Below are 141779 nucleotides of genomic sequence, written 5' to 3' on the forward strand. Positions count from 1 at the left end.
TTGAACTTTACAACACAAGTTGGTCACAAATAAAATTCTAGAACTTCATAACTAAATTAAATTATATAAGTGGGAAAAGGAATGGCTATTGACCTCTGCATTCATCATGTGTGATGATACCAGACTCTGGAAAAACCTCTCATGTGGAATTCGACTGCTCTGCATTTCATAATCAAAAAGTGCAGAAGTCTGTGGTCACTCAGGTGGTGTTGAGCTGAGTTAAGGAAAAGGTCAGGTGTCAGTAATGAATGCTCTAGTTCTGTTACAGAAGTAACAGTCTGGACAGCTAAAACAATCTCAGTCTGAAAATAAACATTTCATGCTCCCTGCATTTCTTATAAAACCAAGCAGTCTCCAAAGTATACTAGCCTGTATCCGCAAACAGTGTGCAATACTTTTTTTTTTTTTTCCCAAGCATAAGCACTTGCTCGGGGCTCTATTCTGTGTTCAGAAATCCCACAGAAGCCACCAGTGTTGACCTTTTCACCCGACTGCTCCTGGAGTATCTGCATCAGCATATACATTCATAATAGCAAGATTACATTAATTTCAGTAACATGAATAGTAAAAAGCACTAAAAGGGAAAACCATTCTTAATTTGTAGTTCACCCTCAGTAATTCTGGCAAATGTACTTGAACATTAGTCAAAATTCAGCTGCAATGATATGTAAAGTAGACATCACCCAAGTAATTTATTCCTGAATATGTACTTTAAACTGTGGCTTTAATAAATATATTAAATCTCTGTTCTCACATTCTTTTGACAGTATCACCTCTTTCTCCCCTCTTGCCAGCAAACAGGATTATATCAACTGCCCTTTGACTTTTAAAAATGCTGGAAATTCCTTCTCAGCATAGCAGATGGAGTACAGAAAATGCTGCATCAGATTAAAAAAATCCAACCTAGGAAAAAATGTGATCCACTAAGACAACTACAAAAGTATCCTGGCAAGGCCCTACTTCCCAGGGTCATAGAACTTACCTTTTTCTACAGCATTGAACACACTTCAAGCACCACTAAACGGGCCAGTCTTTGATAGATTTGAACCACTCTTGAGGTAGTTCTAATGCTCATTAGAAGGAGGGTATCCCTAATAAAATTTGCATAAATTGCAAGCTCTTCAGAGCAGTAATAATTCACAGGCATTTGGAAACACACTACTAAGTGGCAGGCATTACTAGAAAAAAATATTTAACACTAATTTATTTCAGAAAATATCTCTACATTTAAAGATTTAACTTAAGGGTCATATTTACAGGGCATGTTATTCTGCATGTTGAAAACTGAACTTGCATACCTTTCCCTGTTGCTCATCCACACAATACTTAGAATATCTGTAGACTTGCAATTCTTCTCTTTTAAAGAAAGTTCTCTTCTGAATCCTAACCCTGCAGATTTATCCGAACAATCAATATGGCCCAGCAGCTTTTAAAAAGTGCCAAAATGTCTTGAAATTAAAACAAACCATCAGTAGTTATATCTAGCTTAATTATAGAGATATCTGTTATTTGGGAACAGGTAGTACAGTGACAACAGTAAATAACATTCAGTATTCTTCCTGGTTTTACTTCTTGTGGGCTGAGAGCTAAGAAGAGGTTCTGCCAACATGCACCCAGTGAATCTGCTGATGTATGACTGCAGTTGGACATCTTCCTTTCCCTAAGACTGAATTACCCATCTCTTGATAATCAGTGTAAGCTAAGTTCTTGTACTAGCTCTTACAGTGTAATATGGTCCTCAAAACACACAATTCCCACAGCAATCCAAAGAGCAGGTGGATGCATGTAACTGAAGCCTAAATTTGTTCTAAGTAGACATTTGTTGTATTTTGGCAGGATTTGTTAGATTACTGTGATAATCTAACTTGTACTATGACTCCAGTGATGGCCTGGAACAAAAAAAACCAAAACAAACCCAAAAGACCAAGGCATCAGGGTACATCTACACTGCACAATGCCCTTTGTCCAGCTCCCTCAGAATGATGATCCACTCGGAGCGGCTTCCCCTACCCATGCTGATTCTAAACCCTGAGCAGTATCTGCCTCCAGCACTATACTAAAGGACAGGCATGATGTACTGAAGCTGAGAACAGGATGGGAAGTATATGCATACCATTACCACACCGTACCATTCCAGGGTACAACACACCAACTATCTATCTTCTACACTGAGAATACATTTTCAGTTAAACAAAATACAAACATGCACACATTCTCACAGGGACATATTAAAAGGGACAAATAACTGATATTTGATAGTGTTGCCATGAAAAGCCAAAATTAGGACTCAATAGTCAGAATGACTATTAAGTAGGCATTCTTTATTGCAGTGCTGAGCGCACAGGGGATCGATCACTCCTCCTAACATGTGCGCCACGTCAAGTCAGTTACACAATTTATATGCAAGTTATATATAAATATTCGCAAAATAATTAGCGTGTTCATGACTTTTCTGAGAACTCATTAACATAAGTAACCACCCATCTCCACATGCGCATCATAATCCTTGGATGGGTTTCAGGGACACCTGTGCAGTCTTGAGGCATCCTGTGCCTCTGTCTCATAGTGGCTTTGCATTCCATTCTCGAAGATAAGTTCCATTAAAAGATTACCATGTGCTTACATACCTGTCTCAGAAGGAAATATTTACATAGTTCATTGCTGCTGCTTGTTAAGAGTCTTGTCTGGTAGTTTTCCATCAGGCTCAGGCTTCAATGGTAAAATTATTCTCAGCACTGTTTCTGCATGCTTAGTGTTTACTACGGTTCCTACAAAGAGTGAAAAGGATTCCTCGCTAGACTGCTGTAAGAGCTCCCTCTGCTGTTACACAGAAAAACTACCACAAAACATGTTCCATTAACCTTCCATCTTTTTCATCAAGTGGTGAATTTTCAAACACTCCATCCTGTGAGGTGAGAATCAACACGATTTTCTGGGATAACTTTTCATGCTTATTTTCTGCACAAGCAACTGCTATCTTATTCCAGTCTTCCAAAGTACAGACGGTATCATTTATAATAATGTGTTCAAATGCATCCAAGAAAAACCAACCGCATTTAAAGATCCTACATTCGCCTTAATAAGCTTTGTACTATCCATAACAAGCATACTGCACAAATCATTCACGGTTTTTCCAGGTGGACTATAAATCCTAAGACTGAGTTAAAAAAAAAAAGCTGATTGAAGACTCATAAGAAAAACAGTGTTTATTTTAATTTAAAAAGCTTAAAACCCCCTGATTGCACTCAAAATCACTTCTGAAACCTGTAAGAGCAACAGAATGACAGGGTAGTTGCAGGCACTGAAGTTAAGGGCAGTTTACTGGAGCAAGACACAATAAGCACAATAGATGCCAACAACCATCCCTGGATGCAGAAAACCTAATTTTCAGAAATATTGTCTTTAAATTTAAGCACTTTTCCTGGGCAAGTCCAGGCAGTTAGGTATTAGTTTGTCTGCACAGTAGTTTCAGAACCTGCCACTTGCTGCCCATGTGGTTTGTTGCAGCTGTCTGCCCTTGGCTTGAGTTCATGCTGCCTGAAGAGCTTCTGCCGCTGTGTCTGGCAGTGCAAAAAAGAGTCCCTCTGAAAACCTACAAACCTTAGAACAGTAGGACTTTGTTTATTTTTTTGTGTCCTAAGCAGTAAGTGCTGAAGTTGCAGGTTGCCCAAGAGCCTGACTATAGAGGCTCTGCTAGAAGCAAGCAAAGTGCCTGCAGAGTTCTTTCAGTGGCAGGGTTGCCCCAAGGGGTGCACAGACTGAACCTGTGTGTGAGTGCAAGCACGATGGGCCCTCAAATCTGACACAGTGACCCTCATCCCTGGGAACTCCAGAAGATGCGAGAATGCACAGTTCAGCTCCCTGTGAAGGAAAAGCTTTTATTCAGATCACATTACAAACTAGGAGCACTGAATCCAAAGTAATTTATAGGCTGAAGTAGGAGTTGAATTAAAATTTCAAGTTTAGAAGTTTGTTAATAAAATTTTGCTGCGCTTACTTTTCTTGCTCATTTCCTCCAATAGCTCAGAACGATGTTTTTTGTGATTAGCTGAGATAAAAGACAGGATTGTAGCCCCCACAGACGAAAACAGTGGTTTTATAATCCATTGTTGACTGAGACAGTGAATTAATGCAGTGCTAGGACAGTTTTCCAATAGAAAGAAATAATCTTCTGAAACATCAAATACCAAGTTTATTATGTATTTGCATATGGTTACCTCTCCCTTTCCTCACCATAAAAACCTACAATGATCTTGACTGATTTCGCTGAACACTGTGGAAAAGCTAGTGGTGACATTAAAATCTAACCTTTTATTTGAAAAAAATATATATAAAGAATTTTTTTTCCTGCAATTATTTTAGAAATCTCATGGAATGAGAAAATCAACAAACCCTAGAAGACATGATAACCTGAAAATCCTCCCTTAAAATTATCTGAAATATGACCAGGAAATAAAAGAAGAATGAAAAACTGTAGCTCAACTGAGTAACAACAGTCTAAGCAAGAATACATATAGAACTAAAAAAGGACACCACCAGAAGGTGGCTAAGTAGAAAGGTACCTAAGAAAGAACACAGGGCACCCTTCTTTCCTTTAATCATTTGATTAGTGAACTTACGATCCACCAGAGAGGGCCAAATCAACCTTGGTTTTGGAACTGTAGGCTATGAGAACCCCCCCAGTTTCCTACTGGGGTCCTTGCCAAAATGCTGTGTGCCGCGTTTTCCCATCGCGACAATCTAGGAGAAACGACAGATAGCCAGGGTCTCGCCCTGGGGAGAAACGGACCGACACAGATACTGTGGATCAAGTGATTTCTCCGTTTAATTGCTGCGTAGCACTTGGTTATATACCATAGCCATGCACAAGCCATCTACTGATTGGTTAACATGTGCTGTCCACGCGCCTAAAGCAATAGTTCGATTGGATAAGGTCTTCTGATCACGCGAACGATTCCTCCTCTCTTTGTCTTGCCAGGTGTCCTGCCTTCGGTCACATAGGCCCATCTTGCTTAGCTTTTTGTGCCTGTTTCATCAAACTTTGTAGCAACAGTTAGCCTTCGCCGAGTCCTTGAGGCCTGCTGCTTCCAGGTGCCTCTGGCTCAGATTGAACAGCCCCATTGTGTCTCTCGTTCGCTATGTATCTATTCTTCTAATTATCCCACAGCTGTGGAGATTTTTTAGCAGGTATACAAAAAGTAATTCCTTACTTCATCAGAGCATGCATGTATTGACATTATGATAAAACACATAGGGACATTTAACAGAGCTCTTGACGTCTCAGTAAACACGACAGAAGTTCAGATATTTGTATTCACTTCAAATGACTTCTATACAAATGTGGTCAAAAAATCACTGTTAAACCTGAAATAAACATATTGTAGAACAATCATGAAAGACAATACAAGTGCCTTACTATCTACCTGAAGAAAAATGCTCCAGTTGCTGAATATAATCCATTGCTCCAGAAATTTGGTGCTGTTCACATAGGCACAGAGCAACTTTTTTGTGTGCACCAGACTGACCATACGTGACCTCAGCCAAAGCCAGGCATTTTGACTTGTTGCTTGGTCCCACTTTCCCATAGTCATAAATAATATCTCCTACTGCCTCAGAAAAGGTTAACTGGAAGAAGACAAGGTAATAAAAGAAACCAGCATTACTAGTGTGTTCCATAACTTTGTTGTGGTTTAACCCCAGCCGGCAACTAAGCAGCACACCACCACTCGTTCACCCCTGGCAGGATGGGGGAGTGAATCGGAAGGGTAAAAATAAGAAAACTTGTGGGTTGAGATAAGAAGAGTTTAATAATTGAAACAAAATATAATAATAATACTAAAAAATTGTAATGAAAAGGAAAATAAGAGAAAGAGAGAGAAATAAAACGCAAAAAAACCAAGTGACGCAAATGAAAAACAATTGCTCACTGCCAACCGACTAATGCCCAGCCTGTTCCCGAGCAGCAGTCCCCTGGCCAGCTTTCCCCTTACTTTATATACTGAGCATGACATCACATGGTATGGAATACTCCTTTGGCCAGTTTGGGTGAGCAGTCCTGGCTGTGTGCCCTCCCAGCTTTGTGCACCCCTGGCCTCCTCGCTGGCAGGACAGCATGAGAAGCTGAAAAGTCCTTGACTTAGTGTAAGCACTGCTCAGCAATGACTAAAACATCCATGTGTTATCAACATTGTTCTCATCCTAAATACAAAACACAGCACTATACCAGCTACTAGGAAGAAAATTAACTCTATCCCAGCCAAAACCAGGACACTTTGTAATATTTCAAAACAAGCTACAACAAGTGGATTGTGTAGATGGGCATATTTCTGCATGTGTAAGTATTAAACTATACCCCTTTCAGCTCTTCTGCCCCTCTTGCAGCCTTAATTCTCCATATTTGAGAAAGTGGACTCTTCCTTCTTTTCTGTAATCTCCCAACTGCAGCAGAGAAGGCTCTAAGAGCACTGAAAGCAATAGGAAGCAACAGGACGTTTCTTTCAGGGATTACTGTAATTCCAGTCCCTGGCACTTGGGAGGAACAACTGCAGCCTTACAGTGTTCCTGGACATGGGAGATTCAAGGCTGGTTTCAGGAATAAGGAAATGTTTGTGTTGTTCCCAAGCTATGACGGAGCAGAGCGGCTGTGGCTGGGCATTCCACAGCACAGCCTGAGGAAGCCAGTCTACTCAGTACTGGTGGTATTTGTAATTTTTGTTGTCAGTCTCACAATAAACTCAGAGGAACATGTCCAAAAAAAGTGAGTTTTAGAAGCCTAGTCAGATTTCCTGGGATTATTAGAACAGAAAACGGCAATAACCATAGCTTGCTATCCAACTTCACATTTTCTCCAAAGTACAAAGATTCAAAGAAAGACTGGAGGAAATTTTGCCATATTAACAAAACCAAGCTATTTTGTAGTATGACTCTCAGAAGTAGCTCAGCTGGCTTTAACACTTTCCTAAGAAATTCTACGTAAGAACACAGGAATGGGAAATAGATAAAATTTTGCCACAATTACAGTGGCACAGTAGCATGGCAATTATTGTATAGCATAGTGCAACAAAATAGTGTGGCAATTACATATTTATACTGTCAAGTGTTACGTAACCTGTCTGCTACAGGTGTTGCTACCAGTTTTGCCTACAATCTAAGTGGTTTAGAGTTTATTTGCTTATTTTTAGTATTTGCAAAAGACTGTTTTAAAACCAGTACAGAACTTAATCGGAGGTAAAGCTCCTATTTACCTATACAAACAAGGCATCATTATGTTTCAGTAACAGAGTATTTTTCAACAGGCTTCTCCAGCAAACAATTAAAAGCAATTTGCAGATCCCTCACTACTGCAAACATCTGTAATACTTGGAACTAGAAATTACAGCTGCTTTTTGCTTTTCCACCCTAGAGGAACTAAGCCATTGTCTACTAACATTGCATTTAGTAACATTTTATGATTCCCAAGGTAGTCATAAAGCATGGCTTCAGAAACACTGTTTCACTGTGATGTTGTAACTAGCTAGGTCTTATTACTATAAGAACAATGATGATTTCAGCCTGTCAAAATGGCAGACTGTAACAGGTTTTTTGCATTAGTAGGATAGCTTATGGGTTAGGACTGAAACAAAGTGGTGTTTTGGTCCTGACACAAGGTGGTTTAGAATCTCAATTTAAAACTGCAATATGGGCTAGCGTTACAGAACGCTATTGCTCTTCACAAGAGTCTTTCAGCAGAGAGGCACCCATTATAGTTAATTCAGTACCAGACTGTTCTAGTAGGATTTTCACCATTTCAAACAAATCTGCACTGTATTAGGAAAACATATCTCTGACAGCTTAAATGTCTTCTCCAAATCAAAAATGCAGAAACAGATGCATTTCTAGAAATTCAAGTATGATTGTATCCTCTCCCCATAAATGGAGAAAACAGAGGTCAAGTGCAGGTACAGGGTTTACAGTTTAGGCACGTTTTTAGTGTAATTGTGTTTGAAAATGTGGATCTGGTACTGACATTGCCAATAAAATGAAAGAAATCCGTATCATAGTAATTATGGTTTCTTAATCCACAGTAGGCTGTGAAAATCTTATATCTGTATAGTTTTTAAGTACAATGTAAGAGAAAAGAGTCTCAAACAAAACTGGAGTCTACAATGCTGTAAGAAAGGCTGACAGCAACCAAAACAAAATGTGCCCTTCAGAAGGAGCTGTTGATATTGCTTTTTTGGTCTACCTTCGTATTGAATTTAGGATTCAACAAAAAAGAATCCATTAATGTATTTTTCGTTGTGTTTTGTTTGAAAGGATTTATTTTGAAGAAAAGGCAAAGCCTCATGACTTGGGAAGTAATGGAGGATGGCATCCTCCGTGAATCTCAGTGCAGAACTGTAGGGGTCAGCGTTCGGAAGATCTCGCGATGTCACGGAAAGTTAGAGGGTTAGTCGCAGTCTTGTGATGTACCTGTAACCCCACCTCCCCTTGTTAGTATAAAAGGAATTAACTGCGCAATAAAAGGTGGAAGTTGGCGCTCACACTGCGTGTGTTATCTGTCTCTTTCCCTGGTCCGGGCCGACCAGTGATCTAAGCGTGGCACCTTGATATGTAGCGAATGCTACACAGAACGACATACCTTTACTGTTTAACCCAGTGTGTTAATAGATTTCATTGCTTTTCAGACAATGCACATTTGATTGCTTCCAGAGTTATGGCTGAATTTGGAGGGTGTCCAGCTGCAGTACTTGAGTTTATCAGAGTGTCAAAATCCTTCAGCAAAGGGATATTTCTTCCTTCAAGGCAGCTAACAGCTATGAGGACAAAAACAAAAGTCATTGGCTGGGCACCCAGAAAAGTATCTTTCACTATTTAAGAACTCAGTTTTAGACTTTGTTTGCTGAGAACCGCCAAATGCCTCTGACAAAATTTTTACTAAATCTTTTGAGTCATATCAGATCCTTTGTTAATTACTCCAAATGAAGACTGCTCAAAACTGAAGGCAGAGGGTTCATGATAGTATTTTACCATTAACAGGTAATGGGTAAATCTCGGGGTGGGGAGGGTAGTCTTTAAAAAATATAGTTTTTCAAGTGAGAATATAGAAGATATAACATCTGCTACTAGGACTACAAATTTTGTAGTTTTGTCATACAGATCCTGAACATTAGTTTATCACAGTTTTTCTCTCAGTTATTGCCTTTAAAACTTGAACAAAAGGCAATAAAATATGCAGACAAAAAGAAACGCTGATCTTGTAGAGTTCAGCAATGCTCCTATGGCTCCTTCAAAGGAGGGACAAAATACTGCACTGCTTCAGTCTCTGACATCATCAATATCGCTGAATTTTGTGTTGCCAAATGCAAACAAAAACATTGAGAGGAAGACAAAATTAGAAAGACTAGTTTGTATTTATCTGGATATTTAAAATCATCAATAGTTTTTATATGTACCTTAGATTTCAGAAACTAATTTTAATGAATCTAACTAGAATATTGCTTTATGACTCAAAAGACTAAGCTTGAGTAAATTACACACATAACAGTAAGGACTGGACATTCAAACTAGCAGGTAGACCTTTGCTCTTGCCTAATGCACATAATTTCTCAGTAGAAATAAAACAGTTTCAGCACTGCGTTAGGAACAGCTTTATACTAGACCTTAAGATCACTGCTTAACCCAACACCTCACCAACAGTAAGAAAAGCAGCGGTTGTGAGTTAGCTATCTCCCTTTCTGCCTCTTAGGGCATGTCCTTAACATACAACAAAGGAGGAAAAAAAAAGCTTTACAGCTTTTCTTACCTTCAATTTGGAATATTAAACATAAGCTTCAAACCCACACAAACAATTCTTGTTTGATAAATCCCAAATTCTTAAACACTGAAATGACTAGACTGACATCAACTAAAATCCTGTAAGAATGGACCCAATTATCAAGTTCTTACACTTAAGATACTTCAGAGCTTCTTCCTTTCAAAGAATTCCCCTAGGAGAGTTTACTGCGTAAGTTGCTGCAGCATCATACTGACCACTTGGAAGTAAGTCACTGAAACTAGGAAAGAGGAAGGAAAAAAAAGTACAGAACATGATATGTTATACAAACACTAAATACACAGATACATACATAAAATGCTTGGCTAATGGTATAGCAATCTAGTCAAGAAACCCAAACACTGAGAATCCACAGCTTCAAAATATACATATTTAAACCTAGTACATCTTCATCATACCATTTTCCAGTATGAAGCAGCAGTTTTGTTTCCACACATCCAGTTACATCTCTTCTGCCTCATTACCTAGTGCTTCTGACAGTGTTCATAATGAAAACTTTGAGAAACCTGTGAGGGAGTTCAGTTATCTATGGGCAACTGAGAAGAGAACTATAGTTTAATATGTCTTCTAAAAGACTGTGATTTGGGAAGGACTAATCTAATTAATCAATGGCCAGAAATAGGAAAGAGTTATTTCTGTGTAACAGTTACACAGCAGGCTATACGAGATGAATTGATGAACTCATTCCTATTTTTAATATCACGGGATTGTATTAGCAGTGAGATCCAGGCACCTAGAAGTAGACAGTTGCATTACTGGGATTTTCAAAGGCATCTAATGTCCAATTTCCTCCAGGCATCTGGACACTTGAAAAACCCTCAAGTTGCACATTTTCATCTGTACACACAGAAATATATTTAAGATTAGTTTGTCAGTTTTCACCACACAGGAAACAGCTGGTCTCTTCAATTTCAGTCCCTTTAGAAAAAGGGCCAAAGAAGAACCTCTGAAAATGGATAAACAATTGACTTAACCTGCATGGCTGCAACACCAGCACTTTTTACAAACACCAAAAGGGTCACAAAAAGAATGTGTCCTGGAAGGACTGCATTCAATATGATGTATTAACTATGATATTGCAAACTGCTGATGCAGAGCACAATAACCATATTCTTTTTATTTTTCAATATATTGAAGTGAATCTTCAGCCATTTTACTAGGGACATCAAGAGCCAAAATACAAAACATGGCAATGTAGAATGACCACATCACTATCTCAACAAGCGAATCAGAGTTGAAATTGTTAAAGCATTTAAAAAATTAAAAAACAACAAAACAAATAACCACAAACTTTACCAACTGATACATTTATGTGAAAACATATTTTTTTAAAACTGAGAATTATTTTTTTTCCCCCCAAGAACTGAAACAATCTCCTTAAGCAGATGATTGTTTAGGAAACACCTTTTACAGCATCAGTTAAACTCAGTTTTCCTGCCAGTGCCCTCAAAAGTTACCAGACAGGAATAAAAGATATCATCTTAAAGACCAAACTCTTAGTCCACTATTGCTGATTGTCTAGTCTCATACTCTTATTCTCAATTGTTCTGACATTTCATTTTTAATGACTTTAACTCTTTCATCTGTTTTCTTTTTCATGATCTGAGAGAGGAGATCTTGCAGGGTGACAATCTTGTCCGATTTTGCCCAGGCAGAAATAGCATTTGCAACTAACAAAACTCGAGCATGTCTGTGGATAGTTAGAGGGAAAGATGTACGTGATCAGCACAGTTATCCAAATCAAGAAATCTTCATCATAGTATCAACAGTATCTATGTTAATAATTGATCAATGTACAGAACCTCAATCTGTAAGACAAAAAAGAAAGTCTACGTGACATAAGGAACACATCTAAATTAAAAATATTTGCAGATATAAACTTGAACCTGAGCTTCAGCTTTTCTCTTTGCTTCAGCTGTATCTCATAAGGCCAGTAAGTGCAGGAGTTCTTGTTCTAACTTAGTCTTTTTTTGCAGAGGGATATACTTTTTTCCCCTTTCTTTTTTCAATTCCAGCACCCGTCTGTCTAACTGAGACGTTTAGAAAGAGAATCCAAGCTGAGTGATCCTTCTACACTCAGGCTCGTGGGAGAAGAAAATGCCTTTCATGAGCTCCCAACTGTGGGCAGTAAAGCCGGCTGTTAACAGTAATGCAGGCTGTGCCCCCCCTCAGGGGCAGCTTCCCACAAAAGCAAAGACCCTCTGAATACATTATTCTTCAAGACTACACCTCCCTATTTCTACTGGGTCACTGCTGTTCTGCATTCCAGCAAAGGGATCTGCATTTTGCTGATACATTGCACTACCCTGGGTGGCTTAGTTTTTGGGGCTGTTTGTTTTAGTTTTGGTTTTATATATTTTTTTTTTTTTAAATATTTAATGTAGAATAAACTCTCAAACCAGCAGGATATCAGATTTACCTGGGATGGGCTTAAGAGGATGTGCTGTTTTCTCTGGGCTGCCAAAGGTTTCAGAGGGTACCTTTCTCACATTATGAATTTCTGATATTACATTTTTAATTTTTGCAGAATTCTTCTGAATAGGTTTTATTCTGGAGGGAAAAATCCCACAAACAACAACAACAAAAGTAAAACAGAAGCTGTTACCTTTTTGTTTTTACCCATCAGGTTGCAAGGATATCAGTACCAAAAGTTGTTGAACTATGCTCGCTGCCATACCGTTCTGCTTTTCTCAGTAAAGCCTGTCCCTCCAGTTTGCCATATTATTCTACTTCAGACTGCATATGGCAAGATAACTGGCTCTCTTGGGAATCCTACTACACACTGCAGCTACATAACAATACTCCCTCAATACAAGACAGTAAATGAGAAAAAGTGAGCAATTCACTCACTTTTCTGTATTTCTCAACCTCAGACCATGCATTTTAGCAATGCAATAGCCTCACTTTGAGGCTATACTGTTTTTACAGGTGGAGAGAATCTGTGTGTTTTTTTAACTTCCAAGCCTGATCTTCCAGTTTTTCTGCAAGCAAAGCCTTTGCTGATTACACCTCAAGTTTGACTGCACAAGAATCAGCACCAGGATGTTAAGAGCAGAAATCTAACACCACATTAGCAAGGTTTTACACAATCATTGGCAGCTTCCATATAAAAATAAAACAAGAATTGAAACATTTAAAAAATATAAATGAGAGAACCCAGCTATGACTAAATTATTCATGTCCTAATTAAAACGGCATATTTTGCTCTAAACATTATTAGAGATAACTTACTGTTTTCAAGCTCTCTTGCGCTTTTCCTATAGTACAATAGAGTTGTGGACTCAGATTCCAGAGCTTTAATCTCCCATGAAGATTCTGGCAATAAATGCCTCATATTCCTGTTTGACTTAAGTCAGGATATTCTTGTATGCAGTAACGTACTCTAATATCCGTGAATGTATTTTTGGATGCAATATTTATATGGAGAGAATTAACAGAAAAACAACTTTCTGGAACTTTCTGATAAGCATGATAGGTTTAAAATAAAATGAATAGACAAAATAATACTCCTTAGAGGAAGCTCCATAGCGCTGCTCTAATATAATAAAAAACAGCCCCAAAAGCAAGTAACATTGTTCAAGATGATGAAAATACAGAAAAGTTTTACATTGTGAAAGACAGCCTCTAAGCTTACCTCAGATTTGGTAATCGCAAACATTATTAAAGACTAAGGCAATCAGCACTTATTTGGACAGCTGCAGCAACCATTTCCATGTAATAAAAGGTATTTTCTCTAGATGGGCACTACATGTCCCATCACGGCCTGTATCAGAAATAGTGTGGCCAGCAGGAGCAGGGAAGTGATCGTCCCCCTGTACTCGGCACTGGTGAGGCCGCACCTCTAGTCCTGTGTTCAGTTCTGGGCCCCTCACTACAGGAAAGACATTGAGGTGCTGGAGCGTGTCCAGAGAAGGGCAACCAAGTTGTTGAGGGGCCTGGAGCACAAGTCTTATGAGGAGCAGCTAAGGGAACTGGGGTTGTTTAGTCTGGTGAAAAGGAGGCTGAGGGGAGACCTTATCACTCTCTACAACTACCCGAAAGTAGGTGGTAGTGAGGTGGGTACTGGTCTCTTCTATCAAGTAACTAGTAATAGGATGAGAGGAAATGGCCTCAAGTTGCAGCAGGGGAGGTTTAGATTGGATGTTAGGAAAAATTTCTTTACTGAAAGGGTTGTCAGACATTGGAACAGGCTGCCCAGGGAAGTGGTGGAGTCACCATCCCTGGAAGTATCCAAAAAGCTTGTAGACAAGGCACTTCAGGATATGGTTTAGTGGGCATGGTTGATGGTTGGACTCAATGATCTTGAAGGTCTTTTCCAACCTAAACGATTCTATGATTCTATGTCCTTAGCACTTACAGGTGGGGAAAACCAAAGGAGCAGGGGCTGTGCATTTTCATGTCTTAAAATACCAGTCCGACTCAAGATTTAAAAGCAGACCCAGTAATCCTTATTCCTATCCATCTGGAAAACTAAGAATCTTTACTTATTCTTGGCACCTCCCACCTCAGTCAGCATCTGAAAAAGGCAGACACAATCAGGCAGGCAGGAGTCCTTCAGTAACTTCAGCAATAACCTTTCAGCTGAACTGAAGAGCCGTTAATGCTGATACAGGGCATATGGGATATATGTCATAGGTCTTTTTAGCTATGTAGATTTTTTCCTGTTTTAGGACAGCTTTATAATGTTTTATCATTTCAAAACTGCCATAAAGTTAAGAAAAGTGGTCATCAAGCATGAACCCTACTGTAACTTCTGGGAGTATGAATTCATCCTCATGGCTTCTATTTGACTGCAGCGTACACAGGAGCATAAAACACAGCTGAAAATATACCAGTCCTTGATTTCTGTAACAACACCAACAGGTCACAATCGGTCTGCTTATACCCTTTTCCTCCAGAAGACAAAGCAGCAGCAAACCACTTTTTACTTATTAGTTACTGTTCATTGCTCATTTACCTGAAAAGTGTTTGTTACCTTGTCAAATGCATTACTGTATACAATGAAACACACTCCTCAGATGGTCCTTGCTCAGTGCAACTCACCTGCTCAGTTTCGGTCAATAAATATGTTCGTACACTGCAGAAATCTCCTGTCCTTCTCAAAAAAGAGTGGGAGAGAAGACAGAATGTTCCTCTGCTCCCACACCATGGTTTGGCACAGCAACGTAGCACCTTTCTCACGCAAAGCCTAAACCTCTTTCCTCCTTTTTTCAACAACTGCCTCAGATCAAAACCTAGAAGAAGAGTTGACATTGTTAAAATAGCATCAGGTGATACTCAAGCAAGTTTTCATTCTGCTCTAACACTTCACATATTCAATTCATAAGCATAAAACCACCTAACAAGTAATTTCCAAGTTAACGTGATTCTCAGTGCTCCTCTATTCCTAACTTACCTATGGCTTTTCTAACTAAAAATATTTGCCCTACAAACCCAGATAAATTTGGCATTGGTCTTGGGGAACCTGCAGGTGGCAAGGTGGCCTTAAGACGTTTTTAAACTGCCTCCACAGGGCCGGACCGAGGCGAGGACACCAATTTCTGGGATTTCACCCTGCAGTGCAGACCTGGGGAGACACCGCTACCTGAAAAACCCGCAATCCCAACACCAACGGCCACCGCGAAACGCAGCTATAGTATGCATAACGCTTCCCTACAAAGACAGCGCCCGCGCACCCCGTTAGCCGCCCTCAGGCGGGCTGAGGAACCCCTCCCTGGCAGCCCCGCCGCCTCCTCTCCTCAGGCCCCCCAGCGACCGTTGGCGGCTGCCCCTGCGCGAGCCGAGCCGCGGTGCACTGTGGGAGCCGTAATTCCCCCTCACCGCCGCGCCCCCTCCCTACTACCACTCCCATGGCACTCCTCGGCCAGGACTACAGCTCCCGGCATGCCCCAGCGCTGCTGGCAACGGCGGGGCGCGCCGGGAGCCGTAGTCCCGCCGCGCCGCCCGCCCCTCCTCCGGCGCGGGTGGAAACCCCGTGCGGGCCGGCGCAGCGCTCTTTCGGGGAGCCGCCATTCCGCGAGCAGGTCGCGGGTCAGTCTTCGCTGCGCGGCCGCACGCGTGGCCGCGTCGTCGTCCCCTCCCCGCCTCTCCCCCGCAGGTGCCGGCCTCGCCATGCAGATCTTCGTGAAGACCCTCACGGGGAAAACCATCACTCTCGAGGTGAGCCGCCGCCGCCGCGGCCTCCTCATCGCGCTGCCCCGGCGGGCGAGGGGAGGCGGGAGCGGTGCGTGGGGAGGGTTTCGCTTTGCCCTGCGGAGGCGCGACCCCCCGCCCCGGCCCGGGGCGGCGGAGGTCGGGCAGGCCTCGCCGCATCTCGGCCCCGGGCGGCGGTGGCGGCGGGGCCGCGCCCGCCCTCCTCGGGCTTCCCGTGCTGCCCCGTGTGCTGCAGCGCGGCGGCCGCCGCCGGCCCGGCCGGTGTCTTCTGGGCCACGGGAATGTCGGGATGCGCGGAGAAACGCCGGCCCGGCCGCTGCCCGGGGCCTTCGGGCGCCCCGTTTGCCGGGCCTGCCCGGAGCTGGCTGCCCCGTGCGGGGCTGAGCCGGCCGAACGTTCAGGCCGTGACTCTGAAGCTCCTCATGGTTCGTCTGCTTGCCTGGGCTAGTTAAAAGGCAAAGCGCATTTTCACGCCCCTGTTCTGTTTTGTAACAGGTTGAGCCTTCTGATACTATAGAAAATGTAAAAACTAAGATCCAGGATAAGGAGGGTAAGTTCCAGATGCACTTCTTATTCCCTTCTCTGTTGGACTGATATGTATCCTACGCAGATGTGATTGTCTGCAGCAACTTGTTATTTTATTACAGAATGTCATTTAATCTTGATTTATGTCACCATTAGGCATTCCTCCAGATCAGCAGCGACTGATTTTTGCTGGTAAGCAGCTAGAAGATGGACGCACGCTGTCTGACTACAATATTCAAAAAGTGAGTAGGAAAGGCTGAGCAGTGGTGTAGTACCAACTAGCTGGGGCTGTCTGAGCAGACTGACCTTTGCCGCTGGGCCTAAGAAATGCTTCAGATGGATTCAACCAAAGCAGTTGATTTAGGGTTGGGTAGCACTTCCGACTGGGGATGTACTAGGACTGGAACCGACAGTTGCTGCAGCCCAGTCTATAGTGTCAGGTCAGAAGAAAACATTTCTCACAGCTTCTGCTTTCAATGCTTCCCTTCTGTCAGCCCTGGCCCTCCGCACACTGTGGCGAGCTGATTTCGGGGGCTAATGTGAAAAATCTTGCTCCTGTCTGCCAGATTAACTAGAAAGGAGGAGCAACAAATAGCTGTCATGAAACTATTCTGCAACTGCAGTTAGAACTGAGGAATACAGGCACGACAGATTTTACAGTAACTGAACCTTCTGGGGTTTGGGATGCAGCAGCCTACTGTTCTCTGGAGCGAATAATCCTTCTAGAGCTTTCCTAATTGCCTGCTGCTCAACATCTACTTTCTGTAGATAAAAGAAGCCTGATTCAATACTACTTTTGTCTTGAGAAAGCATTGTGAGTCTATTTCATTTGTTTTACAAATAGGAATCAACGCTTCACCTTGTGCTGAGACTTCGTGGTGGCGCCAAGAAAAGAAAGAAGAAGTCTTACACTACTCCCAAGAAGAACAAGCATAAGAGAAAGAAGGTTAAGCTTGCAGTGCTCAAATACTACAAGGTATGTATGTAGAACAAACTCTAGGGGAAACTTGACAAAAAGCATTGCTGTCATCAGGAAGGGACTGGTTACAGGATATGCAGCCTGTAATGAGCCTGCATGTAGCCTGGTGCATTTAAAGTCCTTCTATCTGCAAATATCCCACCTGTTAAATAGATGAGAAACTGACTGTTGCATTTGGGCACTTCTGAACTTTGCTTCAAGAAGTTTGATGTAGTAACTATCACAAACTACTCTGCCAAAGAAAAACACTCAAAAATATAATTGGTGCTAAAAGGTGTTGAGTATATATGAGTTGTTGCGTCTTTGCCCTTCCCAGGTGGACGAGAACGGCAAGATCAGTCGTCTGCGCCGGGAGTGCCCCTCTGAGGAATGTGGAGCTGGAGTCTTCATGGCTAGTCACTTTGACAGACACTATTGTGGCAAGTGCTGTCTGACATACTGCTTCAATAAACCAGAAGACAAGTAAATGTACCAGACAATAAAAATCTGAAGTTCTTTACGGTTTAAGGATTTATTTCTGCTTCCTGTGGCACTGTATGTCCTCTCTGGTGATAAGTGAGAAAAACCTGTGAAACTTTGGATGCTGAGGGCCAACTACGATGAAATACTTTGACTCTAGAACTGAGCTTAGAGCGGCTTTGGTTAGTTAGGCCTCCTTCAAAGGAGATAATGGGCAGCAATGGCAGAGAAAAAAACCCAACATGCTAGCTAACCTTAGAAGTGGTCTCTTTAAACATGAGAGGAGTAGACAGTACAGTAGTTCTAATCTGGAAAAATAGGAGATCAAGAGGTCTGAAGTCATGTCTACAAGTTGGTCAATGCTAGGGAAAAAGGTAGTAGAGTCCTGCTAAGAAAATGCAGACTACATACTGAAAAACTGTATAGCAGCACCAAGATGGCTCAGCTATTCTGGAACCAATACATAGTCATCAGAAATATTTATACCATGATGATTTTAGACACTTGAAGTGGTTGCAATTAATTGTTGTAGTTAATCCCATTTTCCAGTAAGGTAGGCTGGGAGCTTTAAAAGCTGAACTTTGTTATATAAACATCACATATAAAGAAGCTCATATGAATCTCTGAAAGTTCATTTAATGTTAAGAGTTGAAGGCCAGACGGGAATAATACATGTTGTTTGGTGTTAGTGTATTCAAATGTATTTTAAAATCCTGGATCCCAGGAAGTTGTCTGTTGAACTTCTTTTTCTTCATAACAGATAATTTCATCTCCAATAATGAATTCTATATGCTTGTCCAAACTCAATCCACAATCCATACCCGTTTTTATTACCTGGACATCATCTTTATGATGCCTCAGTGATGATAAAGATCCTACAAAGAGAAAGTGCATCAAAGAAAGAGAGCCCACTAACGTCAGAGCATGAAAGTGTTTTGGTTTGCCCTTCTTACAGAATTAATGTTTCACCTTGTAGCTACAAATTGAAAGCAAGAAAAAATAGGGATTGTGAGCACTTTAAGCTAATCAAAGTCAGACATCAGTCCTTTTCAGCAGGTAAAGCCTGTGATGCTACTGCTTTCCCAGCAGCGTTGGCAGTTGTTAGAAAAAAGTCTAGCTAACAGCACAGTGGCTCTAGTTGAAGCAACTCCATCCTAAATCACATACAGGATCCCCCTACGATCAGATGCACACATTTTACACTAACTCCACAGGGAAATAGCAGTGTCTAATTCTGAATGCAAATACACGTTTTATGGCAATTGCACTTACCTTTCCAAATAACATCCCTGTTACGGATTAACTTAAATTTCATTTTTTTGTCTAGCAGCCCCTTCTGTACTCTGCATCCAGCTACTGGAATTTTGCTTTTTCCTACTGTAACAGAGAAGATGTTGAGAACAGAAGCTTCCCCTAAAAGAAAAAAGTAAAGCTGTATGAAGCACACAAGAATAACAAACTCGCAATAAGTAGAAGCAAGGTACGCTCTTCCACTTGCCCAGCTTTATAACAAAACAGAAAAGCAACTACAGAGGGATATGAAATGTTCCTATTGTATCAAATATTTCATTGGAGAATAAAAGGCCACATTACGAAGCAAAAATTTAACAATGAAGACTCACCTATTGTGTTCTCTACCACAGATGGGGGTAGTCTGCTATTTAGCTCATCTTTCAAGTCTTCAATAAATTTGTAGATGATATTGTGAAGCTTAATTTTTATTCCCTTTTTAGCAGCGAGCTGTTTAATGCTGTCATTGGCTTTCACACTGAATCCAAATACAACACCTGATAAATAAAAATTGGCAAGTGATGACTACAAGAGATAGCTCTTTAAGCGAAAGTGTCTGCTGTGTCTATTCTGTATGTTGAACTTGCAGCACAGGTTAGAATTAGCGGTCAGCAAAACAAGAAACAAGAATTTTACTACTGCTTCCCTTTTAAGGAGGGACCATTTACTTTGCCCACTATCGCACATCGACTGCTACTAACCTTGTATCAAGACAAATGGCTCAAAAAAAACCCTCACAGAAAAGTTCCCTGATGACAGAACTGGAGGTATCAAAGCAGAAACTAAGGCTTACACACAGCTCACCAGAGCTTACGTAAAGGGATAAGGACCTCCCATTTTTGGGCTGGAAAAACAGCTTGGTTGTCCAAATTAAGCTGGAAGTAAACTCTAAATCATTCTCATCCAGCTGTGGACTATGGCAGGTCCAAGGACCACACACCCTCTACAGCAGGTGAGAATTATGGGGTATGAACAAGAACAACTGACAGTCTTTCCAATTACCTCCCTGAGCAAAAGGAAATTCTTTTGTAACCTACTTTACTAGCTTTGCCCTGTTTTAAGCATCATAAAGCAACCTGAAGAGTCAAGAGTTTAACCTTAACAACTACTGGCAACAGCTTGTCAGAGTCCTTCCATTTTCATGAGATTTTTAGCCTTCCCTGTCCGCACTACTGTTTGTTGTTACAGGGAAAATTTTTAAGATACATGTAAGTTTACCTTATTGATGCTGCTAATTATTATTGAGAAAACAAAACCAGAATGAGACCTACCCATTTCAATGAAGAGTTTGTACTAATTGTAAATGGATTTCTAAACACACACTCACCGTTAAATGCTTCAGCAAGATTTATATCGGTTTCACTGATATCTCCCATTCCAAAATGGATGATATCCAATTTACATTCATCTTCAGCATCATAGCTGTCCAGAATGTTCAGAATAGCTTCAACGGATCCATCTACATCACCTGCGTGTACAAATGGAAGTATTGCTGACTTTGTATACATCAAAGAAACATTGAAGTAGAACTAAGGAAATGACAACTCCCACGCAACAAAGTCTTTTGACATCTGTCATTCTTACTGTATTTTCAGTAGCACGTTAAAATACATCTAACAAGTCTACTAATTCCAAAAATGAACTGAATAAATACAATAGGACCAGAGGCTCCATAACTGCTGTCATTTTCAGGTCAAGTTTGCATAGTTTTTCAGCTACTACTATCACTGCTTATGTATCACTAAATGTGAGGTCAAACCAAGTTCCTACTGTCCCACTTGAACCAACACATAGTTGTTCTTGTCCTCCATTTTGCTGATGCAGTACTGCTGCTCATATAGCTTGTATTTTTTTTTTAATATGTATTTTTTAATTTATATATATTTAGGCAGTCATATGGGTTTTACTCAGAAGTTCCTAGGTAAGGGGGTTGGGCTCATAAACTTTCCTGTTCCTCTGGCCCTGCTGGAAGCGCATCCTTCTGACCACTGGATGTTTTCTGATGCCCTGCCCCTTACTGAGAGAAGGTCAATAATCTGTTCAGTTTTAAGCTGATCAAACTTCTGGTAACAGACATTTAGTTAATAATTTAGAGCTATGCTTCAGATTGAGCATTTGAGAAGCACAAAAACAAAGGAGGAGTAAACAGAATAGGACAGCACCTTTAACAATTACTGATAGCACGTTTTTGTCCATCTCTGTTCTCTCTTTAGGCTTTGAAAACATTAGATGCTTATTGGCCTTGTACAGCACCGCTTTCCTCTGTCTCCAGGTCAGATGGACTAGCTTCTGTTGCTTCTTCTCATATTCCATCCTGTGTTCCTTCTGCTTTTCTTCAATAACTTCCATCTCCCTTTTCATCTTCTCCTGTTGTTCAACATAGGTTCTCCAAGCCACAACTTCATGTGCCCTTTGCTGTGGAGGAAGACAGAAACATTACTTTTCAAAGCATTGCATCAGAAAACTCCACATTAACGCAGTTTCATCCTTTTGCATCTTCTCTACAGGCTCACTCATTTTCTTTCATATTTAACAACAGATTTTGCTGCAAGGATGGCAGAGAATGAGCACAACAGCTTCCTCCCTGGGACACAACATCACCCAAGGCCTATTTTTACGGTATCTCCGCACTGGAGAGGAGAATAAATTACTGTTCATTCTTTCATGTGGTATTTGTCCAGCTCTCACAACACCTATTTCAAGCTATATTTTATGCATATTATTTTGTCAGAAACCAGTTCTCTCATTCTAAAATTAAAACACTGATACCATTAAGTACTGGACTGTTCTCCAGATAAAATGATAGTGTAATCATGTGAAAGAGAAAAGTCCTCCGTGCCTTTAGAAAAGGAACACGTTAAACATATCCCAGATTACCCCAGCAGAAGCCATTCAGGACTCCAGTCATTGCAAACAAAGCGTGGAGGAAGGCAGGATGACCATGAGAAGCAAAAGCATGAACCAAAGGTGATTCATCTTTAATTCCAAAGACAGCCTGCTTTCTTCATGTGACTGTAAAGCAGGTTAATCTGGGTGCATGGAGATGAGGAGAGGACAGTCTGGCAGGGGAGAGGTGGGCACAGTGGAAAATAAAGAGGCAATATGCAAATCCTCATTCCTCTTACAGAACACCTAGCTCAGGTCTCTTAATACCCCTGCTCGGCCTTCATCTTTCATCAGATTATCCAGGTTATTTAGAATGAAAGCTATCACTTATTTTTTAACTCAGCTCCTTCTCATCCTGCCATATAAAGTTTCCATTAAACAGTTTTTTCTGTACCTCAGATTCTACTTCAAGGATTTCATCTCCCGCTGAAGGGACTTCCTTCCAGCCCATGATTTCCACTGGGATGCCTGGAGAGGCTGCATCTACAGCTTTGCCATTCTCATCAAACATGAAACGCACTTTTGCCCAGGTCTTCCCTGCAACCAGAACACAGCCTTTTCTCAGAGTGCCTCTTTGGATGATGGCTGTGGTAACTGGACTAGTGAAGAGCAGAGGAAAAAAAAAAAAAAACAACAGACAAAATTAAAGTGACTCCTGACAGTTTTCATGGTTAGCACAGGTAAGCAAAGACAAAACAGAACATACTTGTGATCGATCACAGACAGAATATTCCTATGACACTTTTTATTAGAGCACTAATAAAATTTCAAAGTGACTTGCAAAAGCCCAAAACCTGTACTATACTCTTTTCATTTCTGCAGATCAATACAAAACTTGGCATTTGTGAAATCAGCAACAGACTGATTTTACACATTAAGTGACACTCCACCCTGTGCAAAAACCCCAAACCCCAACAACTTTCTAGAATTCAACACTTCAATGCTTTAGTTACAAACACTGCAAAGAAACTGTTACAGTTTTATCTAAAAACAACAACAAAAAGTTCAATGTTAAACATAAATATTGAGGTACAAACCACCTGAACAGTATCTCTCCATTGTTACAAATGGCTTCATTAAAGTTGGAAAGGTGGCAGATTACTTACCCTTTCCCTTTGTCTTTGCGAGACTCAATTACAGTCCCCTCTACCAAACCTGTGGAATCTGCCTTCAGTTCTAACATCTCTGCTAAAGCAACAGTTGCTTCTCCTAAAACCATCAGGTTTTCACCCTGCATAAAACCATGCACAAAATAATATATAAAGAATAAAGGAAACACCAAACGCCCAATAAAAGTAAGATCAGAGTTGAAATCTTAGTGCCAAATTTCCCCATTTAATTCAGAATTTCTAACAATGCAATACAGTCCAATAGCACAGATCCCTTTGCCTTCAAAGCAAGATGGCACTGAAGTAATGAACTATTAAGACTGCTGCACAGCTAGTCCAGAATGCACAAAACATTCGGAAGGACAGTTTCTTTGCTTCTCTGTTCATAGCATCCAGGTCAAGCATGCAGAAAAAGACCTTGCAATATTCTGCTACAAGTACATTAGCAGTACAAATTAAAAAAACCCAAAACCCAAACAAAACACCTGAACAGCCAAATTGAAACTTGATGACATCTACCACCCAGTCAAGACTCCAGGACATCAAAGAGACAAAACTGTTGGTCTGTTTTCTTTTTTTTTTTCCCCTTTGTTCTAATTACATTTTGAGAACAGGTACAACGAGCTAGCTGTCAGTCATCAGATCCAGGTCTACAGGAAATTAGGGCAAAACATACGCTACAGAGGTGAATGGAGAAGCCATTTCTATGTACGCCTATTTTAAGTGTAAGGGCATGACTTCAAAAGGTCTTGAACTTGCCTGAAATTTTAGAAAATTACTTGGGATGCATTTAGAAAGATAGCAATAAGGCTAAGGCACTGCTTCATCAGTTTGGACAAAGCTACTTTAGCCACCACAAACCTCAAGTTCAGATTTTAATTCGGTTTTTACCTATCAGTTGTTTGCAAGGATAAGATGGTAAATCTTGTAAGACTGCTATGAAACTATGTTCCTGTGATTAGGCATGTGTTAGGAAAATATTTATTCACCCTTGTTTGAATTTTTCTCCTCATGCATAGCGTTATCACAGACATTGATTTTGCACTGATTCCATACAGTGAGCAAATATATGAGAAAACAGAAATTAGGGTTAACCTGAAAAATATCCACTAAATTTCCAGAAGAAAAATGAGATTACTATTGCTCACTGAAGGTCTGAGCCTCAAAATACGATAGGAGCATGTTTCAAATAATTCTGGTGAGACCCAGCAGTGCTTGGCTCATGGTAAGGTGTCAAATACCAGGAAGATAAGCATTTTATTTTCCAGCTGCCAAATAAAAACGCAGCTGTATGCATATATTAGATACCCAGGAACACCAAAATTTTTTCCACCAAAACTTTACCTTGAGTGCAGAAATATTCACAGCTTGAACGTCACCTCCAAACTCTTCACAGACCACATCATGAGCCAGCAATTCCTTCTTTACTCTTTCAGGATCAGCTTCAGGTTTGTCACACTTATTAATGGCGAGGATAAGAGGAACTAAAAAGAGAACAAACTCATTACCAACCTAACCAAAACTTGCTGCTACTAGCACAGCTGCAGTAAAAGGTTAGAGTAGGTTATGACCACTTAGAACAAATCATCTCACTTGGTGCCTATTGAGCAGCCACTGAGATCTGAGCAACCGTGTGTAAGCTAGAGGAGTTATCCTAATATGGGAAGGGAAAAAAAACCCCGACAATAAACCCCGCACACACCCCCTTTGAGTGCTCTTCTGGCAAACCTGCAAGTCCTGCAAAAAAATATTAGTATTTTACTCTCTTTATGTATTACTGCAACATTCTGTGTATTTTTCAAACACCTTCCCAGGGGAGAAGGAATGGGACTACAACGGTTACTTCCCAAGCTCTGTGGATTACAATTCAAGGAGTTTCTTTTGAGAGGTGAATAAACGTTTGCAAAGCACTCATTATTTGAACTGCATAGTAACACACATCTTGTATATTAACTTTGTGTACTGGGCTTGCCACTCACTTCAAAATGTACCGTTAACAAAGTTAAACGCCATACCTCCTGCATTTTTAGCATGTTGAATGGATTCTATAGTTTGTTGCATTACTCCGTCTTCTGCTGCTACAACCAGTATGACGATGTCAGTAACATTGGTACCTCTTGCTCGCATGGCTGAAAAAGCTGCATGTCCAGGAGTATCAAGAAAAGTTATCTTTTCCCCAGAGGGCAAATGCACTGTGGAAAAACGCATATGGTATGTTTTAAAATCAGCATTTCACATAGCTTTATTTGACCTATTGTACATCAAGCATCACTCCTTCAAGAACTTTCTTAATAATAGTAACATATTTTAGGCAGACAGGTAACTGTTGGCATGGAGGTCAAAGGTGCTTTTAACTCCTCAGGAAAGAAAAAGTGCCCTGGAATCCTTCATAATCCAAAATAGTCTAAATGTAAGTTCAACTCCGCAGACAATACACTTCAAAGTCCCATCCACACTTATGGCAGTTATCACAAGTTATGATTTCCTTTTTCACTGCTTACATACAAACTGTTTATGCCACGACATTTTTCGCCCAATGAACTGGCAGCAAGTCAGCCCGCTATGCAACACGGAGAGTAAACCATTTTATACACAAGCACGTACACTTCAATCATACCAAGAAAAGCACCAATGTGTTGCGTAATGCCTCCTGCTTCCATTGATGCCACCTGAGTTTTTCGTAGACTGTCAAGTAAGGTTGTTTTCCCATGATCGACGTGGCCCAAGATAGTAACAACCGGGGGACGTGGGGTTAGTACTGCTGGGTCTGCAGGAGGCCTACAATTAGAACAAGAACTTGTTTTTACGTACCAAAAAAGTTTACTGAGAGACATGCATGTCCACTATGACTAATGAAGAGCCATTTACCAGAACTTAGTGATCAATAGGTGAGGCTAACTTCTCCCCACCATGATCATAAATCCTAGCTACACGACACAGTTAGCCCTCTTAGTCTTACTCCTGCATCAATTAATACAGCAATTCAGTATATTAAAGAAGAATTGGCTTTTCTTCAGTTTTATGGCCAAAGAAATCAAAATAGTAAGCTTTACCTTTTAAAAATTATCAGATTGTGGCCATATCAGGTATTATCAACATACCATCACAATAAAGAAAATACAGTACATGAAAAACACTTGCAGAAACAAATAGGATAAAAAGACCCAAAAAGAACAGAGCTTACCTTTTCACAGCATCTGTGTTTTCTCTTTCTTTTTCCTCTTTCAGTTTTGCTGATTTATACTTCATTCCTGATTTTTTAACAATCAGCTTGATATGGTCTTCATATAAGACAGAATCTGGTTCCAGTGAATCAAGGTCAACGTCTGTGTACAGCAGTGCTTCATAAATATGATCTGAAGAAAAAAATAAAGGCATTTAACAATTACATCCACAAAAACATGTGGGACAACCCCCCTCACCACCACTTCATCCAGTTTAAGACTTTTTCATTAGTAGTTTGTATCGTGCTAGTATGTTTCATTCAGCAAGCGTTTTCCCTTTAGTTAGATTTATCTAAAAGTTCCTGTTACGCTACATACTTGCAATGAAGAACTTGATTCAGAAAGGTATACTGAAAATGACTGCCTCATTAGATGCTACAATCTTATTTTTCACTCAGATTTTCATAGACTACTTTCCCATTAACCCCTAAGAACAAACCAACTGAAACTCATCTAAATCAAATAGCTAAGAAGCAATTCAAGGAGGAAGGAAATTTGATAAATCTGTTCATATGCCACCTTCCTTGGTGGTAGAGATACAGAACATACTGCAGCAGTCAAAAATTACTACCTGTTGACCTAAGTACCACTACAAATCTATATCAGAAATGTACAGCAAGACGTGACAGACTTTTCTGCTTCTCTCCTCATTGCTGAGAGGGAAGTTTGCCAGAAAAAGTACCCAGCTGGATAAAAAGACATTGGGGATTGGTATTACACAGGTATGGAATTACTTCAAATGTCAATAGTCAAAACATGCTAGTAACCCTCCTAAAACATCATTGAAAGCTGGTCAAGCTGAGCCGCTATACAACCAGGAATGGTTCATGGGATTAAAAGCACAAGCCTGCTTCTGTAAGCCAGTTGTTAGGGCAGTCACCTCAAGAGGGGAGTGTTTCCAGACAAGTCCTGCCTGCTCCCAGTTAATCGAATGACTGTTTTAATGAAATACATATTGCTCCTGAATCCAAGATTCCTGATCCCAGGGTTGGAATAGGGACTGAAGCTCTTTTGCGCCTTCTCTCTTTAGCCATGAATTCTTACTCACAGGGGTCCAGCTTCGACAAACCAGGGTGCAACATTTTTCCTTCCAGAATAATTTAGCACTTAAGAAACACAATCATAAAGAGCAGTCTACATGGATCTGAAGCCTTTCTGCTGGAGACAGAAGAGAGTCCTGGCTTCTTCACATCAAAGTGTCTTGCCTGGTACTTTGGATGGCCCGACTTTTTTTCCTTGTTAGTCTGCCATTGTGTCTACCAACATTTTCTTTGCTATGAGCGCAGTCTACCTTGCTAAGGGAGGGATTAGCACCCGCTAACTAATGCCACCGTACTCATCTTTGCCTTTACCACTCATGAAAGTGGCATGATAGATTTTTAACTGCTGTGTTTCATTCAATCTCAAACAACAGAGCAGGCTCTCACCTATATCTTTACCCATAGCTCGTGCAAGTTCCTCAACAGTCATCTTCTGCCTTATCTCCACTTCACCTTTTGTCAGTGGTATCTTCTTTTTCTTCTTTTTTGTCCCCTACGTGGAATTAGAGACATATATAGGAACACATAGCTGACATAAACTAAGAAATAATAAACACAATATTAAAAAGAAAATGGTCTCAAGCTATATGATGTAAATGCATCTTTTTTTACTACAATACTAATGAATTACAATAAATGAATGACTTAACAGATTGTACTATTTAAAACATATAGCATACTATACTTAAATATTTTTTCATTTTTAATTTTTCAAAACAAGGAAAAAAATCAACAAAATTTTCATTTTTGTTTGTAATAACTTCCTCCTGCCTCTGCGAGATTCACGATGCTGCTGGCATAAGCACTTTAAGTCAATATTTGAGAGGGAGTCACAATACAGTCATACATTAAGTACACTTTGTCTTACAAATGTATAAGAACTTCTCTATATTCATTAATAAAGCTCTTTTTTTTGTAATTAAAATGCTCAAACTGAGCTCTTGTACTTTGAAATTTCACATAAAAACAGAGATTACTGGATTTTATTAATTACCTCCTTTGTAGCTAGATGTCTGCATTGCAGTAAGGCAACACTGATTAATTTGTCTTTTTGCCAGAACTGCGGATACAGAAGAACGGACCACACGGGATGCGCAGATGATTGCACAGGCTTCCATTGTGCTCTGTAAACTTTTCTGTAGGAGAGAGTACGCAGCTGCCGGCAAGCAACACGTAACTGCACCAGATTTTCAAACTGTAGGATCAACCCTCGATTCATTTCCTCACTGAAACTATAAAGGACACACTGAAATCAGTCTCAAAGCTGAAAGATCCTCTTTCCTATGATAATACGGACAGGAACACAAGGCACAAATGTTATCTTTCAAAACAGGCTTTTTAATGCTGAGAAAGTTGAACTATTTAGTAACTGTTTCAGTTTTTCAGTTTCCTTAAGTACTTCACCTTTCTCCACTGTCCCACTGCAGACACACAGATCTACTAATACTGCCACAGCTTACAAATCTTTCACCTATCTCCAATGATCTTTAATATAAACTACTAAAGTCCCCATTTCAGGTTCTTTGATGCTACCTAGGAAAAAAGGGGTATTTGCACTCCTCATGCTACACTGATAGAGTGATCCAGGTGCAACCTACCTCTCTAAGCCAGTAAAACACATTTGCAAAATGTCGCTTACATGAGCATATACCACCACTAAAAGACGTAATACCAGTGTTGTCACATGGACAGAGATGTCCTTTGAGGCTAAGCCCTGGCTTAGCAATTAAGCTTTCCAAGATGCTTCTATCAGATCATCCCACATCTTGTTTTAACCATCTTAACTTTGGTCTGAGTAATTTTGCTAATTATCCTGTACAACAGTCTCCTATTTGAACTTCTCTCCTTGTTCAGAGTTGCCTATTTCGTCCTTCTGCTCAGTGATACCATTCTCTGTACCTTCTGTGTCTTCTCTCAAAAAAGGTGGCTTTGTACCATCTTCCAAGCAGCTCCAAATGAGTGAAATGCTATTAGTTCCTCAGAATGACTGCGGTCCCTTTAAAAACTCTCGTCTCCGGCTACCTGCAGGAAGTGAGCAGATGACAAACTAACCAACCAAAAGCAACTTTTTTTCTTTTTCCCCGCCCCTAAAGAAAACTTTAAAGGGGCAGAATCAGTAAAACCGAGGGGCCGCTGCAAGACGCTGCATACACCGAAAACTAACATAAGGTCAAGGCGAGGCTGGACAAGCTCACAGAGGAGAAATCCACGCGAGGTTGCTAACTGCAAAGAAACCACTCCCGGCTACGGGGCCCGCGGGTCACCACTGGCTGGGACAGGCGCACCCCTCTAGCTCGTACTGCTCTCACGCTCATCGTTTTGGCTACTACTGCAGAGAAGCCGCCAGACTACACAGGCCTTTCGCCTAACAAACCGCCTTCACCCTCGGGGGAGGAGGGAGAGGGGGGGAACCAACACGAACGGCTGCCTCAGAAACAGTCTCACCCTGCTGCGAGCGGGACTACACCGCAACGACCCCCACCGTGCGGCCGCCAAGCTCCCGAGACCCGCCAGCTGCAGCCCTCCCCGCAACCGCAGCCCCCCATAGCCTTCCCCCGCTGTCCCCCGCCCCGGGACAGCGCTGGCCTGGCCTGCCCGGCCCGGCCCGGCCCTCCGCCCTGACAGACCCGCTGAGGGAACCCAACGCCCGCTCCCCGCCTGCCCGCTTCGCCCTCCCCGCCTGAGGCCGGGCGAGCCGCTCTCTGCGCAGGCGCCGGGTGGAGCGAGGGCACCGCGCCGGCGCACTGGCGGCCGGCGGCGCGCGCAACCACGCTCGGCTTCCCGGGCGGGGGCGGAGCCTCTCCTCACAGGAGGCGGGAGATCCCCTCACAGGACCCGAAGGCTGCCGGCCTTCTCCGAGCCGTCTTACCCTCGTCCTAGGGTTTCGGGAATTATTTTTTTTATATATATATATATAGAGACACACTTAAATTTGGGGTTCTCCTGCCTGCCAGGAGATGTTCGCTTTTCTTTGCAATGTCCTCCTGCCCACCTCCAGTCTAAAGCTTTAACGTGGCTGATTTTTTTGAAAGTTCTCCCTAATTTGGCATCTGGAAAATAATATCACTTAGTAGACTCGGGAAAAAAAACCAAAAAACTAAGAAGAAGCTCTGTAAGTGGTTTTTGAAAAATCTTTAATGTTCCCTCGCTAATGCGTTTTGTAAAACCCAGAGATAATCCCAGGTTACATCCTATGACATCCTTTAGCCTTGGGGTCCGCTTGGGACAGTACTACTTCTGTGGCCATCTCCATCAGGTGGCTGCAAACGGCATGTTATGAGTCATAACCGTCATTCCCTCCATGTATGTTTGAGCTGTGTGTTTGACAGGCTTTGCCCGTAATGCGGGACTTGCGGTACTTCACACAGGTGGTTTTCTGCACGCTTGCAATGGGTGGTAGCTATGTGTTTTGCTGCCCTCAGTATCTCGCTTCAGCCAGTATTTGGTCATTTATGCCGAGCACTGACAAAAAAAAAGCGTCCTGTATTTCAAAGGCACCATCTGCTGATGAATGTGCCAGCTGCTGATACCTTATAATGCACAGGGCCCTCGAGTGTTTCTCCAGAGGTAAAATGGGAAAAATAATCTCACATAAATCACAGTAAAAAAAGCTTAAATATCAAAGGTTGTGCAAAGGGCATTAAATGCAGTCTGTGTTCCTGCACAGGGAGACAAGTGAGGCAGAAAGACGGTGCAAGCACATGGACACCACAGAGCTGCTGGCCCGCATGCTGAGGGCAATGCGTCCTTCGTGCGATGGGACTGTCCAGTGAGTCTGGGATTGACCTGAAAAACGTTTTATTTGAAAGATAAATTTAGCATGCAGAACAGTCATCTGAGTTTACTGCAAATCTGCTTTTTGAGTTGATCTTCCGTTGGATGCCGCCTGGAAATCTTTCTGTGTGCTGCTGTAAGGCTCTGGGAATTAGCGTGGGATCATATTTTATCCACATGTCTCTTAACCACAGACTCATACTGTTTTAATTTAAAGCTTTATTACAGATTGCCTGTTTTTCTGAAGGGCAAACTGAAAACAAATAATTCCTGATGTCATAGGTCAGGACGATGGTTTGGGTTGCAGAAATACTTTCCGCTTAACTATGTGGCCGTTAATGCTTGGCTTTGTCCCTTAGTTGCAATTCTTGATTATTATTGGTTGCCTTTAAAAAAACACATTTGATTATGCAGTTCTGATTTTTAGCGTGTAGCTTTAACTGAGTAGCTTACCTGAGTCTGATTTTTCTGGCTTTGAATTTTTCTCAACTTACTTAACAGCAACATTTTCAGCAAAACTGTACATAGGCAACAAGCTAGCATCTGAAATTAGAGTAAGCACAGGTACAAAAAATTTAATACATATATGTCTGAGAGAAATACCTATTTTGAAACCAGGATTTGAAACAAATAGAGCTCACACTGGACGTGCACTGCGTGGGAGGGGAGGTACAGGGAGTCATATGGAGAAGTGTTATGGAGAGGTTTGTTCTCCAGCTAGGTGAGGCTGAAGGAGGACGGCAGGAGGCTCATGGAGCAGCAAGGCGGGAGGGACAGCTGGATTTTTCTGCCCCTAAGGAGACAGCAAGCTCTGGTCTCTGGTGTGTCACAGCACCACGGAACTGCAGAGGTGGGAAGGCCCCTCTGGAGATGGTCTCAACCGCTGGCTCAAGCAGGGTCAGTAGACAGCAAGCAGGCTGCCTGGGATCGCGTCCCATGGGGTCTGGAGGAACTCCACAGACGGAGACTTTGGAGCCTCTCTGGGCACTCCGTTCCCATGTTTGGCTTTAAGGCAGGGGCCTCAGCAACTGGCTCCTACTGCCCGGCTTTCAGCTCGACCTGATGGCCAAGACTGCTAATTTTTTGTAGTGCGCTCTGTGCTCGCACACTTTAGCTCTAAATTAGAACAAAAAACCCAAAACAACTTCCACATTAGACATGTTACAGAAATAACGTGTTCAGCCGTTATACCCAGGTCTGAAGCTTAGGGTTTTTTTTCCCTTATGAATACTTACTGCAAAAGTATTCTATTTACAGCTCACTTCGAGCTCAGAAGCTGCTGACGGACCTCGTTCAGCGGCCTGGCTCCACCGCAGCCTTCCCAGGGCGGGCTCCGGCCCCTGGCCTAGCAGGGGCCAGCACGGACGCCGGGCTGCCGTGTGAGGGGCAGGGCGCCATTTCAACGCCACGGCAGGCGCCGCTCAACAGGTCGCTGCCCGACGGGAGGGGCGGAGGGGACGGCTTTCCCGCCCCTCCCGCCTGGCCCCGGCGGAGCGGGACGGCCATGGCGGCGGCGCCGGAGCTGCGGGAGTCGCTGGCGCAGCGGCTGCGGGACTTGGGGATCGCCACGGTCACCGCCGAGCACCCCCAGGTAAGGGCCGCCACCACCGCCGCCGCCGCCGTCTCTCCCTGCGGGCCTTGGCGCTGCCCCGGCCCCTTCCGAGGGGGCTGGGCCGGCAGCGGCCCGCCGCGCTGGCTCTCGGCACCCTCCGGATCTTTTTTAAATCCGGCAATAAAATTCTACGCGCCAACAGGACAGAGCAGGTTACGTGGCAGTTTTGTCCCCTATGCGCGATTTTTTAGGATGATTAGTTATCAATATGGAATTTCTCACCAAATGGACCTACAGGGGCTGGGCCTGGCAGGCAACATTTGGGGTTTTTTGGGCAATTCTGAGCGCAGACGTCGAGTTGCATCCCCTCCACGTTCCTGTCCCCCAGATCCCCTTTTCCCCTCCAGTTCCCGGAGCTGCGGCCCATCCACTTTTTCACCACAAAGCCACCAGCCTGTAAGATGCTTTCCAAACTTTTTCTCACTCCAGTTAAAAGTGCACACACCACATCTTTCCAGCCTGTCTGTGGTGGAGCTGCAAAAAGGAATGCTGTCAGGCCTGCCTTTTTCAAGTGTGATACTTTTGCTGTATACATCAGACAGAGATGATTCGGACAGTGTGCAGGAACAGTATGTCACATTTTATTCATGTTTTTAAAATCTCTTCATAAAAGGGTACAGCTTTTAGGCTGAGTGTAACATTCAGTATTTTCTAAGTATTTAACAAAAGATATCTGCCAGTACGCAACTAAAAGTCTTATGGGATACAGAGTCTCGCACAACATGGATTGTATTTTCCAGGTGTTCACTGTTGAAGAAATGATGCCCCATGTCCAACACATGAAGGGAGGTCACAGTAAAAACCTTTTTCTTAAAGACAAAAAGAAGAAAGGGTTCTGGCTGGTGACTGTTCTGCACAACAGGCAAGTCAATTTAAATGATCTTGCTAAAAAATTGGGTGTTGGAAGTGGAAACCTAAGGTTTGCTGATGAAAACGCCATGCTGGAAAAGCTGAAAGTGGGCCAGGGCTGTGCAACACCTCTAGCCCTCTTCTGTGACCAGGGAGACGTGAGGTTTGTGCTGGATGCTGGCTTTCTGCAGGGCGGCCATGAAAAGGTATATTTCCATCCAATGACAAATTCTGCAACCATGGGCTTAAGCCCCAACGACTTTTTGAAGTTTGTGAGATCGACAGGCCATGATCCCATCATCATACAGTTTGATGAAGATACGAAGTAGATGAAGCTCGCTTTTCTATTACTAGGCATAGATTTTGTAGAGCAAAACTGATGAAAGTCTCATTACAAATAAAATCTGAAACCCCCCCCAGGCTTACTCCTTTTTTATTTTTTCAATTGTGTAAGTTTATATTGTATAATCTGATGAGGAAAAAATACTGTCTTCAGGTTGTTAGTTTAACAGAATACTCCTAAAAAGACATGTTTGCAATCTACCACTAAGTAACCAGTAAGTAGAGATGGTGTTATTTAAATAATGTTACACTGTTTATTGATAAAATGGTTAAAGCTGGAACTTTCTGTGCCTGGTACTGGCCTTGAAGGTTTAAACTTAACATCATTAGGAAGTAACAAATAACTTAAAAGTTCTAAAATACTTGTCAGTACACACAGAATGGAGATGTCTCAATTGTGTACCTGTACCCATTTATCTGCTACTACACATTGCTTTTTATTATTTTTACCTAATAAAAAACAACTCACCTACACTACAGAAAAACGCATTTGATTGTCTATGTTTTTAGTTGCATTTTCACAGCATCCTCCCCTTGGGAAATGATGAAGTCTTCTGGTGATCGCCCCATGAAGACAGGAACGTGCCTCGCCCCTTTCTCGTGCCTCGCCCCTTTCTCATGCCTCTCCAGAAACAGCAGAACAGGAGGGAGCCCCCCGAGAGCAGGCAGGGGCGGGGGTGTGACCCACTACCAGCCTGCCTCCTGGCAGGAGTGCTCCAAGGAGGAATGTTAGTGGGGGTTCCTGACCAGGTGGAGTATTGTCCTGGTGACACCTGGGAGGAAAGCCAATACAACCCAGAACTGTATTAACTTTTGTGCACCTTTTCTACAGATTCACAAACCCATAGAGGACATGCATCTTCTCTGCTCCACCGTACCCTTAACCAGCACCTACAGGAGTGGGAAGAATGGTACAGCAAGTAGCTGTACTTGAGCTTTTCCATTCAAGAGAAGGGGACTGCATGTACAAACATCAGTGCGTCTAAGAGGCTGAGGGGAGGCTGATTTGGCTTTCACTAGATGATATATATTTAGTATGGAAGAGTATCTACTGTCACAAGAACAAGACCAGTACATTCTCAACATTAAAGTTCTAATCTAATCCTTTCTCCTCTCTCCTGCATAAATGAATAAAATGCCCTTCAGACAGATCGTGTGTTGAAGACAGTAGCAGCAGAAACTCCTTAAAGTCCCATAAACACACTGTAGCAATGAGTACCCACACAAAACCCAAAGACGGGGAGTAGTGAACGCCAGGGGCAAAATCTGAAGATGATGGGGGGGAAAGAGGCTTTTGAACACAGCCTAACAAAAATGTCACATACAAGCCACACCTAAAGGCAAGCAGTAGTGTGAACACAAGTTGAGACAGAACAGAAATAAAGAATACAGAAGAGTGAAGAAAACAGACATAAAAGGACTTGCGATCTTGGATGACTATTTGCTACTGCATCATGCTAAAGGATGCAATTACTAACAACGACAAAGGGAAACACTTCAAAAGAAACACAAGGCAAAAATCAGCCCATCTGACTCGGTCTCATTCTAGATGGCCAAGACAATTCTATGAGAACATCAACATTTGTGTGTTGGATTGTTCCCCCCCCCCCCCGTAAGAAAGTGAAATCTTTAATTCTATAGAATGAATAACTACCATTAACTGAGTAAGAAAAAGCATCTTCTAGGACAAGGCAAGTTACTTCACCAACATCCTTAACATGGTTTCCTTAATTTCTGAAGGATTTGGCACCTGTTCTCAGAGGTGTGAACTTAACAACAGAATACTTAATGACACAGCAGTTTAAATTCTCCCTTTCACCTTAGAAAGACACAAACCAGCCCCATCTATCATGGCAGTCATCTCAAATGGGAAAGAAGTGACCTAAGAATGCTGAAGCTATAGAAGAGTGACTAGAAAGATGTCCAGACGCATGTGATTTTATATTTGCTGTCAAACAAAAGACTGAAAGAGACATCTGGTATTTGGAAATATTGGATTGGTTAATGAACTCTGGACCAACAAATGCATTGCTAAATTAGCTAGATATTAAGATACAGTCTTATGTGTCTTTAAAAGCAAAATTTATCTTACCCTCTGCCTGCCACTCACTCTCCTGGCCCTTTAAGGTTTCTTCTTTGTAGTACCCCAAAATTCTTTACCACTTCAAAAAAAATACTAAATTTGACTTGTGAAGGTTTGTAAATCCAGAAAGCTTAAGTGTGAGAAACTGTTTTAAAGACATGTGCACAATAGCAGTTTACTATACTTCACAAATCTTAAAATCTGTACTACCTAAAATTTAACTACCTTTGTCATCAGAAGAGGTTGAGACTTGTCTCAGCAAAAATAATGACCAAGCAAAATCAAAGTTTCAAATACTACACTTGACAAATCTATAAGGATTTATTTTTGTATTTACTTATGAAATTAGTGTCTTTTTTTTTTTTTTAAATACTATCAAAATAGTCTATAGTTAAAAGCTACACAGGTCTACACAAGTAAACAACACGAAACTACACACCATCCAGAAAAATTCCGCTAGTTTTACCGGTTTCCTTCCGGAAGAAATACTCACTGAACACATCACCAACTGACCACAGCGCCATTACTTAACACCAATATCCTTCCAGTAACATCAGTTTCCAGAAAAAGTGTGTATAAATGTACACACAAAATAAGAATAAAAATTATTTGGTTTGGCATTTTAATAACATCATTAATAAATGTATACAATGGCAAACATTAAAAAAAATCAATACGTAAAGGAAATTACAGTTTTAAATAAGAGCTTTTAAAGTTTTGTTTCACACCTAGGTACATTCCTTTAAGGCAGTTTTATTAATATCAAAGCATTATTTACATATACATTACCATCTAACTCTAAAAATCATACATGAGCTCCTTTGTTGAGGCTGCATCATGCCTTGGAAAAAGTTTAGAAATAATACGTGTTGGGAATGTTAACTAAATCCTCAGCAGACTATCAGAAAAGTAAATAAAAATTACTACAACCTCTTTTGTAATCTTGAACTAACAGTGACAGATTTGGCAACTCTAGTGGTAAAAAGCTGTGTGTGTACTCTTGTATGCTGTCCAACAGCTGCCATGTTCTTCTCCTGGGAGTTCGTGTTTCAGAAAATCTGAAGCAGCTCCCAGATTAAACTTCCATTTTTATTTTATTTTAATTTTAAGGGCACAGACTGGAAAGATCAAGAAAGAAAAAAGAAAATAATTTAAAAATCATCAGAGCACGGTGAACCTCCTGACTGCTCTTCTGCTCTGAAACTTCTTTGCAAAACAAAGTGCTGGGAGAAGTGGATTCTGATCTCTTAAATGCAAACATATCCCCGGTGCTGCTTTTGGCTAATTTAGCAAATACAACCCCAAATCCCACTCTGGCCTCTGTACCGATACAAAGTGGGTTGAAACCTCCTTACAATGGCACAGACAGGCACTAGCCAAGACTCTGGCACACAAACCCGTCCTACGCTAGCCTCTGCCCCAGCAGGATGAAATCTGCCCCCAAACTCTTGCCGATTCTCTCGTACGAGGAAACTTTGCAGAGGTTTTTGGATGAGGGGTGTTCATTTCTAATACACATTATCAGTCAAATAGTAATTGCAAAGTTTGTGACTACACCCTGGCTGTGGTTGCACGAATGCTTTAAGAAGGTGTAATAATATGCAAAAAGCAAGTGTTGTGATGGGTAATCTTGGACAACTTAATGAATACAGAAAAGAGCTGAGCTAATAAATATCAGGAGATGCCCATGTAACAAAAAAAGACACAGCCACGTGCAGTGAGGGCAGATTATGAGTGCCCAGCAACGCTCCTCAGAGAAGCGCGTGCCGTGCAGTCGTGGCAATATGCCATGCCACTCTTGCCTAATTCCCAGGGTCTCGGAGAATCTACCTACACACACACACACACACAGTGGTTTGGATTCTGTGAATATAGACAGCATTTGGCACTACAGTTTGAATCTGTTAATTCAAGACACACATGTTCTTCTAAAAATAGTAACGCTACCGAATGGTTAGAGTTCAATAGTTCGAAATGCATCAGTCCTCTGTTGTCAAGAGAGCTCAGAGAATCCTGTCACAATCAGGCCCTGAAAGGAGCTTGAAAATACTGTAATTTAGAATCGGAGATGCTTTCCTAACATTTATGGTATTTCAGTTGTCTCTCAGCTATGCCTTTGGTAATGGCTACCGGCATCCCAGACTTTCTATCTTTGCCTATGAAATTCTATAAAGGCAACTCTTCCTTCAGTCTCTACGCCTCTGCCTATGCTGCAGTACAGGAATGGCACAGAAACCAGGCTTGACACCAGATTCTTACTGTACTTAGAGTACTCTTCCCCCCGGGCACACCAGGGCTCTGTCTGTCCCGCTTGGTATTGGGGCAGAAACTCAGCTGTGCCCTGAGCTTTGAGTGTGTATGGGAACACACAGATTACCTGTGTACAGGTATACAGGCCCTGACATACTGCACGTCTTCCAGCCACTGCCATCCATCCCACCCACCCCTCTGGTGACATCTCGTAGCTGTCATTGCATGGCTTGGAATGCCCCAAATCCTTCTCAAAAATGTCACAGTGTCAGTTACAACGTGGGAAAATATTCCAAATGCAAACTGAGCTCTGGCTGCCTACAAAATTATTGTGGAGCTGCATTTCAGGATTGCTCTGGGCTTCAGAACACGCCTAGGATTGCTAATATATGTTGATGCTCTGCAAAACTCACCATGCTTCCACTGAAATCAGTGAAAATCTTGACACTGAGAATAAGGGACCAGAAGTGGATGCTAGTGTGAGTTAGTAATGAAAACAAACCAATGATTTTAATGAAATACCAGAAACGTCTTCAGAGGAAGAATGGAAATTCTGGATGTTGGAAAACTGCAAAATTGGTCGTATTTTCACTTAAGAGAAAAAACAAAAAATGTTTAAAGTCTCTGTGAAAACAATCCCAGGCTGAACCAAATATTTATATTGTATAACCGAAATATTCTGTTTAGATCTAGATCTTTTAGCACATTTTATCATAAAAAGTATTTCAGAAGGAAGTCATTTTAAGAAAAAAAACAAACAGAAAATTTCCCCTTCTAAAGCTTATTGAACTTTCCTCTTTTTTCCCCTTTTTGACAAACTTTCAGGGAAATAAAAAAATGACTTGCCAGTAGGCTTTTGAATCTGCTGAACTGCATTCTCTCTCCAGTGAAAGACGATTCTGTTCCAGCTGTCCCTGATGGCTTGAGACTTCACAAATGATAAAACCTGTAAGCCTCAAGAATCAAGCTTTTATGAAGTTGAAGTTGTGGTGGCTCTACCACAGAGTCTAAGCAGCAGCGCGATCAATTTACAGGTAGTCTGCAACCTTACTTCTGCAAGTAATGTCACGCTTACCTTTACTTATGTGAATGGAGATAGCTGTAGGTGAAGTTATGTACATGCCTGTTGGAAGACAGGACACTAGGAAGTTACACCATTAACTTAACCCTTTAGAACAGGAATATGAATGTGCTTACTAATTATGGTAACTCATTTTGGATCTGCTTAGAAGTTCACGTACACTTCGAGCTCTCTGCAAATGCTTTCAAGACAACAAATGTATGCAACCATTGAATGTACCGATAACATTTGTTGACTTTAATATAAATCAGTAATGAACAAAATGTATCTTACTAGTAAAAGATAACCTTAAGGGGAACTGATTGTAAAATGCATATGATATTATTTACATTTCATTTTGCCATCAAGAAACCTCCTAAGCCACAATCAGCTCATGTCAAAAGACAAACAAAAAAAATTAGTCAATACACAAACATTGTAAGACAGTCTTATCCTGGAAGCGCCATTTGTTGAAAACAGCCTTATATTAAAATAAAAGTTATTGAAAAATCATACCTGACAATTTCCTGTCAGAAACATCTGAACATATATATATGCAGAATAACTTGGGAATGTGAAAAACACAAATGACAAACAATTTCTGTGTAATACGATTATCCCATGACTCCTGCTTCTGTTAGTTATCGAACGTTTCCATGTATGTAAACAAATTTTTCTCTTGCACTATGCAACAAAAATCAGCATAAACTTTTTAAAGAGCAATTTCATGCAGATTATGCTAACCAAATAAGGCAGTGAAGTGCCAGCAAGCTGTGAGGTTTTTGTATCTGTATATACAGTCAATTTCAACAAAATACTACAGCATTTATTTTAGATTTACAGAAGTAAGTATAAACTGCTAGTTATCGGGTTTTTTTGGCTAATTATTAGCAGAAGCTTAAGCAAATCAGTGGCTAATTTCATAAACGGAAGATGAAAAGAAGTATTTTTTTTTCCCCTGGAGTAATTCTTGAGACCTTAAAATTCTTGGTCCTTAGGGAGATGAGAACTGTCCTTTATTCAGTAGATCTTAACAGTGCAATGTGCAATAATTCCTAAGACCATCTACAAATTTTCGGCAGTAGACTCCAGTAGAGCTCCTTGATTCAAGGAAGGAAGGAAGGTAGGTAGGTTTTTATTTCTTGCCTGCTCTAGTCACGAAGAATGTAAAAAATTCCCTTAATTTTTATTAATGATTCCTACAGTCGCTGTCTTGTTACTTCAGATATAAAGGCTTCATACTGAGATATTGAAGGACACTTTTCTCTCTGTGTTCAGTTGAAAGGTAGAAAGAGAAAAGAACATAAGAAAAGCTTAAAGTGTAGAAGTATAAAATACAGAGTTAAGTCACTAACAGAACTAACAGCACTAATAGCATGCATCAAAGATGTTTTAATGAAGTCAAGAGAAGGACAGAATGCCAAAGACAAGCTTTTATAAAAAGGCAGTTTCCTTGTAGTATAGAATACTCTGTATGTTCTGTTAAACTATTCTTTTAGATTTATCTGTCCCTTTCTAAGAACTGACTTCAATATTACTTCTTAATGTGATTTCTTTGAAGTTTCTTCTCCCAAGAGATTTGAAAAATAAAAATAAATGTAATTTTTACAGGCAAAAGGCTAAATGGGATGAAGTTCCCTGCCTACACAGGCAAAATAACTGCTGTAATACAACCTGTTCTGGCTTAACTAATAAGCAAGACAGAAGCCAGTTAAGCAAGCAGTATTTACATCTGGTTAATGCAATGTGCACTTGTTCTTATATGTAATGCTGTTAGTTTGTTGTAAATGAAATTAATCTCATTTACATTTTGGGCAGAAACTCACCACTTGGCCCACATCTCATGTAGTGGGTAATAGAATTAGGAGCTTTGTTGCTCCCTAGACCTGCTTTTTGAATTTCTGCTTTCTGGGATAGCTTCCACATCTGCAGAGAAAAGCATTTCATGTTATTCATTGTGTTTATCAGGACATGAAAAAAACCCTCATGCATTAAAATACATTCTACTTTTTAGTAGAGCAAAAGGATATATAAACACTTTTTTTTGTTTTTTAGAGAAAAGGACAGAGGAGAGGGATAGAAGAAACTCACTGGAAGTACCTACTCAACTACACTCATTAAAATTCATCTTAGCTTTTAGAATAACCAGGTATTATTTTCAAAGCCACAATCAGATATGCTTAACTTTTAGATACACTAACCCTAAATTTCTGTGTCTATGAAAAAAAAAAAAAAAAAATCAGGTGTAATTAAGGCTGACTGAACCTAGCAGAGAACTTAACTCATCCTTGCATTTTTACCTGCTACACATTGACAGAGATGTTCACATTCAATTCTGCAAAACAGAAAATTATCTTTGCATGCACCAGCTTGAACATGCAAAATGCAGTATCTTAATTTACTATTCACTTAAAGCAAAGCATCAAGCAAATCTTTAACTGCAAGGACATTATTAAGCCTGAACAATAAAACCTTTTTTGGCCAGCAGCAATATATTTAATGTTTATAGTTACCATGCAAAGTCCTAGCTTATAATTTTTAAAGGCAGCAAGGTCCAAGGAATGAGTGAGTGCACCATGTGTTTTACAGTCAGCCATTTGAACGGCTGAGGAGCAGCAGATCCTTCCACTATTTGAGCACAGACCAAAAAAGACATCCATGATGTTATTGTTAAAGTGCAAAGACCAAAAAGTGGAGGAAAAATAATCCTTCTCTACATGAAAACAATTTTTTCTTTCATATACAATAAAGAAGTGTTGACAATTTATTATTCAGAGACATTAAAAAAAAATCTTTAGCAGCATGCTTTTGCTGCTGCAGCTGAACTCAACGCAGCAAAAAATAGGAGCACCAAAAGTTATTATCCTCAGAACTGAAATGCAATTCATCACAAATTTGTAAAATGATGCAAAATAGTAGCTTGAGCTGGATGAGGCTAGTCTAGAACTCCCACAGAGGATGTGAGACACTGGTGTTCAGAGACACTAACACTCAGTTATTCTGAAGCCCTCTGTATTTAAGAGAGAAGCTGTTTTAATACTGCTCCCCCTCCCGCCCCCCAATGGAGTAAGGTAAGACACAGGCTCAAAAGGCATTAAGTATCAGGCATAAATACTCACTATCAGATTTGTTTTGTACGTGAAAGCTTAGTGCTGTGAAAAGAAATGAAACTGCAAACTGAAGTGCCCCATGGGCAGTGGCTGGAAAAAAAATGTATAAAATGTATTTTGTTGCCTGGTTAGCAAGCTTTAGCTTCACTCTACAGGGGTAACCTTTAAAATTTCTCTTTAGACCTTGGCCTTGCTCATGATTCCAATTGGGGTGCAGTGGTCATGCTGGAGAGTTCGTAATGTATCTGGAGACAATACTGGTATTTTTTGTAGCTGTGACAGTCTAAGGACCTAATCAAGACAAGGCTGGCAAACGAGATAATAGCATCCCTCAAAGCTTATCTGATTTCTTGAACAACAGCATCTGATCTAAATAGAAGATACTACCTCTAGCTATGAACCTTGTTCTGATCATAACAAGCAGCCTTGCTGCAAGACACAGGCTTGCAATCAGTTAAGAAAAACACAGATACTGGTAGAACAGTATGAGTTTATATTAAGTACTCTCAGAGCTAAGAAGATTTGCTCTAGAATTCCTAACTTGCAAAATGTATTATGCACGTGTCGCTTCAGGTAACAGCACTGTTCATCTCAAAGCCAATTCAAACACATCTATAGATTAATAGAAATCAAGTCAAATGACATGACCCAGGATCAGAACAATGATCTTGCTGTGTGAGAGTAAATGTATGCAAAATTAAGATTGTATTTCAGATTTCGATTTGCTTTTTTTTTTAATGGTGAGATAATTCTAGAGTGAATACAGCGGTAACTAACAACATGCTGTGAACAACATTGAAGAAAAGCAAGAAATTTATCAGCCCAATAATAATGGATGCCTGCAGATGTGTTAAAGGATGCTGCTTTACATTTTGAAACAGTAATTTTACCCTCCACAGAATGTCTTTGAAACATCCAATCTTCTCCTCCCATTCCTTTTCCCCACCTTGAAATGTAGCTGGAGCTCTGGAAAGGGCTATCTCTGCATTTTATCACCAATTTTCCTGTATGAAATGGAGACATTATAGACTAACATATGGGATGTCTGCTGGTTTTCCTTGAGGAACTAGGTATGTGCAGCACTTCTACCCTTCCCTAGTTAAACACTAAGGAATTAAAGTTCAACCCACACAGCAGTACCATAACTGCCACAAAATTGCTGGCAAAATAAATTAAACTGTAAAAACCATAATATGACAATTCATTATTTTTAATAGTTATTTTCAATTTTAAATATTTTTTCCTCTAGATATATTTTCATTCAGTTTTTTTATAGTGTATGTAATTTTGGCCTACAATAACTGTCAGTAACTATTTCCTCTTGCAATAAAGTGCTACTGTCTAAAGCCTCATGTAATTGTAGTTTAAGTATGACACAATTTTAAACTCTTTATATTTACAATTAAGAAGTTTCAAGCAATTGCAAAGACAGTAGCATATTAAGTAATTACTTTTCAACATTTCTCTTTAGCTGGTCATCTGGGATTTAATGAGTTATTAGCTTAGGCATTCCTATACTCCTAAGATTTTGCAAGCAAACTTGTTATTTTTTCTTTTATTTAACTGTGTTAATTTAACAGTTTTTCTGTTATTTTGCTACACATCTTATTTACTATTATATTAGTGTTACTTCTGTTAGGAAGAAAAAATGAATTTCCACCATAATCAACACAGGTTTTTATTACCATACATCACAAGGAGTCTCATATAACTCTGTTATTTGACTCCTAATAAAACCGTACACTTCACCACATTTGTACACCAGACGTGGAAAGACAAAGCATACAAAAGGGAAAAGGTGGAAAGGGTCATTTTTTCATTACAAGTGCTGCATATCATGTGACTATTACTTCTTCATAAGAATTATCATTTCTGTTTAGGATTATGAATGGTCTTTGTGTTTATTAATGTTCAAATATTTTACTAAGTATGAACAGTAATTCATATTTATTGTGCAAGCTAGAGGCACTGAATTATTGGGCTATAACCTGTTCCTTGTGCAAAGTGCATTTATGCCAGGACATGGCATAAATGAAAAGGGTAAGACACTGAATTCTCTCTAAATGCTTCTTTTCATTAGTATCTCACTTTTGAAAGAAGGGGGGGGGGGAGTATTTTTACTCCTAATACATAACCAATGTGTTACTGATACATCTGAAAGCACAAGCACAACTGGAAAGTACTGTCTTTGTACCGGAAAGTATGTTGTTCACTGTGCCATTTTTGGCAATGCAGCATGCGATTCGTTTAACATGCATTCAGTAACATACAGGAAAAAAACAAAATATTTGTAATGTGTGAGAAATAAAAATATAGCTTGTATTATGAAGACTTTTAAAGGCATGCAAAATATATACAGTGCAATTAATGTTTCATGCAAACTTTGGTGAGGTTACAATTTTACATTCAAACATGCTAGAGTACACAACTGAGCCCTATGCCATTGTTCTTAGAAAACAACGACCCACAGATCTAACAAGAAATTATTTTTTCATTGTAGTGAAATTTTCTCTGAATCCAGTGGACATTGAGAAGAACACCTATATGTCATAATAGACTATATATATATATTTAGTAATACAACTTCCTTATCACACACAACCATACTCATACCACACAGTTTTATTATCTTCAGAAACCAGTAGCAGGGATTCAGCCTCACTAGTGTTTACACAGGTGGTAGGAACAAATTCACTAGCTGGAACTGACCGTAGGTCACTCTGATCAGATTTCTGATTAGCAGAAGGCTGTTCTTGGTTTTTTGGTACTGATCTAAATGCTGACAGATTTGCCTGATCAGTTGTTTTTGATGTAGATCTTTGAGGCAAGCCACTTATATTACTAACTAATTCAGTGTTAAGGGACAAAAATGGCTGAGCCACAGTAAATGATCCTGTGCTGTCATTACTAGATATACTGACTTTATCATCAAACACACCTGTGCTTAGCAAAGTTCTCTCATGAAAATTTGACCTTTCCATCCTTGAAGTCTTAGGCACATCAGAGTTACATCCTAAATTACATGGTTTAACTGTATTAGCTATATCACTTTGTGGAACACAATCTACTCTGTAAGCCACACAGTGAAAAAAATTAGAGGATAACTGGTGTGCTGAGTACTCACTAGAGGTTGATGGAACACTTCTGTCAGCGGTGGATGGTGCTGGATCAACTGATACAGGTTGCCTACTGTCCTTAGACAAAAAATCGTGAATGCTTGTCCTTCGAGTAGTTCCTTCTGCTGTAGAAATCACGCTGCTTGCACGAGGTAAAGTAGCATAAGGATTGCAATCTCTTGATTGTCGCTGTGATACAGTTGCTTGTATCTTTTCTTTAACTGATTTGGCCTTTCCTTGAGCGCCTGATGTAAATTTTATAGGGGAGCTAGTGAAGTAGGTATCTTCAGTTTTACGAAGGCTAGGCCTTACAAGCTGTTCTGGTTTAATGGATCGTCCATCTGAGAAATCAACTGTATTTTTTACACTTAATGATCTCACAATACCACAACCGGCAGACGGCTGTTTTCTCAGCTTTTCCTTTCCTGTCAGCTCCACAGATTCAGATAAGCTTTTCATGACTTCATCTAAAAGATTCTCTTCACTCATAGATTTCAGCTGTCAAAAAAAAAGAAACATCTTATAAATTTACGAATTGTAATTTTGACATTTCTTAAGCAATCCTTCTGGACATTAATGAAAAAAATCTTAAAAGTTTTGTTGTTTTTTTTTAAATTTCTCAGATCTAAAAGTGGTATTAAACATTTACCGTACATACTCATGACTCTGCTGTACAGCTTACAAGCAAGTACTTTGAAAACTAGGTGTCAGACAGATCACAACTATCTGAAGTTAGTTCCTGTAATGCTGATTAACTCAACAAATCAGACAATCAAAACTTCATCTTCTCACTCACTTGCCCTCTGCCACTGCTCATCAACACTTCCTAAGTATTTTCATATGGATGCTTATTTTAACTTGTACTGATCATCTGGATCAGCCTAAATTAAAATGAAATGCTTTAATTCTTTATACACTCAAATAGTAAAGACAAAAATCTCAGAAAGTAATACAAAGCACATAACTTTTAGGCACCCTTGGTGCCTAAATCTTGACCCCACAGTTCCAGATTTTTTCTTTTTGGAGAAAAGACTTCAGAGCTAGAAAAAAAAGTTTAGGTGAATACTATTCAAAGACTCAGTGGAGAAAGACTTCAGCCTTTTTCAAAATGGTAAAAGAGACAATTTGGAAAGAATAAAGCCAGGAGCATTAAGGAAATGCTCTGGCAGAAGGTTGGAAAGAGACCTCTTGAATACCCTTCCAACCTGAATGATTCTGTGATGCTATGAAAGGAATTCTGCGATTCATGAACAGCAGTGGACTAGACTTGATGACTCAGGTGGTTTCTTTTATTTCTATTGCCAGAAAAGTGTTGTCTAATGCTTAAAAAACAAAAATCCTTGTCAGAGAGACCAGAGGTGAGATATAATTTTAAGTATCTAACAAAAACCCTGGAAATTTAGTCCAGACTCAAGTCACAGAGTACCCCCAATCAATTCAGCTGTGAATGTATATTTTTCAATTTCAATTGTGTCATTAAAAACAGATGGAGTCTGATCCTTACTCTTCATAGACCTAGTCACAGTAACGGGCTTGCTTTATCCTAGAGCACTTCCAGGTTTCGGACAGATCTACTCAAGAAATAGTGATGAAGAAATTGGAATACTAGCAGAGACAAGGTGATTTTGGGCTTTTAACAAACTGCCACTGATTTACAGAAACATTCTCTTTGTCTTACTCCTCTCAGATTTCCGTGAGCTCCAAGGTAATTTGTTTTTTGCTCAGTAGAGTTAAAAAGACTAAACTGAAGCAGACAAGAGTCTCTCCTCAGGGAATGAAGTAAAGTGTCTTCCTTCCTGTTGATGTAAGACAGATCTAACAACAGCTCCTACTGAAGACAAGAGCTGAACTGGAAGAAGAAAAGTAAACCTACTTTGAGTTCATGGCCTTCTATTTGAACTCTGATGAGTGTACCATGCATCAGTACACTGGACAACTTTGTGCAGTAGAGATCAACTTCCTTACCTAATTCAGTAACCCAGAAAGGGTCAAGCTGCGAAATTCCAAATGATTTTGTGTGCAATACAGCAAGACTAGTTTATCAGGATACAGTCCACACTACTTCTTAATGCAGGTGTAACCAATATCTCCACAAAGTTTTAAAGCAATTCTACTCACTATAAGTCTTCTGTTAATTCTGTGCCCATATATGGGATAATACGTAGTTAAAATGTTTTTTTAAACTAACCTCGCTTGAGGTACTCTTGTTGCTTTCTTCTAAAAACTGTTGCAGGGTAACAACTTCACTTCCAGGAGAACCGGTTTTGATCTGTTTTCCATGACTATCCAGTGTTTCAGGCGTTCTTTGCTGGAGCACAGGACTAGACCTTGTATGACCTTTCAAATACTGAATAGGACTGCTGCTGCTGCTAGACCAAGCCTCATGTTCATGTAGCAGACTAAATTCTCCACTGCTGTGACTTTGAGGCCGGCTTTGACTGTTAACTGCACCTGCTTTTGGGGTAAATGGTATTAAGTATTTCCGTAAGAAAAATATATGAAAGCTGTTAAACAGTATAACCTTACTCAAATCTGGAACATTATCAGATTCAGTTAACAATAATTCTATTTAAAATACTAAAAAATCCCATTGTCCTTTTTTATTCAAATCAAATATATTAATACAATTATACTCCCCTGACTTACCTCTTAAAGCTCTTTAAATGTGACATGATTTTTTTGAAAAAAACAAATACCCCCCCCCCCCCATGGGCCTCCATCTACATAATACTGTACTCCAAGAGGCTAAAGATATGCCTCCACTCTTGTTCAGCATCACTGTGAGGCACACACTCTAATATACTATTAATGAGTTTTACGTTAAATGAAATACAAAGGACAGAATGGAAAGAAAATATTTTCTTCAACATAGTTCTTCAACAAGAACTATTCAGGAATGCTGCTTCTCCAACAGTTTCTGCCATTACTTCTAGTTTATTACAACTGTGACCTGAAGGAAGCATATAGCATTAAATGCAAAATAAATTCCACAACACCAATTCTTTTTATTTTTCAATAATTGTGAATTGCTTAAAAAATACTGATTAATAATCAAGTATTTCCTACTTCAAGTTACTCCTAAGAAATGAACTTATGTTTAAAGAAAGATAAATCGTTTACAGCAGAAATTTCTAATACTGTATGGAAACTGGGGCAAGGACTACCTCAAAGAATCTTTTATAGAAGGGATTAATGAAACGGACAGAAAATAAACTAATAAAAATCTTAAACCAGCATTCATCTCTGAATTTCCAAACAAAGAGATACTGTTTAATAAATGCAAGCCATGAATATTAAATGAAGTCTTGAGTTGGCAGCGTTCTAGTCTAGTATGTACAATGATGTCCCGCTAGAACGGCCATTATAAACAAAAATATATCAAGGCTGATAATATAAGAAATTTAGAGAATACTGTTAAAACCAGGAACGTTACTCATCTTTTAAAAATAAAATATAAAAGTTTACAGGACAGTATTATATATGCCATTTTCTCTGGTTTGTGCTGTACACTATACAGCTTTACAGCAGCAGTGCACACATAACAGGATACTAGGAGAAAAAAACGGAGCAACTTCTCTGCTTAAAAATAAGTGATTTTAAAGTAATTTGGGGGCAATTCTTATTTTGTAAAGTTGTTACTTGGGTTAGGTTTGGTTTAAAATAGTTTGAAACTTATATACTAATATCACCCTTCTAATATTTATTAAAAACGTAAGTTCTATTAATACCTGTATCCTTTCCTAATTTGGGGTATGAAGGCTATAAAAAGCTTAAGGAAAAACATGCTGTGGTGTGTTGTGGGAATGTTTCTGGGGTTTTTTTGTTTGGTTTTGTTTGGTTTTGGGTTTTTTTACCCTATATAGATGATCTTAGAGAAATGGAAATGAAGCATGTATGTAAATTCACCTACAGCATACCTTTGACTTCATGGATTGAAGCATTGTTATTGCTATTGCTAGTGGATGTTCTGCCACTATCAAGGCTGGCTGGTCTGGAAGCTAAATGGAAAATTAGGAGACACCATGATGAACAAAATTTTAGCAGATGACACGGTACCTTTACATTCTGATCACAGAATGCTCAGAGGCAGGAATCATGCACTAGTTCACAGGCTGAGCATGCCCATTTGTCAACAAAGTGGTTTCTTACAGATCAGAAAGCGAAGGGATTTCCAGGCAGTCCAAGAGGACACTTTAGAAAAGGGCACTACAGGAATAGTAAGGTACAAGGGAGAGGAAGAGAGAAATAGTGTACATTTAGAATTGAAACTGATTGGTTAGTGGGAAACCAGGATTTTACAGATGAAAGGATGGGCATGCAGAAAGCTGCTCGTGATTAGGTCACTTACAACAGATTTGACAAGGAACCTTGCACATTGTTGAAATGCCACGAACAGGAGGAGCAAGAGCATCTGCACAGATAATGTCCTGTACTCCTATCCAATACAAGGGAAATGCACTGTTATCTTCAAAAATGTTTGTTGCTCATACTAATTGTAAGTGTTTGTACTAGAGTTAAAACTTCACTTCTAAATAATCTATTATAGCTTTCACTTCATAGCTTTGCTTGAAGGAACATGTAATGATTTTATAAGATACAGTACATGACAAATTTAGGTTTTGCTGAACAATAAACATTGTAAAATCAGGCCAGATTTAGATTTAGTTCTTTTAGGATTAAAATTATAACTTCTTTTATTTTACTATTAACACCAAATAAATTCTTAAAAGGGAAAATGTTTTGATCCTGTTCAGATGCACTTCATAGATACTTTCTATTAGATTTATAGAACATCTGTCTGATATAGTAGTTAAGAAAGAAAAGAATAATCTGAAGAAATGATACTATACATTCAAGAGATACGCATTCACAGAAAGCATGCTCACTTGTAACAATGCCATTCATTTTTTTTGCAAACTTCATTAACATTCACATAATATATCCTTAATTCATTTAATTAAAGTTTACATCTTACCATGAACTCTTGATCCTGTACTAGAATCATCACTAATACCTTGTGGGCTTACATCTTCAAAGGATGTAGTATCTGTACCCAGAGACATAAAAGAAGATGTAAAATAAAATAAAATTAAAATATTATTAAAATATTTATCATCTGTAAAATACATTAAAAAATTTTTCAAACCAATCCATTTTTACTTAGGTAACATTCTGTAGGAAAAATACGGCAGTTATTAAACCTATTCAGTATCTTAGCACTGCAACTCAATTATTAAGGTTGCTTTTTTCTGAAAAACTTAAAATGTAAGTAAAACCAATATTTACATGAAATTGTTGTTACACATAGTCACATCACGGTGCAAAAAGCTTCTACCTATACCTTTATTATTTAGCAACTGCTTGGATCTGAATCCTGTAGAAGAGTTGACAGTTGCAAAGTTGATGGCTGTAGTAGAGAAGGCCATAGCTCCCAATTCTTTCCTCCTTTTACCCGTAGATATATCATCAGGACCCTCCAGATGCTCAGAACTACCTGTCCATTGTCCTCCTGCTAGGACCATGGACTGCACCAGGTCATTCATGGCTGGGATGCAAATGAAAGCAAATGATCAGCATGGTCAATGTATTTGCTTCTGTTCTTATTTTGTATTGCAAAGTGTTTGACAGTTTTCTAAGCATTGAAGCATATTGAATACTGGAAGATATAAACACAAGATCATCCATGTTATGACATGCAATCAGCTCAATGAATGAGAAGTGTTGTAAGTCGGAGACTTCTTTCAGTTCAGTATGGTTCTTAAAACTAATTTTATTAGGTATAATCGCCATGCTTGTGCTGCAGTGATATGTAATATATATGTTAGAAGCTTTGATATACTGTTTGCAATGATAAAATGGAATGAATAAGGATAAAATGGGCAAAAGTGCTAATACAACATAATGTCAACAATGATATGGGATCCTTGCATAGTGCAGGTTACTGCAGGGATACTGTATTTTACATAATAACACATAAAAGGATCTGAAAAAAGATGACATCTGATGATATCCACCTTTACTTCACAAAACTAGAGAAAATTGTCCACCCCTCATTAAAAAATAAAATAAAATAAAATAAATCAATACAACATTTTGGCAACAACAACTGATGAATACTTGAAGAGTGACAGACCACCATACAGCCTTGCACTATTTTCTACACTTTCTTTAAACAAAAAATTACAGTGATTTCTTAACAAAAGGCTTATGAAATGTGTAATTTGGAACTATTTAGGTTAACACAGTGCACTGTAAATTTATATACACAGAGACATGTGTATATAGACAACTATATATATACAAATATATGCAATCACAATGCACTGAATATATATTTATGTATGTGCATGTGCTTGTGCATGTAAATGTGTGTGTGTGGGGGGTGCACATGTGCACATATATAAAGTATTCAGTGCCAAGGTTAAAAAAAAAAAAAAAAAAAAAAGAGAAAAAGCTCCAGCTCCTTGTATTGTAGCAGGACTTGCACATTGCAAAATAGGAGGAAAAATACAGCGCAGTCCAGGGAGAGGTTAGTGAAAAATTAGTAATGGAAGCCAGTGTAGCCATTTAAAAGAAGCTGAACTGTCATAAAGTCTTACACATGGAGCGACGGTAGAAGGCCTTCATTTTGTCTTTTTCCTTCGGTCTGTTCCTCAAAAAGGGCAGTCTTTTCAGTGCAACCACTTTTATGTCATAGCATGAGGAAAAACGGAAACAGGGAAATGAAAGAAAAAAAGGGAGAAGAACAGATGGAAGTTAAATGTTGAAACTAAGGACAGAAATGAATGTCTGAGTTTAAGCTATGTATGCTATGCTAAAAACTATCATTATCATGCTTCTGTGTGATAATGAAATATGAAAACTACACTGAAATATGAAAACTACACTATGAAAATTTTAATATACTCAGAAATGCACCAAAAATAACGGTGAAGAGTGTAATACAGTTTGAAAGTTCTAACTGCCAAGCTCTTGAAAAAATAAATATAACTTCTTTGCAGACGATTACAGAAATTGACGATTATATAGTTTTTACTGTGAAAAATAACACTTCTTGAACATAAAGAAAAACATGAAGCAAAAAAAAGCTTAAAATGAAAGCAACTCTAAGTACAACTTCTACTTTAAAATGTGTTCACATCATTACTTTTTGAGATTAATAACTTTGGTAATGTTTTACCCTGCATCGCTAGTAGGACACAAACTATTATCAGTCTTCATTTGTTACATTTTGTGCTCGTTAATAATTTTGGTCATCTGCTGTCTTGTAGAAAAATTACATGGCCCTTAAGTTCAATCTACTGTTTGTGTGCAATGATTTTAATATTTTACTGAAATAATGCACTATATATTCAAATATTCAAATCTGTAATAAGAAAAATAAAATCAAGATTTATTGGCTGGAATGGTATACACCATTTTTTTTAGCTGAAAAAATACCCAAGATTAAAAAAAACATAGCAAAAGAATATCCAAATGTGAGCGTTGGTGTAACATTTTGGAAGTGCTAAGGGAAAATTGAGATACGTACTAGCAGGAGATGGAGTTAAAATTACAAATAGTATTGAAAGATAGATGACGGGGAAATCACAAATTAATCTTGTCCTTAGATTCAGCTATTCTGCATTAGTAACTGATTACTGGCAGACACCTGCATTTTGAAGCATCAGCTAAATGTGTCAGCTGACTGCCAAGCGTACAGGAGCCACATGCAAACAACTGGCATGTAGAGATCCAGAAAGAAATGCATAATGGAAAAGTTCTTATTTATGCAGCTATGAAAGCAGTGTAGTCCAGTCTATCAGCCCAAGATCTGCTTATTTTATCTCTCTGAAGTCACTTTGGGACATGTGCTTTGTCATTTGCCTTCGTTTTCTGCTCAACCAGCAGCTTGTTATACAGCAGTTTCTATTTTATACAGCACTGCATATATACACATGCATTTACAAGTGCACATGAACTACCCTGAAAGAGGAATAAATCTCCCTCTCCATCATATTATTCTGTGTTTGCACTTTGAGTAAGAAGTTTACAATGCAATACATTTTACAGCTTCCAACAAATGCATGATTGGCACAGCCACAAGTGGCCAAAACAAACACAAAAGTTTTCACAGTTGCAGAGTATAACCCTATCTTGACTGGAGAGGGACAGCAAACACCCTCCTATGTCAGTTCCTTATGATGTGGGGTGGGGATGAACAGGGAGAAAAGAAAGGTGTATGTGCTACCTATATTAAAGTTAGGAGTACACTAAATAAAATTTCACCTTTGAATTTTTCACTATGTAGGTATACAGGTATTTTTTATTATGTACATATACTTGTAGGTACTTCAAAATAACTGTTTGTTTGGTTTTTTTTCAGATCAATAAAGCATTAGTCCTCTTGTAGATCCTGAGAAAATAAGCCAAAACCAACATAAGCATAGATGTTGACTGGCTCAAAAAAGGGGAGAGGCTGCCGAACCTCCCATAAAGGAGACATGCATGTTGTCTACCTAATTTACATATAAGTACATAGAATTTTTTAATAGCTCCCTGTCAAAGGAATATGAGGCACAGCGTGAGACATTTTCTAACAGGTGACTACTCAGTTTTAGCACTAATGCCATCAAACCAAAGAAGTAATTCTGTTCTATTTCTACTTTTTGTCATCATGGTGAAACATGATTCTTTTGTAACTTCTATAATCCCTCATAGACAAGATAACTGATCCCTCTATAATCCTTTATGACAAGATAACTGATCTCTCTTAATTAAAAACACCCACTCTAATCTTATTAAAAAGTAACCAGAGGATGTTCAAGAATCATTCGAGTCATCTGTGATTCTTGTTCATTAACACAGATCACCTCCAAAAGGACTGATGTATGGCTCTCAGCAACTGTACCAAACAGAAAACTCCACTGCAACTACTGATGTCTTGGAAATCACACATCAAAACCTGTCCTTTGGTAAAATGCAACCTCCTTGAGAGGAGGAATTATGTAATTAATTTCTGCATAGAATACAACTAAAGAAATATCCTGCAAAAAAATACTGGAATGGCAGAGCTGCAGCAGAAACAAACAGGACACCACAAAGTTTAGCTTAGGCAGCTTTAGCTCTTTAAACCTTCATTCCAACAGACCTTAAAAACGGGATGGCAGGAGGACTGTTTTGGTCTTAGTAATCACCTACTCAAAGAACTCTAGTTATAATTCATTAACTTTTCTTCCCCTTTTCAGTATTCTATGAACATGTTCTTGCTTTCTGAATTGAGAGTGAATGATAAGTATTGCAGAATTCCTCCATTGATCAGGAATCTCCCATTTTGTAATCCTCCTACTGTTTGCCAGAAATACTCTGGGGAATTCTGTATGGATACTACTAAAATCCTCAAATTGTTTTGTTCATGCACACAGGAAAATGTTAGGCAGACATCTTTTAAATGTTTTGGTAATAGAAAATGGAGCCCAATATACTACTTTTACTTCTATGATATGATGTGTCTGCTACTGGTACTACTATTTAAAGATGACAGGCTTACTAATAGCCTTAATTCCCTGGGACATTGTTAATAATCTGAAATGGCTAAAGTGGAAGCTAGCAGAAGTAATCTGTTTTTCTCCACAGGGGAAAAAAAAAAAATTCCACTTGCCTGCCCTGGGTTTTCTATGCAAAAGCTCAGAATGGTATCCCATCCCACCTGAGATGAAAGGCTCCACACAAAGTAGATGTCAGATCTGTGGTACTCACCTGATTCACACACTGAATACAGATATGAAAAGCAAAGATGAAACTCTGCAGTCAAAGGAGCACACAGTATACACACTGCCTGCAGGATTTAACTTATGCTGCATACAGTAACAGCCATATAGGCACCCCCTCCTTTCCAGAGGGCCTCTGCAATCAGAGAAGGGCTTCAAGCACTCTGTGAGACCTCAGGTGCTGTCTTCTCTGCAGAATAGGGTAACCTGATTTTTGCGCCACAATCACCTATCTTTGTAAGAGAACAGGTCTCTTGAAAATATTTGTGTGAGAAAGCATCCTGTATTAGGAAAACAGACTCCATCACCACCTTCAGAAGAAGAAAATCTACAGATTTCACATAGCGAATTATTTATCAGTAGTAGTAGCAGCAGGATAATTAATTTTGGAATCAGTATCTCCTCTCACTTCCTCTGACAGGGGATATGGGATAGGAAACCTATACATCTCAAAGATGACTTTATGTCAGATACTCTGTCCTCTAGCTTTTGAGACCACCACTGATTTGTGCCAGTGACTGCAATTTGGGGAACGTAAGCTGTCTCCTCTTGCCTTCTGAAGGACATACAGGACATTTCACCTCAGCAGCTCCCTCTGGAGCCATCTCCATTCCCAGATGCAGGAGATCAGGGTGTAACAGAACTTGTCTCTTCCCATACCAAAAACTGCCTCCAGCCAGTGTGGAAAGCTACAACACCTGAGCATTTGCATAGACAGGCAGCAACTCACAGGTTTTCTCTTTCTTGTAGCTTCTTTCAGTGGAAGCCACTACTGCCAAGCCACTTCTTACAGAAAAGAAAGGAGCCACAGTATCTTGATATTTAGAATTTACAGTCATTCTAAAAGCAGAAGAAATAGACTGCAAAACGTGCACCATTATCAGTACTTCTCACACTGAGATATTCTCTTAACTTTGTCAGACGCAAACGGTCTCAGTAAGATTGCCAGCATTGAATTGGCATATAATTCATCCAAATTCTATCAAAACCTGTGGTTTCCAGGGCAACATGTGTAATGGAGGAAGGTTAGGATCCAGAATTAGATCAGTCCTTCCAGTTTGTGGATAAATACACTGGGATTAAGGGGAACATGAACAAGGTCCATGGAGTAGAAAATTAATGAGGTCTGAACAACTTCAAACCTCTTTTGAGGATCAGCCACCGTAACTTCAACCACAGCTCCACCAGGAGGGTAACTTCACACTACAAGGTCCCAAGTATCATGCAAAGAAAATTGTCACATAAAAGAGCCCTTCCAGACCTTGGAATCATTGACACAGAGGCAGATGGTCTGAACCAAAGCATGCACACTCCTGATTGAAACTAAGACACTTGCAAATACATCCACTATAGCTTCAGTCACTCCTGAATTCCACAAGACTTACAGTTTATATGTAAAACCAACAGCTGCTTTGTTTAAAATTTAAAAATACCCATTTTGAACCTTGACAGACCCTTACACTGAAAAACGCTATGCTTTCCAAATTGACAAGTTAGCAACAGAAGTGATAAAATGTACCCTCAAACTTACTATTTTCTTCGGTTATTAAAAAAATACTCACAAATCTGATTTTAAGTTTCCCTGAAATAGTGTTTTTGGATGTTTTTAACTTTGACTAAGCTTCTGCAATAAGTACAGAAGGAAAAAAATACATCACAACAGCTTTAATAATTTCTAACACAGCAACTTCATAGCTGGCACAAAACCCAGAATATTGGTCTGCTGTCTTTTGAAACCCAAGACACCAGATTTTAAAAAAGTATTGCAAAGATTTGAAGTGAATGTTAATACACATGTATTGTGATGCTTTTACATGCACAGCCAAAATGCTTTTGGTACATAATTATGAAATAGAATCATTATAACCTGATAACTTGGCTATAATATTATCTCTCAAGCTGTGAGAAATTGGGCAGTTTATGATTCATGCCAAGAGTGGATAACAGAAAATATAGATAATAAATGTACGTGTTGCACAGAATCTGGCCTTTTATACTGTGGGCATGCTAATATGATGGCCATCAGGCTCTTTCAAGGTTAGCAAATTGTGTCTTGAATATTCTTATTCTATCCACATCTCTGTAACACTCCTCATTCTCTCCCTCAGCCACTTAACTCTAATCTTTAGGATCAGTAACAATTCATATCTTTTTAACAGGTTATGTCTCTTAATTAACTCTTCCTATTGCATATTCAAGTAGTATCAAAATTCTTCATTGTTCATTTTGCGAGATGCTAGAGGAACAACTTCAGACAGACAGGAGATCTTTTTAGAAACTAAAGGATGTTAGCACTGCCACAGCTTGGAAAACACTTCCAACACAAGGGGAAGGATTCATGCTGGGTCAAGAGGGAGAAACAAAAAGAGGGACTAGTGGTGGCATCTGACATTCAACCCCAAATTCTGCTCACCTGACCCAGCAATAGTGCAGGCTTTATCCTACCCAAGCACTGTAAATGTATTTTAACGCTTACATTTAGAGCTACAGGAATGCTAAAAGTTAGTTCCTGCCCAAACACTAAAGGAGTTTGCAAGAAGTCAGTATAAATCTCTCATTAATAAATTAATTCAGGCTTCGTTCCTGAAGATTTAAAAAATTATCTTTAAAAATCCTCCAAAACACATAGCCTTTTCCAGCACCTCTTAATTTTTATTCATTAATCATATAAAAAAAACATTTAGCCAAGGATTGTTAAAAGAAAAAAATGTTTTGCAGTACTCACTACTACTCTTTTTGGTCCCCAAGGTCTGGCCATCTTCAAGAGAGTTTGAGCCCACAGAGGAACTATCCTGACTGTCCTGGTGGGGCAGCTGAAGAAATCCTTCACTGGATTCTGAACGGGTAGGTGTAAGGGTCACGGACTTCAAACGTTCTCGGTTAACATCCTTCTTAGATTTTATCAACTTCCTCATTTTCAGAGTAATCCAGTTGCCCCTTCTGTTATCAATAATACAGTACATTTATAATACATTACTTATGTCTTCAGACTTTTCCTAATTTGCATGCAAGAACACAGACATGATTCTGCTCCCCTGAAATTTAATGAAATATTGATTTCCAGCTAGAACAGAATAGGTATGTCATGTTTTAGATTTGTGTTTATTTTTATATCATGTTCATCAGTACCTTCTTGGCGGAGATGGTTCATAAAATTTATACTGATCCATTATCTTCTCCTCCAATTTCTCCTTCTGTCGCCTTAATTCATTTAGCTTGTCACTGTAAACAGAAATTAATGATAATGTATGCTTCGAAAATGTATGTATAACATGTGAGTAGCACGTTCCTTTGGATATCTGTTATCTGAAAGTTGTCACTTTTCATAAGGATTTCTTATATAAGACTTGTTTCTTACTGAAAAATCAAGAAAGATAAACAGCAAACAAGCAGTCTTACGTTTAATGTTATAAAAATTGAAAAAAGTTCCACTTGCCTTTATTACACAACAGAATTTTCCCCCTTTTTTAATAACAATAAAGTGCATATAGGCTCTAACAGAATCACTTAGACAAGCACATTTTCTCTTCTCTCAAATTCACTAAAAAAGTTTACAGCTTACAAACAAATCTAGGAACTTTGCTTGTAGTAGAATGAGGAATAAGTAACATTTATATTCCTCATTTGCATCATCAGTAATGAACACGGTTGCACTGATCCTTTAGAACTAAAAATGTAATGTTCATACTTTATCTACTTTTCATATATAATTTAAATTTTTATTTTAAAAAGAGAAACATTTCAGAAATAGCACACATGTTAATTTCTATATAGAATGGAAGCTTTTTTAAAAAAAATATAGATATAAGTCTAACTGCCCTAATCACAGTAATTTCATTGTTTTAAAAACTCACATGTACTGCCTTTGCTCTACATGGAAGAGATCCTTGCTTTCCATATTCTGCTCAAGTAATGTTCTATTCTGTAGCATTAATGTCTGAATTTGATCTAGTAGATGTCTGTTTTCCTCCTCCAGATTTCCTTTAAGCTGGCTAAGCAGCTGTTAAAATATACGAAACGGTACATGCATATAGATGTGAGCATATTTTACACACAGATAATGAGATTAGCAAGACAATTTAGGTCTACAGAGGATTCTGATAGTCAAATCAAACACAAAACTTAACTAAATCATGACTCAACTGATAAAAACCTCTTTGATGCTTTAAATAACTTAAAACAGTTTACCTAACACGAGCCAATTTTTGTATTGCCTGTACAACAGGCAAATTAATTTGTCTTCAGACCCACTTCATTATCTATAAACCAAATCACTAATTCTCAAGCACTTCATATGATTTTATGAATCTAAAAATTCACTTATATAAATATTACAATGATACCAGTCACAAAAAATAGCGTAATTCTCACATACCTCACACTGATTATTTAGTTTTGTTGATGTAATATCCAGTTGTTGGTACTGTTCTTTGAGTTTAGAAAACTCGGCTTCTAATCGTGTTTGCTCTAGTTTGGAATTGTTCAATAATGTTTTCAAATTCTTATGATCAGTTTGGAGAACTTCATTCTCTCTCAAGAGCTGACTGTATGTATGAGTAAGCCTGGAATTAAAAGATACCATAAAAGAATACATGCAGATAGAAGTAAACGTATTCATTACCCACATTCCCTCTGAAACATGGAATTTTCAAGGCTCTATACTACTCCATAGAATACGTATAAGAATTTCTTACTATCACATAATGTAGGTAAGTCATCTCAGTCTAATTTTCCTAGGTAAGCATTCTGCCTTTAAGCCAAACACTCTGGGTTCTCTGTATGTTTAGAAATAAAGCAGGATTTCTAAGTGCGGATGTTGCAACTAGTTTTAAGATGTCACTCTTCAAAATACAAGAATCTTAGAAAACAGCTAGAATTTCTTGCCGACACAAAATAGTAAGTAAATAGGAATGATCCAAACTTGGGCAATCATGGAGGTGGCATGTATTGATTCCTGGGCTCCCTTTGTCCCTACTGGGCCCTGCCATGTCCCTTTCTAAAAACAACCTCCAGTTCCTACTAATCCTCCTCACACAACACCAAAGGTAGGAGGCATTTAATTGTGAGCCTCTTTGCCAGACAAACAAATCTTAATGCCTCTTCTTGAAGGGGGAAGTATCATGCTATGTAAATACTACTATTAAACCCAACTGCTTAGAGCAATCTACACCTCAGTTGCAGGCGTCAAGCAGAGCTTCACCACCCACTGCATTTCTACTGCTAGCATTAATCTCAGTTACCTTGCTCCTTAAGCAACTCATGCAGAGTAGCTTGCTGCCTCTACAGCTCACAACCATACTGCACAGTGCTTGCTGGCATTCCTCAAGATGCTATGTGGAATTCAGTGTCCTCAGGATATAATAATTCTTTTTTGTGTTGGTTCCCCCCACTCCACGTTAAGTTTTTCTAAAATGACTGTACCACAGACCAACAGAGTGGAGTTGCTTTAAGGTATGGATCATAAGTGTCATGAATTGCAGCATCAGGTATTAAGAAATGTGAGAGCATACAACACTTGTTTATACTGTACTGGCAAGCGCTCAGAGCTCCACTAACACACATATCAGACTTCTGCTTTACCTTTCATTTTCATCACGAAGTTTTTTATACTCTGCTGCTACGGTTTCGTGTTTTTCATTTTGCTGCAGCATTTTCTCCTGTTCTATCTTGAGTACTTTCTCCAATTCTTCCAGCTGCACTTTCTGTTTCAGCAACTGATTGTACCTGCAAACAAAAATTTAGGTTTCTTTTTTTGGAATGAAAAGAAAATATGGAAATTTTTTTAAAAAGGTGATCTTTCAAAGTTTTAAGATCTTAATGTTAAATATTTGAGTAATACTAATTTTATTCATACTAGTTATACAGCGTTTTTTGCTTTTTGCTCAGGAATTGCAGACTCTAATTTTATTCATGCATATTAGTATTTACCTATCTTCTAAGTCCTTATGCTCCACCTCCAGATTTTTGTGTGCAGATTTAAGACTTCCATGTTTAGCAATCAGAGATTCATACTCAGAAGCCTGGCGTTCATGTAGGTTTTCCAGCTTTTCATGATCTTTCAGAAGTGAATCATACAATGATTTCAGATCCTCACGTTCCTTGAGCACACATTCGTTTTCATTTTCTAAAGCAGACTGCTGGATCAACAGCTGTGCATTCTGATTCATAAGAGATGTGCTTTGAGAATTAAGGGTGGAATTTTCAACCTGCAGTCATAAACATTTGACAAGAGTTGCAAATTAATTTCATAGTCTAGATTGTCTTGTCTGTCTCCTCCTATTGAAAGACTTCTTGAGTAGCATCTTAGCAACCTTCTAGTTGTTCCATTACCTGACAACCTTTAATGGGAATACTTTTTTCTTGTATCCCAGTAGACAATTCCAATTCAGAATATTCCAAGAATATTTTTATAGCAGTATTGCAAGAAAGCCCTTAAGCATATGCTTGAAATGACACAGGGGAGGGGAGGAGGAATCGAATTATTTACCTTCAAATATCTGTTAAAAGTGCTATCTAGATGACAGGCATATTTTCCTCTTGGCATTAACAGCTCTAGCATCAAAGTTATCTTGGAGAAATGGATCACTAGTGATCCTCATATCACATAAGCCAAATCTGTGACATGACTAAAATGAAAGGAACTTCCATATTGGCATAGATTATTGTTTTTTTAAAAATCTTTATTGTACAGAATCTCTACTGTCACCGTAGAATCCTTATTGAACCCACATATCCTTTACAATGAGACTGCAAACAGTAGCATCTGTTTAACAGAGAGAAAGGGAAATAAAATAATAGCACCTGGAAGGAACTGCCCATATTCTGTTTTACTGAGGAACTGCCATTCAAGGTTCCCTTCCAGCAACAGTAATGTCAGTTGATCACTTTACGTATATGTTGTGAGATCTGGTGGGAAGTACTCTTCTTGCAGAAGAGTGCAATTTCTCCAACAATTATGTCAAACAGTATTAATGTCTATAAATACGTTAAAGCCTTCAACATTAGGCAGATTTTAAAAAGAGAACAACAACAACTTTACTTTGTGGGCCTCTTGAAAGATTAATCTAGTCCTTGGATATCTTAAAGAATTGATGATACCTAATGTGCTTGTCATCTGACCTGTATTAGGCTAGTTTCTTCCTCCTTTCTATTCAAGAGATGAAAACCAAAAAATACTGAGGCTTCTAATACCCTCAGGGTATCTATTAAGGGGAAAAAAAAAACCCAAACAAAAAACCCAAACCAAAAAACTATCACTCCAGTGCATGGTGTTACTAAGGAACAAATCCCTTTCTGTTGGGATTGCAGCATTCCTTGTTACAGATGAGAAAGCTGAACCTTTCACCGGAAAGGAAGTAATGTCTGACGGCAAGTGTATGCTGTGAAACTTCCCAGACTGAATTCTGAGCTTGATTTAGTTCAGCATTCCCAGTTATCCTTTAGGACATCCTTTCTCTTCTATTTCAACTACCGTTGTAGTAGAAATACATTTGCCTAAGAACAGTGTTGACATAGTCCATGTAGACCAGCTTAGTTTGCACTTCAGATTTAGCTAATCACTCTTATTTTCATGAACATATTTCACCTTTCATTTTGGTTTAGAGTTGATGTAGTGTTGTCTTGCAACTCGCGTGAAGCTATGAGCAAAATAGCTGAATTCTCAAGGAGGAATTCCTCCCTTTCTCAGTCTGTTGGGTATAACATCATTCAGTCATCCCCGGCAACAAAAATTACATTGCTTGGTGAGGTTCACCGCAAAAAAAACCAAAAACCAAAAAACAAACAAACTAAAGGCAGAAAACACTTCCTCCTCCCAATTCACTGTCTAAATAATTTCAAATATCTACAGCTAATTCCTTCTCCATGTTCATCAGATAGGAAAGGCCTGTGCTGTTGTGCAATTCATGAGGCAAAAAAGGAACTACATAGATATTCCTGTTTTTTTGACAAATGGTATTACAAAACACTCAAAGACTTCTGAATCCCAGAAATACAGTCTCATCTGTTTAAAATGGTATATTTCCATGCCCAAACCCGCTAATTTTTAATGACTAGATGAGATACGGTGTGTGCACAAATGTTCTGTTTTGTTCATAGGCTTGCCAGCCACAAAGGGGAGTACTGTGCACTAATTAGATTTCAATGTGGTAGATAGAAAGTGCATCTGTGGTACGACTGTCTTCTGCTTTCCCGAGACAGGATGATAACTTGAGGCATTCACAAAATGCATGATTTGTGTACGCGTTTAAAGACTCCTTCACTCTTTGATTTCCTTCCATCCTCCATCATTTCTGACATTGTTTATATTTCTGAATTGTGGACTTTGTATTCCCTCTTTAGTTTTGATTCTTAGAGCTCCCAAAACCATTAGATCCATTAACAAGAATATTTCATTTATCAGAGAAAAAAAGAGAGATGTATTTAATAACCTTTTAAAGTACGAAGAACGCCATCTGAATTTTGGCCATAAGAACTGCAAGACTCTGCGTGCAACCATTTTTATGATTTCCATGGTCACACGTTACCTTTTTTGCCTCTGCATTATTGGAATTCAATCTTCACATAATCTTGTAGTTTTCAAAGGTTTTTTTTTCAAGTCTTCTGTACTTACTAACATCTTAATTTTCCTCTTAAGTATGGCTTTTCCTTTTTTTTTTAAACTCTATTTATAAAAATAGACAAAATACTAAATTTATTAGAGTCTCTTTGGACACACTATTTCCCTGACCTAATTTAGAAGTAAAAAAATAAATTAAAAAACCCCCCACCAAACCCTATCTTATAAGACTGGATAAGAGAATCTACTCTACTCCTAAGTATAAAGTCAAGAGTTTAAATTGCACCAACATGAAGGATTAAAACCAACTTCTAGAAATGTTATTATTGATCAGCAAACAAAAAAATTATTTGGCTGCTCTTAGTGCAGATTATTCGCACATTCCTTTCTTTTCCATGTCTGTACCAGAAGCTAAAAGTGACCCAGAATATGTTATGGCCATTAGCTTTAAAGCTTTCATTTGAAAAAACTTTGAATTAATTTTGTTTCTGAAAGCAAAATAGGAAAATACTACCTGCAGCTTGGCATTTTGAGTTTGTAGAGTTGTATTTTGTTCCTGCAGAGAAACAGTCTGCCTCTGAAGTGCAAGAATCTGAGCCTGCAGATTGCTGTTCTGTGTCTCAAGTTGCTTTAATTGTGTCTTCAGTGCTTGCTTCTCTGCCTGCAGTGTAGCATTCTTTGAACATTAATAAAAAAAAAAATAAAATCTGAGTTCACAGCTGTTTACTGAACTTCAAGAAAAAAACCTTGCTTCTCCAAAACAAACAAAGCAGCATAACTTTGCAGAGATTTACAGGGTGAAACAAAACTGTAAATCAACTTCTGTAACAGAGTAACACACAGTGATGTTATCACTACAGGTTAAGATTGAAAAAATGGGTAACTAATATTGTACCTATGGAGAAGTAGTAGAAAAATCTCCATGATTCACGTAAATAAAGATTATGTAAGAGTGATTTAAGAGGTATCTGTGGATTCAAAAGGGCAAATTCAGGTTTCCCCATTTTCTTTTAAATGCTGGTCAAGTGCAGAATCCAGCTGCTTCATAAACTATATTTAATTCATACTCTGCTTGGTAGATAAACTACGTGATAAATTGCATACTTTCTTAACAACACTCTCATTCAATATTGCTGGAAAAGCTCACGACAAATAATTAAAATCAGAGTAATATGTAAAACACATCTTACATTCCTTTCCACTTCGATTAATCGATCTTTAACTTTCAATAATTCTCTAGTAGTTTCTTGATTTTCTTTCTCCCACTTATTGACAGATTGATTTTCTTCTCCACTTCTTGGAGGAGAATTCTGAACCATCCTTTCCTCTTCTTGTCTTTGCTTGAGAGCTTCATAGTTCTTTTTCACCTGAAATTATTTAGGACAACTTACACTGGGTTTAGAATTTTCCATTTTCTACATTCTAGTTTATTACATGACAATACCACTGTTCAGAGAACAGAAAGAGCTATGTTATTGTATTTGTAAATTTGCTTTTTGTGTATATTTGGGGAGAAGATGTATAAATTATTTATGGATATAGATAGCTCAACCCTAACAAACACCTGTGTAACAGGAAGAGACCTCTATTTTCTATTTTATTTCAGTGCATTCAACTGTATCCCCCAACTTGTTTATAAAAGTCCTGCAACCAAGGAGATTGTATTTCCTTTTTTAACCAGTCCACTCAGGCTGTTCAAGATCAGAAAATGTAACTGAAAATGACTACTTTGGGCATCCCAAATCAAATCAACTTCAGATTATTTATCCACCTGACATATTCAATGACAAACAAACTCAACAACTTTTCAACATTGGTCATGCACTACTGCAGTCTTAAAAAGCAGCCATACCTTTGTTCTGCTTTACATTACCTGAACAATTCCCGTCTTTTGCTGTTTTACACAAAAGGTCAAGTGTTGAAATAACAATAGCTGGTATAGGAGTAATTTAATGTTATAGAAAAAATGTTGTTCTCCTTACTGTTTTAAGTTCCTGACGGAGTTGCTGGTTTAAGTTTGTTGATTCTTCTAAACGAGCCTCCAAAGCAGCAATTTTTTCTTCTTTTATTTCAAGAGACTTCTTAAGTGTGGATTCTAATTTTGACTCCAAAAGCTTGTACCTACTGATCAATGACATCACACACAAAAAAGTCTGTATTTCAAAAATTATCTGAGGTTATTTAAATTCTAAAATGTGCTGGAACAGTAGCCTCATAGCTACATTCAAAAATCATTGAATGCTGACTATTCAAAAGCATGAAGACACCTCAATATTAATATCAGGTCCTATGTCTAAAACAGAGGATGGTAGTCAGAAACGTTTTTGAATCCTTCTTACTTTTAAAACATATTAGCCATACAAAAAGCCATGTTCAGCCACACCAGTAGTGTGCTGGCTTTATTTGGATCATTAGTGTGTGTGTGTGATGACAGCACTCTTCCTTCTGGCTCCACTCCAGTGAATCCAGCAGGGACCTGAACTAAATTAGGATGTGAAGTATTTGGAGAGCAAGATTTTCATCAATTTCCATTTCCTGTCAGCTCAAAAAGAGGAGGCACTAGGGAAGGAGATGGAACACAGTACTTTGCAGGTGCATACTCATTTGATATATGAATGTGTTAACTGCTCACTCAGCCCAGCTGCTGATATTTTAAGACTGCTACCACTCCTGATGTGTAAAGCTTCCATTTTTTACCATATTTACAATATTGTAGGGCACCTAAAAAACCCAAACCACCTATTTGGGAGAGAAGTGGTCAGATTTAGAATCTATTGGTTTAGAACAGTATGTCCTTTTTAGAAAATACTGAAAAACACACTCATTAATCACTTTTAAGCAGTTCAGTCACTGTACGTGTACTCAGAATCTGCAAAACATCCCACTTCTCCCCACAGTAGGATAAAATAAAACAAACTCCTAATATCCCCCTTTTAAATCTTGACTGCTCAAGAATCTATCAGTTTAGTGAACGGAATAGATTGCAAGAGACTCCTGAATGAACAACAGCATTAGATCTAGTCAGGAAATGGAGCAGAAGACCAATGGTAAGAGAATTAATAAGTAGAAAGCTGTCCAGTAGCATCATGTAGTAGGATGAGAATCCTAGATTTTAAGGTATGACAAGTAATTCTCAGGGACTTCAGAAACAGTAGGCAGTCTATGACTAGTAGAATAGATAGCATTTCATTTTCTTGAGCTGAAGCATATATTCAGCTACAAGTAAGAATTTCTGTTACTGAGAAGTTATACAATTACATAGAAAACAAAGAAAGAAAAAGACTAATAGCAGAGACCGAATCTCCAGTGTCCTTTTGAACACCTAATAATGAAAGATGGTACAAATTTTCTGGAATCAATGAGATTTAGGTATTTTGGATTCAGGGTCAAAATCCATACATCTTTTGTCTAGAGACAACAGCCATTTGAAAGGCAAGAGAAAATGGAAAACACTTCAATGTTAACTTATCAAATGTTGTCAGCTTAGGCCCCAATAGAAAGACTCTGAAGTGCTAACCAAGAACATTAAACAAGAGACCCCCACAACCAGCTCTCTCCCACCAGGGAGAGAAAAATTGTGCACTTCTAATATCTCTCATCAAAATGAGAGGGGCAGACCAAAAATATACTGAGAAGTAATTTTGGCCATAACGAACCTAGCTTTACTACAGGCCAGATGAAACAACTGCTAATGCCTCAGCTAGGTAATAATATAAAGAAAGGTATGGTCACAAGCCTGAGCTCATAGGTAGACTTTAGATAATGTTCTGGGTAAGCTTCAAGCTGTAAAGCTTACTTCACACCTCCCCACAGATCAGCCTGAACAGGCATATCATACCCAGCCTGATACCCAAATATCTTGTACCATCAAATACTCCATCTGCTTTTGTGGTGCTTTCACATGGTCAGTGCTGGACAATCAAGTTTGCCATGAACACCTTTCTAGACAGGCATTATCTCCTGCTGCAAAGCAATCTGCACAGAATTAAGCATGGGCTCTTCTTATCACAGTGCACCCAAGCAGCACCAAATTACAAGAGATCTAAAGCCAGCAGTAGACATGTGCCAAGTGCAGGTCAACCACTATACAATGCTTAAGCCTGCTCTCTGGGTTGTGCTCTTAATATACAATATATACACAGCAAAAAACATGCACTGATTACTTGAAAAAGGAATACCCATTGGAAGAGCACTAAGGGAAGGTGAGGGGAATGAAAAGAAAATTATTTATTTGTGTAATTCCCACACATAGGTAAACTGGAAGCAAAGGAAGAAATAAAACAGGTCATGACAGGTGCCAGAAGTGTGTTGAAAGCTCATTTAGATTATAATTTAATGAAAGCTGGATAAAACTCCCCATTCCACAGAGACACGTAACTCCAAATTTTCTTTCAAATTATAATTTATAGATCCATTCTCTAAAATGCAAAGGAAACACTAGTATTGTATGGCCCAAGGTTGTAATTCATACAGTGTCATAAACCAACTAACCTATGAGAAGTGAACCCACAACGTCTGATCTTTAGAAGTATGAGCACTTGTAAAGGACAAGTGCCACTGTCTCTTGTCTGAAAAATAGAATTAGACTCATAAATCTTTCCATGTAGTATTATTTGCAAAAGCACCTTTACAGAGCAAAATTTTCTCCCTTTGTGGGAGTGCTCACTCCAACCGCTTGGAATCTACAACGTGATTTAGAAAAACGTTGCTCAATCTGGACTTCTTCATCTAAGCAGTTTAAGCTTCAACTTAGCTCAAGGATTTGTTCTTCTTTGTATAGTATATTCACCTAAGGACAAACCAAACACATACTATGCACTGTCTGGTACACAGTCATGCTTAAGTTGGAAGAAATGACACTACTCAAAGTTCTGAGGACTTTTCTTGACATAAGACCTCCTCATTTGTGAGCTGAGAAAGGTAGTTGAAAGACACCAGCAGAAAACAAGAGGTGGTAACAGATTCCCCCTACAGGATTCTGGCACCACCCCAGTAACAGAGCACTGGCAGCAAGAAAGGGAAACTGAAGGGGTGGGGGTGGGGGGGGATTTGTTTGGTTCTCTTTTAATATAGAAGGCCTAAAATCAATCTACATGTTCATGACAATCAATAATAATAACAGATCATGACAGCAGCTTTTTTTTTTTTTTTTTAAATTTAAAGAGCACAACTGAATAGCATTGTGAAATAAAGACTGGCTAGAAGCCTATACCAGTCTGCTTTTCTCCTGTCACAAATTTTCCCTAAATCCCTGCAGGATAAGACACAACACAACATGCAGTAGAGGAAACAGATGTCAAGACAGCAGCTGCTTTATAACGGCAGGTGTGGTAGACTGATAGAGCCAGTACGAAGTTTTGGAGACACTCAAGTATTGGATACTTCCCAGGCTGTGTAAGCGGGAATGCAAACAGCTTCCTTTTCGTAGGAAGAATTAGAAGGAAATAGTTGTAAGGAAAGAGTGAGACAGTTTAAAGTAACCATTATGTTACAAAAGAGTAAAAAACATTTCTATCAGTCAAGCAGTCAAAAAGGAAAAAGAGAAACACTTTGGGCCTATTATCTTTTACAGCTACTGTTTCTGCTGCTAACTAGAACATAAAACATTTTAATTATACATTACCTCTATCTACTGACATACTTGAAGAAATTTCTTAGTAAGAAAAAGTGGTAACCCACTTTCAAAGACAGCTAAATGTAAAAGCGCATCAACTACCTTATTAATTTCAAAGAATAGCAAGTTCTAGTTTGGGTCTCTTATTGTGCCTTAAAAATCTAAGAGTATGCACCAAAACAGTCTGTAAAACCGTTTCATCTTAATGAATAAGAGAGACCCTCATTTCTACACTGTTCCAGGTAGGCCTTGACATTCTCACCTGTCATCACTGCTCTGCTCATCGTGCAAGAGACGCTCCTTGTTTAAGCCTATTTTTTCAAGTTCATGGGCAAGTTTTTCTAGATCGTTGTTCATTTGTTGGGTCTTCAATTTTTCATTCACCAAGTCCTTACACAGAAAAAATTAGTCAGTATTATCATATAAATAAAATAATGTAGCTTAATTCTAGAACTGCCAAGGCAAGAGTCTTTTATCACTACATGACTTGAATAACTCAATGTTAACTCTCCTTTCCTTCCAATTGTTAGCTTTCAGCTGTATCAGATATTACATTTTTAACTATAATATGATTTCACTGTAATTGTCTAGTCCTCTTCTGTAGAACTTCCCTTTGAAATTTGGTCTTGAACTTCACGGTGAAGGGGAAGTGTTTAAGCCAGAACAAATATATCAAGAATCTGAACAACGTTCATTTAACAAAGGCACCATGACAGTCTGTAAGCAACCTTAAAGAATTAAGTGTAATATGATTATATTATTCCATTTGATCATTGATTATATAAATTTTGATTATCTAATGCCTTCCCTACTGTAACCATTAAAAAGATGCTAATAGTATACAAATTAAAGCATAAAAAAATACAAAATACAAACTTTTTAAAAAATACAGATATAATTTCTCTACATTACAAACAGATTATGACAGGAATGGTAACTACTTTCTGTTTACCTCTCGTAAAGTGACAAGGGTTTTCTTATCAATGGTAGCTCTTTTCACGAGTTCTTTATTTTCTTTTTCTAGTTCTTTCAGGCGTACACATGACTCTTTATATACAACTATTTCTTTAAATAAAGATTTATTTTCCTTTTCCAGATTACTAATTTTTACATTGTTTTCTTCTAAAGTGCTATCTTTAATTTCTGCTTGTTGTCGAAGCCTTTTATTTTCTTTTTCTAGCTGTTTCTTATCTTTTTCCAGTTGAGAAGTCTCTTGCTCTAACAACTTATTCTCCTTTTCCAATTGCTCTAGGCGCTTACTAGAGATTTTTAACTCTTCTAAGTTCTTTTGCAGAGTCTGATTTTCAGACTCTAAGTCTTGTAATTCACTTTCTAATTGCTGAATTTTCTTATTGCTGTTTTCAAGGGCTTTCTGTAGCCTTTGGTTTTCTGTGTCTAGGCCTTGGTAGCTGACTTCCAAGCGTTCAGTTTTCTTAAACGAGGCTTTCATGAGTTCAAGGCTTTTTTTAAGTTGCTCCTTTTCACTCTCCAGTTCCTTATTTTCCAATTGTAACTGCGCCACTTTAATGCTTGTACACTTCAAGGATTCAATTGTTCTTCTTAATTCTAAATTTTCTTCATCAAGTTGTGAATTTTCCTTTTCTAAGGATTCTAATTGAAAAGTGAGATTTTTTAGGCTATCCAAAGTTTTTTTCAGTTTTCTGTTTTCCATTTCCAGGTCTGAGTTTTCTTGTTCTAAGGCCTCTATCTTCTCACAAGTGATTTTTAAGTTAGTAATTTTTTTCTGTAATAATTCATTTTCCTTCTCCAGATGATGCAGCTCATTCTCAAGTTCTTCTGCTCTCTCCCCTTTCTCTTTATAGTGTTCCAGTTCTTTCCTGACTTGTCTTTTTTCAAATTCAGTCTTATTTAACTTACTGCTGGTCTCTTTAATAGACTCATGAAGGATTTTATTTTCTTTTTCAATTTCTTTCATTCTCGCTTCAGCACTGATTTGTGAGCGTTGTCTTAGAGAAGCTACAGTTTGATTCAAATGTTCATTTTCTTGTTCTAATAGCTTAATCTAATTTGGGTAGAAAAATTGTAAACTCTGGTGAACAATACGCCAACAAGTAATTACTTCCATACATAAACTGAAAGCTACTAAGATAATAAGATTACATTATATTTCCCTTTTATTTTAAGTTTAAAAAAATAAATTCTCTTACTGTACTGGCATTTATTTGAAGCATTACAAACATTATGTATGTACTCAGGTGGAAGTTTGACAACGAGTAAGTCAAAGTGACTCTTCAAATATCTTCCTCTTGGATATTAGTAAATAACATAAAACTAACAAAGCATAAATCAAAACAAAGCTGTATCTACTTCTTAGAGTAATTTCATTTTCATTTGTGTTTACCCAGATTTAGATTGTTTTTCTTAAACTCTGTAATTTCCAGAGATATATGTCCACAAAGAACAAAACTGCAGTCAAGTTCTAAACCAAACTTGAGATGGAGAGAGGTGTGGGAGCTGCAAAAGTGTCTTTCACTTGGAAAAAATAGAGGTGGCCTGTGGGATATGAGGGCATCATGATCAGAGTCAGTAACATTTTGGGAAGAAACACAAAGTTACATTAATTTTTGAGTTAAAAAGAACCCTTGGACATGCTGTTTCAAAACAGCTTCCAGAGAAAGTAAGTCATACTAGAACTGAATTTTCTTAGGTAACGCATTCCTAGATCTACTTCAAGGATAAAGGCAACGTTTACATCTTAATTTTTAGTATTTCATTGACTTTTTCAGTTACTCCAAATAACTTCAAATTATTTGCGTATGTAACAACAGACAGCAAAATGCAGGAAACTGTTTAGATCAATATTTAAGAATACACTAATAAACATAGCATAAGGGATGTTTCAACAATAAGCTGTTTTGGAGAAAAGCAAAAGGACTAGTTGCAATGAGAAACAAACTGAGAAAATTATAGACTGTTCTTTTATATTTAAGTCTGAATGTAACTATTAATTACAGGATCTACAGCTCTGTTCCCAGCAATGACAAACTGTTCGGAAACGATTAATAAGAAACTAATTAACAGGTGTCTAAAACCACAACTTTGTAACACTTTACATAACCTGTTATGTCACCAAACATGCATAATTACTCTTCATTAATTCTGCTTCTATAATCTAAACTTAACAAAAAAATCATGATCAATGCCTCCATAATTTTTTTATGAAATCAAATGAACCTTGTACAGTCCCCTCCAATAAGTTTAAGCACAGAATTTGTAAAAGACCTGAAAGATACTGCTAACCCATCACAGCTCCTAAGTATATTATTTTTAAGCAGAAATAGTCCCAGTGAAATGACAGTCTTACTCCAACACATTTAAAACAACACATGTATCCCGTGATGGTCAAATTAGGACTTATGAATTATTCCAGAAAGTTTTACCCCCTTTAGAGTACACTTCTAATACAACGTACAAATCTATTACTGTAACGATGAACACTTCTAAACAAGACAAGCTGGCATATTTTCTTTAAAATTATTCCCATTGTTCTCTTTAAATAAAAGTAAAGCTTCAATGCCCAGCTTTTTTTTTTCTTTCCTTCTTTCTTTTCCAAGTCTGGAGTTTCATTTACTGATTACATTGGGCCTTTAAAAATTTTCAGGATTTTTGAAATACAGTATTCTGTATTCCAAAACACTGTACTTCTAAAGTTAAACTAAAAATTGTCCATCTCATCAAGAAGTATCAGTGGAATTTATGAAAGGTAACTCCAGTTCTAATTCTGAAGGACTTTATTACTAAAGATGGTATTTCCAGCAGTTTCCATAACTCTTGTTTCCTAGTGGCTGCCTTCCACAGGTCCTCTGAATTACTCTGCAAAGACCTTTAGAAGGTGTCAGCACCCCTTTGATAAAGATACATCAGTGACACTCAGTCCCCTCCCAAATACAGCTCAAATCTTTTACAAAGACCCAGATGCCAGTTTCTGGCAGCCAAAAATAAATTCTGCTATCCACCTACAAGCCACAGCTAGAAAACATTCTAGTATAGGGGAGTATTATGAAGCTGGATATGATGCTTCCTACCACTGATAAACAAGACTGCAAGCAACACAGGAGGAAGAGAGTCAGCAGCAGAGCAGCAGACCAGCTCCGCTACATTGGTCTCTGTCAGGTCCCTCTGAGGGGCAGGCTGCTGTAATTCTCATTAATACTCCGACATTACTTCAAACACTGACCAGCTGTCTGGAACCTGTTTTCCTCCACTGAGAGGTGTTTGGCTTACCTCCAAAGTTCCCAATTTTCTGTTTTGGCTGAGCTACACCCTCTCAGCATCTATAGCAAATGCACAGCCCATGAAAGCCACAGAAGCATTACAAAACATTAAGAAGTTCTAAAACTAACAGTAAAGCCTCAGCTAAAAATGAGTCATGTCTCTCACTGGCTGCAGGTCTTAGACAAGCTATTTTGCTGCAGGTATGTACTTCTGGCAAACCTGCTACATTTACAATCCCTTTATGCCTGTAAAAAAGTACAAAAGGAGAACAGTACAGTACAATGCAGCATTAAGACTTTTGATTCTACTACTCACTTGTCGCTCTGAGTTTTCTCGAAGTGCTTCAAGTGTCTTTTCAAGCTGTGCTTTTTCTTTCATCAAATCTTTACTCAAATTTTGACTGTTCTGAAGACTTTGTTTCTCTTGGCTAATTTCATTCTCTAGCTCTTCAAGCTAGGGAAAAAGAAACAAATTTTTTAAAATGTACTTAAAAATGCCAATAGTATTACTCTTAGCTGTGTTGAAGGTATCCTTATAGAAATAAATAAAGTTTAAAGGAAAGAATAAAATGGAATTTTCTATTCTTTATCTGAAACAATTCATCTCTTCTAGGAATAAATTTACTTCTGCCAGAATTTTCTCCCTGGCTCAGAAGATTGTATCTATAGAGTACTTTTGCATTAAAAAAAAAAAAAAAGGTCAGATTTTATTAGGCTCTGGATATTTCCTCAAGCACCTTTTTTTGCCTCTTAAAATTCCATTTTAGTGAGATTTATACTGCTCCTCCAAGTCCCTTTTAACTTAGAAGGGTTTAATGTTGTTTGATCTTACTTAACTATTTCAAGAGATACTTATGATGATTCCTTGGGAATTAAATAGACAGGTTTATTTTGTCACATGGCTCCAACTCGCAATGTCACCAGACAGCAAAACTGTTTACAAGTGAAAATAATCAAGTGTGATTTTTCTGTCACATGTAAGTTATAATTAGTTACTCAGAAGCAACGTCTCTGCTCAGCATCTGCTGAAAGGTTTATATTCTAGGTCAAGTCCCTCGTCCACATTACCTGATCCTAGAGGAGTCTAGACATAACTCGGACCCCACGCAGGAAGAATATTTTTAGAAACGAGTTATCTGAATTATACATTAAATTTCTGCTAGTAATACTGAGAAATAAAATCACAAAAAGGTAGTTGAAAGGAATTTGTTCCTTCATGAAGCAATTTGTTGATCTGAAATATGCAAAAAGCATGGCATCAGTTAGGCCAGAACCTGAATTAAATCTTTCTCTTAGGATGAGAATACTAATGCTTGACCAGTCTTGTGCTTCCCTCTTCCTCTCAAATTCAGATTTTCCTGGACCCTTGCTTAGTAGACCAATGCATGTTTTACAGGGTTATTGGCCCTTTCATTGGTTTTTGCAAAGGAGAAGTAATTGGCTCAATCACTCCAGCAGGGATGCAGTCAGACTCCATCTGGGAACCAAATTTACCCATCGCCTGCCCAACTGCCATCTAGGCACTGGGAGTGGAGCTCCTGTGGTCACTGTATCTCGTATTTATAAGACTCTATATTAGCAGTTTGTTTTAAGAGAAAGCATGTCCAGATAGAAGTAGACACTGTATACGGGACTCGTAACAGACATTTTGTTCAACTTCATGCTTTTTGCTGAAGTGATCACTGTTCAGAACATTGTTTTTAGGGGCAGTGAGAAAAAGGACATGTCGCCAGACATCCAAAGTAATAAGAACAGTACAGACAACCACAAAGACCTACTATTGCTTGCTTCTTATACCTATTCCTTTCTCTTGTACCCTCCCAGCTGTCTTTCTGGTACTGTACAGAAACTCAAAGCAGCACACAGGCTACTGCAAAAAATACTGTATCATTAAGAAATCAGAAAAAGCATGGAAGTATGGAATACAGTAGGGATTTCTTTCAATTTTTTTTTTTAATTATCTCTTACGCACTCTTCTCTAAGAATAGTCTAACACCTGAAATATCTGCTGAAGTAAAAGCTATTTCAGAAACTTTAGACATTTTACTCCACTGTAATTAGCTCCTGTTTTTTTCCAATTTTTATTCTCTATAAATAACACTAACTAAATTACTCTATTTGATATGCATAATTTGGAGAGCAAAATAGTGTAGATCAGCACAGATAAATCTGACAAACTCCTTCCATTCACTTGCTCATCAATTCCTTGGCCCATCTTCTCTCATGAATGAGGACACATGACCAAGTTTTCTCCTTAGGTGAAGACTAGCTAAAATGTCCATGTACACATACTTTCCCCTGCTTAATAATTACAAAAATTAAAATAATGGTCTCAAGTTTCATAAAATACTTCCATTACTTATTATATCCCCAATATTAACATATTGATTTTTTTTCCCCTTGCTGGTGTAAGACCTTTCTGAATAAAATGGTCCCATTCTAACATAATTAATAAAAAAGCATAATTAGAGAAGAGAAAAACCTCTCTGAGGTTTTCTTTTTTACCATAAACTAACAAACACCATAACATCATTTAGACCCTAGTAATACTTTACCCAAAATAAAGGCCATTCATAAAATTAGCTTTTAGAAAGAAAACGACAAGCATCATTAGGCAACTCATACACAATTCAAACATACACTGATGATTACCTTTTTGCTAAGTCTTTGGTTTTCTTTTTCCGTTTTCAGAATTCTTGAAGTACTGCCTTCTGCAGAACCCACTGCACTTTGTAGTTCTTCTACTGTCTTCAGTAAACTTTGGTTTTCCATTTCCAACTTCAGTAATCTGCTTGATGTCAGTTCATTTACCTCATGACCAAGTGATTTCTGTGGCACTGTAAGAGAAAAAACACCATTAAAAAAATTACTTATTACCTGGAGTTCTTGCATTTCGCATTTTTACGGCTTAGGGGATTTAAAAGCCTCTGACGGGCCCTCCAATGCCTTCTTGGTGAATAGAGCTAGTTAGGATTAATGACCCATCCTCCTTACCCAGATAACATTGCAGATGCATAAAAGGAAATGTCCTACCCATCCTACAGTTCCTAATCACAGAAAAGATTTATTTCCTGCAGCTGAGGATGCATCTCTAAATCTCCACAAATCCTTTGTATGGGATCCAGTGTATGACCAAGCATGCTATATTGGAATAATCAAAATTTTTGCCAGTTACGTCTGTAAACAATTACTCTGAGAAGCCTTAGCAAATCTTTCTTAACTTTGAGAACAGTAAAGCAAGAAGACTTTTGATCTGTGCTACAGATTATAGAAGTCTGAATGGCAACACAATTTAACTCCAAGGTATTTATGGGTTTTACACCTCTGTTTAACAAGAATCACAAGAACAGAGACTTTTCATGTAAGTTCTGTCTCCAAGGATACATGGAATTGAGTTTAAAAAACAACCAACAAAACAAAAACCAACAACAAAACCAAAACCAAACCAACCACAATAAAAGCAAGCAAAAAAAACCCCAAACCAACCCCAAACTGTCACATCTCTCCAGTGGACAAAAGCTCTGTACTTTAGAAATAAGGACCTGTAGTTTCGTAATGCTGTCCAGTCTCCGAGCTTTCAATTTTTCTATTTTATCAGTTTGCAAGTATTACTATGTTTACCTTCAGAAAGTTCAGTAGTCCTATTCATCTGTTCAAGTTCCCAGCCAAGATGCAATGATTCATCCATACTTTGTTTCTGAGCCATTTCTAGAGTCATATTTTCCTCCATGAGTTCCTCGATCTTCTTTCTGTCCATATCACGCTCCTTAAAAATTATTTCACATGTAACTTTAAAAAAAAAAAAGTCTCAACAAGCACAAAGTATTTTAGTATCTAGTATGCCACAGAGAAATGCAAAGTACATTTTCTGATTTGCTAATACACAGTGAGACAGCAAGGAATGGACGAAATTATGGAGAACATAGAAGAGAAATATAACAATCAGTAAAGAAAAATACGCAGAGAAGAACCTCTTAGCATAACCTATGTCAACGACTACTTATTCTTTTTCAAAGTTCAATTCTCAGAACATCAGGAAAGAAAGTGTACATGATAAGCACAGCTTGGTAGCACACATGAAAAACAAATGGACAGAGAAGCAAAATTTCATCTTCTCTAAACTATCATAAGACTACTTTGACACAAAAAGCTGTAACAGGACTAGGTCCATGATGAGAGTGTCTCACCTGGCTCTTTATAAACCCCTCTCCCCACACATGCTACTTTAACAGGAGTTAAGTTGCAGCTGCAACTCTCAATACTTTGCAGAAAATGAAAGTAAACAGAAGATAATAATCTGTCACACCTTAAGGAAAACTAAAACAACACAAACCACCCAGGCAAATTATTACTTTATATTTTAGAATATTTACTTTTTGGAGAAGAACTGGTTAAAAACAGAAATTATTTTGGGAATAATCTGAAAAATATGTCACTGTATTGCCAGAATTTGAAAGATCAATAACATCTTTTATCTAAATATTTAAGTGACAACAGACTATCTTCATATAAAAAAAAAAATAATTGATCCTATCATTCTTATGGTCTCTAGTTCTTATCATTATATTTTAGCTATCCAGTTAAACACTGTATTGCCTTTAAAAAGATTACTGCCTTTGCAATTTTTCCCTCCCGAGGCAGAACCAAAGCTACTGCAGGAAACCGTATCTGAAAAGTGTTCGTAAATCAAGACATACCTTTCTCCTCTACCACACCATTTTCACTGGAAGTTGTTCTTTTATTAAAAAATGGAAATGAAATTCAATACGTATCAGTTGTCTTTGCAATCTTCCATTTACACTTACCATCTCCATATCATGTAATTTAGCTTTTAATTGTAGATTCTCTTTTTCTAACTCATGTAATTTATCAGAACGGGCTCGGGTCCCCTCTAACTGATCTTCCAACATTGTCTTTGTTTCTAGCAACACTTGATTGTCTTCCTTTAACTCCTGCAAGAATTAAGTAACAAAAATCTCACAAAGAAAGGTATTTCCTTATTAATACAAACTTTGATACACATCATATCTAGTCTTAGAAACATTGCTCTAATGCTAAAATACTCATTTGGAAGCTGTAACTGACTTCTATAAAAAAAATTTTACAGCAATTTTACATAACTGCAAATTACGAAATTTTTACAAAAAGAAAATTTTACATAACTTAAGAGAAATTAAATAGTCCCTAAACCATTAAGAATAAATTAGGCGTTCATAATCACAATCAAACCATGTGATTTGAGATGTGACCTGGAAAGATGTACTGCATGTATACGGACTACAGCTAAGCAAAACGCTGACATCAAATAAAAATTACAGGTGTCAGGCTCAAACCAAACAAAAATACTTCACACATCATGTAATTGAGTTGTGGAGCTTATTGCTACACAGTTGTGTAGATAAAAAGGCTTACATGTGTTGAGAAGTTATCAAATTCATGCAAGAGAGAGCCAAAAAGCTCAAAAGTACCACCTCTGAGTATGATTTTCCAGAGCAGAGACTGCTGGAGGCTGGGAGAGCACAATGGGAAAGTATCACCAAGTGCTTGCCCTGTTCTTTTGGTCTCCTCTAAGCATCTACTCCTGGCCACTGTCAAAGACTGGAGACAGATGTAGATGCTCCTTTCAAGTCCATAATTTATCTTAATATCAGATTGAACTTCCTAATGTTTGTGTTGCAGGAAATGGAGAACAAAACTTAAGGCAATCAGTTTCTACAGACCATAATCAGGTTTACAGGCCATTGGGCAAACTTACTTAAGCCCAAAGTCAGAACATGATACTGAAAATGCAACTGTATTCTTAAAATACAACCAGCCATATTGAAAGGTCCTAAACAGCTTTAATTTATGTACAGAGAGGATTATTTTTTTTAATGGCATCTGACGAAAATAACAACATGTAAAAAACATATAATTGGCAATTTTACTCATGACATAAAGACAAAACTTTACAAACTTCAGCAAGCAGTCAGCTGCAAAATCTGAAAAAAGATCAGTGAATATAACATATAAATATCTATCCTTCATACTCCTCCCTACACAAATATTAACTTATAATTATTATTATGAAGCAAAGGCAACTAATTAACATCTGTCTCTATTCAAGCATGCTTGAAAAATCAGATAGTTTACAAGTTATGAAACATGTAAACAAATTTTAGGTTTTTTACTAATTTAAACATTCTATGAAAATAAAATTTCCACTGTTTTCAAATCATGTACACTAATTCACCAATTTTTTTTAACCATATGCTTTCAGTCCCTCTTACAACAGTAGCAGATATACACAGTCTATGAAGTCATTCATGTAAGATGATTTCAAATAGCTCACATACAAAGGTTTTCTCATACGCAGGCAGGCTGATGATAATGCTCACCACTCACAGCACCTGATTTTCCAACAGACCCATGTATGCTAACCTATTACACCATACATCGGTAACAGCCAACAACTTTGATAGCATAAATCACAGCACTAGACCTTTATCACTGAGCTCAAGTGGAACAACAATATCTTGTTTAAAGTATGTCAAACACCGAGAAAAGATCCACAGTTGGAAAGTAGTTACCAGCCTTTGTTTTTAAGTGGCATGTGAAGGCAGCTTTGTAGCCTCCTCAAGAATGGATGTTTCAATGACAGCTGTTAAGGTCTGTGTTTAGTGTATCTTGACAAAGTTTCTTCCAATTTCATCAAATTATTTCACATTACACAGTAAGATGATAAAATTAATTTCCACAAGCAAGGCTAAGAAGAAGTCATCTTAAAAAAAAAAAAAGTCTTGGGGACCATGACTTTTTTAAAAATATCAGAAATGTCTAACGCCCTTTTAACAGCTTTTTAATCTGCACCATGAACCTTATCTCTCACTACAGTCTACTGTTAACTTTTTAACATTGCAGTTCACTTGAAAAAACTATCCATGTCGTTTTCCATTAAAAAGCTAGTAACTCCCGTGTCAGTTGATATGCTTTATTTGTGACTAAAGCTATTATTAGAAGTTTTGGATGAAGCATCTACAATTGAACATTACAAAGATTTGATTTTTGCCTTGCAGTTTTTCCCCTCTGATCAACAGTAGCTTTTATCAGTAGTAGCTATTTTATGCTGTGACATATGAAGTATACATTCATTAAAATGTTTTAACTTTTAAACATTTAATGAAAGAAGTCTCTTTCCAGAGGATGCTGTATCATTGGTCATTAGTACTGTGACATTTTTCAGATGTGGTAACTAAAATATTGGTGATATTGTATCATGACTAGGCAACAGATTAGTGGGAAGAAAATCTGGAGGTTACCACAGATCACAATGTTGAGATGTTGCTTAGGAGTTACTATATTAGAAGGTGTGGAGAAAAGTCATCTTTCCACCGTATTCAGAACTGGTAAAGCTGTAGTTAGAGTATGAGATCTAGTTTTAGGGACTCCATTTTAAGAAAGATATGAAATAAGACAGAACCCAGAGAACAGAAAAAACACCTTATAAAGCAGAATGCTGTGGGCTGCGAAGCAGAAAGAGCTACAAGAGAGGACACATGACATGTCACAGTCTTCGGAGAAGAGGCTGCTATGAAAGGCTGTGGACACTTCATCACTCAGGTCTTAACGCACTCATTAATGCCAAGCATTCATTTGGAGTGGTATGGGTATCCAAGAAATACCATGTTTAAAGGTACTGCCATTCAGAAGGACTGAATGAGTTCCCAAGATCCCATCCAGGCCTGTGAATCCAAGAGGCCATATTAAATGAAGAAGTTATGTAAAAATATTCTGTGTCACAGTTTAGCCTAATATCTTTTTGGGGTTGCTTTTGGTTTTGCTTTTTATTCATTTTTACCCTAAAGAAAGGGCTTCATACCAGTACGTCAGCAACTACATCTAGGCAACGTAATATTTTTTCCAACAAGTGTTCACTTCAAGTTCTCCCTGCTTTCCTAGGAGTCTTTTTTTTTTTTTTACCTTGAAAATTTCTTTAAACTTTCATTAGTTTTGACTCCCACATGTAATTGTTTCTTTCACAAATTCTGCCACCTTGGCATTTGCTCAACAAATTTGCCATTTACAGACAGCACGATGGCCTAATGAAATGCGGCACATTGATTTGTTTCCTAAACTTCTAATTCATGACAGAACTGTAAGTCTCTCTTGCCTTGTGTCAGTGCATCTTTTTTTAGTATATTTTATCCACAGAATGCCGTCATCCTATACTCTTTTATCTGCATAGTCACTATTTCCTTAACACTTTACTTAGAAAATTACCTTCTCTTAGGAGACCCGCAAGAGGAGAGAGAAATTATTACATTTATAGCATATTTTTAATTAATTCCTCCTTAGGTTTCTCAATATATAGTATATATCCTAAACAGAGGCTACTGCTGATCTTACTAGCTTAGAGCTATGGTGAATACTGCTGACTTCAAATGAAACTGCATGCCATTAGACACAGGGAGTCTTACATAAAAACTGTAATTTATCACAGAAGACTAACTATCACATATCCCAGTTATAACACTGTTTTCACATGCCAATGTTTAAGTCATCAAAATAACTATGAAAAAGCCACAGCAAACAAAAAATGATGATTATTCAGTATTTTTTTTTTCCCTTAATATACCTCCACTCTAGCTTTGTAGAATTCAATATCATGCAGCCTCTCTTTATACCGGCTGACTTCACTTTCAAGCTTGTCAACTCGAATTGCCTTCTCACGAAGGGCATCTAATTCATCTCTGTACACTCTGGCAGAACGGGCATCTGAGAGTAAATTCATATTCTAGAAAATAAGAAAATACAGAAATTAAATCCAAGAATACTGGACATTGCGTGCTGAAGAATAACATAGATGCTTCATTATTTAAATCAGGGTAACCCAGAGGGATATAAGTTAATTCTGAGAAAGGTAAAAAAAAAAAAAAAAAAAAAAAAAAAAGTGTTTTAGAGGCTCAGTCCAGATCATATATTTCCAAGAAAACTACTTTGGCCTTTTTCAAGGAGAGATATGTACACATTTGTATATTTCAGAACAGCACATTTCTCTCACAGATAATATTCTCAAATGACACACAACAATTTTATACACTCATATCCTAATAATAAATTAATCAGATGTTCTCCCTCATTATCAACACATAGACTCAAAGTATAAAGAAAACCAGACAAAATTTGGTTGCATTATTTTTGAGAAATATTCAGCACATGTACATTCATAGGATTTGGTGGTGGTAAACTGCTTGAATGTGGAAACGAAAAAAAAAAAAAAAAGAAAAGAAATAACAACCGAACTATTTTTTCAGCATACCTGACCAAATAAAGGAATAAATTACAAAAGACTGTATTCAGAGTGCATGAAAACATACTTCCTAATACCAAAAAAAAAAAAAAAAAAGGGGGGGGGGGTGTTCTGGTCACAGCAACTTCTTTTTGCCCACTCTTTTTTAAATAATAGATTTACAAAACCCATACCTCTTGCTGAAGTCTCTTCAGTTCAGATTCCATCTGTTCAAATTCTTGTTTACAGTCAAGCAACTGCTCAGTCTTTTCCTCACTTAAAAAGAGAAAACACAAAACAGCTAAATATGACTGCAAAATATTATAATCAGCATCTCATTTGAGAACAAAATACTGAGATTTGTGAGACTTCCTTCTTCTAATCCAGGATTTCAAGGACATCACAGTGTAAAACTTAGGTATGCCATTATACTTTACATTTTCTTTAGGTTTTAGTCTACATCTAATCTTTCAAATTTGGTCAGATTTTTCATAGTCCTTTAAATTGTTCACTAAGATTTCCTACTTATGTGGGGCAGAAAACATTAGGGCATAATAAGAGATTTTTTTTGTGATAACAGATTTTTTTGGTAAAAAACCCCCAGACAATACACATGAGCGTGTACTAGGAGATTCTCATCCAAAAGTAAACTTAGAATAATTTCAAAACATACATTCCAAAGGTCTAAATATTTTTCCAGAAGAACCACTGACGCATCCTGTCACAGATCAGGTAAAGCCAGTTTAAAAAGCACTTTTATACTTCTGTAATTTTTCTTTTTCTTAGAGAAGAATTAAGGTTTTCAGATGCCTTTACTCATTAAAAGAAGATACCACTTAATAACTTTAATAATTTTATGAAATGCATAATGAATTTTATTTTTATGGAAACAACATAGTGTCTGTTTTAGTCGATTCAGAAATTTGTAACAAAACCAATTTGACACAGAATACTACAATTCTTACAGCATTCATTCTTAACTTCCAGCTAATACTTATTTCTCAATGCTCAAAAAATGAGTTTGTTAACAAATGAGTTTGTTAAACAATGAGTAAGGGCAAGCGAAATATTTAATTCTCTCAAAGACACAGAATACCTAATGTTCAAAATTGAACTGCACCTCAGAGCAAACAGCATTCACTATTGAAAAAACCTGTCATATCCAATATTGCATACTGCTAAAAGATACATTGCTTATTCAAACATGTTACTATATTATTTAATATTTTGGAATACAAGTATGAAACAAAAGAGAAGTAGAGAAGGGGGAGATAAGAGAATTTAATGGACTGAAACATATAATACAATCTAGAAGTAATTATACTGAGAAAAAATATATTTGTTTTAAACAAAACTAGAACAGTTGTTTTTAAAAGAGCCAATCTCACAATGAATGATCTTTTTGCAACCATACACTGTTTCAGAAAGGTTGTTGACAGCCTACAAGTATACAAGGGTTCATCTATGTATAGCTCACTGCAACATCACTGTCCACAGCAGATATCAAAGCTTTCCCTTTACATAGGTGTTCAGAAAGCATAAAGAAATAAAAATTTATGCTGTATTATGTTAGATTACTGGAAGTTTTCTATTAACATTCATATTCTGATATTATAATTCTGTATCAAAACACACAGGTCTTACTACAGAAAATCAGATGTGCAATATCCAGTTCTGGAGTTTCTGTATTACAAGCCTCAAATCACTGTTTTGCATCCAGCTGAAAAAATAATCTTTACAGACCTTTTGTATGAAATTATGTTAGCTGCAGTGCATATTAAACCAGGTATGAAGGTTCATTGCCAAAACCAGATTGTAAATTTTAAGCTGAATATTTTCAACTCTGGAATGAATCTGATTTTAAATTTATCAAATAGATGCAGCTTTTAATACCAAATGCTACAGACAATTTATCAGTCTAGTATTTTAAATATACTGTTACAAGTAAAGGAAATTTATTTACGAACTGAATTCAAATAGGGTGCAAAACGTGAACTGTTCCGAGCCATCACTGTTGCCCTAATTGCATGCTTCAGCTACAGACTAGAGAGGATTGTACTAAATTATACAGAACATACCAGTGTTCACTGTTTAGGCTATCTATTAACTGTCAATCAAACTAATAACAGCAATTTTTTCACTAATTTTCTTGGTGCAGCTGTTTATAGAATATCCTGGGCGGGCTCATTTCAGTAGACATATAATAATATAGACATCAGAAAAAAGAGCCATATCTTTTTGTCATCTATTCTTCATGAAGACCAAGATGTAGTGGGGGAAGGGGATCCTCTGAGTAAATCAACCAGATACTTAATCCAGCCAGCTAGGATGATCTGATCAACAAACTCTGATAAGACAAGGCCAGCAAGCTGATAATTGTGACTTATGCTACCTTCAACTTTTAATTTAATTTTACCTGCCTCCTCTCTTCATGAGACATGCTGGATTAAGAAAATCTTTATTTATGCTGTTTCTAAACTATAGGCAAGTTACTATACATATTGAATCTCTTCAGATTTAACATCTGTATTTTAAGTTCAGACTGCACGTACTTCACTCTGCTTGAACAACATTACACATTGCTACAGGGAGAAACAGATTCTCCACTGGACTATTACTGTTCTCTTCACTACTGCTCAGATTTGTTCCTAGACTATGAAGACAGAATAAGTACCCACTGATACTTACTCAATCAGTTTTCTTCATAATAGAGAAGGGATAAAAAAGGTTTTCATTAGAATATGAAAAACCAGAGTTCTTTGTTACAGTGGGACTGATTTTTCACAGTACTTGAATGAGGTGAAGGAGGGGAATATACCTCTTAGCTAAGGGGTCAGCACCAGGGGAAGAAGAGAGCAATCCCTTAACTGGATGAAGGTAGCAAGTTGGAAACTGTAAGAAACCATAACTGACCCAAGCTACAGAAGTTACTCATTTTACAAATTACATTATTCCGTAGACATAAATAACCACCCCCTGCCAATAATCTCAAAGTCTATTTCTGCATCTAGGTTGGCAATGGTTCAAGAGATTTAGTGGAGTTTAGTTTGCATAATTTTCTTTCTTTCACTTTTCTCTGTAGAGTGGCATGGCAGGTAAAAGTGGAACAGTATTGAAGGGCATGAGCAAACAAGTGATGTGCAGACAAGGAATCTTCTACAAAGATGGGGGACAAAAAGTTATTCTAATGATAATTTTTTTTCCTATCTGCAACAAATCTAAACGTTTCCTAACCATGAATGAACCACAGATGACTATATCTTACTCTGTTTCCAACAAGAAACAGGTAACTTAATCATGCTGCCGATAAGGAATCACTACAGCACTGCCTCCTTTTAAAAAGGACGTTTTTGCCACTAATCCTTGAACGGTCAGGACACAGCTCTTGCTTCCAGTCCCTACCTGCCTGCCCCATGTAATTGTTCTTAAGTGTGTCACCCCACAATTGGCTCAACTGCAAAGCTCTTCTCTTAGAAACATACATGAATACAGATAAATTAAAACTATAGTCAGACATTCATTAATGATAATGAACAATAGAGGAAGCACAAAGAACTTGCCTCAAACAACAATATGGACACAATACGTAAAAGAAAACGGCAACGCTGCATTAGATTAGCCATGAGTATTTCTATAAAGCAAACAATTTATGTAGAGTGGAGAGCCCATTACTGTATTCTAACACGCTCAAGAGATTGCTCAAACATAGTTAGTTTTTCAGAAAGTTCAGAGTACAAAAGACACAAAATTGCCACAGCACTCATTCACTGATTTCAGTAAGTTTATGGTTAAACCGTCAATATGATATAAATTAAGACAATCACAGATGAAAAGTTGTATTTGTCGCACTGGTCCACAAATATGCTTACATTTTGAAAATATGCTTTCTGGGGTGCAAAAACTAAAAAAAGCATTTAAAACTGTAGTTTAACATTTGAAAGAATTTGTCTACAGAGAAAGGGTTGAAAGAGTTTGTCTACAGAGTACTACAATTGTGCAAAATCAACATCATCTTAAAACCCTATGACTCTCAACACACATCTGCAATCTACATGTACTCACAGCTCTTGCCTAAGCCTTCTTATCTTTGCTTTGGCATCTGCTAGCTCTACTGATAGGTGCTGTCTGCTTTCAGTGCGTTTCATGCCAGGAGATCCACAAGGTGATTGTGCTGCCGATGCGTGAGGTAGAAAACGGAGACAGTCCCGTTCTTCTGAGAGTTCTATGATAGTCTAAGAAATTTTTAAAAAAGAGAGAGAGAAAAACAAAGTACAGAATTGCATTCAGAGAGCCATTTATGTCAGAAACTACTATCATTCAGTGCCTTAATAAATCAAAGACTGAAACAAAGAAAGAATAATGGAAAAGTTTTGCCATAAAAGAAGTTAGAAGCCCTACATACACCTCTATACCTAACGCAAATAAATAGTCACAGCTATTTAACAGTACTGTTTGGCTGTTCTTAAACTACTCAAATTTAGACTTTTAAATCCACAAAATTATCAGTGCTCAGAATGGATTGGGTAATGAAAAGGCAAGAATTCCTTAAACATGAGAATAAATATATCTCTCTAAAGAAGCTGGCACTCTTCAGCTTCAAATACTTTTGCTTTGTGTTGCAAAAAAGCATTACCATACATCCTCTCCCATCACGGTTAAGTTTCTGTTTTACTCTTGTCAAGACTGTGAACTGGAAAGACAGTTGCTAACTGTCAAAGGAGTACTTGGAATAATTGCAACATTAAGATGTCCACACTCTACTGAGGGGCAAATGTGGGACCAACAAGATGATTCATAACTTGCAATTTTTATTAAATACATTTCTATTTCTTGATTCTCACACAGTACGATAATTATGCCTCGCGATAAGCTTGTAAAGCCTCCTCTCCTAGTATGGATTCTACTCCAGTTCACTCAAACCTGTACAATAGGACACAGTAATGTAACAGGCATCTTTCAGCAACTGGCTTGCAAACTGATAGATTACTGATTCCTGGAGACTTCAGCTGATACAGCTTTGGATTTTCTGTTTTCAACTACTGAGGAATGTTATTTAAAGTTGTTTCAGACTCTGGTTACATGAAAAAGATCATCTGCTATATCTTTTCTAGTTTGTCACAGTATTCAACAACTAGTATGTACACCATAACTACCTGAAACAACTTTCTGGCAGTAAGGAATCCTTGCTTAAATATGTTAACAGAACATACATTAAACTATTAGTTATAAAAATGGTAAGCTGTATCATCTTAAAAAAAATTATTTACTATATTTCTCTTAAGCAACAAACCACATCCATACCTCTGAGTGCTCATCCCTTTCATCTATAAGTCTTTTTAAATGTAATGCCATATTCTTCAAGAGAGGTTCAACATATTCTTGTGTCAATACAATGACATCCATCCACTGCAGATCAAACACATTCTCCTGATTATGAGTTACCTACACAGAGTGAAATGGAAGAGAAGAAACATCCTCTTTAAATTATAAGAGTGGAAAAGAAGCATAAAGAAAATAAAGCTGAAACTCTATGGGTTAAATTCTCTAGACAAGGTATGAAAAAACATTTAAAACAAACTAAATTGTACATAATGGAACAGTTCCTTGTCTTCCTGAAAGTAGTACCTTGTACTTCTGGCAAAATAAAAAGCAAAAGGTGACTATGACAAAATATATATTACATATCACATATATGGGATTTGAATTATATTTTATAAATAAATTTGCAGATGAACATTTCACTTAAGTAATTTGCTGTAATTCTAAGAAATTCTTGGAGCATCAAACTTACTCCCTGGTACTGCTTTAACAGTGTAATCCAAAAGAGCTTATCATGCAATCTTTTCGTGAATAAAGTTAAAAGGTAAAGGCATTTTTTGCTTACTAAAACCAATAGATATACAAATCACAAATTTGATTTACTTGCTTTTGAACAAATGCAATTAATTTTCTTACAATAAAATACTCCACCTCCAAAAAAATTAAAAGCACAAAACCCCCAATATACCTCTTGAATATGGGCTGCAACAGCTGCTCTAGTGTCAAAATCCAGACCTTGGATTCTTTCAATAAATTCTTCTTTTTTCTGACACTATAAATAAAGACATCTATTTTATATACTTTTATATGTATACTCACAAGCATTTTCATTCTTCCTTTGTATTTCTAACAGCTAAAAATGATAAAACTGACATTACAATGATCACATATTATCTAATAATTCTGTTGACCAATAAATACTTCATTTATGCCATATTACAGTAATTATAACTTTCAACACTGACGATAAAGAAAAAACAGGTATTGAAATGGGGAAAAGGAGAGGTTTCTTAAAATAGCTACTTATTCAAATTTTATGCTAGTGAGTTCCACAGGTATTTTTTTCACTGTCTTCTCTAGTACTCAAGTTGCTTAAGATGTTACAAACATAACTGATTCTAATTTTTCAGTTTAATTAGCTGAATAGTACAAATTTTCCTAATAAGAACAGCACTCCATCAAAAAAGTTTATTAAATACATGAAACAGTTTCAGTAAAATATATGAGTTTCAGTAACATAATTCTTCAGTACTTTACCATTGTCTTCCTTTCTTTACAGTATCAGGTGAATTAACAATATTGCCATTAATAAACTATTAGAAATACTACATAAACAGTTTGCTATATTTGTACAATAAAACTAAGAGGTGTACAGTTGTAGCCATTTTAACTGTAAGAATATCCAGATTTTCAAGGAATGCAATAGTACGACTAGAGGAAGGAAGGTCAAAGTTGTATACCACCTCAGGTATTAAAATAGTAAGAAAAGAGATCAGGAACACTTAAACCATTTCATACAGATATAAACATAATTAAACTTACCTGAACTGCACAACCAAGTAAAAGCAGGAGGAGTTTTTTTATTTCTTCAGTACCTGGCTCTAAGAAGAAAACAAGAACAAAAAAATGGTAGGTGTAAAATGGTAATCTGAGCTTCTTCCCTTATCCCTCAGAAACCATCAGGTTTTCTCATTGTTTTCATATAATTTATGTTAACCTAGTTTAGAAAACAAAAAGATGAAGAAACCCCCATCTTTCCAGCTTTCAACTTAGTCCTTTTTTGCCATTTAACTGCCAACTTACAGTGTTAACAAATGGCTTAACATCCATAATCATTTCAAACGGAAAAAAACCATCATTTCAGCCCTTTGTAAAGCAAAACTTCAGAGTGACACTTCCGAAAGTGCTTTGGAGACCTACAAGTTTCCAGCTGTCATCTCAGGTATCTTGAGATAGTTACAAAACTGCTTAAATTATCTGCCGCCCCCAAGCTGTAAGAGTAAGGTGACAAGTTCATTTAAATTATTTTATAAAGCTGTATTAGATATTCATCTGCACATCTAAAAATCAAAATGTATTTCCAAATCTGGCCTTAAGCATCTTAAATCTCCTAAAGAAGCTTAAGTTAAAGAACTCTATTTACGGATCAGTAAAGATGTTTTTTACTTTTTACTTTCAAAATGTCCTCGTCTTGCTACTAAATATACACTATATCTAGAATATAAATGCCATAAAGCAAACGCTTTAAGGATGGCAAAATAGCTTAGACTAGCTGAAATTAAGTTCTATATGGTCATATATCATTTTGCTTTACTGAAACAAAACACTATCCATTGGGCTATCTAGGAATAAAAGGGTCCTAATAGCATCCTTTCTACAATATACTCTGGATTTCAGCCAATAGTTTATTTCATTGTTAGCTAACCAGACAAAAGCTATGCTATCAAATATAATAATGCTGGGTCTGGCTAGAAATCTGACCTTTATTCTGCAAAACTGTACTCTGCGACACAGCTGGTGTAACTACTACCGATACCAACAGATTCACTCTCAGTCCAAATAGCAAACAGTGAATGTCTACCATGTACTGAAGTATGCACAGACATTCTTGAACCTGACCTAAGTTACTGAAGTCCCTTTTTTTAAAGGACTCAGTAATCACAGGTGATCTCCAATGACCATGAGATGATTATAAGCATCTAAAAGAAAACTCAACCAGAACCTTCTTTCCTAAATGGCAGTTTGCAATCTTCTACACTGGGCAACTAAGTCTATTTTGGATGAACCCCCACATAAGAAAGACGTAACCATTCACTTACAAGCACTTGCAAAATTGTCCTTTGATTTGATCCACTACAGTACCTTGTAAGTGAAACAAATGTAAAATCCTTCTCAAAAAGTTACAGATACGAGGTAATCTTGATCAAAAGATGAAATTAAGAAGAAATCAAGAAAAGGCCAAAAAGGATACAGAACTCTTAATGATTTTGACTAGTTTTCAGTGAAGAGTCAAGCCTGCTGCCATAAAGCAGAGATGAAAGACAAATGCTAAGCTTCTCCATCCTCCCCATAGCTTCAGGAGTTCTCTGTGCATTATAATACTAATTTGAGAGCTTTTTTCCAACATTGACTCAACCTGCTTCTTTTAGAGGGAGGTATGTATAATCCCAATGAACATGTAATGTTTCAATTTTTCAAAAGAGGTTTGTCAAACAGATAAGTTACAAAGAACACAAAGTCAAATGGGAGATGTTTAATCATTTATACAGACTTCTTGTATCCCAAAGACTTGAGTTGTGAAGTCTTTTACATAGAACTAGAAAACATCAATGAACATGTTTCATCAGAAGCATGCTACTTCAGCTGAAGAAGGGGAATTCCACCTGGCTGCCTGCCTTAATCAAAAGAGGTTAACCAGAATATTGTAATAGAAGGAATCCATCCCAGCATCTCACATCCTACATTCACTTATCCCAATAGATTTATCACACTTTTTTTTTTTTTTTAAACCAATCCCTGAACTCCTCTTCAGATACTCATTTGCACACTGCTTCAGCATCTCTTGACTGGCTTTTAAAAACCTACCTGAACATAGTTTCCATGTCTCTCCCCCACATTCCCTGAACGAACATGGTAAAATATTGAACAACCTCAGCTTCCCATGGCTACCAACCATCTTCTGTGTTTTTCTTCCTTCTTCTCCATCACAAATGCAGAAATAGATCATTCTCTTCTACACTCTCCAACTTGCTGCTTGAACTTTGTCCCTACCCTATCCTATCCTATCCTTCAATCTTCTCTGCACTCACTCTTATCCCTGACTTTCATACCCTCTGCAGCCTTCCATCCTCCCCTGGCTTGCTCCCTCAAAAATATGAACTTGTTTTTATCTTTCCTCTTCCCCTGTTAAAGAACATTTGCCTCATGATTATCTCCTTTCTCCTTTTCCTCTGTAATTTAACTTAACATTTACAGTCACAGGCTGTAGCTCTTCTCCCATTTTCTCCTCAAACAGGCTTCCTGCCAATTAGCTCAACTGAAGTGCTTCTTGATAAAGTCTCTGATGAACTCTTTTTTTACCAGAGCTCAAATCCAGCATTCTATCTGCATTTTCCTTTATTAGCCAACTGCCTCTGATACAGTCAAACACACTTCTCTTTCTTAAATCTTATCTGCCCTTGCCTTCCGCAATTTGTCATCTGGTATTTGTCTACTAATCATTCCTTAAGTACAAAGTAGTGCAAAGGGGAAAAACTGGGAGACATTGCTGTGAAAAATGACAGCTACAGCCTAAGCTTTAGTGGACCAAATCTGAATTATTATCAGAGAATCAACTTTTACTATGGGGGCTCGCCTTGATGCAGTTAGATTTACACTGTAAGTCTCTCAAAAGGTCACTGAGGTTTGATTTTACTACACTTGCCCACTAAAGAAAAAAAACTTAAAAATCCCTGTAGGGATAAGGTCCTCTTCAAGTTGACATAGCAAGAACAGTCCTAACTTTCAAAGGGGAAAGGTTCTGGATGGAACCCAAAAGAACAGGTCTATCTTCTGATTCAGATCAAACTCCATTATGAACTCAGGCAGGAATCTGAAACATCTTCAGTAATATTGCCCGTACACAACAAATTTTTTTTAATATGTGGGCTATGCTACAGTAAAGTCCTTATTTTCTCACAAATCCAGTAATGTCCCCACAGGAGAGCAATGCCTACACCACCAGAGGTTCCAGCTGCCAAACCACAAAAGCTACACAGACTTCGCTGAGGTCCCAAAATGGGAAGAAGCCTTCTTATTAATGACTAAAGCACAGTTTTTTATGTAGACAACTGAATACTAAATTATCTTTGTGGATTTTTGCAGTGCATTTTTAATAAAATTTCATCTTATACTGCACTATTGTTAAGATATATTTTGTCTCAGTATCTTGAAGAGAATAAAAAATGTCACTACAAAAACAATACTATGACCCGTTTTTTTTAATCCATTCTTCCACTAAATCTCATTTCTAGGCAAACCCATGGAGTCTTTCAAAAATCTTAAGAAAGTCTGGAATCAAAATATAAAAGCACGATGGATTCTATTCTTTTGGAAAAGAAGAGACCACATTCACACTTCTTGGTGCATACGATAGATTACAGCATCTACACATATAAAAACTTAAAAGGCTGTGACCTCAGAAGCATAAGCAGCAATATTCAAAAGCAGAAAGCAAAAATCAAAAATATTAAATAAAAGATACCTATATAAATGGGATATATGCAGATGGGATGTGGAAAGTGTCAACGTTATGAACCCTGGAACTGAAAAGTGAGGTAACACAGATGGTTCTTCTTGCTCATGAGAAAAATTTGTCTCACACAGAAGCATGGCATATAAGACATCTTAAATAAATAAAAAAAGCCAGGGGAAGCTACACAGCCTGTTAGAGTAGTTCCTAACCTCTCTGCTGAGCTGCTAGAACATCAGAAGTAGAACACCTGGGACACATTAGACCCAAGTAAATAAATTCTGCCCAATCCATAGTGGCTCCATGCAGGCCAGGTGTGTCTGCTCCGTGCTTCTGGAATTGAGAGCATGGTGCAGAGATTCCCAAGTGGCTGTGGATAGTCAGCTGGGTCCATACAGGCTAATTTTCTTGGTCTGAAAATTGCAACTCTCAGAGCTGGAAGCAGAGAAGGTGGGAGCATGGAGAAGAGAGTGTCAGTTCAGGGGAGAAAGCAAGAAGGTAATTGCAATATTTTTCAGGTAACGATGCAAGAGAAGCAGGAGAGTTTGGGGGAAGGAAAAACAAGGATTAGGAGTTGGATCAAGTGAGATTCATTGAACTGCCAATTTTCTCAGGGGTGGCTTAGGTAAAGAAAGTTGAGAGCGTAGTAGCTGGGAATACATGAAACTTATACTTTGTCATATCAGTGGCTCACTGGTTGCTGGGAAATGCACTTCGTTTCAGTATAAATCCTAATCACAGCCAGTGCTGAGGTTTGGACAGAACACATTTTTGTAAAGTGTGGACCTTTGGTGTGAAGAAAGAAAATGTTACTCATTATTAAACCACTTATTTGCTAAAAGTATTTACACCATCTTCTGTTGAAAGGCTTAATCCTATATTAATTTTATTCCCAGTGAAACAATACGTATTATTACATCAATATAAATTTTCATCTTAGTTAAAAATAAACTTACCAGAAAAAGGATTTTTGCCAATTATTAATACATTTGGCAAAGACATCATGATCAACTGCTGCAAATTCTCCTATAAAAGTTAATTAAAATATTATTTAAATCATATGTATTGAATGAAAGCAAACATCAAATACTAACCACCACAGAGAACTTAGTATTACATAAGTAGTTTAAAATTTTTCAGGTCTTAATACATGCGTGTTTAATACTTAATTATTTGGACTCTAATTAAAAAAACTTTACAAGTACGAATTACTTCTACAAAAGCTTTGTTTTATTGGTTTGCAAGATCATCTCAACATGGTAAAATCCTCTTGTGGCAATGAGCTGGCTTATGGATCTTAAGCCAACTAGATCCTGTGTCTCAAAATGTAGCAAAACTCCTTTAAATCATTAGTGTTCTAGTTTCTCTGACTAGCTTATTGACAGATGTTTATTTTATTTGCTCTAAATTGCATTTATACTACAAAATATCAACTTCCTCTATTTCATGTCCATAGTCTCGATGGCCTTGCCAAAACGTGGATGTGAAAATTACAGGTTTTTTCCTGCAGTTATGCTGGGACAATCCTGAATATAAAGCTACAAAATCCTATTTGCATGATCCCGCGGAGTTTTAGTTTGGTAAGTCCCACGCACTCAAGCAGCAGCTTTGCCTATCTATTCTATAGACTGTATCAATGGATAGTTTCTGTCAGCCAGTAATGGCTGTAATCAGGTCAAATCCCCAGTCTAGACAGAGCCTAATTCTTCTGAAGCAGAATAGTCCTCCTCCTGTTCCCAGATGTTTACTCACAGCAGATGCCATCCCATCAGTAGCTCTGGAGTCATGCTTTTTGTTTTTCCACAGTGACAGATTCATTAATACATAAAATGTTCATACTCAAAAGCTATGTATTCCAGAACCATCACCACTTTATATCCAAAAGACACGTATTATGTGTCATTATTGTAAGCTAAAAACCTAACATAAAAGTCAACTCATTTTAAGTCACATTTGAAAAATGACAGCATTCCTTGAGAAACACCTGTAGAAATTATTAGCTATAGCTATACTTGAAAGTTCTCACTAGTTAATATAGGACAAAAAATTATATCTGAACTGATTAATACTAGACTGAAAAATATGTACTCTTACTGCACATGCCCAAGACAAATTATAAGGAAGGAAAAAATAGCTTTGACCTACTCAAATATGAATTTCAACCAACCATGACTCTTGTACTTCTGAGATCTTGATGACAATTTTCAAATTAAAAAAAAAGATATGAAGTACACCACAGAAAGTTTTAAATCAATAAAGAACAGATAAAATATAAGTAGTTCAATGCATATTTATAGCTACTATGAAAGAAAATCACATACTTTAAAAAGTGGGGGCTTGGTGGCTTTTTTGTTGTTTGGTTTTTTTGTAATAGCTCAAATAATTCCATGATGCTATTATAAAGCTCTTCTTACTGTGAGGGAGAGTACAAGTAGGGGTAACCAAGAAATGTGTCCTCTATGGACTAATGACATTATCACCTCTTTTCTTACAACACCTCTACCTTGCTTGAAAGATGTCTACCACCTTTTCTGTCACACAGTGTTAACTTCATCAATAAGCTTGGTGCAACTGCTCTCAATTTGTGCTTACTTTTGAAATGACTGCTTCTATTAAAAACCTGACATTGGAACCTGTGTCTCCCCAAATTCACATATTTATTTTAACTGTTATTTAACCTGCAAAAATAAACTAAGCCTATTTGCAGAATTCTGCCTTGCTTGTACAAACTTGTAGAGTTCATTAGCATTTATTTTATTAAAGACTCACACGTCATCTGTCAAATGAGGCTGACAGAGCACCCATGGGAGTCATGGAAGCTCACTGTATAAAACCTCCAAAGCCCACAAAACCTGATAGGTGGATCAGTTCTCCTGAATCAGCTGCTGAGAACAATTCCACACTCTTATGTTGCCAGGAAATGCATAGGCTCAAAAGACTGGTTTGGGACCTAGTAAGAGTTTGGTGATGCTCTAAGGAAGTAAAGCAGCTTCACCGGAAAAAGAAGATGCAATTGTAATTACAGAAAAGAACAAAGATGACACAGGAACCAAAAAACTTGTATAGTCTAACATGATGTTTTAATTTTGAACATTATATTCTATCAGTGCCGTTTTTTTGACAAGTACATATACACAACACTGATGCAGTTATTTACTAAATTGAGAATGTTTTCCAGTGATGTTATAAAAACACATGGAATAACCCAGCATGGACAAGCTCACAATAAAGAGTTTTAAGAGTTAGGATAACAGAATGCTAAAAATTAAAAAACCTTATATCCATTAATATCTTATCCCTACTGCAGCATTCCAGACATTAATTAATCTTGTATCTCAACACAATCATTACCTTCTATGCTCCACTACTCTCAGGCATGCCATTCAGAACATATACCAAGCATGATACCTGTGTAGACAGCTGCCCAAAGCACTCAGGTGTAAGGGCTCACACCTCTGTCAAGGCATACCCCAGACTACGAGAGGCCTCTCGGATTGATTCCAAGGCATTTGTCAAGCACTAGCTTTTCTGCCTTGGGTAATTTCACAGGTGACAGGAACTAAACTGACCCCTTCTTGAAACTGAGTTTGCTATGCTGCCTTGCTAACCCATACACAGGCTGTGGGAAAACACCAGCTGCCAGGCCACACTAAGTTTGAGAGGAAACGATGACTACAGTCCATCCTTCAACACTTCTCTCCAAAACCAGGAAACTACCACAAGGCATACACCTCCCTGTACACATGTGGGCACACCTGAGCGACCATCAGCAACACGTGTTGATGTTCAATCAGATATACCCACATGCAAAAAGCAATTTTAAATTTGAACAAGTGTTCCAGTTTGGCTACTAAATGCCTTTACTCCTACTAAAATGCCAGACCTGCAGTGTTTGCAAGTTCCCTCACTTGTACTAGGAGCCTGAGAGACTGGGGACGGAAAGGGGGAAAAAGGTTTATGCAGTTCTATACAGCTTACACGTCCACAGGGCAAACTTGAACCATTAAAGGCATGGTGACTGATTTTAACATTTATTGAGTATGAATACTCTTTTGTTTTAAAAAAGCCATAATAAATTATTTCTAACACAAAGGTTTGGAGCAACAATAACAATCCTGAATCATTCAAAGGTAAGCTACCTAAATGCAAGCGATTCTGCCTGATCCTGTTGCACTAGGACTGGCTGATACTATAAGGCCAAAGAAGCACAGGGAATGCTTTGAATTTAAATAAAGATCAATCCTGTCACTGTTTGAGCCTCCTGTTGCACCAGTTGTGAAACACTAATGCCTGGTCAAAAACGACTACCATCAGGAAATGGAAAAGCGTATGGGTCTTACTAGGCAGCATTTATACCCACATATAGTAGCCGCCAAGAAAAGAATGATGTGAAGTACGCAGAAGCTCAAAGTGCTAGCTAGAAAGACGTACAGTGGTTGACCTCTGCAGTAAGTGACAGCTGGGAATTTTCACTGCACTTTGGAGTTTTTGAGAACATGTACTATGTGTGTACACACAAGGAAAAGCGTACAACAGTACAGGCTCTGTCATGATGCACCCACTATTAAAAGGCAGATAAAGGAGATTTTCTCCCAGATCTGGACTCTCCTGGCAGAAAGGTGCAGGGAATTGTGGAAGGGCACTGAAAGACACACTGTAAGGGATGCTGGTGGTATTTGCAGTGTCCTACTACAGCATGTCCATGCGTACACCACTCTATTCAGGCTCTGCATCTAGAAGGCATAGTACCAGCTCTTACCTATCGCAAAAACCACAAAAATTCAATGGCTATTTTACAGCTCTAAATTAGATAATCACTGCATTTACTATGAATTCCCATCTGATTGTTATCATCTCACTGATTTTTTCCTACTGAAATCAAATTAATTCTATAACCAATAAATTTTTTGATAAAGACTAAATGCACATTTAATAATTTCTCTCATAGGCACAAAACTTGGCTCAATTCAGAAAATACCAACTGATACTGCTTAATGTACTATAGGAGCAAAGATGCAGAATACCTATCGTATAAACATATTATAATTCACATACAAGTGTTTCTAGACTACTACTATACCTGTAAATTAAGCATGATAAAAAATTTGACCAGATTTACAAAAAAATAACCATCCATACAATATCTCAAAATATTAATCTTATTATTGTTACCCTTAGAGGCATAACTATTACAGAATTCTTGGAAACAATTCTAGGCAAAACATAATACAAGAAACAATTACTGACCTGATAGTAAGTTTTTATTTGTTTCACCAAAATAGACAAATTTTGAATCCTTAATGATGCATCATTGTTTACTTTTTTGTTTATCCTCTGATTAGCAGACTTTGGATTACTGAAAAAAAAAACACAAAACCACACTGAACATTAACCTTTAAAGTCTCTATATAAAACAAATGATATAGTTAATGTGCCAGCATAACAACTTCTTGTCTCAGTTACCATGCCACTTTTTTCCCCTCCACAAGTAAATAAGGACTTGTGGAAGTGACTGCCAAAGGCAGAAAGTAGTAACTTGAAACATCTGTCTCCAATACAACTGGTCAGATTAGCACCCTTTTTGGCTATTAATGCAGTATGTAATTGGGAGCACCCATCACAATTACCGGAGAATGAATGCAAGAAGAAAGCTTTTGTGGCTCTGCACTTCTCCACAAGCAGGCCCATCCCTGACAGAATACAGAAAGCAGAATATAGCTATAATGTAAATATTCCAGCACACACTGCAGACATCAGGAATGATACTCACTGATGCAGACAATGATGAATAACAGAATTCAGACTGGCTACATTAATGAATGTCTATAAACTGAAAACTATTATGATGCTATTTTACTATCTTGAGGCACAAAAACAGAATGTAAGTTTTAACTTTTAGAACAATGAGGAATATGAAATACATCATGCTAACACACACTAAGTTATATTAATTTTATTTACAGATGACTGAGATCTGTCAACAAAGGTATTATTAATTGGGAGTTTTTGTCATGTACTCTCACATACCACCAGATTTTTCTCTGGGTTTATCATGGCTTCAGAGAGGTATCAATACCTTTTTCCTTCACAAAGTAGAAAGGATCTGAGGAAATGCAGATGAGTCACCCTTTTTCCCTACCTCATAACATACCAAGTTATTAACCCCATACAAGACAGTGTGACAACATTCACTGTGATTTTTCAAGGAAAACAATACAGAACCAATCCAACTCCTCCATGACACCCTGTAAAAGGCTTTGAGAATTCATAACGGATGGCCAATATGAAGTTTCTTAACTTTTACAAAGATACTTGATACAGTTGCACAATGCAACTTTTGATATTTAATTATATTATTGTATTATTTAATGATATTATTGTCAGATAAATGTGCAGCTGACTGGAATACTGCACTCAAACAAGAAACTACCAACATCTCACTGTCAAAGTGGAGGTTCCTACAAGGGTGTGTGTCTGCTGGGCCTCATTTTATTCAACATTGCCATTCATGATTTAGACAATGGAACACAGAATACAGTTATCAGAACTGCCATTGGCAAAAATTGGGAGGAATAAGAAAAAACAACCAAAAAAACTTCAAAGAACACTATGGCAATTGAGAATGATCCTGATAAAGTGCAAAAGTGGTGTGAGAGCACTATAATGGAATTCAGTAACAATGCGTACAGGCAAAAGATTATACTCAGGAACCAAATGCAGGAAGAGGAGTAACTTGCTATAACACAAAAATCACCTGAATATTGTAGTGGACACAACCAAACACCAAGGAAAAAGAAATGCCATTGCCAACCCCCCCAATTCTTCAGTTTTTTTAGTATAAGTGCTGTCTAAAAGACAGGTAGTTATTCTTTGCATGGTACAGATGATGCTTCAGTTACTAGAGAGTCACACTTCAGGGAAGGTCTGCATTTGTACTTCTTTCACACGTGAATCACCTGGGTTCTAAGCAGCATGCAAAGGCTCATCACAGGCCTTCCCTCAATTACTTGGGCATACTGTATTGCCAGGTGACATACAGGTACATCTGCCCCTAGAGAATAGGAACTGACTGTCGAAAAGCACATCCATCACACAGCAAGTTCTTGCAGAGTTCCTCAGGAGGAGACCAAACAGAGCAGGTTACACGTCAGCGTGAATTGTCTTGGTAGGACACCTACAACCTGCAACCTGAAAGCCAGATGCTATTGATGCACATAAACTGAAGGCTGTGCAGAGGACACCAGAAAAAGAACATGCACCATAGGGAACTGATACATATTTTATCTGAAGAAACCACATGGAAGTAGTCTACAAGATCATCGATATATATATGATTCATACATTTCTATACAGATACTCGATTCAACTAATGTGTAAGTGTAAACAACCAACCCCCCAAAATGAGCTATTCCCTCTACTCCACTGAACATAGTAGCATCCTGATTTATTTTAATGCAGTTTATCACTTTGATAGTTTCACACGCTCTTTGTACGAGTATCGCTGTAGACAAAATTTACATATTTTTCATTTAAATTTAAGTTACCTAAACAAACTTCTATTTGCCTTTTACAGCTTTCTTTGGTTTTAGCATGTTAGAATTTTTAAAAGATATATTTATGGCTTTTCTTCAGTTTATTGCTATCACAATTTCCTGGCTTGTAAGCATGAATAGAAATAACATAGAAAAAACACTGCCAGGAAAGGAAGTCAGATCATATAAAAAACACACCTCCAACACAGTCATTTTTAAAAGTAAAGCAGTAAGCATAGCATCTTTTTTCTCTCAAGTATATGAATATAAGTCTAGGAAAATTAGGACACAGATTCTTACATGGGTAATTGCCTCATTCCTAAATGCTCATCACCACGTGCCTAAAAATACTATAAACAATTAAAGTACATTTTAGAACATATTAGCTGAAACTATGTGACTAAGATGTCACCTTGGATTAATTCAGCCAACCTGTAGCTACAAAAAGAACTAAATGGACTAAAAATGATTATGCTTTGCAGATATACAGAACTGAACTCCTTTCCAAACTGAATTCATTCAAATTTGTTAAAATCAGAGAGAAAATCCAGGATAAATCCTGCTGACCTGATGCTGTACAGAGATCAGCTGAAGTCTCCTATTTCTACATTCATATCTCCAAAAGGCCGATTTGGGCCCTTAATCTTCATCTTTAATCTTAATGACTATCGGATTATCTCCAGGCTTTTTCATCATCTTCAGCAGCATTTCTACAGCCATATATTTTAGATGACTCTCCCTTTAGAGCACTCAAAATAGAGGGCACTAGAATTTCCTGAATATTGTAATAGCTCTTATTTTAGTATCAACACAAAAATTAGTGTGCAACCACAAGAACTCAAAACACAACTGTCATAAAAGCTCAGGCTTTACACTTTCTAATTTCAAAAGCTGCACTAGAAAATTTAGACAGATCTTGTAAGAACAAAAACTTTAACATTTGCATAGCACTATGTCTTCATAATGTTATGTAAACATAAATCTTTGCACACTCTTAAGACAAATTGTTACTCTCCCAATACTACAAATGGGAAATGAACACAGAAACAAACTCCTGAATAGCAGCAGAAACAATCAGTGCCAAGGATATCTGAGAGGAGGAGGAAAAAAAATGGGCAATTAGAGCCCAAGATTTCCTACGACACAAATTCTTAGTTCCACACCTTTGTCACCACTTCCATCTTCATGTTTCACTGGACAATATTTCACTACTGGGGCTCGCACACACCAAAGATACAGCACATGACCTTTGTGTTTTATTTGATGATACGAAAATAAATTTTTGAAATCAGAAGTCATAACACCTGGGCAAGATCAGGAACTGTAAGATGTCATTACACTTGTACCTGGACTTTGCTCCTGAATACCAGCACTTCTCCTCACAGTACAAAAATAAATAATTCGTGTGTCTCAAATGCTGCACTAACAGATACTAACAGAATCTGAGCACTTTTAGAACACTTTAGCAGACGCTTGGCAACAGTACTACAGCAAATCATTCTTATGTTTCATCTTCTCCATCTTAATCCTTAGAAATCATGTATGGATCAACTCTACCAAATTATGCATTAACAACGATAATCAGAAATTCTGTGGTATTAGCCTTGTGTCAAAGTTAATGTTGATACATATAAAAGATATTTTAAATCTTCCAACTACTGTTGAAAGTAAAGTAACATTCTTTTATTTCCACCAATTCACCCCGTGTATCCCCCTCCTCCTGTATGTGTGTGTGTGTATATATATATATGGGTTTCGTTTTTTTTAATGTGGTGTGTATCTTCATTTATTAAGACCAGTTCAATGGCTGACACATATTCCTTAAAATTTATGGAAATTCCAGGCTTCTTTTTTGATAAAAGTTACACTGTTTTGGGTCAAAATGATTCATTCCTGTATCTTAAACCAGAAAGCATTCAACTTTTTTTTTTTTTGGCATGAATTGCAGGAAACAGTTTAGTGAGATTGTGAATTTTGCTGGGAAAACTTGGGCCACAGATGTGCTCTAGAACTGTACCATTACCACTTGAAAAAACTCACAGTCCAGTTATATGATCCTCTGCTAGTACAGACTATCAACAATTAAAATCAGAATGTCAGCTTCAGGACAACCTGGTGCACAGAATAAATTTATTTTAATAATCTTAATTTTTTCCCACAGATTATGGTCCAACAGAGACCCAAACCTCAAAGTTCCCTTAACATTTTTCAGCAGAGCTTTAAAATAGATTATGGTAACATGAAGTTTAACCCCTTGCTCTTGAGGATCAATAAAACTGCGTTACTTAAATATCAGTACTAACACTACTAATCTCTACTAATCATTTTAAATGTAATTAAACATGTAGCCTCAATAACACACTATAGCTAGTAGGGAGTTTTATTTCTTTGATTTTGTCACTTTTTTTGTGAAGATTGTTGTATTGGCTCATTACCCTTCAAACAAGAGAGGTAAGTTGTCTTTGACACTCTCAATCATCACATGTTAGCAATAACTAGGATGACTTTTACTTGAAAAAAAGGTCATCTTCTAACTCTTCCTGGAGTGGAATCCTGCTCTCAATACCTTCCAGTGCAAAGAGGACTCTACCTCTGTACGATGGTAATTTAATGAAATAATGTGATTAGAAAGATTTAAATTATTATACTTTATAAACACAGAATATTAATAGGCTACCTATTAAAATGACCCACCCGTTGAAACATGAACACTTAAAATAGAGGCCACTTGATAGAAGAACCCTTCAGTGTTTGCATTTACCAGTGTTCCCTAATCTTCGGTCACTGATTTCTAGCTTTCAGATTATGTTTGAACTCTCAGTTTTGACTTGCAAAGTGTATTGAACAGCCAAGAACAGGCCTGACAGATAACTTCTCGCACCATGCGCTGTTACCAAAATAACTGTGATTAGGTCCTTCAGCAAGAGATTCATTATTTTAAAAAATAAACCCACCTTCATTCCCAATACTGATAACCAGGCCTTTTTCTCTCAAAGCCTCCAACTTTAAAGCTCAGTAGTCTCCTTAATCCACAAAACATCATTTTAAATAATCTTCATTTAGTCAATATAGTCCATCTTCTTAAGTATTGACGTCTTAACTCGTTCCTCTCAAAGAGGAAATAACATAGCATGATGTTATCTACACATTTTCCATTACATGTTGTTTGTATAACTGTTTTGTCAGACTGGTCCAAGCCAAGAACAGACATACTAATTTGCTTATCAAGCATTTGAAATAACTAATGAGAAAAACTAATTAAATATAATGTGCAAGTATTTTTCATTCAGAAAGATAAAATTCTAAACATAAATCGCCAAAACCCATATTGCTTTCAAGAGCATGCATCTTTTAAATTAGTTTACATTTTTTGGCAACTACTTTATTAGAGATTCTAATAAATTATTTGTATCCATATGTTGAATTGTTTAATTTTTATGACCTAGAAAATTTTTATAATAATTACATTTTCATTAATACTAAACAATTCTGCTTATTAGAATACATTTGGTCCAATACCACTGAAATAAACTAGTACATGCTGTTGGGAACACAACAAGATGCAAAGGAAATAATTTTGAAAATAAATAGGTTCTAAAATAAAGCTTTGTAAAAGATAGCTTTTAAAACCAGTTTTTTAAAAACATAATATTCTAGTGGCTACTGTGTTAGTTACACTATAAACATTTTTAAGGCAATACATGCTCTGAACTCTTGAGTCACTCCTTTTATTAGGTGGAGATACTGAACTGCTTCAGTGGCAAATAGCCTAGCAAAATAGGGCAAATCTATCTAGAAGTCAATAGGAAGCTGAGCAGTAAAAGATACCCTTAAGCAATTTTACATTTAAAAGCAACCTACTTATGACAAGATACATTAATTTCAATAGCAATAAAAACAGACAAGAGCATCTATCCCAATAATGCATTAGTTTAAAACTACTGATTACACAGAGAACTTCAGTGATTTTGAAATACTACCAGTGTCATGAATTACAGATTGAGACTTCATATAATCAGGGATTATGTGTCTTTAATTTTTCATTGACCAAAATCTATCAGAAATGGGAACGTGATAGCTTAATGGCTTCATGCTTAAATCTATGCAGACTGCAAACCAGTTGTGTCCTCTCTTGCCATCTGTTCCTTGATGGTACTTAGTGATTAAGTCTAGTACTATAACGCACCCTAATTTTAAATATTGTTTGAATGAATTTAAGTACAGTGAAATGCTGAAACAAGCAATTTGGAAAAAATTCTACATAAGCGTGCATCTCCGAAGGTAATAAATATTGACTGTTACTCTGTGTTTTAGCTTCCAGTAGCACAGTATTCACTTTTACACATAAATGTTTCTTGCCTACTAAAGTTGTATTTTTTTTGCAAAGTCCCATTGAATGGAATACTGAGGCTTACTCTTGCTCTCTTCCAAATATTTCAGTAATTACTGATACCAGAATGTTTGGATAGATCTCAAATAATAAAGCAGCATTTCCATTATTTACTATTAGCAAAAAAATAATAAACATGTACAAAATGTGTTTTACAAAGAAATGTAATGCAGCAGTGTCCTTTTACTGTGAAAGTTAAAATAAAACCAGGGCCTTCACTGAAGAATAATTGATAATATCCAATTTGCTTTAAACATTTGAAGCAACACCAGACAAAGCAGTACACTGAGGCAATGGAGTTATCAGAAGCACCTCTGCATATGGGACACAAGCAGCACTGGCCTTCACCAGCGTACTGTTTGATCAGTTTTAAAATCAATCATAGTCAGAAGGTCAGTCTGCAGGAGTTACAGTATCAAATAATGGGGCAGATTCTGAAGTACGATACTGTCAGTATCTGAACCTTGTGATCACACACATTCTACAAACGTTGGTACAAGATGGCATACTTCAAACTCCTCCTGCATCTGCCAGTATGATCAATTTCTGCTGTCAAAGATATTTCCATGCTAAATTTATCAAAAAGATAAAGAAAAAAATCTTAACACTCCTTTTCTACACCTCTGGTGCACATTCATCAGGACTTCTCTGTTGACAGAAATGGATTTAAATGGATGACGTCCCTAAAGAATAATTTGTGACATAGACTATCCACTGTTGAAGTGTGCAGAGAACTAACTTGGCACATTCTTACCTGAAAAATTGATGGCAATAAAATCCTTCCACCTCTCAAAGGGCATGATACAAGGCATACAAGCCCTGAGGCTGTAATGCATTGATGATACTGAACGATGTGATGGCCTGGTGATATTACACAATGCACACTTCACTACTACAACTGGAGAGTCGCAGTCTGACTTGCTGAAGACACAAGAGATGCATGTTCTAGAGTTGCTCAAGTGTTCACTTTTCAACCCTGCTTAGCCATTGCATCTTTCTGCACTTACACAGGATCCAGTAAAAGGATGCTCTAATCCTAACTTGCAATAAGCAAGCAAATGTTGTGGTTTATACTAACCACTCTTCTTTGCCTTTTTAGTGGGCATTTATGACAATCTGCCTCTTACTTGTAAAACACCTTCATTTCTGCCCTTGAGACAACACCGCTCAAGCAGCAATCAATGCACAGTTACAATGATCATGTAGTCCTGCAGACATCTACTCCAACGTCTAAAGATATCATTACAAATGCTGAGATATCATTTACCCCAAAATAAGCTGCATATTAATACCTCAATTTAAGGACACTTCGCTAACTCTGCACTTAGCAAAGATTGACTTTATGTGCCAGAAGTTTAATAGTTGTATCAAAGTTGTTTTGCCCCATGCTAATGTGAGTAGGAAGTAGGTCTGACATCAAAAGCCTTATGGCCCTTGCACAAAACCTCATTTCCTAGGATTATGTCCAACATCATAAACTATTAGGAGGCTGAAGCCCTATGCCTACTTTTACAAAAACACAACCAAGTAGCCTACAACAAATAGACTGGCTGGTGGGGATCACTGGGAACACTGCCAAGAACATATGAGTAGATACTGAGCACATGCAGACAGCTTTCCTACTTGCTGCCTTAGCTCTGCAGCATCTGACCAGGCTGAACTACTCACAGAGTAGCTGTACAATGCCTAACCTCTGTTTGGCACTCACAGCAGAGGAGCTGCCTAATTACTCATGGTTGAAGTGTGCTAGAATAGCTGTATCTGAAGCAGTGCCATAAGCCTTTGTGCTGAGTAACCCTGTCTCCCCCTTCTCCATCAATATGAACCTGCTGCACCTCATGGCTTCAGGGCTGCTCTGACCAACAACTGCTCTGCTGGGTGGTCCCACTGTTAGTGGTATTATTTGCATGAAGAGACATCCCCTCACATCTGTACAGTCCCAGGTTTACATGTGAATGTGCAAACAGTCAGACAAAATCATAGTATATTCAAGGGGTCTGGTGACTGCTCTTTAATTTCTCCCTCCCAGGGTTTTAAAAACAGCAGTGTCCAGAACAGCCCAGATTTATTTTTTGCCCTTTCTCTTTTCCTTAATAGTGATAAGGAAGATGCATGCAGGTGAGCAAAACGTCAGACAAAACAAAGAGAGGAAATAAAACGGTTCACCTGTCATTTACTAAACACACACTCGTATGACTGAATTAACACCTCCCCAAAATCCATAACTTCCAAGCTTACAGACCAACAGCTGTCTTTACCATCACATAGTATGAAACAACTTTACTGCTATTGTTTCAACTTGACTATCAAATGTATTCTTTTCCTATCACACTAAAAGGTACTATGTCAAAAAAAAAAAAAAGCTTTCTACCAAAAATTGAAAATGCTAAATCATTACTCACTGCACCAAGTAACCTGGGTAAGCTCCCCACAACAATCAAGAGAATGTGGATCAGCCTCTGCTCCACAGCTAGCAAAAAGTAAGCTGTCTTCCACCAAATTAAGAAGTTTCCCTGATGGAAAGGAAAATCTGTAGGATTCAGAGCATCACAGAACACTTAACATTGTCACACAAAATAAACACTCCTGGGTATTAAATAATTGAAAATTCCTAGAAGAAACAACTTGACAAACAAAACTTTTTTTGAGCAAGCAGATAAGAAGCAGGAATTCTGACAAACACACTTCACTACTTCAACAAATCTAAATATCTTACAAGGGTCTCGTCTTGTTGGGTTTTTTGGTTGGTTGGTTTGTTGGGATTTTTTTAATTGCAAAAGGCCTAGTAGCAAATATTGTTTGAAAAGGTAAAATTAGACTGCTGTAATACTTGCACTGTACTGCTTTCCAAATTGAACTAAAACAAAAAGGTAACACAGGATGCAAGTGCATACAGTCTACAAAGGACAAGCAAGAAAGAAGATGAACATACCACAGAAACAAAGCACTGAGGACAATGAATACTGAAGTTTTGCTTCCTACTTTAAGCATTGTGTGGTTTTTTTCCCGTCAGGGGAAACGTCTTCTACTTCTGAAATGAGTTCACATTTTAGGATCTATTCAGTTCAGTACTGATTAAAAGAATAACTGAAAACTATTTGACTTCGTGATTAACGCCTCAATGTAACTGACCATTAAAACACTGCAATCATTTACACCCACAATAACAGCGTGACAACGGTATGATTAGCTTTACACAAGTAAGCACTCACAGGTCTGGATCACAAGATGCAGCATGACTTTACACCAAACATCAGAGGGCATGAAGTGAGAAAACATTTTTACAATCTACCTTGGAAAGAACATTCTGCAAACATACAGGTAGTAGTTTGGAAGAAACATCGGAAACAGTTATATGAGAAGCAGAATAGGGCCAGAAAGTTGTCATGAAAGATAGGAGGCAGCAAGCAGTAAAGAAGAGAAGCAAATAAACACTTATTGCCCTTACCAAATGACATTTGTGGAACATGCTAAGATATTTAAAATATTAATATAAGGGAAAATAACTTATGTAGGATTTAAAAGCAATACACACTTATGCAGTCTTCTTTATTTAAGCTTAAAAAACCTCTTACAAGATTATCAAGTTTGTATATATGAGTTTTTCTCTTCTACCCTAACCAATTTCCAGCACCACAGCAGTATGTACTTTGCTTTATTTGATAGTCATAGCACTACCAAAAATAATTTCTCCTTTGGAAGACTTGAAAAAATGTTCACTTGTTTTATTCGTTACTTTGAACTTTGCTGAAGCTATAAATTCTCAAAAATAATTAGTTAGTACTTCAGATTCAAAATAGTCTAACCATAGGTAAGCATCTCAGCACACTGAGTATTAAAAACCACAGGAAATACTGATGTAAGATCATTGTAGTGAGATGCCACCAAAGCTACCTGAATATTGCAATTTCAGTGACTAAAAAGATCTTAAGTTGTAAAAATAGTGCCACAAAGATTTCTGTTAAATACTTTTGGTTAGAATGTTATGATTCTAGAATTCCCCTTTCTTAAGAAGTACAATAAACCTTCTATAAGTAAATTAGTAACAATAAAATACACATCTTCATCTTTTTCCATACCAATTTTTAGACCAGCAAGTGACAGATCTGAGCCCTTTGTACAGATTATTCCAGAGAATGAGACAAATTCAAATACAAGGCTCCTAGATATAAGGGGATTGCCAAAGAAAAGAAGTCACATTTCTTGTAAAAATTTTATCCACATGAGCAACTTCATTGCTTCAGCACACTAACTGTGATGTGTTGCAAATTTTGTGTGCACATCAATACACATACAATACCCTACTGATCTAGATACAAATAGAGCAGTACATGAAGGACCTTAACCCTGTTAACTACCCAAACCTCCAAGATAAGCATACACATAAGGGCCTGTAAAAGAAGTGCATTCTTTTCATCTTAAAACACCAATATTCTTGTTAAGATACAAACCAGCACTCTGTAAGTATGACATTTGTCTACATTCTATCATACATCAACTAGTATCTGTATTTTATTTTTGGCTGGCATACACAATACTCTAAATATACAGCAAGTATATTCCCAAGCTACCAGGAAATTACACCAGACATTTTTTTGCTCAAGGGCTTATTTAAGAAAAACAAAGATACTACACAAACAAAAACTAGGCCAAATATTTCCCTCCAGCTTAAAATAGGATAATATTCTGTAATAAACCTAAGCAGACTCTATCTCCTCTCACTATAGAAAAGGAAGCAAGTTTCCGAGTATATCTAAATGTGCAACACATTCAAAGATTCACCAATAGCCAGGGATATAATACAAGCCGCTTACAAGTTCATCCCTCACTATTTCCCAATCCAAAAACACAACCAAGATATTTTTTGCCTTTTCCTCAGACTAAGCCAATGGCAAAGCACACCAAACCAGTTTGGGTCAAGCAGTATCCTTGCTTCGATTCAATGCCTTAACATCAATTAGTCCAATGAAACAAAGTGAGGGCATTTTGTAAATACTGCTTAACAACAACTGCCTAAGAGGCCATGCCTCTTTGGCAGATCTTAAGGCATAAATACAGGATTCTTTAAAACAAAGCAAACAAACAAACAAGAGACTCCCACACAGTTATTACCAAATAATCTCTGACCACTGAGGTCATGTGCTCTAACAAAGCAGCACTTTGAAAAAATGTCTTGATCCCTAAATAATTACTATGTAGGGAAAAGTGGTACAGTATGAAAGACAAGGAAGGCAACAAATTGGTATTTAGTTTAGAGAAAAAGGAGGAGGAACCAGAAATAACAGGAACATATGAAAGAACACAAAGCTAAAAAGCCCCTTCTTAACAGAAGAAACAAACGAGGAAAAATAGAAGTAAGCTTCTCAAATTTAGCATAGGATTAAGGTGTGCTTGATTTAGCAACCAATTTGTCAGTTAACTAGATTAGTTTTTAAAAGAAAGATCAGAGCACAGCAACACTTTGCAAGGGTTTGTGGTGTAGAGATCCCCAAATTAGCCATGAAACCTGAAGAAATACAGCCTTGCCAGTGAAAAATGCAAGCTGATCAGCCCAGGTAAGATATTTGTAGCTAACCTAAAACTCTGGAATTTACTGCTGCTACACTACCAAGAAACATGGCAACATTGTAGGGTGGCTCAAGGCATCTTAGCCACTTGGGCAAAGTGACCTTTCTGGTACAAAAATTAGAGCAAATCAAGCTGTGTATTGCCTTTCATTACAACACAAGCAGCCAGGACAGCGGCAGCACAGAAGCAGAGGCAGGTAAAAAGCAGAGTCAGCCCTGCAAACAGAAATTTTACAGCCAGCTGGAAACCTCACCCAGCCTCAACATCGGGTGCTGCTAAGGGCAAATGATGCTTAGATGAACCACTCAGCCATCACCCCTGAACCGCTAAAGCACACAGCACAGCTACTAGTGCGAAACCAGGAGTTGTCTTCCCCTGGCTCAAAGTCCCACTCGTGGCATTCCCCATGTGGTCCTGTGACTTCAGCTGAAGCCGACTCTCCCTTCTGTACGGGCAGCTCTATTCAGTAGTGCTACACTGTGCTCTGTGGCTGTATCTCCTCCATTACCTTGCTCTGGCATCTCTGCCTTGTAGTCTTCAATGAAGTATACATACGTCTCTAACATATAAAACAGCCTTAACTGAGCTATGTCATAGAAGGAGACAGTTTGTCAGTACACTCTTACTTAACTTTCCTGACAATGAAACACATAAAACATATGCCTAGAAAGCTTTTAGTAAGCTTACTTCATTATTTTCGTAGAGTGCTTTGAAACAGCATGTAGCATGCGAATGAAATGCAAAATACTCTGAAAATAAAACTGTTGTTTCCTTGCCAGAATATTTTCAACGCTGAAACAAGTTACTTTGATTTTAGATCTTTCACCTAAGATTGCTATTTATGGAACAGGTAGATAGATGCAATAGAGCACCTCTGTATGTATTAAGACATATTTAACTCAGCTTTTATTCCCTGGCCCCAGCTACTACCCTAGACTAAGGATGGGATAAGTAGTACGCTACCAAAAGAAGTAAGGGGACAGAGTCAAAGAAAGATACTGAAGATTGCACATGAAGAAGAGAGCAAAGAAGTGAACATATACATGCACAGGAAGGTTAGATTATTTACTTCGTAATCTTCCAAATACTGCAAGAAACAAGAGTGAACCACAGAATACTTTACTGCACGGAAATAAATCAGAGTAGACAGGATGAAGGGAAGTGGACATCAACTGTGGGAAAGGGTACCAAAGCATAAAAAAAACCCCTAGTAAAACAGAGACATAAGTAAAGATCAAACACTTCAAGCACTCCATGTTCAACCTATGCTTTTTTTGCTCTTCAGCTATCAAAAACCCAAGCACCTCAGGTATCAGCCTATGTCCTCTTCATTTGCCCAGTTTAAAGCTCACTGCAAGCAGATGTTCAAGTCTAAAATTAATCTTCATTATACTACAAGAACTATCTTTTCTTTTTTTGTAATAAAAAGTTTTTAATTCCAACAACCTTGACTATGGTGCACATTCTGCTGGACCATTTATTAAAGAATTTGCTTCTTTACAAAAAAACTGAGCGTTAAAAATTCAGCTTTCCATAAGAAAAATCTAGGCCCTACTGCTGCAGAACCACTCCTAAGAGCAACAACTCTCACAAACTACTAGAGTGACGTCCACCCTGCATCTGTGGAAGCCCACCAGAGCATGTCTGAAAAGTGTGAATCAAATGCATTTGCTTCAAGAAAGTGAGAAAGGTGCAGACTTAATAATATTTGACTTTTTTCTAAAATATATGCTCGTATTTCTACTGCCAAACTCACCAATTCCATTTTCCCCAAAACTTTTTTCCATTTCCCCGCCCAGCCAGAACCTGACCAAAGCTGCCTCTTGCTATTTGGTCTTCTTCACAAGAAGGAGTTAATTGAATTGGCATGCATGTTCCTGCACTCTTTCACAGAGTCAGGCAGCTGGCTCAAGCACTAGAGATGGAGTCCAGTTTTCAGGGGAAGATATAGGCAAGCCAGAAGTATGGGCTGGCAAGCTCAACTGTTTGGAAAAAAGCGTACAACTAAAGACTAAGAGCTCAGAAAAGGAGTCAATGAAGCAGTCTACACATTCTAGGCACACACCACCAGAGTGGTGGAAGGAAACAGCCAGCCGGTCCACCTGGAAAATTCTATGGGCATGAAAGACCTGCATGTGGATCCAGTCAGTGAAAAACTGTGGGAGAACAGCAAAAGGGAGAAAAACAGGAGAACAACAAAATACTTCATCCTTTGAAGTAGTTTTCAGCATGTCTGGATGCAACAACTGATGTGGATAGTATTGATTAATATGTTCAATTAAGACAAAAGTTATGAATGGAACACTGTGATGAAAGCAGACAGGTTCTCCAGACAGTGGATTAAATTAACCCAGTTTCAGAGTTTGGTTCTATACATTACCAATTCTGCATACAGTATTTGTCCAATAGTTCCTTTAAAACAGATCCATGACCACAAATACATAGTAAAATAAAACCATTAAAATTAAAATACAGTTTCAAGTATTTGTTACTTGACCAAATATTAATGGTGGTGCTAAATGTAATGAAAGTCCCAATCTTTCAATTACTTGCAGCTGTCTATTTTTATTCAAAGGAACTAGTAAGACTCGTCTGTTTGGGAACCACAGTTCATTACTGCTACAAGACTTTCAGCATTTCTTACACAATCCTCTTGGAATTCAATTAACAAGTATCAGAGAACAAGACCTATCAGAAATGAAAATAAAAAACACTCAGAAAACGAGTGTTTCTGTAAGAATACCTTAATCTTTTTGGATCAGAAGAGTATACAAACAGTACAATACTAAAACTAAAAAAAAATGAGGTGGTGTTAGTCAGGTTCTGGAAAATTATCTCTAGGACAACTAAGTCTTATTTTACTGTAATTGCACCTAGATGCGCAACAGGTGACTAATCCGTTGAATTATACCGTTTCATTTATTTTAGTAGTATACACAACATTTTACTCAGGTATATGAGCACTTCATAATGGCGGAAGTATTATAGTGGTATAGTAAAGTTATACAGTATTCTTGGTATGTTCCTCCACTTCCCTGCCATGGCAGAACAGCACTGCAGTGATCTCTTGCATTCTGATTTATTTCCAAGAAGCATGACCCCTTTTTGTTTCAAAGAACACAAAGATAAAGGCTCAGATTTAGAAAGACAGATGGGTTTCTATCCAGAGGTATCAGATACTGACTGATCCCAGCAGAAGGTAGGTAACCAAATACTTTTTAAGAACTGGACCTAAATTTAAACAGGAAATGAGAGACATTCTTTCAAGTTAGGAGCTAATATTGTAACACTGGAAGTCTCCTTAATTAAAATTTTAAAAATAAAATAATAAAATTGGCCTGTAGCATCTCCAGCAAAGGAAGAGCTCTTCAGTTGTAACTGGACACCAAATGGAATCTGTGTAATTCTCTCATGTACTAAACTGTCCAAAAAGTCAAAAGCAAAAGACATACAAGGAATGCAATGAATTAGTCTTTCTCATGTATGAGGTACTAATAAACTCAATGCTGATAAAACCTGACCATCTTGGTACCATTATCCTGCAGCTATTCCAATGCTGTTATCTACTTCCTCTGTCTGAATCATTACAATTGTTGAAAATAAATTTGGTCTAGACAAGCACAAGGAGAAACAAATGCCATACTAACAACTCTCACTTGTAGCTGACAGAAGGCAGGATTAACTCTTCTTTAACTGAACAAAAAACCTTCTCTAAGTAACAAAGCCACTTTTTTTGATTGTGTAACTGTTTACAAACTGTGCCTAATCCAATATTAACACTTACTTTTATGGTCACAGAATTTGTTTTTTCAACACTTGGCAAAAATAAAGTATTTAAGTACATATAAAGCAGGACCACAGCACCACTAACAGTCTCCACTTATTCATGCCTTTAACGCCCTTTAAGGCATCTAATGCTGCCATGGCTTTCAAACCATAGGAACCGACCTACACCACCACCACATCACAAAGCCCTTAGCTGACAGGTACGCACTAGCTGTATTCTCACACCAAAACATGAACAGTCTTAAATATCTCAAAACCAGTGGAAGTAGTAAGCACCATATAACACAACTTATGTAAAAAAATCCCAACTTCTTGTGGTGCTTTCCACATACTTCCACGAATGGCACTCCTGGTGACTTCTGCAAGAACAACATTTCTCTATAGCTTCTAAGAGTGCCAGAGGTCCTAAGCGCAGATCTCTAGTTGTCATGTGAAGTAAGTCACTGAGAGCTTTTAAAAAAAAAAAAACAAAACACAAACATTTCTGAAGAAAAATATTTTGCTTTTGAAGTCAGGTGATACAAATTTTTCTGCCACATTTCCTGAACATATGGTAGTTAAGACTGAAAGGAAAAAAAGAGAGATACTAATAAAATGGAAAACACTGAAAATAAGTTATATTGATGATTAGTTGGAGCTGCATCTTTTAAATGTTTTTGCAAATGAAGACACATGTTTAATAGGTGGATATTCAGAGTGAACAGGACTAGAAGTTAACACAGGTTTCCACAGTGACTTCACCAGCGATGGAATCTGTCTGCAAAACATGAAACATTTTTTCCCCTCTTTCAATCCTGGCAAAAAAACCAAAACAAACTAACCCCCCCCGCCCGCCCCCAAATAAGAACAGAGTTCTGGAAGCTTGAAATCTAAGTAGCAATCAATCATAATATATTTCAGTCCCCCAAAAATGTATTTTAAATAAAATACACCTTCCAGCATAGTTACATATCTGTAAAATTAGTTTTATTTATACACCAGCCCTTTTACACGCACCTCTAGTTTAATGTAGAAACTATTTTATTTTAAATTTACATCTCATGTGGGTTTTTTGTTTTGTTTTGTTGGGGGGTTTTTTTAGTTTTTTACACATACACAACTCCTCCTAAGTAAACTACAGTAATCACGGTATGGGGTCAAAGATGCACAAAGTCAAAGCCAAATTGAACACACAGTGCCTTAAACACAGGGATGGTCCCTCTCAGCAGCTTTCCATTTTACATACACGTATCCAACATATGTGCCAGATATCAATTTATACTCTTAGTATTAAAAAAAAATTACTGATAAAGTTTAATTTCAAGACCGTATTCTTCAAAATCACCTTGTTCCAGTTCCACTACTAAACTGACCTTCCAGCTGTCAAACGTTTTTTACCAAATAGAAGCTCTACATGTTAAATGCATGGTCGTAACTGACAAGCTACTTAATTTATATGCAGTCCAAGAAAAAAAAAATTGTAAAATAAAAACAGTATGCTTCAGTGAATGCATCACTTAAAATTCGTATTAAAATATGGCAAAGACACTCAGATTTTTTCAGTAAGTTTAATTCCAGCAAGTTATCCATGTGTCTCAATATTACAGCAGTGAATACTTGGAATTTTAGCTGAACAGAAATAGGTGACAAAGAAAATACTGGTTTCAAAAGGATGTGAATTCAAATTTAGATATGGTAATGTGTAGATCTTTTTACATAGATTAGTTCTACAAGCTGAATACCAACAGCAAAAACTTTTAAAGTACTAAATATGAGTAAAAAATATAAACAGAGTAAAAAGATGCTCATCACTGAGCAGCTTTCCTGAGGAACAGCTGTCAACACAAGCTGCTCACACACTGATGTATCTGTATCTATCCAGCCATCCATAAGCCTACATTTTTTCATACCCATACAACCAAGAGATTTATTTCTCTGTAAAGACTTAAAATATTGAAAAAAAAAAAAAGGTATGGAGAAATTTTTTCCACTAGTAACATTTTTATGATTATATCACTTGACACTTGACAAGTGTTACTCTCTAGCATTACAGTAGCGGGCAACATTCCAGTCAAAACTATGATTAACAAAAAGTTGCTAAAGTTATAAAGAAATTTTTCTAACGATCAGAGGTTTTCAATAAAATATTTACAAAACCATGTAAAAATGTTTCTTCTGTAGTTCATAGGCAGAAAACATTCTACATTCTCAATTAAAATATCAGCTTTACTGCACAACTGCTATCTACTCTAATTTGGAACTGTGAAAAATAAAGTGGAAGAAGTTAAAGGATGGTCCATTTGCTCAGTAAAAAACATTAGGTGACTCCCATACAATCCTTAAGTTGCTTGCCATGCGAACTAAGATATGTATTAGAATCTTATTAGCCAACCAAGTTTATTCAAAATTTTGTTTATGAGCATGACTTACAGCAGAATGAACCTTTATGCTTCTCAGTGGAAATCTGGGAAACTATTTACAGTCATCCAATTTTCCAGTAAGTTCTACATATCATGATTCAGCCTGTATTACACTATACATCCTGCAAATACATCACTCGGACATTAAACTGTGAAGAGCATCTGTTATGCTCCAAAGTCTCCTCTTAACTGACCACATGACTACTCCAAGTATAAAAGAAAGAAATTTACCAAAGTCAATGGGGGGGGGGGAAGAATTTTCGAAAGAAAGCAAAACATACCAGAGAAACAAGACAAGAGCAAAAAAATAAACCCAAGGCACAACTTGCACACACTTACATTTGCAGCATGACTTCGTTCAGAAACACACCATCCACTAGCGCCACATATTCTTCCAGGTTGGTCCCATTTCCTCCAGCTAACGGTCCAAATGTCTTAACCTAAAACATATAATCATCACCACTGTGACACTAACTCCACCTTATTCTCTGCCGCAAGGCATTTATCTTCAAACAATGAGCAAATAAATGACTAATGTGTGAGGAAAAATGAATGCTTACCCAGGTGACAAGAGGGCTAGCCATGAACTGCTCCAAAAGGGGTGTGAATATTTCGTTCTCCATTTTACAAAAAAATGGTTAACATCAATGTAGTTCCTCTGATGTAAAAAAATACAAGAAATCCTTCACTGTAGCAACTCTCTGAAATGCTCCAAGGATTTAGCTGGAGTAAGCGAACCCCATTTTTACCAAGCAATGCAACAGCAACAAAAAAAGTCAGTGCACTGGCAACTGGGATTTATCTTCCTCTTTCAAGAAAAAATGCATTTGGAAGTCCATCTACACGTATTTCAGCCTTTCCATTGATGTCTCTCCCCTTCTACATACCGAAGGGGCAGAAGGAAGGAAGGAAAGAAAAGAGGGAGGCTGCCTAGCTACTGGGATTCTGCATCAGACAAAAAAAGAAAGGAAAAATCTGCTTCAGCAGCGGCAGCTCCTCAGAAAAGGAGAAATTCCAGTAAAACTCTGCAAGCTCATCCTGCCCCCTCCCCACAAAAAAAAAATCCAGAAGGGGAGAGGCGAAGAGGGGCAGAGACCCCCACCCCCACTCACAGCTAAGCCCCCCAGGCTCCTTCTGCACACAAGAGAATCCCTCTGCCCTCCATCTCTCCCCCCCCCCCCCCCGCAATGCCACAGACAGCCCGCAGAGAGGGAACCAGCCCCCGGCAGGGATGAGAGGCTATTTTAAATCAGTTCCCTTTTCTAAAATCTTCCCTTTTCCACTGAACTACGACAGGACCGGCACACGCCGCCTCGCCCCACAACCTCGCCCTTCCCCCGCGCTGGGCCGCTCCCCCCGTCCCTTCCCCTCAGCTCTCTCCTCGGCCCCCCGCCGCCTTGCCCCCCCCCCCCCGCTCCTGGAGCCCCCCCGACCCCCTCCCCAGCCCTAATGCCCGGGTCCAGCTCTTCGCCTGCAGCTCTGCCACCCGCCTCCCCCACCCCACCCCCCCCCCCGCGGCACCAGCTCCGCTTCCCACCCCCGTCTCCCAAATAACGGCCACCTCGCCTCAGCCACCCCTCCCGCTCCGCATCTCTCGCCCCCTCCTCCCTCACCGACGGGCGGTTCTAGCGTATGGATCCCTCCGCCCGAGATCTGTGTGCGGAAGCCGGTTATCCCTCCGCCACCCCGGGTCCCTTCCTTCCCCCCCGCCGCCCTCAACCGCCGCTCGGGGATGGCGGCGCAATTAGAAAGGGGCGGGGCCGACGGGGAGTAGCGCGGGGGGGGGGGAGAGAAACCGCTGCAGGACTCGTGCCCGGCGCGCGCACGGTCGCGGCGCTGCGGCGGTGGCGGCGCGCGAGCCCAACGGCCGCGCCGCGTGAGGGGGGCGGCTGAGGCAGGGGGGCGGGCAGCCTGTGCCCCGCAGCAGCAGGAGGAGGAGAAGCGGCAGGGGCCTGGTACACGCAGGTCTGCCCCCGAGGTGCGGGAGGGAGGTGCTCTTCGATTCCCCTTTGGGAAAAAAGGTGCCCGTGAGGAAAAATTCGTCGTGGGGGAAGAAAGGGGGGTGGGGAAGGGGAGTCACTGACGCCCTTGAAGAGAAATATGGGGGATTAATCGCACGATCCGCCCGCACCCCAACCACAGTCTCCCGCCTTTCGGGGGAGGGGGAAGGAGGACAGGTTTTTTCCTAAGGAGGTGAAATCTAGACACACCCACGTTAACGCAAAATCCAGCCTTCTGGAGAGATTTAGCGGGGAAAGAGGAGCGCAGGGAGGGGGGCGACCTGGTTACAGAAAAGCAAATTATGACAAGCAATTTGCTTGCCTAAGCTATTGTCCTTAAGCTATCTCTTGCCACTTGTGTTTCAAATCTCCAATACTGCATTAACATACAGGACCGTATCTGCTTAATACATTATGTACTTTATTGACAAAGCATTTTACAAAATCTCAAACTAAATCCAGCTTCTCTTCCATGTAGTATAAATTGCAACAGCATTTTTCCGAATACCTTTAGTTTTACCTGCACAGTAAAAGAAAAAAAAAAAACAAAACACAAAACAGTGCAGTGAAAGTGACTGAAATTACATCCTTGTGAAAAACATCACAGTAACAACTAAACATTATTTTTTTTAACCCAAGTACTGGATATAGTATTTATCCTAATGGTCCAAGATTAGAAAAAGAAGTTACAATCATGACCTTTTCCCCACATGTGAAACTGAAGAGATTGTCTAAATAAAAGATTAGACAAATAAATTATAGACCTAGAAATATTAGTATGTAGTCTGTATTCTAGGGATTTTTTTTTAAACAAAGTTGCATAGTTAAATGACTTTATTTTGATTCTCACAATTGTATGTTTTCAGCAAAAATCAGGTCTTTCCCTCCCAGACCAGATCTTTAGAGTAAACTCTTAGTCCTCCTGTGAAACAAAGGAAATAAGAGCAAAGGAAAAATCTGCCGTCTTGGATCTGAATAAGAATCTGGTGATCCATGGGTGAAATAACTGCCAATAAACTACTAGCCCTTAAAGGCAACTACAAAAGCATTTTTGTAAAAGCCTGATTAACCAACCACTAAGTTCCCTGTATCTGGCAACAGTATATAATACGCAATTGTGCATGCAATACTATGGAACTTCCCTGGCTCATCATTTTGTTTCTTGTGGGCTCTAATGAGGCAGTAATGACTTTGGCATAAAGCAATTCCTAGGAATTAGAGACTGGCTAGTAGAAGTTGATAGCCCATGTAGTAGTTACATGTTAATAACACCAGCTGTCTCATGAGTTCCTGAAAAATATTTTATACTGAGATTTCATAGCATTGAGATAAAGATTAAACAGTTTTAGATGTTTTTACTTCCATCCACACCATCCAGTTTGCATGCATTCTCAGCATTGCTGTTGGTCACTGTTCCTGCAGAAAGACAATATTTATTTTAGATAAATACTGCTTAATATCTTTATGAAATACATTGTAAGCTGTTTTATCTCAGATGATTTACAGTTCCTTATTAGATCTGGAGATTAGTACAAGAGAAGATTTCAGAAAAGGTGTCCAGAAACAGTCTTATGAGTTTTGTTTTTATTTGGATTTGTTGTTTTGTTGGGGTTTTTTTTAGACTAAGGGCCCTCAAAACCTGTGGAGAAGCCCTATAGTTTCTGTAGCTTATACTTTGTCAAGCCAAGTGTAAGCATATTTATCTTATTTTCAGGTGTACACAGATACCAATCAGAACGAATTGCTGAAAAGGTAGCTATTTACAGTGCAGTTATAACTAGAAGAAATTGGATGAGCTAGAGATTGTTCAATTGCCTTTAGCGTTCATCATGTAGGCACCGGCAGGATACCTACACATGGTAGGGATATTGTTGGTACCACTGGTTTAGCCAGGCTTGACCAGTTGGGTCGCTCCTGGACCAGCGCACTCACTCGCTTGCGCTCAGCTGCAGGGCAATGCAAGCTAGTTATTTAAAATGCAGCCATCTAAGAGAGGTGAGGCAACCTGCCACAGGACAGGAAGCTGTCTACCTTTGATTGCTGAGTCCTTGTTTGACAGACATCCCTTGAAATGAATTAAAAGGTAGAAAGATAGGTTTGTCTTTTGAGTTGTTTTTCTGATCCCAAACTGAATATGGAAGGCTTCAATTTTTAGCGTGGCTTTCAGGAGTATTGATCTAGGAAATACTTAGAAGTCACAGCTCTACTTCAAGTGGCAGGGCAACATCACTATAACCTGTAGCTTGTGATGTATTTGGCTGCATTGTTTTAGCACTTTTTTACCTGGAAAGACTCCTAAAAGCAAGTTTGACGACTACACTTAGAGTAGTAAATTCCAGCACTTTCCTACTACAATTTAGTACCAGCTGAGGAAGTTGACAACTTGAGTTAACTGACCCAGAAGCAGAGAAGGCTGGTAACAGGTGGTTGGTCATGTCTCAAACTGTGAGCTGACTGAAATCCTCCTCCCTCCAGTCCTTCACCTCCACAGTGGAGCATCTGGACTCTCAGGTGTCTACTGAGGTATATGCTTAGACCAGTACCACTTCCTCAATTAGCAAACCAGTGGGCCACCTAAGACAGTAAGAACCTATCTTTGCTCCTCCTCTCATAATCCCAGCACTGTACACCTCCTAAAGATCACACTCTAGCCTTCAGATTTCATTAGTGTACGTGCAGCTCTCCTAAACTGTATGATTCAGTTTGAAATTATACCTCTATCTTCTCCTTGGGAAGTAAAATACTCCATTTTGGCTATAATAGAACTGTTAAGATAGTTTGAATGATTCTTTTACTTTGAAACAATAAAATGCAGAAACTTTGTCATTAAACTTAGATTTTAACTATTCTAGGAATGCATATTCAGGAATATTTTGGAACTTAAATTATCCTTTTTATAATTTGAAAAAATGCACAGAGAGTAGTCTTGTTCTCTCACATCTCCATTCTCTAGAACAGACATGTCAGTATTTAATATGGTATGTGACCTACTACTTCTGAAAGAACAGATTTAGAGATTAACCTTGTTATTTGAAATGTAGTGTTTGTTCTTCTACAGGTAAAGCATCGCCATCTCATTTCTAGTGTGTATCCTTTGGTACCACAAAGATTCTACACAGAAGACAATGGAAATTATAAACAATCTGTGCCTAGACCCCAGATATACAAGTTACAGAATTACTTCATGATCTCACTTTAACTTGTTTTTCTCATATGCCTGTTGTTGCAAAATAAAAATTGAAAAAGAATTACTAGAACACAAAGTGATGCCTTAATTCTGCAGACAGCAGGAAACCATCACTGTGTACAGCCCCATTTACCTCATCAGAGTTTGTCAAAAGATTTCTGGTCAGCCCTGCCCACAGTGAGCCAAGGGAGGGGACTGTTTGGGGAGAAGAGTATAAACAATCTACCCATCTTTAGCTGATGCAAGAGACAGTGGTTTTCTCTTCCTCTCCTACATAAGCAAAGGAAAGAGGTGGCAGAGAGAAAGATCTTGCTGCTGTTTGCACCTACTGATATGCACTGCCAGGTTGCTAGGCCTTTGCCTGGCCTGACGAAACTTCAGAAGAGGGCAAAACAGGAACCAAGTGTGGATGCTTGGGATCCACAGCAGGGTTATGAAAGTGCAGTCAGAACTAGAATTTTCTGAATACAGACTGACTTGACAGGACAGTGGCTAGTGAAAACTGCAAGCTAATGACAAGGGCAGTCACCTTCCTTGTCCTATGATTTCTGCCAGAGAAACTTGTTTCCCCTATCAAACCGAGGCTATAGGAATAGATGGGGCAATAAAGGGAAGAGTAAGGGCACTGAGGGGTTGAGTCTTTCCAAGTATGGCTAGGAATTCCCAAAGGTCCCACGAGTGCAGTAGACTAAAAGTTACTTCTTGTTCCACAGGAGTGGGAGGAAGGGGAAATCCCTCTGTAACATGAATAATGAAGTGGAAATTGCACAACAATTCTTCAAAATTTCTTCCCTGCTACTGCATCTGCTCTGATGTTACCAAAATTCCCCATCAACTTTAAGGGAACTTTCTGAGCAAGAACTGTAAGTAACCTCAGAATGAGAGTATTTTGAGTGAAAAATTAAGAACAAAACAGTAGCGGCTTGGGGAAGGTGACTGCTGTCCATTTAAGTTTTTTTTGAGACCCCAGACATTTTACAGTTTATGTCCAGTTATACCTATACCAAGTAGCAAGAAATAAGTATAGAGACAGCAGACAATATCCTGTATGAATATCTGTGATCCAGGCCAGTTCTCTGCATCAGCATCAATGCAAATGCATCAGAATTTCCTGTCAGGCAGAATGCTAGTTGCAAGAACAGGTGTTTACCATTTCCAGCCATGCCTAGCTAACATAAACACATCAATCTGATTCCTTTTTAGCCATGTGGATATTGAATCCATAATTTTGAATCGAATTACATTTAAAAGTACAATCTAGCACATTCGCACAAATCTAGTGGTCGCTTCCAATAATGATTTGTTGTTAAAGATAAACAATGACTTGATTATAATAAGTTCTAAATTTAAGTACTTAACTACCTTTTTTAAATTCACTGCATCTTAAACTCAAGAGAGGTCAATGCAGTATATTGACAGGGGTAGAACTGCAACAGTAGAGCCAGATTCTAACTCCTACTATATCACTGAATTGCACATTAGACAAGTCTTAATTTACTTGAAGAACTACATGGGTACTTAAACTGTGAAACAGTTGGTGAAAGTATTATATTTAATACTGCTATTCATCTGAAGAGGGACGTGCTTACAGCTTTTTGTTCCTTTTCAATCAGTTGGACTAGCAGGAAGGATGTTACTGTGGCAAGTCAGCCGATGTGATCAAAAATAAACAACAAAGTATTTATCTTGATTTTTAATTTTAATAGCCATTCCTAAATATTTCCATAGGCTTAGACTCCTAAGAGAATGTCAGACAAATACTGCCTTACAAAAAAATAAAAAGCATTTGAACTTAGTATTACAATTCAGATCTTTTTTCTGCTTAGCCAATAAAACATTTATCTGTATTTCTGACTTTCTTCTGTGAACTACAATCTTGTAATGATGTTGTCTATGAAGTTCCCTTTGTTACTTGCTGCATACAAAGAAGACAGTTTGGTTTTTTGTGGGTTTTTTTTTTGAAAGCGGGCATTAAACACTACAGCAAGAACAGCAGTTACCTAGGACAATAGCGTTGGTACTAACTTCTGTTGTGGCCAGCAGAGTGAGACTGAGCAAAAGCTCTTGCTGACATGCCTTCTGTCAAACAAGTTCCTGCCAGTATGAGTAGTGTTTCTTATGAACTAGGTCAGGAAGATGAATTACAGGGCACGCTATGCATTTTGTCTGACAAGAAGCAAAGTGCAGCCCAGTCTGCTAATTGTTAGCAATTACAGCTAGCTCTGTATATGCAGATTGGTGGCTAGAAAAACAAGACGCTGTTAATTGTATCAACAGCACTATGCCATCTTGGATCCCTAACATCCAGAAATGTTGAGCTGATTTTCTTCTCTAGTGCTTTCTTTTAGTATAGGGCACTCTCACCATTCAGCTTAGCAAAACAGAAGAGGTTTTGTATCCCTTGGGAAAGACCTTCTTACCTCTTCAAACTCCAGTTGCCTCAGTTTCATTTTATTATGACATTAAGCTTGCTTTGCTTCACACAGCACCACATTACTGGTAATTGCCTCCCTATCCTTTGCCACAGATTCTTGCTGGTACCTCCCTACTTTCATCCACGTTTTTGCAGTCTTGATGTCACTTGACCCCAATAGCTTGGGCAATGCTGGCATGAAACCCATATTTATCAGCTCAGCAGAGGTTATTAGCTTCAATTTCACATAGAGCCCTGCACCACCTTTGATGCTAGCATGTCTCATTAGAGAGGCATTCCTCACCAGCTGGAGATGGTGTTTAGGATCTTCCCCAGGTCAGTAAATAATGAACCGGATGGAGTACATTTGTGTTTGAGATTTCAGTTTTTGTGCATGGACTTAGCTATGCCCACAGGAAGAATGAAAAATACACAGCACTAAGAATATAATTGTAGTAGAATAATTTGTGTTCAAATCTCTGTTCTTCTGAGCTCCCTCCCTCAGGATTATCTATTCATTTTCATGTCTGACTTTACCCCTGGTTATTTGTCAAATTATTTACGTCTGAAAACAGCTTTTCTCTCTATGAAATACTAGTGAAACAATTGAAAGCTTTTAAGAAATCCCTATTTTGCCTTTGGGAAAATCCTTTGACAAGCTTATAGAGCAAGAAAACACAAGTTATTCTTTTACATCATTACATGAAAAAGACTGATATTAAAACATTTGAACTAATTAATAGAAAAAACTGAAGGTCACAGAAAATAATTAATGCTGGATAAAAAATGGTAATTACACTTACTAGATAGCATTCCTGATTAAGCTTCTTGCAAGAGTGTGGATCATGAGCCATCTAAAACTGGGAACAGCCTACTCATTCACACCTCTTTCAGAGGCCACTGTTAACTGTAAGACCCCTTTGTCTGCATTATGTCCAGATGGTTCAATTCACTGCAACACCAGTTTAATTGTGAAATCAATTTAATTGGAGATGAACACAAGATTGGAATTCTTACCTATTCCAGCTCATCTCTGGAAAATATGCCATAAAGGTTTGTAAAGGCACCTCAAAATTCCAATGCATTGATTCAGAGCAGGTTTTGTGAATCACAGTAAACACTAGGGCTGTTTTCAGCAGCACACAATTACTGGCATGTTCATATCATCTTCACTTCTATTACATCTACTGAATGAGCTAATGGTGTATAGTAACAATACCTAGGTTATTTTCAGTAGTCTATTAGAAGTAATCTTGAGAAGGAACTCCAAGGTTCTTATTAGGTATATGATCACAGTGTGATAGCTACCATTATACTAAATAGAAAAATGATGTTAAGTAGAAGCAATTAAAATAGTGACCACTATCACACATTAAAAAAATCTGAACTTCTTACCTATTTCCCTTTCTCTTATTTTATGATATTTTTATCCTGCCATTTTTTACCCAAATCTACCCCATTTTTTAAATTTTTATTCAAGTATTTTTCTATGATGGCTAATGTTCCTTCTGCTAAAACCTACAGTGATACATTTGCTCATTTTGTTTAGGCTTTCCTGAACCACTGTCGTATCAACAGCTGTTTCCTGTATATTCCTTTCCAGCATCTAAATATCTTCCTTGTGTGGATTCTTCAAAGCAGCTTTATATACTTATAAAATGCTCTATTTTTTTCCCAATGTGGTCATACAATACTGAAGTTCTTGATTTTTTTACATACTGCTCTGTAACAAGATTTCTGAGATCATCCAAGTTAAGGGTATAGCATGGTGTGCTGGTAGCTTAAAGGTCAAAGGATGGTTTGGCAAAAAGAGTAATTTTTCCCCATAATTTCAGGCTTATACTGAGATATCAGATTTGTTTTTTAATCTATTATGAAGCAATTTCAAACATTACTGATTTTCTAATGCTTAAATTAATAAACAATCTGCTAAAATTATTTGATTTGTTTGATATTTGTTAATAACCTGGGTAAGATTAGAATTCCAATTTCTGTGTATATCAGTCTTGATTCCAGTTTGATAATTCTCGTGTGGTCCAGAAAGGGTTTATTTTTGCTTAAGATTATTACTTTTAAATATTAGTAACAGTTCAAAAAATGTATAAAATATTAACTGTAAGTAGGATAACATTGTAGCCCTTTTCACAGGGTTTTTTGAGAAAACACTATACTAAAATAATGAATACTTCAAAATTTAATCCTTAAAATTCTTTTGAGCTACTATGACCTACAGGATATTTTTGATCATAGTACTAGTCCACCTTAACAGTCTACCTTAAAAGGATGAGATTATTCAGCTTGTTAAGTCTGTATCTCTGTAAAAGGAAAACACCTTAACAAAGAATGGTTTGTTGCTGACCTGCAGCTGGTTATGGTATTTCATCTGAAAGCCTATTTAAGTCCTTAATGGTAACATTTATTCCCTCTCCCTCAGAGTAGTATTTTACAAACAAAATTAATTAACAAACGAGGATAGCCAATTTTGTGCTATAGTTTAGTCTGACAGTCACCCAAAAGGGGTGTTGGCACTAATAATAATCATTATCTCAAAGTATCAAGAGGTCTTCTGACTCTGATGAGATCTCTGCTGGAGCTGAAGCTTTCATCCTGGGGTGATGCATTTGGAACACAGCAGAACAGATAGCAGCTGGCAGAAAAGCAGAAGCTGTTGCAGAGGACAGGGTTACTAATAGTGGAAATAGCCTACAAGTAACCTCTGACTCAAATTATCAGCATCTGAACCCTTGATACTTTACCCAATTCGTCCATAGTTCCATTAAAAAGATGACTGACATGCCTCCAGCTTGTGAGGCTTTTTTTAACATTTCAGAGCTGATCCTTCTACACTGACTGGATATACACTCTTGCAAATTATTCAGATTAACTTGACATCATAACTGTTCTGCTCTGAGCTCAGATCTTTTGCTGTCTAGTTCTTTCTTTTACTGCTCTTGTCTTGATGCAGCTAAGTGGAATCATGTAACAGCAAACTATTAAAGTACTGTCGTTTCCTTTATAGCAACATGGACTGTGTTTAAGAAATTAGTCAGGCATTTAGGAATTGCTAATCCTTCTTGTGAAGCATGCAAGGCTTGTTTCTTCGAAGGAATTTCTCACTCAAGGGTCTGAGACATACAGTTTTATGTACTAAATGCTCTTGCAGCAAGACAATTGATAAAAAAAGTGAAGTGGGGTATCAATGTAATTTTCTTTCCTTACTGCCAATTCTTCTTGGGCTGTTTTGTGATGGCAATTTTATGATAGATAATATCATATTTACGTGTCTGCTCTTTGAAGGGCTAATAATTATCCCAGTGCTTAATAACAATGATAACAAAGAGAAATCCAACTGTTCAAGAAGTAGTAAAAGAAGCTTAATAGCATAAAGGTTTAAAAATAAATTGCAGTTCAATTATCATGGGTTTGGGAAGCAGACACCAAGCAGGAAGGTACCTGTAAATTACCAAATAAATTCTTCCCATAAGTATCACATTTTTCATTGTCACTATGGGTCTGCTCAATTTATGTATCCTAGTCTGTAACAGCAGGAAATCCACAACATCACATATAGTGACAGTTGATTTCCCCCCCTGCTTTTACACCAAAAAAAATAGTAGCTGCAGAAGGAATAAGAAAAACAGTGAAACAGGTAAGTCAAGTAAATACCAAATTTCTAAATAATAAGCCTTCATTCCTAGTATGATGCTATTTTAAGTGAAAGTCAAAATTCTGGCTGTAGACATTACATAACTAGATTTACTTTATACCAGAGTTACAGAATTGAAGATCCTTTACCTTATGTAACACTTATTTTAGCTTATTCTAACTGTGACTTGAAAGTCATTCTAGGAGCTCCTCAGGCTGTGTTGTCAATGTACTACATAGGAAAATGAAGGCGAAACGGCACCTCCTCTGTATTGTGCTCAAACCAATAGTGCCCTCTTGAGGAGATTTTTTTTTTGTATATGCGTAGGAGTATAGGGCTTAAGGATGACTGTTCAACTACGAGGTAAACTAAACATAGTACTTTTATCTACAAATAAGGCCCCAGAAAGTTGCACACATTTATGATATTTCTACAGATTTTCTATTAGGCTAATGTGGATGCAAACAATCCTTGTTGCTTCCAAACCTCTCTGTAATTTTGGCTCTACCTAAAAATGCATAACTAAATTGTTGTATCCAACTATAGGACAAATTCTGCAATTTTGTATTGAGGATGATACTTGTAGGACCATGAAAGTAGACAAAGTTCTCAGACTCAACCCTCTGTGATCCCAACATTTTGAGAAAATGACATCACAGGTCCTGTATGCCTTCTACTTCAGCCTGCTAATGCTGATGAGGCACTCATTTGACTCAGGATACATCTGTCTGCAGAGCTCAAGTGTGCCTGCAGCTCAAAGTTCTGTCCAAACTGGAAACCAATAAACCAGTTAAAATATTAGCAGCATAGCTATAGTAACGCTGGCTTCAACTCCTGCATGTTTACTGAGAGCCTCTAGTGGGTTTGCGCAGCCTCTACTATTATAGCTAAATTTCTACTAGGTTTAAATGAGTCTGCTCAGATACTATCTCAGCACTTCCACACAAGTTATTATCACATTGCCAAGTAACTATGTGTAGATACCATTAGAGGCATACAGGAAACAATCATTGAGAACAATGACTTTTTTTTTCCCCACTTTGAACATTTGCCTTGCTATGAAATATGAGACCTAAAAATGATAGAACAAATACTTTTTAATCATTTTTCAAAGCTAAAAAGCACCCCAAAATGCCAGCCTCCCAAAAGCAATGGTCCCTCTAAAACAGGAAGAAAAAAAAAGTCTGACAAATCTAAAAAATAACAATGCAGGTTTGCAGTAAAGACCAACATAAAAATGCTTTGCTTCAAAAGATGAAAATGGGGAAAAAAAATTCAGAAACTAGAGCAGGTAAGAAGGATTTCAGAAATAAACAGGCAAGATGTAGTACGATACACCAGATTATTAGAAGAAAAGGAGAAAGCACACTAAAACAAAAGTTTCCTGACACTGAAAAAATACAAGAGGAACGACATATGAGAAGTTCTGAACGTGTCATGTATATAAAATTTAGTAAAAGAACTGCTGATTTTAAAATCAAGAGTTGCTGCTGTTACAGGGTGTGCCCACATAGGGGAATGGAACAAATTAATTGTACTGAGATCAGTTACTGCTTATTGAAGTGATCTGCATCCATACGATGCAAATCTTAGTTTGCAGCAACAGGCAAGATATTACACATATGCTTCTGTTAGAAAGTAGTTATTTGATGGCATAGCAAGTTTATACTAACTTTCATATTGATGCCTCAGAGCTATATGTTATTTTGCAGTCCCCCAGGTGTTTTACCACACAACTTGCCTTCTCATAAAACCATGTAGTTTGCTTATGTGATCTAGTGTCATTATTAGAGCTCCACCATCCTTTGTACTTAGGACTCACATTAGATTCAGAGGGTCTTATGCAAGAGACTGGCTGAGCCTTAAAGGAGAAGGAACGTGCTAAATTAGACCCTGATAAAATATCTCTCAGCCCTTTTATCTGCCAGCTGTCAATTCCTGTGCACACCCAAAGATCCAGTCCTGCAACTGAGACCTTGGCTTGTTGGCATTTATCTTGTAACTCATTACACCTGCCATTGCTGTATGCCATTAGCATTACACTTCATAATACAGACTCAACATGCACCTTAAAAAAAAAAATCATATCAGATACTACCATATTGGGTAGATGTTTTTCCTCCCCTAATCAGGCACACTAAAGTGGTGACTACAAAGGATTCCGTTTAGAATCAGTCTTGCCCTGTATATCTCAAGTCATCTGCTCCTAACCAACCAGAACATCATTCAGCCTGTCACAAACTATCACCTTATCTTTTTGAGCTCCCTGTCCTGACTTCTTAGAGTCAAACCTACTCACTCATGTATTCAGTGGTAAATGCACTGAAGGCCTGGCACAAAACAACATCACTACAGTCTTCAGGATTAAATAGTACCTTTTGCTCAATGACTTCCTCAACCACCATCCCATCCTTTCATGTGGGTTCAGCTTCAGAGTTTGCCACTCTGGAAGTACTTCTCTTTCCCATCTGTTATCCCCTCTAGCATCCTGGATTTACAAATGAAAATTCTACCACAGAAAGTGTTCGCTGGGTATATAGCAAGGAGGTAAGCATTTTGTGGAGGTCAGTTTGAATCACTCCATCATATTACAGATTAGTATACAGCACAGAACACCACATGAGGCCTTTTGGAGGCATTTTCCAAGTAAAAAGTATTGCATTTCATCTGTACGAAAGCTTTCAAGACATATTTTTCTCATATAAAATTATTCTGGCACAAAAATGCATACAAACAGCAAGGAGCCAATAATATTAATACCAAACATATTAATACCAAACATGCTAAACTGTATTTATTTCACTGAAAACCATGTGTATTTCTGCAGGGAATGTAAAATTGAATTTCAAGTACAGGAAGTGCTCTATTACTGCTCTGGCACTGCAATGCAGAGTTGCTTTGTTGTTTGCTCTAAAATAGTAAGCTCAGTCTGTCCAGCCAGGTAAAGTGTCAGAAAGGAATCTTCTGATCTGTAGCAGCGAAATGTATCTTGCTGGTCTCTTGTCAGCTTTCCCAAACAAGCACTTTTTCTACTTTATCACACTGAACACATTACCAGTATTAAGACTCCCAGCAGAGTCTCAAATGCAATTTCTTACCTCCCCCCAACCTTGTCCTCCATCCAACTCTCTTCACGGCCTAAAGTCCTGCCAGGATTTCTTCAAGAGTGCAAAAGCATGGATTAACTGCATCCCATGAGCCTCAGAGGCCTGCTTGCCAGCCCACTATGGTAATACGCAAAACAGCGGAACACCATAAAACCTTGCAGAGGGCCATCTACTACAGCCAATCATGGCAAACATCTTAAGAACAGATACTGAGCTCTGAGGAACCTTGGGTGTGGCAGTATCCCAGTATTAGGAACTGACTAAGAAAACATCATAAGCATGCCCCCCACCCCCCAAAAAACCCCCACCCTAAAACAATAAACCTCCCCAAACCAACAAAAAACAAAGAGGTAAGGAATTATAAACCTGGTCTTAGAAGATCCTCAAAGCCTCTTCATATTGGGAATAGCAGTTTATCTCAAAGCCTGTCTGATCAGTCTTTCTACCTACAGGCTATTGAAAACAAAAGCTAATTGCTGACCTCTGATCCCTTCAGATGAAAAGTAGGGTGGCTTTCAGTCATCTGCCGCTCAAGAAATGAGAACTAGAAAGAAAAGGCCACAGTGAAAAGCTTTACGCACTAAGAACTTCACACTGTCTTGCCTTGCGTTGTTATCACCAATTTGAAATCACTAGTTTTTGTACCACTCATTTCACTTCATTTCCTGTCTTTGTTTTCTACAAAATCTAAACATCCTGCTTGTTCACACCTTTATAAAGAGTCTTGAGAAGTTTTATACACTTCCCATACTTAGGAAGTTTTATAAGGTTAAAAAAGCATGAGTAAGACACACAGCGGGTGAAGTCCTATAACAGCATGGCTCCCAGCTTTGAGTTCTACTGTGAGGTAATCTGTCATACAGTCACAAAATAACCCACAAAGTTACACGCAACATCACTTCATAATGAATATTCTATAAAAGCATAGTTTAAAAATTGTTCTTTTTAAATCATAACATTAAATCATAAGTAAAAATCCCATATCCTGAATACATAGTCCACAAATTTAAACTACTTGAATAACTCATGGTGCTTTCATAAAAATCGACTATGAAAAGTTACACAAAGCTTAATGAAAACCATGCATGCACTGGAATTCTACGCTCAGTCTGTCCTCCAAATAGGAACACAAGCAGCCCTGCTTATGCTACTATCATTTAGTCTGTTCTTAAAGTTGTGAAAGGCTCCACGCCTCATCTCCCAACTCTGCTTTATTGTGCCTTCCTGTTGTCACACGTACTAATATGGCAGTTGTATTCAGATATTCAGAGAAATACTGCTCAGCAGCTCCTAGCTATGTACAACACATCCTCATCTCTTGCTCTATTCCAAATGGAGCCTCTGGTATAAGCCTGATTAGGTAGCACCTTAGCAGACAATAAAAAGGAAATACCAGAGTAAGAGTGAAGTAGCAACAGCATTATTCTTCACAGTGCTGTCTATGGTGGCAAATCTTTCCCAGTGATGCTAAAATCAAATGGTTCCCCTCACCTACCTTTGTTTGTAGTGGGTAATGTTGGCTCACGAGTAAACCTTGCCAGAGCATTATAACAGTATAACTTTTTCCTACTTAGAAATTGAGAGGCCTAACATTAAAAGTGCAAAGAACAGTAGAAATAGGAACACTGGTTCCATCTACTCTCTTAAGCAACTTGAGAGCCCCTTTAAAACCTTACTGACCAGTGCCCATCAAACCTGCAAGCTTTTGGGAGGCCAACTGCAGCAATAATGAGAGCTGATGTGGTCGTGCAATGAGTTTGTGAGCCTTGCTTAGAGCTCCAGAAAAGTCACCCTGACACTATTGTGTCACCCTGAACCTGTGGCTTTATCACAACTGTGAGCTGCCACAGCTATAGCGTTAATTGTTAGCATGGAATCTTTTCTACTCCGGGAAGACAGATAACACACATTGGCAAATGGGACAAAGTTATGCTCTCTAGCACATATAATTTGCTAATCTAATTTGCATAATTCTTCCAACAGCTGACTTGCTACCAAGTTCTATACATCTGAAAACTATGAAACAGGGCAGACTATGTTCTATACAAAACACTTCCATCTGTATCTCCACTGAAATATTTCTTTCTTGATTTTTCTGTTTCAGAAGTATAAGCACAGTTTCTGTGAAGCACTCTAATGCATTGTCTTTTTTGGTTTTTTTCCTGGCTTTTATAATCAACAATAAAATGCAATTAGCCAGAGTTCTTGAGGGCAACTGAAACACGTGGATAATAAAAATCAGAAATGCAAACTCTAGTTAGGTTCTTCCAAAGAGCCCCCACAACCAGCACTTTTGTCTGTGCAGTACTAAATGCCTCCTTGAAAGCCAAGCCCTGTGGTAAGACTAAATGACTCAAAACAAACTCATGTCCCTAGCTGTTGCCTGTAAGATTTTTCCTTGCGCTATGCAGACTACAAGACTCCAAAGCTGGGCAGCCTTTAGATCTATTCTCCTCTCTGTATATCCTCAGGTAACACTTCAGCAATCCTAGTATTGAGTAGCCTTTTTAAAGGGAAGTTCTAAAAAGAAATTAAAGTCTGTATTTCCTAAAGTGTTAAAAACTGAAGGGAAAATGAAACTAGCTGGTATGTAATAGAAGTCTTTCTGCTTAGCTTGCATGACACTTGGCTAAAGATGTTAGATTCAAAAGAGGGATCTGTGACTTGTATAGAAAGTTTCACAACCTCAAAAACAGACAAGATCTTTCCCAAAAATCCATACACAACTTCTAAGGCTACCAATTTTATTTTTTTTAACTATTATTATCAAGGACTTGCGGCAGTCACATTCCCTGACTTTTTCCTACTCTTATACTGCAGTAAGAAAAATGCCCTAGCATTTGGCAATTTATTGCTGCATTCTTTAGATTAGAACATGGGACAGAGTGAAAGTTAAATCAACTTAGATCAGTTTATCTTCTCTTAAGGCAATTATGAGCATAAGTTATCTAGTTAGGCAAAACTCAGAAACAGGGTCATGCTTCTGTCAGCTTTGAAGGAGTTTAAGTATTACTGTGTTGTCGGTAAGGTTAACAATGCAGACTACAACCAAAGCTAAGGCTGTATTACTTACTACTTTAGTACAACAAAATAAAATCAGTAGATGGTGCTGAGAATACCATGTATGCAGTTCAAGAGTTTTAGCTAAAAGTAACTTTCGGCTGGTACCCCTGAACAAGCTCATGCATTGTTCAAAGCTGGCCTGAGGACCAGCCATTGTTTCAGAACTTTTTAGAAAGCGATGGGTATTTGGTGCTCAACAGAGACAAACCTTCCGGCACACTAAACCAAACCAACATACGGTAAGTGGACAGCCTGGAGATTCACTTTAAAACTACAATACTTATGCAGATTAGACTGTAAAAAACATCTTAATGTGCATCATACAAAACTGACAGACATGAGAGTAAAACTATAAAGAAGTGTGTATTTTGCCCATCTGAGGAAAAAAAAACCCCAACAACAAAAAAACAACATTTGCATCATCTAAAGAATTCTGGCACAGTCTGACACTGAGCTTGTAGCCTCCGTTACATACTGACTAACTGCTGTAACCTACTTCTAGCTGCAGAGCAGCAATGAACAGCTCACTTCGTGAAATACATGAATGATGGCCGTTTTCAACACTGAATGAAGCCTGAAAACCCTTGTGCAGTGTATTTAGCTTTTAAGTGTAAAGCCATTCTGAGTATTTCATAATGAACAATGCTGCGTTTGTGAGGTACCATATTTGTGAAAGTCTTTTGTGGTACTAATGAGCAAAGGTTACAGTAGACTTGTTTAGTTTTTTTACTTTAGATGCACCTAAAATAAAGATATAGAAAGAGCAGAAGTGGGGCTACTCAAGGGGAGTCAGAGGCAATAACAACACAAAGAACAACACAGACTTTACCAACCAGTGTACAGTCCTGCAGCAGCCAAGCAGGGTGAATTTGGTGATAGTAACAGGTGCTGTCACCCAAAAAAAAGCCTCAGCCAAGGCAGGATAACGAGCAGAACCAGAAAGACCGTCAGAAGCAGCAAGAGACTGGACTGAACACAAACCTACCTACAGCTGAGCTCAAACAACAGAGGCCAGCACCTGAGCAAGCTCAAATGGGGCTCCTGGGCCAATGAGCTGGGGGAGTGTGTGTGGGGGTTGCTCAGGTGAGGCTGGAAAGGGTGATTAAGGTACAGCCTGGGCCCTTGCAATAGGGACAAATCAGCTGAAATCAATTTTATGTACTGTGAAATCTGTTTAACTCTAGAAGTTGTTTGACAATGTCTAAATGCAAAATTAGAATGTATGTCACCTATTTCCGTGATGCTGGGTAAATAGAAGATATTAACACATCCTGAGAAAGTAATGTATCTAGGAACTTCTTACATTTTGTTATCATAATACTGCATTAGTCAAACGAAGCATTTGGTTTCTGACTTCATGCAACAATTTTAGTCTGAAAAGTGTATTAAAATATGTTTTAATATGTTATCTTCAGACTGCTTCAGTTAGGGTTATATGTATGTTTGCAATGCACTAGATAGTTTGCTAATGTCAAAATTAGTTAATCATCAGAATTTGACAGAGGAAATTGCTGAGTTATATTAAACCATCATACTGTGCTATATCCAGAGACCTTTGATCTGTGTGCTGGCCTTCAGATAAGATTTTGTCCCAAAACTGAGTCAAATAGTCAACTCCAGTGGAGAAATGATGCTGTGAATATATCTTATCCAGAAGATACACAGTTGCTACGTGAACTCAGGATTCTTATTTTAATTTTTATTAAACCCAGCAAAATAGTTTGAATTCCCTGAGATAGTATCATCCTGCTTCCACTAGATTCGGGATAGACCTGTGATTTTTCGGGGCCTGAATTCCCAGAGGTAGTAACTCTTACTGTCCCTCACTACTGGCACCCTCTGACAGCTTTTTCTATGGCAGAGAAAAGGAGATTCTCTGTCTCAGTCAAATTCTTGCTGAAAGAAACAGCACCTTGGGAGAAAAACCATCCTATTTTAAACTTAAAATGTTTTAAAAGAACCACAGATAGTATATGTGTGCTCAGGATTTATGTTTAAATTTAAAAGGAAAATGGCAAAATTCCAGTCAAAGCTATCTTCAGAGCCCTTGACTATAACCCATTACACAATAATCAATCCTAATCTATTTACACTCATTACATGAAATTGCTGGTGAGACTGAAATACAGTATTATCTCATAGAGAAGTTCTACATTATTTACACTGCTATTTTACAGCAGCTGTAAGCATGGAGTGAAATACTACTAATAAAAGTCAGAAATTCCTTTAAGACCACTAGCTATCCTGCTGCATGCTACAAACTTTTACCGACTATGGTAGTGTGGACCCAGAAGATGCGTCTTTTGCTTGTGTAATACCAATGCTCAGACCAGGCCATGAGGCTTTTTTTTTTATTGGCAACAGCTACAACACTTTGTGGTGTCAGCAGTGTTGTGCTGACAGCCTTTGTGGTTACAGCAGGACAGGGGAAGACACTTCTGAACTCCAGAATGGCAGGGAAGCTCTTCCACATGTAGTCTAATTAAGGGTCATGTCTTAATTTGTAATTAAGAATGAAGAGTCACAAGGGAACTTTTTCCAGTTTTGTGAATGCCTGAGATCAGTTACTGGCTGAACAATGAGACCAAGCGTAACCCTTGCAAGAAGGAGGTGCTGCTCATGGGAAGAAAACACTTCAAAATGCTTAGAACTATTACAACAGCAGTCAGCTTCAACTCAATGTATTTCTGGAATTTAGATTTAGACTTGGCCATGGTTACATACATTTTTAAACTTTTAGACTGGAATATGGCAATAGTATAAAGCAGTAAAAGCATTAACCTTGGAAATTTTGCCTGATTTATAAAACAGCAAAGTGTCACAACCACAGGGTGAACTACTCTTTTGTTCCATTCTTTGCTTCTGGCAGTAATATCACATGAGCCAGCTTCCACCCTTCTCTCCCTCCACTTTCATGGCTGCCAGCATCAGTCAGGAGAGGCCTTGAGTTCAGAGAACCATTTCTTAATTTGCCATTGAAACAACTGGAAGATACCATTTTTTTAAAAACATGTATCTTCAATTTAGATTAAACTTCAGCAAAGTTTTCTCTGCTTTAGGATGTAGTTTATTATGGGAGATCCTATCTTAGTGGTAAAAACATATTCCAAAGCTGTAGGAAAATGGTTTTCCTGATTTAGTCCAGGGACTTTGAACAGCCATATCTCAGATCTTTTGTGTAATCTTTTGTGTAACTGCGAGGCTATTGACTATATTTCCTGCTGGACCTATCTTATGTTGTATAAACAAGTATCAGCTGAAAGTGAGGACCAGACCCTGGTAACCTGAGGTCTAAAGATTGTTGCTTTAAAGGTCCTTCAGTTCTTCTGAACGTGTGACATAAATAGTTTTAGAATGGCAGTCTAGAGCAACCTTTTTAATTGCTATAATTCTTAAATCTTCCAGCACTGGTGCATGTCAGAAATTTGTACATATATGTGTATGTCAGCTTTTGTCACTTGCACAATTTCCCAAGACAGCAGTTTGGCCATTTTGCCTGCACAATATTGTCTGTAGGGAGGAAGGGGGAATGGAGAGGGCAGAGGTAGCCAGAGAAATGGCTTATTTTGAGCTATCATTCTCTGACTTGCTCTTTATTTGTATAGTCTCCTATTAAATAATTTCATGTATTCAGACAGTATAGACTGCAGTAACCATAATAACAGAATTAATTAGTTATTTCAGAGGATTTCCATTTCTGTCACACACAGGGAACAACTGGGAGAATAACTAACATGCTTGTATTCTGCAGTGGCCAATGAATTTCAGCATTTTGCTCAGGGTTTCTAACCATCTCATACCCTTACCGATACCATTTCATGCTCCACAGTTAGGGCTTCCCATGCTACCTTTCCTGGTTCAATGAAACTGTCTACTTCAAAATGAAGGAGACAGGGGTTTTTTGTTGTTTTTTTTTTTTTTTTAACTTGCTCATAGCTGCAGAGCTTCATGCCAGAAGAGATTAGAATAACAAAACTCACAGGCTTCAAATCAAACCATAGAATTCACCTTGCCCTAGTTAATCTTCCCTCAATAACAATCAACTGAAGTTGCACAGAAAAATCTAAATCAATGCAAGGCTTTTCAGAATTCAAGATATGCAGACACCACAGAAAAAATAATGGTAAAAGCACTATGGCAATTACTAAAATACTACTAAAATACTTCGTCAATGTGAGGAGAAAATTCCTATGAAACATATACATGTATATATGTGAATAAATCCTATTTTTGGTAAATGAAGAACAAAATTTCTTTGGGAAAATATATGAAATCAAATGTATGGATAGACTTTTGGATAAATGTGTGGGTAAAATGTGCATGGTTGACAGTTTATAGCAAGCATATAAATGAAAAAAAAACTAAAAGAGGGAAGAAACAAGTAATCTTGTACTTTTTAGTATCTCTTACTTCCACAAATCATAAGGTGAAAACATTAGATGTTGGATGCTTTAGATGCTTTTAAGATTAGATAATTTAGCTAAGAAGCATTATTATCATTATATGAAAAGCTTAAAATATGAATGATAGCGTCTCTTAAAAATAGAGGGGGGGTTGGAGTCAGCAGGGTCTGGTAGTTTCTTAGTAACAGTCTGCTCATTTTTTATAAAAATATTCAATAGTCATTTCTGACATTTGTATTGCAGAAGACAGTTCAAAAATATGACAGGATAAAAGAGAACAGGGACTGTTAAGAATATTTTTGTGTCTCTATTAAAACCTTTTGGACTTATGCACAGATTTAGTAGGGAGTAAGTAAGTAAGTAAGGAGCGAAGTTGCTACTCCGAACCCCATGCTAATGGTGGAAAACAGTTTTGGTTCCCTCTTCAGCATCCCAACAATGGGAGGGTTTGGGTAAGTGAGCACCAAAGGAGAACTGGTGCCTGTAACAGGGCTCTTATGTTGGCTTTCTCTGCCCCGCTGCAAAAAGGAACCATTTGCTGGACAGTGACATTCCTGAATCTGTTTGGTACCCACCCTGCTTTTGGAAGTGCAGAACTAGAAATGGCATCTGAGTCAGGATGAATACTCATGAAACAGCCTTACATTTGTATAAAACATACATGTCACAAAAGAAAAGACAAAGCTTTATAAAACAAAAGAAAATGACCTAATTAGGAAGATCTTTAGGAGTTCCTGCAGGAGCTCAATATCCCTAAGGGGAGGAAAATTAAGATAACTCATGATTCCTTATTTAACTTGAAGCACTTTTCAATGTGTTTGCGTTCCTTAGAACCAAATTCACTTCTATTTTAGCTTTGACTAAAGTACAAAGAAGTCACTGAAGTACACCATATTTGACAAAAAAACCCTCATCAATAAGTAATTGCAAATAAAACCAGACTGATTAGTATTTTAGCTTTTGACCTTTTATTCAAAAGTCACACTTAACTCTGCCTATTAGACTGAAGAATATTACTGGGGAAAAAAATGAGAACATTCGTGTGTTAAATTAGGTGCCAGAGGCACACTGTGTTGTACAAACTTAATGATATTGGCAAAAGGCTTAATTAAACATTTTATGTAAGGACTGCTGAGTACAAAGCACTTTCCTAAGTGTATGTTAAATTGAGCACATAAAGCCCCCCACACGTGCTAGAACATACTCAATTTCTTCCTGATGAAAAATAAATAAGAATAAAAATATGAACTTACATTTTTAGTATATTTTTGCATGTGCTGTTGCATAGGGAAAAAAAAAGGTGGAATGAAAAATATGTGCAAGGAATTGCCAGGGAATGTATATGCTGACATTCATGTGAGACCTACGTATAATAAAGAGGATACAGAGCTTTAGCTCTGACTATAATGTTTGCCCTGTGAATCAAAATACATGTGAGAAGATAGTGTTTGGTAGATGTTTTTTCTGTTTTATATAAATATAGATTCTTTTGGAAGAGCAGTCTTGCTGCCATAAAGCAGACTCCCATGGTTTCTTTTTTCTCATAGTAAGTATTTTGCAGCTGGATAGTCGGGAAACAAATCTTGACTGAGTTCCCAGACAAAAGAAATATGCTACTCTTTAATTGTCTGGCTACTGACTTCAGGCTGCTTTTCTCTGGAGGGGTCAGATAGAAGATGAAGAGAAAGCGCACGCACATAAGCCAGTCAATCTGAGCAAGCAAGCTTGTAGTCGTAAGGCTTAACCTTACAAACTAATACTCAAGGGAGCTACCCCGCTGATGTGAGAAGCTCTGCCCATTTTCCCGTGACATTCATATGAATAAACATTCTGGCCTGCAATTTGCAGAACTGTTCATGTTTTGCTGGAGTAAAAAGAACAGCTTAAAAATTTATGAACTGCACAAATTTAGAGGCCTTAACGAGTCATAATTTGAGCTTGAAACCTATTTGAATTTTTTTAAAGTAACAGAGGAGAACATCACAGTACTTTATACATTTTAAATACAGTGTGTGATGTACCTTTTTTTCCCACATTGTTAAATACACAGTTACACTGTGTTCCTATAGCCTTTCCATTACATTTAATGGCCCTGTATTTGTAGGTCTAGTAGGAAAAATTGGATACAGGGAAGGTTATAGAATCTCTTTTATTAGAAGTTTTGAAGAACAAGTTAGATAATAATATGTCAAGGACAGTCTAAGTATACCTTTGCTACACAGAAAAAGTGGAGTGCACTACAGCTGCTCAGGGTCTGCTCCCGCCCTACAGGCCCATAGTTTCCATGAAGAAAAAGGCCTTTGCACCACAGTTTTCCAGAAGATAGCTTGAGATCAGGGTTCTCTTTGAGGTCAGATTTATAAAATAAGACTGGAATTTCAGAGATACAATTATTCCCTAAAAAAATCCCTCCCAAGCTAAAATTTATAAAAACAAATTGGAAAAGTTGTATTAGGTTTACTAAGGTGAAAATATTTACAGTTGTTACAGTTGTAAGACCATTTATTAGATATTACAAATTAGGTGGATGGAAGAATTAAAGCCTTAAGAAAAGAGTAATAATAAGACTGTTTACTATAACTGTAAATCTAGGTATTGCACCTTTGCCAATATCCTCAAAATTGTTCAAATATCAACA

The 141779-nt window shown here is 37.9% G+C and overlaps 5 protein-coding genes and 1 long non-coding RNA gene across 11 annotated transcripts in view; 3 read left to right on the forward strand and 3 right to left on the reverse strand.

The window, feature by feature from the left end:
- LOC142034320 (uncharacterized) overlaps positions 1-755 on the forward strand; it is a 19307-nt gene extending 18552 nt beyond the window's left edge. For both annotated transcript variants that reach the window (XR_012651584.1, XR_012651583.1), the window contains one exon: positions 1-755. This exon is cut by the window's left edge and continues 520 nt beyond it. This is a non-coding gene — a long non-coding RNA (uncharacterized LOC142034320).
- A 3589-nt stretch (positions 756-4344) lies between these two features.
- Positions 4345-15592, reverse strand: CLHC1 (clathrin heavy chain linker domain containing 1). Its single transcript, XM_075036689.1, is given in 6 exon segments — positions 4345-5625; positions 8617-8795; positions 9958-10034; positions 10548-11622; positions 12234-12364; positions 14858-15592. Coding segments are annotated over 4 exon segments (507 nt in total). The 5' UTR covers positions 10589-11622; positions 12234-12364; positions 14858-15592; the 3' UTR covers positions 4345-5415.
- Positions 15593-15786: 194 nt separating this feature from the next.
- On the forward strand, positions 15787-17985 carry RPS27A (ribosomal protein S27a). Its single transcript, XM_075035368.1, has 5 exons — positions 15787-15973; positions 16463-16517; positions 16649-16734; positions 17337-17468; positions 17788-17985. Exons 1-5 carry the CDS (start codon positions 15926-15928, stop codon positions 17935-17937), a joined length of 471 nt encoding a protein of 156 aa, XP_074891469.1. The 5' UTR covers positions 15787-15925; the 3' UTR covers positions 17938-17985.
- Positions 17986-18546: 561 nt separating this feature from the next.
- MTIF2 (mitochondrial translational initiation factor 2) lies at positions 18547-30188 on the reverse strand. 3 transcript variants are annotated; one of them, XM_075035365.1, is made up of 15 exons: positions 30107-30188; positions 29379-29501; positions 28474-28711; positions 27867-27972; positions 26400-26571; positions 25833-25993; positions 25231-25407; positions 24560-24699; positions 23213-23337; positions 22501-22705; positions 21383-21635; positions 20548-20688; positions 19553-19717; positions 19203-19343; positions 18547-18805 (listed from the first exon to the last, which is right to left on the reverse strand). In XM_075035365.1, the coding sequence occupies exons 3-15, from the start codon at positions 28696-28698 to the stop codon at positions 18636-18638; spliced, it is 2181 nt and encodes a 726-aa protein (XP_074891466.1). In that variant the 5' UTR covers positions 28699-28711; positions 29379-29501; positions 30107-30188; the 3' UTR covers positions 18547-18635. The 3 variants fall into 3 exon arrangements, with proteins under 3 accessions (XP_074891466.1, XP_074891467.1, XP_074891468.1); XM_075035366.1 differs by lacking the exon at positions 30107-30188 and having other exon boundaries at positions 28474-28760; positions 29379-30009; XM_075035367.1 differs by lacking the exons at positions 26400-26571; positions 27867-27972; positions 28474-28711; positions 29379-29501; positions 30107-30188 and having other exon boundaries at positions 25820-25935.
- A 2524-nt stretch (positions 30189-32712) lies between these two features.
- On the forward strand, positions 32713-35018 carry LOC142034325 (prolyl-tRNA synthetase associated domain-containing protein 1-like). Of its 2 annotated transcripts, XM_075035373.1 has the most exons (4): positions 32713-32844; positions 33606-33727; positions 34567-34806; positions 34889-35018. In XM_075035373.1, the coding sequence occupies exons 1-3, from the start codon at positions 32758-32760 to the stop codon at positions 34787-34789; spliced, it is 432 nt and encodes a 143-aa protein (XP_074891474.1). In that variant the 5' UTR covers positions 32713-32757; the 3' UTR covers positions 34790-34806; positions 34889-35018. The 2 variants fall into 2 exon arrangements, with proteins under 2 accessions (XP_074891474.1, XP_074891473.1); XM_075035372.1 differs by lacking the exons at positions 34567-34806; positions 34889-35018 and having other exon boundaries at positions 33606-34128.
- Positions 35019-35667: 649 nt separating this feature from the next.
- Positions 35668-118357, reverse strand: CCDC88A (coiled-coil domain containing 88A). 2 transcript variants are annotated; one of them, XM_075035370.1, is made up of 34 exons: positions 117883-118357; positions 117662-117762; positions 98895-99003; positions 94604-94673; positions 89960-90018; positions 89106-89189; positions 88400-88540; positions 87161-87330; positions 83293-83374; positions 82445-82603; positions 78636-78782; positions 77452-77596; positions 76483-76667; positions 74147-74284; positions 70548-71618; positions 69858-69985; positions 65964-66105; positions 65172-65348; positions 64496-64657; positions 61353-61630; positions 61005-61148; positions 59800-59986; positions 59279-59424; positions 58554-58646; positions 58150-58364; positions 52275-52358; positions 51017-51220; positions 50651-50722; positions 50024-50110; positions 49593-49673; positions 47864-48129; positions 45684-46173; positions 41276-41375; positions 35668-40717 (listed from the first exon to the last, which is right to left on the reverse strand). In XM_075035370.1, exons 1-33 carry the CDS (start codon positions 117943-117945, stop codon positions 41311-41313), a joined length of 5745 nt encoding a protein of 1914 aa, XP_074891471.1. In that variant the 5' UTR covers positions 117946-118357; the 3' UTR covers positions 35668-40717; positions 41276-41310. The 2 variants fall into 2 exon arrangements, with proteins under 2 accessions (XP_074891471.1, XP_074891470.1); XM_075035369.1 differs by lacking the exons at positions 35668-40717; positions 41276-41375; positions 50024-50110 and having other exon boundaries at positions 42231-46173; positions 65964-66102.
- Positions 118358-141779: the final 23422 nt, after the last annotated feature.

Source organism: Buteo buteo, chromosome 9 (genome assembly GCF_964188355.1).
Source record: "Buteo buteo chromosome 9, bButBut1.hap1.1, whole genome shotgun sequence".
NCBI lineage: Eukaryota > Metazoa > Chordata > Aves > Accipitriformes > Accipitridae > Buteo > Buteo buteo.

Excerpts from the sequence above, each read along its gene's own strand:
- RPS27A (XM_075035368.1), top strand. The coding sequence starts at position 15,926 with ATGCAGATCTTCGTGAAGACCCTCACGGGGAAAACCATCACTCTCGAG. Across the intron at positions 16,735-17,336 it reads CTGACTACAATATTCAAAAA|GAATCAACGCTTCACCTTGT; the intron begins GTGAGTAGGAAA and ends TTTTACAAATAG. Across the intron at positions 17,469-17,787 it reads CAGTGCTCAAATACTACAAG|GTGGACGAGAACGGCAAGAT; the intron begins GTATGTATGTAG and ends TGCCCTTCCCAG.
- MTIF2 (XM_075035365.1), bottom strand. The coding sequence starts at position 28,698 with ATGAATCGAGGGTTGATCCTACAGTTTGAAAATCTGGTGCAGTTACGT. Across the intron at positions 19,344-19,552 it reads TGTGGTAGAGAACACAATAG|GGGAAGCTTCTGTTCTCAAC; the intron begins GTGAGTCTTCAT and ends TTTTTCTTTTAG. Across the intron at positions 18,806-19,202 it reads CAGGGATGTTATTTGGAAAG|GATCTTTATCATCACTGAGG; the intron begins GTAAGTGCAATT and ends TTCTCTTTGTAG.
- LOC142034325 (XM_075035372.1), top strand. The coding sequence starts at position 32,758 with ATGGCGGCGGCGCCGGAGCTGCGGGAGTCGCTGGCGCAGCGGCTGCGG. Across the intron at positions 32,845-33,605 it reads TCACCGCCGAGCACCCCCAG|GTGTTCACTGTTGAAGAAAT; the intron begins GTAAGGGCCGCC and ends TGTATTTTCCAG.
- CCDC88A (XM_075035369.1), bottom strand. The coding sequence starts at position 117,945 with ATGGAGAACGAAATATTCACACCCCTTTTGGAGCAGTTCATGGCTAGC. Across the intron at positions 78,783-82,444 it reads TCTACAAAGCTAGAGTGGAG|GAGTTAAAGGAAGACAATCA; the intron begins GTATATTAAGGG and ends TAATTCTTGCAG. Across the intron at positions 51,221-52,274 it reads CTTCTACCGTCGCTCCATGT|CCATGAATGACCTGGTGCAG; the intron begins GTAAGACTTTAT and ends TTTGCATCCCAG.